At 33.2% G+C, this 144,179-nt stretch overlaps 1 long non-coding RNA gene across 1 annotated transcript; it reads left to right on the top strand.

Annotated features, from left to right (window-relative positions):
• The first annotated feature begins 66,738 nt into the window (after nt 1–66,738).
• Nucleotides 66,739–136,272, top strand: LOC138338294 (uncharacterized). The gene is made up of 3 exons (XR_011211731.1): nt 66,739–66,831; nt 66,931–67,140; nt 136,095–136,272. It is a non-coding gene; the product is annotated as an uncharacterized lncRNA (long non-coding RNA).
• Nucleotides 136,273–144,179: the final 7,907 nt, after the last annotated feature.

The following is a 144,179-nucleotide window of genomic DNA, read 5'->3' as shown; positions in this document are numbered from 1 at the left end:
TCTCAACATAATGTGATTGGACAAGGAAAATCCCTCTCACATGTTCTTGTTATTTTTATTCCAAGAATAAAATTTGCATCACCAAGATCTTTCATAACAAAATGACTTCTAAGAACATTTTTAGCTCAATCAATAACATTCTTGTTAGAGCCAACAAATCATCAACATATAGGAAAACAATCACATGAAAATTATTCCAAGACTTATGATAAATGCACTTATCACACTAATTTGTTTTAAAACCATTTTCAATCATGCCAGAAGCAAACTTTTACATACCATTGCTTTGGTGCCTGTTTCAAGCCATATAGGGATTTAGTAATTTTATATACTTTGCTTTCTTGTCCTGCTTCAACAAAACACTCGGGTTGGTCCATATAAATTTCTTCATTTAGGTCTCCATTTAGAAAAGCAGTTTTTACATCCATTTGATGAATTTGCAAATCAAAAATTGTAGCTATAGCAAATAAAGTCTAATGGATGTAATTCTTGTTACCGGATAAAAAGTATCAAAAAGTTCTAGGCCTTCTAGTTGTTTAAAGTCTTTTGCAACTAGCCTAGCCTTGTATTTATCAATAGAACCATCCAGTTTCAACTTTTTCCTTAAGACCCATTTGCAACCAATTGTTATACAACCCGGTGGTAAATCAACTAACTTCCAAGTTCTATTAGAAATTAGAGATTCCATTTCATCATTTACAGCCTCTTTCCAAAATGTAGAATCATATGAAGATAATGCTTCTTTCAAAGTTAGAGGGTCATTTTCTATATTAAACACATAAAAATCAGGACCAAAATCATTTTCTACTCTTGCTCTTTTACTTCTTCTTAACTCAAAATCAACAACTTCTTTATCTTTCAATGTTGAAGTAGACGAACTAGGTAGTGAGAAAATATTTTGTTCAATCCTTTGACCCCTGCTATTTTTAAAATAAAAAGGAAATTTATTTTCATGAAAAATAGCATCACCAGATTCTATTACAATGTTATCTTCAAGATTAAAAAATCTATAGGCTGTACTATTTGGAGCATAACAAAGAAAAGCACAAGTAGTAACTTTCTTACCCAACTTTGTAATCTTAGGATCCATTAGCCTCACAAAGGCTAGCCAACCCCAAACTCTTAGATATCCCAAACATGGTTTGTAACCTTCCACTATTCAAAAGGTGTCAATTTAGACTTTCTATGAGGCACACGATTCAACACATAACAAGCAATTAAGATAGCTTCACCCCAAAAATTTAAAGGTGCATTTGACTCAATAAGCATGACATTTGTCAATTCAACCAAAGTTCTATTTTTCCTTTCTGCTACTCCATTAGACGAAGGAGAGTAACAAAGAGTAGTTTCATGAATTATTCCCAATGATCTAACAAAAGAATTCAACTCATTTGATTCATATTCACGGCCTCTATAACTTCTAATTCTTTTTATTTTTCTTCCAAACTGATTTTCAACCTCATTGAGATAAGTTTTAAAATTTTCAAAAGCATTACTTTTATTTTTCATCAAGTAAGCTTAAAAAAACCATCAATGAAAGTGATAAAATATCTATTACCACCATGAGCTAGAATTCCACCAAGTTCACAAATATCAGCATGATTTAATTCTAACAAATTGATTTTTCTTTCAACTTGAAAATGAGGCCTTTTAGTGATCTTGGCTTTACCACAAGCCTCACACTTTTCAAAATTCTTTTTAACCATTGGGATTAATCCTACACTACTGATGATTCCAACATAACGATCATTAATAAGACACAAACGAGCATGCAAAAAATTAGTAGAAGAAAGCATATAAATAGAAGTAGAAATATTATTCATTTCAACATTTAACTTAAACATCCCATCACATGCATACCCCTTCCCCACAAAAATATCTTTCTTCACTATTACATATTGATCAGATTCAATAATCTTTTTAAAGCCTGCTTTATTAAGAAGAAAACTAGACATCAATTTTTTTCTCATAGAAGGAGTATAAAGTACATCTTTCAATGTTAATATCCTTCCAGAAGTAAAACACAATTCAACATCTCCGTTTCCAAGCACTTGAGTAGTGTGAGCATCACCAAGCATGATGTTTTTGGGCTCCTCAAAATTAGTGTATTTTTTAATCCAGTCTTTGTCATAACAGACATGACGATTTGCACCAGAATAAGCCTACCATCCATCAACATTCTCAACCGTGTTTATTTCGGTAATCACCACCACAAAAGGTTATTCGGTAATGTTTGTGTGACGGTTAAGACCACGTTTCCGGAATCTGCAAAATCGAGCAATATGCACACTCTTGTCACAAAAAAAAGCATGGTCCCTTTTCTTGAACATGTTGATTTTGTGCTTGGTGATTTTCACCATTATTTTTCTTGGGAGGTCTACCATTATTTTTATTGAATTTTTTCTTCTTAGGCTTTAAAGAAGTATTTTTGTGAGTTTCAGGAGTAGCATTATTCGAAGTGATTAAATTTGCCTTCGATGTGATGTTGTTCTCTTCTGTTTGTAAATGTACATCTTTGCCCCTTGCTTCTTTTTCCATGCGGATTTTCATTATCAAAGTTTCAAGAGAGGTTTCCTTTTGTTTGTGGCGCATAGTTTTTTGAAATTCCTTCCAAGAAGGTGGAATTTTATCCACTATGCCACAAACAATAAGGTTATCTCCAATTTTAAACTCTTCGGTCCTAAGCTCTCCAAAAATCATGATGAAGTCTTAAGCTTGATATACCACTAATTTGTTGTCCACCATTTGGAGACGAAAAAATCTACTAGCTGCATATTTTATCGCTCCAGCCTTTTCGGTATCATACTTACTCTGCAATGCCTTCCAAATTTTCTTTGCACTAGAGTAAGTTCTATCATAATAATCATAAAAATTATCAGATAGACAATGAAGAAGATAATACCTACAGTTATAGGAATCACCATCGTACTTTTCAACTTTCTCTAGATGAGAAATAGTTTCATCATCATTCATAGTGGTGATGTCTTATTTATTTGGATTCTTCTCAGTTAATACATAAGAAATTAAATAGAAAAGTACTTTACCCTTCCAACTTTTTAAATGCTTACCATTGAACCGCAATGGCTTGTTAAGATCTCCCAACTTGACATCCGCAGTTTTTTCAATTGTAGCCATCTTGAATCTCCTTAAAATTGTTAGAGAAAAAACATACAAGATAATAAAATTGCAAGATCACAATTGAAAATAAAATGAAGAAAGTAATCTCTTCAGGCTGAGGCGCGGATATCTCGCTCTCTTTAAGGAGATTCAAGCCCACTGCAGCAAATGTTTTCACCGGTCCAGCAGTAGTCCTCTTTGACTTGTCCCCTCCAGGATACAACATCCTTCACAAAGTATAACTCAACAACTCTGTACAAGATTTGAATCCAAAGCTCTACAAAAAAGAACACCACCCTTCAACTAATAAGAACTCTCTTTTAGACTAACTCTTTCACTCTTTGTTTTCTCTTATGAATTGTGTGTCTCTAAAATCAAATGAAGACTACCACTATTTATACTACAAGAAGTCTTCCTAGAAATGTATAGGAAGATAATGGGGGTAGTAAATAGTGAAGATAATGGCCTTAGGAGTTTCATAGGTTACAATAGGAGTTACATAGGTTACATAGGTTACAATGGGAGTTACATAGGTTACATACGTTACAATGGGAGTTACATAGGTTACATAGGTTACAAAGAGTAATGGGAGAATTAAGAATGAAATACATTGATGGAGAACCAAAGCTAATGGATGATGTAGAAGTCATCCATTCCAATGTTCATTCTTATAACTCCAAAATAAAGCAATTTAATATGTTAAATATTAATATTAAAATGCTATTAACCTAACAGTTACCAAGGGTTACTTTAATTGTCAATGGAGGTAATGCAACAAAAGTTTCCGTTTTGCCCTTAGGTATCATCATAAGTCTTGATGGCCGTCTCTCCTCGGAACAAATGGGGGTAGTGGCTTCTGTTCGTTACCTTTTGAGCAACATAATTTTTAAAATCAAAGAAACATTGGGTTGCTCTGATATTTTATTGTTTAATGTCATGTTGTTTGTTTTGAAGATCTTTAAACTTAGACAATTGATGGTTTCAAAAGATGATGCATTCCCTTCTTTGTGACTTGTGAATATCTCAAGATTGTGATATATGGGTTGTTGACCATTATCCCATTAGTGGTATTATGGGTAATTAACCACATTCCCATTAGTTGGATAATGGGTAGTTTACTACCTTTTCATTAATGGGATAATGGGTAGTTAACCACCTTCCCATTAGTGGGATAATGGGTCCATAAAGTGGGATAATGGACCTATGTAATACGGAGCATATCAACATCTACAAAAATGTCAAAATTCTCCCACTTGGTCCATATATTCTAATCCCTTTAATGAAATATAATACACAAATCATGGACATAATTTTTCTTGCAGAGAGTCGTATCTTCCATGTATCACAACGCACTATATCTCTAAAATGTAACCCATTAAATCAATGAATAAACTCAATATTTATTCAAGGTCCATACTTTAGTGATATTTCTGAAGATAAAAACAGAATGTGCACACAGTTAACGATAAATATCATATAAATAGTGTTTCGTAAACATTCATTGTTAGAACGAAATTTTACATAGTGGGACTAAGTCCCATAGTGACTGCATGGTCCTTAAATGTTTGTGGGGGAATGCCTTTAGTTAAAGATTAGCTAAAATTACTTCAGTGTTAACATGTTCAATGACCACTTTCTTGTCTTTAACAAGTTCTCTTATGGATAGAGATTTGATATCGATATGCTTTATTCGACTACCACTTTTATTATTCTTAGACGTAAAGACAACAACTGAATTTTAACAATACAACCTTAATGTCTTAGATATAGAGTCGACGATTCTAAGCCCAGAAATAAAACTCTTTAACTATACACCATGTGAGGTAGCCTCGAAACAAGAAACGAACTCAGCCTTCATAGTAGAAGTAGTAACTAGAGTCTGTTTTGAACTTCTCAAAGATAGAGCTCTACCAGGTAACATAAATATGTATCCTGAAGTTGATTTCCATGAATCAACATAGACAACAATGTCTAAATCAGAGTAGTCAATGACTTCCAAGTCATCTGATCATTTGTGCATAAGCATGTAGTCTTTTGTTCCTTGAAGATATCATAAGACTTTCTTTGCAGTCCTCTTTTGGTCAAGACCTGGATTACTCTTATATCTTCCTAACATTCCAACAAAAAATGATATGTCATGTCTTGTACAAAACAGAGAATACATAAAGCTTCCAACAGCAGAAGCGTAAGGAATATCCTTCATTTTTCCCTCTCAAGATTGTTCTTCAGGCACTGATTCAAGTTGAACTTGTCACCTCTCACGATAAGAGCTACACTTGGTGAACAATTTTTCATTCAAAACCTCTTTAAAATTTTATTGGTATAGGATTATTGAGATAAATCTACGGTACATTGATGTCTATCTCGATGAATTTTGATACCAATAACATAACATGCATCCCTATGCCTTTCATATCAAAACTTTTAGAGATAAATTGTTTCACTTAATGTATCATTCCATTATCATTTAATGCAAGTAATATATTATCCACATATAGAACTAAGAAACATATTTTTCTCACACTAATCTTATGGCATATACATTGATCTATAATGTTCTCAACAAAGTCGAATGAAGAGATTGCATTATGAAATTTCAAATACCATTGATGGGAAGCTTGTTTTAGTCCATATATTGATTTCTTTAACTTGCATACGATGTGTTCACCATTACTAGAGGAGAATCCTTCAACTTGTTTCATATAAACCTCTTCCTCTAGATCACCATTGAGAAATGCAGTTTTCACATCCATCTATTGCAATTATAAGTCAAAGTGTGCTACTAATGCAGATATTATGCACAAGGAATCCCTTTTTAGACTTAAGAGAACATGTCTCTAAAGTGTATCTATGTAATCAATTCATTTCTTTTGAGTGAATCCTTTAGCAACTAGTCTTGCTTTATATCTTTCTGTATTGCCTGATGAGTCCTTTTTAATCTTAAAAACCCATTTACATCCAATGGGTTAAATACCACTAGGCAAATCGATAAGAACCCAGACCTTGTGACTTTACATAGAATTCATCTTTTTTTTCATTGCATTGTACCACAATTCAGACACTTTAGAATTCATGGCTTGTAAAGTAGAATCAGGATCATTTTCAACTCCATAGTCAGATTCTTGCAAATATACAACAAAGTCACTAGGAATTGTTGATTTTCATTTTCTAGTAGATCATCGCAATGTTGCACAAACATTTTTGTGTGGATTATGTTGTTCAACTGGTTGTTCAATAATTTCAGGAATTACTTGAACAACTTGATATATATGCATGTTTTCAACAACTTGTGGAATCTCATTGATTGGTTTCTCAACACCCAATTGAACTTGAGGGGTATTATGTACAAAAATCAATTTTTGACTTGAAACGGAAGGTTGATATCTTATAGAAGTTGTATTCTAAAGTTGATCACTCTCACTAATTAAGTTATTTTCAAGATATTTTGGATGTCTTGATTTCACAATTCTTATACTGCTAGATGGACAGTAGAATCTGTATCCTTAGACCTTTTGTCATATACAATGAAAAATCCACCAATGGGCCCTAGGATCCAGCTTGTTTTCTTAGGAGTGGTAAATTCTAACTTCAGACAGCATCCCCATACAGGTAAATGTGTCAAACTAGATTTCAAACGTTTGAATAACAGAAAAGACGTCTTTGGAACTACATTGGTTGGAACTCGGTCTAATATATACCCTGTTGGCTTAAGAGATTCAACCCACAAGGACTTAGGTAGCTTAGATCTACATAACATACTATGAACCATGTGATAATGTTCGATTTCTTCTTTCTGCTACACCGTTATGAACAGGAGAACCATGCATACTATATATTGGGCAACAATCCCATTTTGTTGAAGAACTTCGCAAACGGACCTTGTGCTTGTCCATCTTTTGTATATCTACCAAAATACTCACCACATATTTTTGACATTGTTTCTCTACTTCAACCTTGAAAACTTTAAAGGATGCGATTGCTTCTATTTTATTATGAAGCATGTAGTGAACATATATCGTGAGTAAAAATCTATAAAAATGATAAAGTATTTTTTACCATATGTGTCCATGTCTGGACAAAATATATCTGAATGTATGATTTTTTATATGGTTGAACTCCTTTTGGCACCTTTATTTGACTTGTTGTTCTATTTGCCTTTATGCATTCCATACAAGTATCAAAATCAGTGAAATTTAAAGTACTAAGTACTCCATAATTACACATATCTTAATCTTATTGATGGAGTTATGTCCAATCTCCGATGTCATGAGATAGAGCAATCTTCATTTATAACACATCTTTTAGAGCCAGTTCATATGTGCATAAAAGTTTAAGTGGAATCATTTTGTAAATTAAGAGAGAAAAGACCATTATATAATGTTCCATGTCCAATAAGTTTATATTTATAAAATAGTTTGGAATTACCTTCTAGAAAGAAGGAATATACCAAAGGTACAAGTGTAGATACTGAAATTAAATTCGTAGAAAACATAGAAATACAAAAAGTCTTTTCCAATTCTAAAATAAAACCAGTACTAAGAACTAAATTTCATGTCCCAATATCTTCAACATGCGAATGCATCTTGTTTGAAGAATAGATGATTCGCTCAGCTCCTACTGGCTTTTGCTGGTTTCTCAAATCCTAGAAGGAATTTGTAATATGGATTGTAGAAGAAGAATCAATCCACCACGTGTCACGATTAAAACCAATCATATTGGCTTTATAAGAAATAAGACAGGTAGAAGTACCTTTCTTAACAAGTCATTGTTGAAACATGACACAATCCTGCCTTGCGTGCCCCTTCTTTCTACAGAAGCGACACTTGGCTTCCTTTTTTATGTTAGTTTCAGGTGGTTCCTTTCCTTTAGACCTATTGTTGGTTTGATTGGTCTTCTTTCCTTGAGTAGTTATGAATGCACTTTCTCCTGTTTCCATCCGCAGTCTACCTTCCTCTTGAACACACATGACCATGAGTTAATTAGTAGACCATTTATCTTTATGTCTGTTATAAGAGATCATAAAGGACCATAATGTGCAGGTAGAGTATTCAGGATATAGTGCAGAAGAAAAGTTTCAGACATTTCAACTTCAAGACTCTTTATTTGAGCTGCTCAGTCTTGCATTTTAATAATGTGCTTACGCACATTTCTCACATAAGTGAGCCTCATTGATGAGAGTTTCATAATTAAGGTGCTTACAAGTGCCTTATCTGAAGTCTCAAAATTTTCATTTAATAGCCTTCAATAATGCCTTGACATTGTTATGTTGTTCGATAGAACGACGAATACCAGCAGAGATTTTGGTCATAATGAACATAACACTCAACCGGTTAGAGCGTTCCCATTGTTCATGAACAAAAAACTCATCTTGATTGTGGATTTCCTTAATAGGTGGATCGTCTTTCCTGATAGCATAATCAATATCCATGCACCTTAAGTGGCGGAGGGTTCTCTCCTTTCAAATCTTATAGTTCTCACCATTTAGTTTGGGAATATCACAAATATCAAAGAAAGTTACATTTTGAAAAACTACAACAAATATACATACATACTTCACATAAATTTGAGGCAAGTAATACAAAGTTGAATCTACTGACATAAAAATTATCTGTAAGCTAAATTTTAAATTCAATTAAATTTATATTTATGATAAAATTATCAATTTAATAGCATGTTATTCTATCTTTATGACAAAACTATTAAGCTCTCATTCATATTTCATGTGGATAATTATGAAAAGTATTTAATATTTCATCTTAATTAATTATGCAACTTAATAATAAAGAAATTAAGTTATCATATCATGCATCGTTAATTACAATTCTAATTTCTAAAACCTTCTTTATGTGATCCTTAACTTTTGAAATTTTATTCAATTAAAGATGTTGTGGCTAAACTTCAACCAAATAAATTATAGATCACTTAGACATTTATTTTGTTAAATGATCCAAAATAATATATATAATATCATTTCATTAAGATTGCTGTGGCTAAATCTCAATCAATTAAAATTATATGAATCACTAAATATTAATCAAAAATCATATACAAGAATTATTGTTGAACATTATGCAACAAAACAACAATCGCTTTGCTTTTTATTATTACAAAATGTTTTCAAAAGATTCAAAAAAAGTTCTGAATTTTAAAGAACCATTTGAGGGATTTTTGAATTTTTAAAATTAACAAAGAATAGGAAATTCAACGGCTCTGATACCAAATGTAAGATATTGTTGAATTATGATGAATCGGAAATAAAAACTAATCGACATACCTCCATCCATTGCTAGTGATATTGTAAGATTTTATAATTCTTCTTTTCTTCAAATATCTTGTAACCACTCAAAACCACACTCTTTGATGGTATGGAATTTTTTGAAGTAATGTGCTTAGGAACATTCGAACCAAATGACATATTTATAACTGTAGTTTCATCACGAACAGAGGTTATGGGAAGTTACCAACTGCTAGAGTAGTAGGATAATGGATCCATGTAGTGGGATAATGTGTAGTTAACCATTATCCCATTAGTGGATAATGAATAGTTAACTACCTTTCCATTAATGGGATAATGGTTAGTCAACTACCTTCCAATTAGTTGGATAATGGGTCCATGAAGTGGGATAATGGGCCCATATAATACATACCATATCATCATTAACAAAAATACTAACATGTCATACTCTTAGAAAAAGGTCGAACAACTATGAACAAGAGTGTACCTGTACCTGAAACCAAGACAGGTGAATAGGTAGAAAATACCTAAGGGCGCGAGACAACTCTTTATGAGGAACTCAACAATGTAGCCCAGTAACTTTGAAAAAAGGGGTGCTTCCTTAGAAAGGGGAATCAATTACTAGGCCCGAATGACAGTTTAGGCTTATTCTATGTTATAATAAGAATTGAATTGGTTGTGAAACTTTAGCACATAATTCCTTCAAGTTACTTCTTAAGTTCAAGCAGGGAAATTGAGTTTTAACGATCAACAGTGTCATCTGTTAGCATATATGGGACAGTTTTGGCCCCTTATTCTGTGTCTTAAAAGAGATGAAATTATGGCTTAGACGACCACTCGCACTACAACAAAAGAGGCATGTAGTGTCAATAGATTTTTCATACTTTTTTTGCTAGAACTCAAATGGTCACCTCTATTGATAGGTTGATTAATGGTAGGACTAGCAGAGGATATGTACTATTATACTCTAGCATGTTCCTCCAACTACTTAATTCTTGAACTAGCCCTTCTAGAATGTTTCCACATTTTTTTCTAAGGAACAATCCTCCTAAATATATCATTTCATTTCTTTACGTTTTTTTCAAACTCTGCCTGCACTAGCTTCATTAAGCGATATTGCTACTACTTCATTGAACTAAAATAGAGAAACCATGGTTAAATCACCTTGCCTTGTTCCACCAAAATTATTTCCATCTCTTATAGATCTAAACCTTCCTACTATATATGCTCATTTTGTAATGGGCCAGACTGAATGGACTATTCTAACTCATTTTGATCAATATACTTCAGCCCATCTAAAAGCTTTGGACTATGATACACTGTGGTTTCATGATATTTTTAATTCTTTTCCCTTAAGTTTAATGTATGTCCATAAACCTTTTTGTATTGATTTTTATGTATGTTTCTCTTAATTTGTAAGTAATCTGTCTAAAGATGAATGTGGAAATTTTTGAGTAAGAAATGCAGAAAAGTTACCACCTATGGATCTTATGACGATCTGTCGAGCTTGTGACGGTCCGTGAGCGGCATCGTAGTGAAGCTGCTAAAGGAAGATGGGGAAGTCTGACCTAAGTGTGGGATTATGGAAGTTCATGACGTACCGTCATCGCCATAACGGGCCCTCGACAGACCGTCGTGTTTTAAATGGTCCGTCATACCTGTTAGTTGAGGTTAATGAAGAAATCAGCAAAAGAATTTGTAAAGTATAGGATGACGGAGGCCATGACGGTCCATCGTGACTACGATGGCCCGTCAGGAGGTCCGTCGACTCGGACGCGTTTTGATAGATTTTCAGCAATTAGAGTACTTCTTTTATTAGGTTTTTGTTTTTTTATACATAGTTTGAAAAAACCTTTTTTTGAGGCTAGACTCTTTGTTTGTAGACTCTTTGTTAATAGACTTTTTGATTGTTAAACTTTTCGAGAATCTTTAGTCATCGATTAATTTCACTATTTGAGACACTTTTTCCGGAATTGATTGTTGGTGCGTTTGTTGATTAATCAAGTGAAAATCTTGATTTTATTCTTTCTCATTGTAGTAAGTGCATGAATTCTTATATTACATATATGAATATTGTGATTATGACTATGGGTAACTAAACTGCATAACTAGGGTTGTGGGAACCATGGGTGAATAATGAGGTAAAATCTAACTAAAATAACAATTTTATAATAGTGTCTTGCATGTATTGATAATTCTTTCGCTTAGACATCTTTTTAACAGATGGCCAATGTTAGAACTCGCCTTTTTGATACTTGTCGGACCAAGGAGGTAGATAATAGGAAAAGAATTATCAACATAGATCTAGTTTATACTATCTAATAGGCTAGTGTTGATTGATACGAGGAAATAACTTAGTCAAATATCGAATACAGTGCTTAATATGAGGTAAAGGTAAGGGTTAGTAAAGCAACACACGTAGCCGGATAAAGGTGCGGAGTGAAATTTTCTAGATGTCGGACCAAGGATTTAGAAATACATAACTTATCACTTTGCATGCAAGATACTAGGAAAGAATTGTTATAGTTAGAATTATCAAGTTAGGAACCTGTGGGGAACACTTAAACCCTACTTACTTTTATTAATTGATTTAACTCCAAGATTTGAATCTGTTAGTTGCTTACATTAATTTAGGTAGTTATTAAAATTAATTTAGAAATAAAAACTCCCCTTTTATTGTTTTTTGTTTTTTAAGGAAATAATTGACTAAATAATAATAATAATAGATTAAAGTTAAGTGTGAACTGTTTTCCTCGTGGGAACTATCCCAACCTCATTAGTTGGGTTCTTTACTTAATACGATCGCTTTACTTCTTATTTGAGAAGTATGTTTGAACGTATTAGACTACCTATTGACAATTGTTAGCCCATTTTGACTCAATTCGTTTCAGCCCAATAAGTATCATTTCAGTGGATTAAGAATCAACTACCTTTTTTAATTAAACACGTTTTATTTCCCCCCCCCCCCCCAACCAATTTCGATTCTATACACTTATTTGACACCCATGCCCTATTTATCGTAAATGAAATTTAATCCATATTTATTTAAGGAGAAAAAAGTCGTTGGATATTTATATGTAACTTGAAAGCTGTTATGAGGTTATCTATTCCTAACAATAGAGATATTTCTCTGTTACAGATCAGGCCAATAAAGTAGTGGATGTGCTTCAAAGAAGAAAACAAAATTAACATACCCTGGCTTTATCTCCATTAGTTAGAATCTCTATCAACTATAGCTTTGATAAATTGAAGCTTCCAAATCGAAGGATCAGATACGATAAGACTTGTATACAAGCTACAGAATATTTGATGGTAACTCTATTTTTTTCTACATGTTATCAATTTTTGAAAAAATTTTCTTTTAAAAATCCAAAGCATGTTATTATGAAAGTTATTAATGAAAGTATGAAAGTTGGATTCATACTTTTGAAGAAAGAAAACAAATTCTTTGAATCCACCTCCATGGTGTGTGCGTGTGTGCGCGCGGGTGGACTTTAGCGTTACTACTGAAATTGTTTCCATTTTGTAAGAAGGTCATGCGTTCATGTCGTGGAAATAACCTCTTGCACAAATACAAGGTAAGGCTGCGAACAATCTCGAAAAGATTCATCAGTCCATGGGATTTCTCAAAAATTTCTGTGAAATAATATTAACTAATTGTAAAATGCTTAAGAGGTTTCCATCTCTGTGCATCAGTTCCCTTAAATATGTTATTCTACATGCGTACGCTAGTTTAGAACTTTTTTCTGAAATACTCGGAAGCATGGAATTAGACAAAGATCCACAGGAGATTCACATGCTAGAGTGATGATGAGGGATCTAAATTCAATGCATTTTTCATGTCCATGTTTGTTGTGTCAGAATGTCTTGTCAATGTAGCATGACATCTCTGGTTTAGGTTCCCTGTCACTACGAGCGCTTACCATTAACCATGGTGGGAATGGATTAAAGTGTATCATTGAATTTGCCTTGAAATTAGTATACCCCTGATAGCTTCTTAGGATTCGTAGTATGTTGCTCTGGCAGGTTAATCTGTCATATGATAAATTTTGTAAAACAGTTTGTTAGTGAAATGTAATGATCAAGCTCATTAAATTTAGCGATACAATTGCAAGGGGTCATTTTTGTATTTTTACCTCGTTAAACGTGGAGGTTCACTTTAGGATAGCAGAATAGATCTTCCAGTAAAACAACCCTTTCGAATTTTCCTACCAGATAGATATCATGTTCAAGTTGGTTATGATAGATTGAGAAAGACTAATACTGCTAGAACTTAGTGCCAGAACCATTAAGTGGTGTAGTTTAATTATGTCTTATAGTAGTTACCAAACGTGTTTTTCCTTCAGGAGGTAAAATTTTTGTATATTTTTCAAGCCTGTGCATATGGTGAGGAATTATGTGGCAGTTGCTAACGAAACTTTAATATCACATAATTTACTATACTAATATCCATCTTATCTAGAAGAATCTAATCTCGTATACTTTGAGCAAAAATTAGCAAGGCAGTCAGCTGTACAATTAGTTTCTCTATAAGAATGCCTAATTTGGAAACACTGACCTTAGCATTGTACAGTATCACGTTTTTTATTATCAAGAGGTTTATTTCTAAAATATTATTGATGTGAAAATAAGAGAGGAAGATCACATTCATATTACCATCATGGTATGTGAAAATTCCACCAAAAGCTACCATATCAGGCATAGAGGCGCTGAAATAACCCATACCATATTCTCAAAAAAAGCTCAAACGACTTTGAGCAAGAGGGTACCTGTACTACTGACATAGGTGAGTAGGTATATAACACCTATGGGAACCAGACAATTCTCTATAAGAAACTGAGCAATATTGCCGGGTAACTTTGAGAGAAGGAATGGTTCCTCACAAAGGGGGTCACGAAGAATTGAATTGGATCTGCAACTTTAGCACTTGACACCTTCCAATTGTTATACAATTGACCTCTTTTCATGCTTACTATTTTTAGTGTTTTTACTTATTTCGTTTTAATGCTTCATATTTTCTAGCTAGACTTAGTCAACTTTAGTTGCTCAACTTTCTAAAGTTATTGTCCCCTTTAATTGCTGTTAGTGGCCCCTTTTATGGTTGTTACTTGTTAGTAGTACATATTCTAATTTATTTTTAGCATTCACTTTCTATGTGGCTACTAGATAGTTAATGCTTATGGTTTTCCTTGTATAAAAAAGTTTCAGATCTTCTACAAATTAATATGTAGCTGGAATTTCTTAAGTTCACTTTATTTTTATTCGTCAAATCAATTTCTTGAGTATTTTTGTTCTAATAGTGGTATCAGAACTTCTAGTTGATCTTACGGGATGAAAATGTTCTAACCTACAATACAAATCTCACCAACAACCAAACTTTAAATCCACCATTCAATTTTACCGGTGAAATTATCAAATCTAGTTTGTGAAGTTGCAAGCTTTTCTATTAGCCTATGAACTTTGAAAAATTATGATGGAAGATAAACCACTTGCTATTCTACCAGCAAATCCTACCTTGGTTCAAATCAAATCCAACAACGAAGAGAAGACAAAGAAATCTAAAGCCAAGTCTCTTATGCATAATGTTGTGGAAGATTTTGTGTTATACTGAATCATGCCTTGTAAAATAATAAAAAAGGCTTGGATAGGTTTGATATCAAGGAAGAATAACAAGGCAGCAATAGAACAAGTCAAATGCAAGTGTTGAACCTGAAAAGAGAATTTGAGTGCTTGAATATGCAGGTGGAGGAAACAATTAGTAAATTGAATCTCCTTAATTGTTAACAAATTAGACTTCCCCGTAAAGAATTTATAGACAAATTAATTGTGGATAAAGTTCTTGTGATACTTCCTGAGAGCTTTGGATCTAAGATTTCCTCTCTTGAAGAATCCAAATAACTGGGAAAACTTTCATTAAGTGAACTAATGGGTTCTGTTCAAGCACAAGAGTAAAGGATGACTGAGATCGGACAAGTTCACTGAAGGAGTTTTCTCTTTGCAAAAACAAATAATTGGTAAAGGAAAGCAACAGGTCAACAAAAATAATAACGACAAGTATGATGGAGGAAACAATAGTGGAGATGTGAAGCAGGAGTTTCCTCCATCCAAACATTGTAAAAGAGCTACACATATGGAGATGTATTGATGGTGGAGAGTCAATGCTATATGCGAAAATTGTAAACAAACGCGGCACATATCCAAGAACTGCAACTCAAGAGCAAAGGCCTCTGGTGCAAGCACAAGTAGCAGAAGTTGTAAATGCACATGAGGAGCAACTCTTTGCAGTTTCATACTTTTCAATCAATGTATCCTCTGAATCATGGCTTCTTGATAGTGGTTGTTGTGCAATGATGCTGAAATGTTCAAATTCCTCGATGATACTTACAAATCTAAAATATCAGTGGAAACGTGAGGCAATAGAAGTCAAAGGCAGAGGTACAATTTCTATCTCAACAATATAAATTATCAAAACTATTCCGGATATATTGTACACACATGGTATGAGTCAAAATTTATTGAGTGAATGACAAATGCTTCACAATAATTATTCTTTGTACTTTAAGAATCGTGAATGTGTTGTGTTTTAGCCTTCGGGAGTAGAATTCTTTTATGTAACGATGAGCAACAAAATGTTTTAGTTAATTGGATGAAAATAAATGAGCATGCTTACACTATTAATTCACAAACATGTACAAGCCTATGACACAAAAGGGTTGGTCACTTCAATTTGAGAAGCACCGCAAAGATGAAAAAGAATGAGCTAGAGGAAAATATGCCTGAATATCATTATAATGCTCAAGTTCCTGAAAGTTGCCAATAGGGAAAGCAAACAAAATTGTCAATTCAAGCAAATCAAGTATGCAGAGCTTACCAGAAACTTTATCTCATTAATGGGGATATTTGCGGCCTAATGAAAATAGATTCATTGAGTGGTAACAAACACTTGTTCCTCTTTATTGATGACTACACCCGAATGTGTATATTTTATTTCATAACATTGAAGAGTGAAGCCTTTGATGTTTTTAACAATTTAAAGCTTTAGTAGAAAATTAATGTAATCTTAGTATAAAGGCCATAAAGTAATACAATGAAAGAGAATATACTTTTTCTTTGTTTGTGGAGTTTTGTAATAGTACAGATATTGAACGCCAATTGAGATTACCATACTCTCCAAAACAAAATGGCATGTTTGAAAGGAAGAACAAGACAATAATAGAGATGGTGAAATGTTTTTTCCTCGAAAGAAAGATCCTAAATCAATTTTGAGTAGAGGTAGTCAGTACCTCTGTACATTTGTTGAACATATTACCTACCAAGGTCTTGCTGGACAAGACTCCATATAAAGCTTGGTTTGGGAATTAACCATCAGTACATCATCTCAGAATTTTTGGGTGTATTTGTTATTAACGAGTTCTAGAAATAAAGAGGAATAAGTTAGACTAAAAGGCTTATAAAAGGCATATTTATGGGCTATAGTTCATCCAAATGTTATAGGGTTTTCTGTTTGAAATCATAAAAATAACAACCGAGAAATGAAGTTTGATGAAGAAAATGGTTGGTATAGGAAAATCTGAGTACCTCTTACTTTGATTTATTTTGAAAGAGCAACCTCAACTTTCAGAAGATGGACTAGTGGATGATGTATTCATAAGGGAAAATTGATCCTTATAAGATGTCTATCATCACTATAACTTGGTTACTCTGAACCAACTATCTATGCTGAAGAACAAGACTCTCATGCATGGAGGAGATCTATACAAGATTAACTAGGCATAATCGAGAAGAATGAAACCTCGCAACTTGTTGATGGACATAGAAATGGCAAGGTGATTGGTGTAAATTAGATTTCAAAACAAAACTCAATAATAATGGATCGTTTTGCAATCATAAGACAAGATTGGTATGATGAAGCGATACACAAAACAAAATGGTGTTGATTATAGGAAACATTTGCTCCAGTAGAAAGGTATGACATAATCAAGCTTATTCTTGCATTTGCATCTCATAGTTCCTGGAAGATTCATTTACTTGATGTCAAATAGGATTTTTTGAATGGTTTGCTCTCTTAAGAGATCTGTATAGAGCAACTTGATGGTTTCTCGATTCATGGAAAAGAGGATAAAGTTTATAGCTTAACAAAGGCATTGTATATACTAAAACAAAACTCCAAGGGCGTGGTATGAGAAGATTGACAATCATATCATCTAAATTGGATTTAGTAGAAGTCAAAGTGAAGCTACTTTGTAAGTGAAATTCAGTGCATGTGAGTCTTTAATTTTCTAAATTTATGTGGATAACATGAGTGTGACTAATCTTGAAGTCATGAAGTACTTTCTTGGCACGGAAGTGTTGCAGTACAATGATGTAATTTCATATGTCAGCATAAATACATTTCAGATATTCTAAACAGGTTGGGGATGCAGGACAGCAAGCATGTGAGTACTCTAATCTCTACTGGTGCGAAAATTTGCAAGGATAGGGTGGATGATTTTATGTATAAAAGCTTAATTGGAAGTCTTCTATATCTAACCAGAAGCAGACCTGGCATTCTATTTGTTGTAAGTTTTCTCTCTAGGTTTTCGCATTCGCCTAAAGACACACACTAAGTTTGGAAATTTTTTCCCAAAACCTGCCAAAGTAACTATGAACCTGATCAAGTATTCTAATAGTGATTGGGGTAGTAAAGTCGATGATGCAGAAGCACCTTTAGATATCTTTATTATTTAGGCAAGTTGTTTTAGTTGGAGCTCTAGGAAATAAGAAACTACAGCTCAATCAACAGCAGTAGCTGAGTACATAGTTGTTGCATCTGTTGTGAATCAAGCTATGTGGCTAAGAAAGATGTTGAAGGACTTGGAACATGAACAAAGAGAAGCTATCAAGGTCATGTGACAACAGTTCTGCAGTTTCAATCTAAAAAAATCTTGTGTTTCATAGTCGAACTAAGCATATAAATATCAAGTTTTATTTTAATAAAGAATTCCAACAATCCAATGAAGTTGCGCTTATTCATTGTTCATGTGAGAACCAACTAACTAACACTTTCACTAAGTTATTGTCATAGGAAGGTTTGAAGATCTGAGGCAAATAAGTGGTGTTTGCCACCAAAATGTCAAGGAGGAGTGTAGACAATTGACATTTTTTCCAGCTTATTATTTTTATTGTTTTTACTTATTTAAGTTTACTGTTTCCTATTTTCTAGCTAGACTTAGTCAATTTTCTTTTCCCAACTTTCTAAAGTTAGTGTCCCCTTTAATGGTTTTTAGTGACCCCTTTTATGGTTGTTTGTGGCACGTGCTCTTATTTAGTTTTAACATCTACTTTATGAAAACCAGATTGGAAATGGTTAGGTTTCGTTGTATAAATTTTATTTAGATCATCTGCAAATTAATATATAGCTAAAATTTCTATGTCAGATTTTATTTATTTTAAAGGGATTTAGCCTCTCATTAGAACCAAGTCATATGAATAATAAGAAGACAAACACCATTTTGATTCTTAATTTTGTCTTTTGTTTAAATTGATCCTTCAAGAAGGAGGTTTAGATCACTAGATGAACTTGTCATCAAGTAACTTTTTCCTTACATTATTAGTGTATATAAATTACTCTTATTTATTTCATATATTCATGCATTTTTTTATATTACTTACCATTTTTAGAGAATTCAAAAGACGGGTGGCACTTATCAAGTATGTTTCTTTTTTTATATTCGGTCCTTGTCCCGCTCATAACTAATAATAACATCCATCAATACTGCATCAAAAAGTTATTTTTATGTATATATTATTAAATATAGTAAAAAAATTTACAATCACAGAACACGTATTTTTTATGGATGGCTAAAGTATTTCTATGTCAAATTTTATTTATTTTACATTCTTCATGAATTTTTCTTATGTTGCTTACTATTTATTTTTAAAGATTTAAAAAAAATAGAAAAGAAGGCATGTATGCTTCGACATTCATTACTCTGCATGAGATACACAATGTTGATTGAAAAGAGGAGTATATCTACTTGTTTAACTTTTAAATAAGAAAAACTATTGAAAGAGGTTGACCAACAGGTTGAAGAGGTTAGTTTTTATCTCATCATACATATGTTAAAGTTAACATTGTGTATAACGTACGTCTTTTATACATACATACATATATATATGTATGTATATGTATATGTATATTAAATGATATAAATGCTATCGAGTGTACAAAAATAATGTTTGAGGGAGAGTAAAGTTCTTCTAGAAGATTTCAATGAGATTCCAATGTTTCATCTTAGTGTTAAATTAAAAGAAAATAGTTTTAGCCTCTTACTCTCTTTTGAAGGAGTAACTTTCCTTATGCCTATAATTATATATCTTAATATTGTAGTGCTATTTCATAACACTTTGTCACGATCCAAAATGAGCCGCAAGTGGCACCCACACTTATCCTATTATGTGAGCGAACCAACAAATCTAAACCCCAATATTTACCAACATTTCAACCATAACGAACAAAATATAATGCGGAAGACTCAATATCTTATTAATATAACCAATAAATAAGCTTCTAAAGTTTATCAACTATCATCCCCACAATCTGGAAGTCATCACACCAAGAACATCTATCCTCAAATTTCTAATTCTAAGAGTATTTAAGAAGCTAAAATAAGTAAAAGATATGGTCCGTGTCCGAACTTCAAGACATTAAGACATGAAGGAGAGAATCCAATCCGAGCTAGGAACAGTAGCTCACCCTGAAATCTGATATGTTGAAGACAGGCTAGAGTTGCGGACGAGTCGAAGTCGATGGCACTTTTGCTGCACTCTACAAATAAAATAGAGAAAAATACAAGTAGGGGTCAGTACAAGGAACACGTATTGAGTAGGTATCATCGGCCAACTCAAAATATAAAGCAATATATATCGAATAATAATATAAAATCAACTACCATACTTAACTGGTGGCAACAACAAGTACAAGAACCATTGGCAACAACACCAAGCACACCTATGAGGACCCAAGCCTCCACTCCATACTCATTTGGGAAATAGGTTCTTCGAATTTGAGTATATTAACATAATTCAAGATTCATTCTCGTTATTATTATCGTGTCGGAATGTGACACTCCGATCCACTAATACTACGTGTCGGAACGTGACACTCTGATTCCCCTAATACTACGTGTCGAAACGTGACACCCGATCCCCTAATACTACGTGTCGGAACATGACACTCAATCCCCTAATACTACGTGTCGGAACGTGATACCCGATCCCTTAATACTATGTGTCAGAACATGACACCCAATCCCCTAATACTACGTGTCGGAACGTGACACCCGATCCCCTAATACTACGTGTCGGAATGTGACACCCGATCCCTTTATCTCATTATTTTAGTTCATCAAACCTTCTTTATGTCAAGGCTTCATCTTAATAGAGAGGATTCAAGATTCAACAGTCTCATCATTCTAATCCACTACAATTACACAATTACAACATACAAACACACAATCAAGCATATAGAAGACTTTACAATACAACCCAATACATATCAATCGCTATTAAGAGTTTACTATGAAATAACATAAACCATAACCTACCTCCACCGAAGAATCGCAATCAAGCAAGTTACTTCTCAACGCCTTTGCTTTCCTCTTCGCTTCTCCCTTTTCTCTCTTGTTCTCCCTCTCTCAGTTCTTTTTATTTTTCCTTCTCCAGATTCTTTTTCTTTTACCCTAATTATCATATAATTCATTATGACAAAAGTAACCCATTATTTATTTCAATTTTATCTCCTTTAAACCCCAAGTAAAAAAATTACTAAACATACCCCACTAATTTCATAAAGTTTGTCATGAATGGTCCAAAACACCCCTTTAAAACTTTTAGCAGAAATCCGACCCAGTCGGGGTTACGCAACTTGTGACAGCCCGTCGTACCTGCAACGGTCCGTCCTGCAGGTCCGTCAGAAAGTTCAGAGAGTCAAATTCAGTAAAAAGGTTTGTGACGGCCCATCGTATCTACGACGGTCCGTGCTGCAGTTCCATCGTGAAGTTCAGAGAGTTGATCCCAGTACCCAAATTTCAAAGTTGAAGTGTTTTGGAACGGAGGCCCTCGACGGACCGTTCTGCTTATGACGGTTCGTCCTAGCTGTCGTCGAGGGAAATGAAGGGAGCCACAGGAGGAATTTCACAAGTATGGGACGACGGAGTCCATGACGGTCCGTCACGACCATGACGGTCCGTCACGACCATGACGGTCCATCGCGTGATCCGCCGACCCAATCAGTTTTTATCAAAAATAATTCTACTACTCGAAACGACTAAACAGGTCGTTACATGCTTATTATCAATTTTAATTATTATCATGTAAATCCTATAATTATTTTTTTGGTTGGATCTACTATTATATTTCATGAGAAATTAAATAAACCAACATAAGTAAAGATATGCTTACTATTTTTACCAAAACACAAATGGATTGCGATTTTAAAATTGTCATCAATTATCACATTATATTTAATGGTATAAACTTTTTTTCATTTTTGTTTCCATGTACCTTGCAAAATTCAGTAAAATATTAGTTGCGCAATAGCACAAAACTCAACATCTTTTATTAGGAGTATAAATTTGTATGTAAGAAATGACAGAAGTTTCAACAAAAATTAAATTTCAACTCAGAATCTTAAAAGTATGATGAATTCAATGCTAAAAATATTAAAGATTTATCAAACTTATCAAATTAAAATCATAAACCCGTCACTAATTGGTTTTCTTATTTATTTCAAACCCTCATTTTAGTGACTCCAAACCATATGGGAGAACAAAACTGAAATGAACGATGATAATATTTATTAATTCTCTAAGTAGACGGGTGTTGATTTTAATTTTATCGGCATATGAATAATTTGAAAAAAAAATAAAAAAAGTCGCATAAACTATTATTTTGATGAATAAAATTATTTTTGAAAAACACAATTGTAAGTTATCATTATGCTCCATTAAATAAATTAACATTTTGCTGGATAAATAATAATAATTAATTCTTTCAGATCATTTACATGAAGGTCAAATTTAAATTATTTTAAATTTATATTCTAAGGGAAAGTCAAGTTTATGTTTAATGTTGAATTGACAATTTTTCTTGTCTGATGTGTTTCCATTAAGATTTATAGTTATTCTTAATCTATAGGCTTTTTAATAATCTTCTGTATATTACAAATGTTGTATTCTTTATTACGACAGAATTATATGGTGACTAATATTTTAATTTTTCTTGGATATGTAAACGGTGGCACTTTAACTTGTTCGATTTGATAAGAATAGAAACAATAAATAATTCTAGGTCCATATGTTGATTACTATTTTTGTAAGATAATTAATGGAAATAGAAAAAAAGGCAATTATGCTTCAAATTTCACTACTCTGCATGAAATACACAATGTTGATTGAAAGGAGGAGCATATCCACTTGCTTAACTTTGTATGAAGAAAAACTATCAAGGAGGTTGACCAACAAGTCGAAGAGGTTAGTTTTCACATCATTATATCTATTAAGCTAGTTATGAAAATAAATAAATTACAAGGGAATTCATATTTCTGGTGGTGCCACATAGGCGGGTCTAAGGTTCTCTTTTATCTATGTATATAATTTAACATTGTCTATAACGAATATCTTATATATATAAATACATTTTCTTTGTCTTCTTTTTCTTTGCTGAACGAAGAGTTACTAAATGCTATCGAGTATACAAAAATAATGATTGATGAAAAGTAAAGTTGCCTTGGAAGCTCTCAAGGAGATTCCAATTTTATTACCTTAGTTTTAAATTAAAAAATAGTTACAATCTCTTACTCTCTTTTGACGGATTAATTTTTCTTATGAATTGCCTGAAATTATATAGCTTTATTTTATAGTGCTATTTTATTAATACTTATTTCCAAATTTAATTGCTATCATGTTTATTCTATTTATTTATTTATTTTTCAATTTACTATAATATTTTATTATAAATTCAAATAAACCAACATATGCTAACTATTTTTACCACTAAACCAAAGGGGATTACAAATTAAAATTTTACCATCAACTATCACATTATATTTAATGGTATAAACTTCATTCCATTTTTAGCTTTATGCACCTTGCGAAATAGAGTAAAACTCAAAATTTTTATTTGGAGTATAAATTTGTATGTAAGAAATGATAAAAGTTTCAAGAACAATTAAATTTAACTCGGAATCTTAAAAGTGTGATGAGTTCGTTGCTAAAAATAGTAAAGATTGATCGAACTTATCAAATTAAAATCATAAATTTGTCAGTAATTGTTTTTCTTTTTTTATTTAAAACCCTCTTTTTTGTAACTCCAAACCATAATGACATGAGCACCGAAAATATTTATTAATTCTCTTACCACAAGGGTTTCTATTTTCATTATATCCGTATGTAAATAATTTAAAATAAAATTTAAAAAAATTCACATAAAATATTCTTTTGATATTTAAAATTAATTTTTTTAAAAAACAATTAAAACTTAACATTATGATTGATAAATAATAATAAATTAATTCTTTCAGATCACTTACATTAAGGTCAAAATTTTAAATTATTTTAAATTGTCATTCTTACGGAAAGTCTAATTTACGTTTAATTTTTAATTACCTATTTTTCTTCTCTGATGTGGTTCCATTATTATATATAGTTATTCTTAATTTATCGTCTTTTAATAGTCCTCCGCATATTACAAATATAATATTCTTTATTCAATGAGAGTTGTATGTTTAACTCATATTTTAATTTTTCTTGGGTGTGTATAAGGTGGCACTCCAATAGTACAATTTGATAATAATAGACACAATAAATATTTCTAGTCTCATATGTTTTTTCTTTTACCTAATATCATCTTTGTATGTTTAAACTACAATTTTTTGCTTATAAATATACGATTATTATTCCTCAAGCTATATCATAGAGTGCATTGTTGATACAGTGAATAATTAATTCACCCACAAAGCTTAAATTTTCAATTAAAAAAATATCAAGTGCACGTATGACTAGAATTCATTGATTGGATTTATTTAGCGATGGAGAGCTCTCTCTAAATAATAAAAATTTAAAGCTAACTTATTTAATAGTTGCGTGTGCAAATTAATTACTCTCCTTAATTTATATAATATATCTAGTATTAAATTTATGGAATATGACAAGACTTTTCAATGTTTCAAAACCATCCTTAAAAAAAGTATAATTTACATAAATATCATAGTGCTAAGAGTAAGTAAATCATTTTCCTACTCTTTATAAAATTATAAAAATTCTTAAATTTATGAATTTTGGATACATAAGAAGACATTAATATACATAAAGGAGGAATGTATCCGACATGGGATGAATACGTCAAGTGGATACGTATTTATTCGAGAGGGAATAGGACACTTGAATACATAAGGATGGATATATTTGAGAGAGATCGGAGAGGGATGTATTAGCGAAGGGATACGACATCTAATTACATAAGGGTGGATGTATGAGAAGGAAGGGATATAATGAGAGGGTATAGGAATATATAAGCGAGAGGGTGCGTATGTGTTCGAGAGGGGATTTTTTAAAAGAAATGAAATGGTAGATAAATTTAACAATAATACTTAAAATAAGATGTGTATTTAAGTAATTTTTTCTTGGAATAAATAACTTTAAAATAGAAGCGGACACATTTTTACAATATTCATAAATGTGTAGTTTATATATATATATATATATATATATATATATATATATATATATATATATATATATATATATATATATATATATATATATATATATATATATATAAATATAAAGGTTATATTTAATTAATCAAATAATGTCATTTGGAATACAAAATTATTTATTTTAAAATATTCATGAGATATGCAAAAAAAATTCATATTGATTAATTTCATTGTGACTATTTTATCTATATTATTAATTTATTAATTTCATAGTTGAATGATTTCTTGTCATTTTCTTCTTGAATTTTGATTATTAAGAAACAAAACCTTTTTTTAAACCATATTCCTGAGATATGCAAGAAATTAAAACTAAAATTGGCTAGTTTCATAGTTGATTGATATCTTATCATTTTCTAGAACTTTGCCCATTAGTTTTTGTACATCATGAAATTAATCTATTTAAATTGTTTTTCCTCTTATGAGAACCAAGTCATATGAAAAATATGAACAATAAATAACACCATTTTAATTCTTAATTTTCTCTTTTGTTTCAATGGCTTTCTCAAGAAGGAGTTTTAGTTGACAACAAAAACTTGTTGTCAAGTTAAATTTTATATATATTATTAGTGTACATAAGTTAAAATCTTATTTATTTTATATATTCATGAAATGTTTTAAATGTTGCTTACCGTTTGTAGAGAATTTGAGAGATATGAGGCACTTATCAAGTGAGTATTTTTTTTAAATTTTCTCTCCTCATCCTACTCTTAACTTAATAACATCCATCAAATTTGCATCATATGTTATTACGGAAACGGACCTAAAATACCCTCAAATTATTGAAAATGGTTCATAATTACCCTCATCCACCTATTGGCTCTAAAATACACCCCTCATCCACCAGTTGCCTCATAAATACCCTCCCCATCCACCTTTGAATCCAATTTTAGTCATCTCATTAATGGAGTAATATTTAAAATAAATAAAATAATTTTTCTAATTACGTAGTGATCAACCATTGGTTGCAATTTAATTATTCAATATAATTTTAAACCCACCCATTTTAAATAAACCCGTCCGAATACATATTAAAACCGTCCACCCTAATTCAAAAAGAAGCCAATTTGTCTCAACAAGTATTTGGCGAGACTATCAATTTCCAGCTTTATGAGCACTTTTGGCTTTTCAACTCTCTCCTGGTCGCACTCCCAACCCTACCTATTTTAGGGGGTTGATCTTTTTGGCAGAGGTAAGGATGCAATTTCTTGAGGTGATTGTACAAATTTTCTTAGAAAAAGCTAGAAATCTTCTATGCCATACCGGGCATGGCTGAAACAAGTCCTTATGACAATAGCAAGTAAAAACTGTGCACATGAAATTATTCAATTAAGTAAGCTACTATGGGCCTGACCCGATACAAAACGAATTCAACTTTGTATTGGGACAGGCGAGTTTAATATGTATTTGGGAGGGTTTAATTAAAAATGAGTGGGTTTAAAATTATATTAAATAATGAAATTGCAACCAATGGTTGAGCACCAAGTAATTAAAAGGTTTATTTAATTTTTTTAAATGGTGTTTCATTAATGAAGTGGCTAAAATTGGACCCAAAGGTGGATGGAGAGGGTATTTGTGATTCAAAAGGTGGGTAAGGAGGGTATTTTTGAGCCAATTGATGGATGAGGGGAAATTGTATACCATTTGAAATACTTCGAAGGTATTTTAGGCCCTTCTCAAAAGTTATTTTTATGTGTATATTATAATATAAGTTATCTTATATATGGTTACACTATTTTTATGCCAAATTTTATTTATTTTAAATTCTTCATGAATTTTTCTTATGATGCTTACTATTTTTTTTAAGATTATTGAAGGAAATAGAAAATGAGGCACATATGCTTCAACATTCATTGCTCTGCAATAAATTCACATTGTTGATTGAAAGGAAGAGTATCTACTTTCTTAAATTTTGATGGAGACAAGCTATCGAAGGAGGTTGACGAACAAATTCAAGAGGTTTGTTTTCATCTCATCATAAATATTAAACTTAACAATGTGTATAACATATATCTTATATATGATACGTTTTATTGGTCTTTTTCTTTTTGCAGAACGAAAAAAATTGTTAAATGTTATCGAATATGAAAAATAATGATTGATTAAAATTAAAATTGTCCTAGATGCTTTTAATGAGATTACAATTTTATCATCTTAGTGTTAAATTAAGGGATAATGCACAAGTCCCCCCTCAACCTATGCCCGAAATATCAGAGACACACTTATACTATACTAAGGTCCTATTATCCCCCTGAACTTATTTTATTAATAATTTTCTACCCCTTCTCGGCCTATGTGGCACTATCTTGTGGGCGCAACGCTGGTTGACTTTTTTTTTCAAGCTAGTGTCACTTAGGCCGAAAAGAGGTAGAAAATTACTTATAAAATAAGTTTAGGGGGGTAATAGCACCTTAGCGTAGTATAAGTGTGTTTATGGGATTTCGAACATAGATTGAAGGGATACTTGTGTATTTTCCCATAAATTAAAAATTAAATTGTTATAGTCTCTGACTCTCTTTTGAAGGAGCAACTTTACCTATGAATTGCCTAAAATTATCTTGATATTCTAGTGTTGTTTCAGTACTTATCTTCAAATTTAATTGTTATTATGTTTTTAAAGATATTATAACTAATTTTACCACTACATGCACCAAATGGATTCAGAATTTAAAGGTATCATCAAGTACATCACATTTAATGGTATAAAGTTTTTTACAATTTTTGGTTCTACGGACCTTGCGAAAATAAATAAAACACAAGTACTTGCGCCAAATCACAAAACTCAATATTTTTTATTTGGAGTATAATTTTTTTTATAAGAAATGGCAAAATTTTCAACAATAACAAAATTTTTATTCATAACCTTATAAATCAAATTAGTTTAGTACTAAGAACATTAAAGATTAATCGAACTCATTAAATTAAAATCTTAAATTCATTGATAACTAGTTATACTATTTAAGAACTTTAAATATTTAAATTCGACTTAAATAAGCCTTTTTAATCTCTCTCTCAAATTTAACAAACTATACTCTTGATCAATAAGTTCTTTTTGTTAGGTTCTATTAATCTAATGTCTTTAAGCAACAATTATTATTTTTTACTATATGGACTATGATACTACATAGGTAAAAACATTATGAAAGCAATTTATATAAAGGATTTTCTTCAGTGGTTATAAGAGCCAGGTCATATAATAAATCACACAAACAGATATATAATAGTTGTTGTATTCCTAGTTCTCTCCAATTGCAATGGCCTCTTAAAAAAAGTTTATATTTCACATTATAAAAAAAAATTGGGGTGGAGGGGGTATTAGAGGGGGGGGGGGGTTAGATTACAGTTTTGGGAATTGAATCCTCACGGAGTTCAGTTGGCCTACCGACTAAGCAATTAAAATTCCCCTTCTATTTCACATGAAAACTTGGTGAACTAGAATCGGAGAAATTCTAATAGATAGATAGTATGGTAGAAGGATTCATCTAATGTGAGTTTTTTTAATTACCATGATAAAATATTATTGGTAACAGCAAAACAATTCAGTTCTTATATACAACTAAAAAAATCAGCATTTAGCGACAGACGAAATCGTTGCTAATCTATGATATTCCGTTGCTAAATATGATTAGCGACGGACTAGCACGTATTATTATCTGTTTCTATATCGCCCCGTAGTAATCACTTAGTGACGAAAAAATATGTTTTGTCACAAAATTAGAGATGTCTTAGAAACGAAAAATATTTGTTGCCACTTGTTAGCGACAGACTATTCCGTTATTTTATTTTTATTTTTTGTAGCTAATTTCGTAATTCATTTCGTCATTTTTGATAAATACTTGAAAGATTTTTTTCGCTTATCCGTCGCCATAATTTTTTTTATGTAAAAACGACCAAATAGTCTCGATATTTGTTGCTAAAAATTTTCTTGTAAATTTTATTTATATGTAACTTAAATTAAATTGCTCTATACCCCAAAAATAATCAACATATATAATAATATCATACATGATTCAAAATATATAGAATATCGAAATTGCGTTTTTTCGATTAAACAAATCCATAATAATATATCAATTTTACTTAAAAGAACCTACATTCATAAAATATTATTACCAAAAAAAGAGATACAGTTGTCACGTGACACTAAGGAACAACATCGTCCTCATAAGTAATAGTTGAAAGAGCAACCTCGTCCTCATAAGTAGCTGAAGGAGGCACTAAGGGTGTACTAATGATGAGGCAAAAAACTTCTACCGTATTAAATTTTTGCTTCAAAACAAAAACCATATAGTTTTCTCTTCTTTTCTCCGCCACAAGTTTATAGTATGCTTCACATTAATCAATATCAATTTGAGACACTATTTTTTTCCGTGATATTTCTTCATATTTCTGTAATACGTAGAGGAAAAATGAAAGCATTACACATTGGATAGAAAATATATTTTGAATGCCAATACAAAACATGCATAACCTTTTAAGCATTGGAATTAATGTACATATTGTGACTTCAAATTTCAAGCCTTAACAATTCATAACTACATAAGAAGTTTCTAGACTATAATAATATGTGAAGTTGATCAATAATATGTAAGGAAATATCCCCAACATAGAATATGCAGGGAAGAAAGGAAACAAAGAGAGAGTCGAAAAAAACTCATCAAAACAAGGAAATGTATGCATCACCATTCAACCCATCGCAAGTACTTGACTCTTTGAAAAAGAAGCTAAGTTGATAAGTGATTATGCATAATGCATAAAACAAAGAAAATTATTTACTCTTTCATAGTTATACTTAAGCTTAACTACCGAAAGGAATAAACAATTAATCAAGGCCAGTGTAAGCTTTATATCAGAAATGTAAACAAGAAAACTTCAAATCATTATACTGAATTGTTCAAGTATTCAACAAGGTCAAAAAGTAATGGTTTATTCACAAATTAACATGGAAAAGGAACTTTCATACACATAAAATTGGGCACACTATTCATGCGTATAATAAAAAAATATTATTTTCTACCATTAATGGAGTCAAGCCTCTCAAGTCTTAACCATCAAACTAACATTTAACACCCATATCTAAGTTGAACTTGTAAGCCAAGTTTGAGATACACAATAAATTATAATGCCTTTGACAAATTTAAAATGTACGGTACTTACTCAAATTCAGTTATTACCAAATACATCAAAATGGACTTTAGTTTAACACACACATGTATCCAAAAGTAATGGATGATTATGTGATAGCCTTCTCAATTTTATGCACATAGAAGGTCTTTGCAGGATCATTTTAGTTTAAAAATACTGAATATACTTCTTAGAATATAATACATCATAATCATAAAAGATTTTTAGTAACTTAGTAAAGAAACATGTAAAACAAAGTGATAAACTTCATAATAACCGGGACTTAAAGTTCTTTTAAGATTTTTTTTTTGCTATGTACACACTTGAAGATTATGGGAGATTATAAGCTTAGAGAAATTCATAATTTCACATAGTATTATTTGTGTGTTCTAACATTGTTCTCACTTCTTTAATAACTTCTTATCTCCATTTAGCAAAGGATTAAATTTGAATATTTTGTGCTAGTCCATACAATATGCATCATACTTGTTGTTACTCTCACTGGAGTTCAAAATTCCAATTTTTAAACACTACAAAGACAATAAGAAGGAAATAGGAGAGATCAAACCTAGGACTCTCAGATTACAACTGCTGTTGCAGAACAAAGTTCATACCTTTGTTAGCCGCCATGGGTGAGAGAGTAAAGTTAGAAGAATCCATGAGCAGGGAAGGTATGGTTAGTCTTTGTTGGTGAAAAGACATAGATCTGAGATGTTCTTGTCGATGTTCAATCATTTCAAACTATCATAGTGATCCAACTTCACCCTCTCAAGGCCCACCACCATGAAGGAACCTACAACTACTTCCATTCTTACAATAACCTATAGAAAATTAGAGACAAGGTTTACAACCAAGTCCCACACTTGGGATATCAGCCCCAAAAATATATATGACTAATAGAACATATATTAGGAAAATATTCAAAAGTATACTGTAAAAAATGAATGATAACCATAATTAAACATAAAAGTAAATAAGCTTTAACAGAAAAGTATATGAACAAGTAAGCTTTAACAAAATGACATTAAGGAATCTACTTGGCTGCTGTCGGTGCTCATTATCACTGCTCACTGCGTAGAGCTGATGTTGTTGTAATTTTACCCAGAGAGCAAGACAACTGGTGGCACCATCTCCTTGATGTTGTTAGTGAGGAAGAAGACTGCCTGGTTGCTCGCCGAATAAAGTTGCTGCCATCAATGGAGGTTCGATGGTGGTCTTTGTGTGCTTTTCGGAGCTCTCCATTGTTGTCCAATTGCTTGTTTCTTGGCTGTTGCTGGATGGAATTGTTCTCTGATCTGTTGGAATCAAGGACGGAGAGGAGGGAAAATGGATATGGGTGGTGGATTTGGAGAGGAGAGGAGGCGAATGAAGAAAAAAATTAGGGTTTTGGGCTCTTCTGTATAAAATAGGAAAGCAAGGATCTTAAATCAAGACCATTGATAAAATTTGTATGAGCGGCTGCGATTTATTCTTGGATTTTAACGAACCATGATCGACGGATATTAAATGAGAGTATTGAAATCTTAAATTGGAGTTTGTAAAGGAATTAGTGACGGATTCTAGAATCCGTCGCTTTCAAATAAATGTAAATATAATTTAGGAAATTATATTGACGGATATTTTTGTCACTAGATAATATAATAAATATAAAATATATTTAATAGTTTAGTAACCTTTTTTTCCGTCACTAATTCCGTCACCCGATATTAATTCAATTTATGAGAAGTACATTGTAGTTGAATCCGTACAAAAAGTTAGGCGCCAAATTTTCGCGCTTATATTTAGCAACGAATTAAATATTCCTTTCGGTTGATATATTATAAATTAAAAAATCATTTCTTAATTCTGCAAAAAAAAAGTTATTCCGTCGCAAGTCCATCGTCATATAGTGACGGAATATTGTTCATCCCTAGTATCCGTCGCTAAACATTGTTTTTAGTAGTGATAATTCATACGATAACTAATTCAAGCCACTTTTGGTGATATTCAAAATCATATAAAATAATTTTTGAACAGGTAATAAGCTATTACTGGAAGCCTGAATGTCACGAACCCACCGGGTCGTGCGGGCACCCACTCTAACACCTAAATAGGAGAAATCTCATATTCCAAAGGTTTATTCATGAGGACAATTAGCAGGGTATATAATGTAAGTTAAAAATCTTTATTACAACCTCTTATTCATGCACTAGTCAAACATTTAAAATAACTTGACAACCCAAGGATCTAGTCTAACAGGTACAAGATCTACTAAGAATTACAATAACAATTTAATAAAACGACAAAGGTCCCACTGTGTGAAAGGAAGAGTCGAAGTTGTTGGAAGATTTCCTCATCTTCATGTAATGAAACATCATCAATCCTTCATCTAGACTATGTCAAAAAGACATAGCAAGACCAAACATATTGGTAGGTATCATCGGTCAAGCCAACGCCCACCTTACAACATATAAATAGAAAAATAAAATACCATGTCCGGATCCCTCGCTTACTCACCCTTAGCCTTTACTTAGAACACCTTCCAAATTACGACCTATCTCTTTTCCACGAGGTTACAACCTAATTACGCTAACCACCTTGTATACCACAAGTAACACTACCACAATTAAGATTTAAATAGATCATAGCATAATACACTAACCACATTGTATATTACAAGTAACACTCCAGTACTTAAGGTTCCAAGTAGATCATAGCTTAAATATACTAAACACATTATATACTACAAGTAACATTACCACACTTAAGGTTCCAAATAGATCATAACTTCAATACACTAACCACAATGTATACTACAAGTTACATTACCACACTTATGGTTCCAAATATATCATAACTTAAATAAACTAACAACATTTATACTATATATACACACCTCACGAAATTGAGCGTAACACATTTCACCATGCACATTTTATCACAAGTAGTTGGCTCTCTCATCGGACCCAAAGTCAAACTGTTAGCATGCTGGAACGTGGCAATCTGATCCAATTTGTAAGACGGAACATGGAAACCTATCCTAGTTAGAGTGTCGGAATATGGCAGCAGATCCTAGTTAATATGCTGGAATGTGACAATCCAATCAATGTTAGAGTGCTGGAACGTGGCCACTGATCCAAATCACACATCACAATAACACATCATGATCACACATTTAAGTCATGATTTTATCATATTGACATCCACATATCTCTTTTGAACATCAAAGACCATTGTTGCAATATGCATACAGATACAAGTATCACAAAAAGTAAGACATTTGTATATCACACCATCACAGAATCATAGACATCATAAGTCAGATACTTAATTACAAATATATGGGTTCTCTCGATTTCTCTTTACAAATTACACAAGTCATAATGCTAATTATTCATCACATAGTTCCATTACTAGTTTTCTTAACCATGACAACAATTTTTTATCACAATTATACCATAGCCAAGAACACAAATAAGAACCTCGACCAATTACTATATCAACACAACACTAACCCCATAAGCATTGAAATTTAGTAACTTTCCACATAAATTACTCGGTGAACGAAGGTCTAAATATACTTTATACTGTTAAATTAATATATTACATGGTAAGCATGGATTTTAACTACTCAACAAAAAAACCTAACCTACCTGGGCGCCAAGCAATTTGTAAGGAGTTTTGATTTTGTTTCCATCTTTTCTGGATTCGCTACGCTGAATTTGGCCAAGATTTTGCAAGCTTCCGTCATCCCCATGCTTGAAAGATCCCTCTCCTTCTTTTCCCAACTTCAAATAATTTATAGGGGTTTCTACAATAATTTACGACTTATTAGGGTATTTTAGAATGATGGAAAAATACAAATTTTATCGTAAACTCAGATTTTGCTTCGCCAATCCCGCTGCAGCAACGCCACACTAACAGCACATGTGCCGCTGTAGGGGGAAAGTGACCATATTTTTTGCAAATTTTTCTCTTCTCGAATAACGATGGTTTGGGTCGTTACAATGAATTAGTTTTTTATGGACTTTAAAAAAAATATTTTGCATTTTTTTTATTGAAATCTATGGCCAAAATCTAACTAAATCTGTTATGTTTATTTTTGTATTAAAATGCTGCTCCATAAAAATAAAATAAAAAATTATTTAATGTAATATAGAGTCTTAATTATTATTTTGGTGTGATTTTTTTCGTTAAATATTCACATAAGTATTTGTAAATCTTAAAGTTCATAAAAAAGTTTCCAATTTCATAAGAGCGTATTCCACCCACGAAAATTACACGGTTACCTCATTTTTAGAAATATTTATTTTTTCCTATTAATATGTGCACATATTGTTAATAAAGAGTAATATATGGTAATTTGGACTCTAAGTTAATTATACAATTTTGTTTAGGATTCTTACATGGTTAACCAAAAATAAAAAGGATTCTTTCACGCTATCTTCTAATTATTTTCACACTCCTTCTCTCTCCCACAGCTCAGGCCACTCTCATACACCATAAGGCAATTTGAGACGATCAATGAAAACTTATTAGAAATGCTTATTTCTCCTCTATTAATTGAACTAGTATAGTTTCACATTTAATTATTAATGATTTTCATCTTTTTTAAAAACACATTTTACAGATCATTTAACCACATACTCTATCAGTGATTCTCTTTATGCATTTTACTGTATATTTACAAGTTAGGATATATAGTCTTTCAAATTTACTCTACTTTCCAAATCATGAAAGTACTTGGAGGTAAGAAGTTAGAGTTTAAGTCTTCATGCCTCGTGTGGATTCGGGAATATATAATCGATTCTAGCATGACATTAACATTTCTCCTTGAGGAAATTTACAACAAACTGGAATTGAATCCGTTGGAAACGATTAAAGGTAAAACTAATTTTTTAAAATAATTTTAAGTATACGCTTTTAGTTATCTAATTATTATATTGTGTCGTGATTGGAAACAGAAAAAAAGATCCATCGAATGACTTTTCCATATGTTACGGGACTAAAAGTATTGTCAATTTTCCTAACATTGTATTTCATTTCATGGATGTTGATATCGAATTGTTATATATGAATATATTTTCAAAAGTGGGTAAAGATATGACTTGTTTGCCAATTGATTGGAGGAGTGGGGGTTTATATTGTGTTTATAGAAACTTTGCATGGAAGAATTTCCTTATTGGAAATGATATTTTGAATCAAAAAACATGGCACGGATAAATTTTCATATTTGATATGATATTGGGAATCAGGAACTTTGTTTCTTGCCTACTAATTGTGCCAAACACTAATTAAACTTGATTATAATTTAATATTTTAAATTAATTAAGCACACCTATTTAATGAAATTTGGATTTTAATTTTATTGTATTCAAAATAATTTATTTTTATAAAATTCACAATGTTTTAAAGTTAATTAAATTATTATTGTCACTTTTTATTATTTTTAAATAATGTGTGTGCTTTTATACAATTAGTACATTTTATTAATATTGAAAATTTGTCCTCAAAAATATTTTGTTTCCTTCATACATTTTGTTAAATTAGTATTAGTTAATTAGTAGATTATATTTTTGAATTAATTAATTTTTTTATTTAATGTGTATAAACGAGAAAATTATTTTATTTTGTTAAGATTAAAAAGCTTATTGATTAATCTTCTTTAAATCTTAGCCAAAATAAATAAACTAATGCGATTTGGATACATTCTTTATTACAATTGGCCATAATTGAAACTCATTTGGTCATGTGATTATTTCTAATCTAAACCATTTACTGTAAATCTAACTATTTTGCTACCTCGCTTGAAACTCAACCTTCAGACCAAATTTGGGCAAACCCAGCCGACCAAATTCATTTTCAACAGCCCAACGCAACCCATCAATATTTGAACGGCTAAGGCGTCTTCAACATTCAAACATACCATGCGTTAAACAATGATATGATACGATACACAACGAACAACCAAAGCCTAGTACCATACCTTCGTCATCTTCTTCCCGACGACCTTTATAGTACAAGCTCCAGAAGTGTGTCCTCTCCTCACCCTTATTCATTTGTAAAACAAACTAGGTGGAGTCCAAGATCAAATGACTATGTTCATTAATCAATTCCAATTTATTGATAATCTCTGTATATTCTTTGTCCTTCATAAAAAATTAAAATTTTGACATTGGGAATTCGCCCTAGCATTTTCCGATGATTTCCCCTGGATTCGTTCTATATAAACCCCTTTTCATTCCCTTCATTGAGAAACGTTTGAGAGACTGGTTGTATTAGAAAAAAACACAGTAGTTTTTCTAGTTTTTTTAATCATTTGTTTCCTTTGTCATATTTTATAGTTCTCATATTCATTATTGCATATGTTTACTAGTTGCTTGCTCATTTTTACCGATGGTTTTACTCCTTCAGTTTTTCTAGCTTTCATTATTGCTTTAATAATATAGTTGATTGTTCACTCTATGTTCTTTTTAGTATTGCCTTTTAGTTTATTATTCGATTTTTCAGTTTTCTTGATCAATTGCTAAGTCGATTTTTGTTTGAAATTTGCCTGATTTTCTTACCATAATTAAAGTTTGTTTTTTTAAAAGAAAAGGCAATGTATTAACATAAATGTTTTAACTTTTCCTGAAAATAAAATATAATTGTCTTTCATATTTGATTTATTATTTTTTTAGAGGAAAACTTATGAAATATATAGATTGAGGAACTTATTCTCATAGAAAAATACAATAGCGTCCACAATGTAGACATTTAAAAGTTTTGTTTATGGGGAGATTTATTGTCTTAACAATTTTAGTATTTTTCTTTTGTATTAGTTTTCATATAATATAACACAACAAACCTTTGATCTTACTTACTTACGCATCACAACAAATAAAACTCATGTAATAACTTATAAAATAATATCTTAACACAAATGGCAACTCAAGTCTTAAACTTATACAACTGAAATGAATAATACTAAAGAACTATAACTATGTATCTATGAAGACTATAAAATAAAGAGAGATGCCGGGACAAGACTCTCCATCATCCTAACAACTGAAATACTAGAAAACAATGAAAACGGAACCCTCTAGAAAAAAAGGATGATCACCAACTGACTCCAAATTCAAAACTGGATCAACGAGGTGATGGATGTTGATCTTGAATACATGTATCTGTATAATAACACGATGTAGTATACCAGACATCAGTACATTAAATGTACGATGGATTTAATTGTTTAAATTGAAGACTCTTAAGTGTGTGCTGGTTTGGATTATAATTTTGTAACTTTAGTATAGCTAATGGCTAAATTCTGTAAAATATCAAAAAGTTGACTAGATTGTAAGTAATGATACCTATCTAGCAATTCAACTATTACTAATCATGGTTTTTTTTCAAATCTATCACGCAATGCACTAAAATCAATTTAATACTTTAGCTCAACAAAATTATTTCAAACTTGAATTGTTAATTGAACTATATCCCGCCATTATCACTAATGATATGTGTTATATATATATATATATATATATATATATATATATATATATATATATATATATAACATATATATAAATGATAAATTTATAATTGGTTTCTGTTTAATTTCATTAAAATGTTAAAATGATATGGGTTCAACTCTATATATAGATTGCAACCTTACACAACCATAATAATAGAGACATTAGCTATTAATAATGAAGGTAACAGAAATATACAAAAATTATCATTCATTGTAGGTACTTGATTCAAAATTATAATATTTCAATCCCAAAGACCTTCAATCTGAAGAAGTTTCTATACAACCTTCAAGTACAAGCTTAATCCTCAATAGTCAGGATTTTGGAGAGAGTACTAGAAAATTCAAAATGAAAAAGTGTTTTCCTCTCACTTCAAAAAATTATTTATACGTTTACAAATTTCGCCAAAATTTCTCTCTGTGTCTGTCATGACCTAGACCATCGTGAGCGACACAAACTATATCACCTCGTGAGAGTGTTATTTGCTCTATTCAAATTAGCAAAGTGGAAAATACAAAAGATAAAAAAAAATACACAAAGAACTATCCAAGGCCACAAAACCCACTTTGTGTCCTTAAGAAATTTAATTCCCTCAAGTATCCGAGATTACAGACTTATTATTCTCAAGATAAATGGATTAACCATTAGAGAAGTAGTCGTACCTCAAACTTTTATGGTTTCATTGAACTCAATATGACAAAAATGAATCTCACACAAAGACACGGTCGATCGATTTTATTTTGTAAGAAATGTATGCAAAGGAAGGGAAGATTCCCATGCCGAAAACTGAGAGAAAATCTCGTTTTATAGCAAACAAAGGATAACGGTTGCAACTCTTCGGAAATAAGACAACCTTTCAGAAAGGTCACAACCCTTTGGAAAAAGCACAACCTTTCAAAAGGTAACAACCCTTTAGAAAAGAAAAATTTTCATAAAGGTCAGGGTCATTCGGCAAAGTCACAATCCTTCACGAGAGTCGCAACCTTTCATTTCTTGTTCGCACCTTTAGTACCCAATAGGTAGAACCAATTACTAACACACAATTAAACCAATATGTAATTTCTAAAACCAAGAAATGAAATAAATATTAAGAAAATGGTTTTAAAAGCAACTAAGGATATGAATAACCTCAATCAATAGTCAAAACGATCATGCCGAACAAAGTATTAAGAAATTATAATGGTAGTATTAAAACTCTAATATAATCCATAATTTTGATGCAACCCTAAAAACATAGAAAACATAATTTGATAGTCCAATGTAAGATTAAACATAAATAACAGAAGAATTTGAGAGAACATGAAAGAGTACTTCACCCTTGGATTTAAAGTAAAATATCTCTTAATAAAGGTCTCATTTCAACTAGAAGATGTCTTGTACATAAGAAGAAAAGAACATGAACAATATTAGCACACAAATTACTAGTAGAGTTATATGGCCAGTCCAAGATATGAGAGCAAACAATTTACTACATTATAGTAAGACAAGTCAATACATAAAACTACAATCACTTTTGAATCCCTATGGATTCATTATTGTCTTGGCTACAAGAAACCTTTCACCAAGCGCAGGCATTTAATCACGCTCATTATCAGATGGTACTAGACTGCACCTCGTCCTAACTCCATTCAAGGTTGACCTAGCCTAAAAATTTTGAGTCACTATCCAAAAAGCTTTCAACCCAAATTCTTTCACCATTGACATATTCATTATATATTGTACCTCTTTGTACAACAAAATATTCAAATATTAAGTATTGTACGTATAGTATCTCTCATGTATTATTAGAACTTTGTTCAAGATAATGAATCAATATCATTTTAAACAACACGAACAAAGAATGTATTTTCACTTTTATAACCTCAACAAGACTTTATTTTATTCTTCCTAACTCTAACATTGCATTCAATCACATCATAATTGATTACCCCAAATAAATATATATAACATTTAAAAACATGGACCATGTTTTTCTTTACATTTCCCTTTAGGATCATGTAGCGCAACAATTGCAACATACCCCTAAAATATTCAAATATATCATAATAGTAAATAAGATTTTCATAAAGTTTTCACACAGACTGTAACGACCTGTTTAGTCGTTTTGAGCAACAGATGTTATTTCTAGAAAACTGGCTGAGACGACGGATCCCACGACGGACCGTCATGGGCACGATGGACCATCAAGGGGGTCTCGTTTCAAAACACTTAGAAATTCTGAAAAATGGGTACTGAAATCGACTCTCTGAACTTCGTAACGGAATGGCAGGACGGACCGTCACAGACTCTTCACAGAATTGAGTCTCTGAACTCTGTGACGGAGCAGCAGGACGGACCGTCGCAGGCGCGACGGCCCGTCACAAGCTGCGTAATCCCAGGCTGAGTCGGATTTCTTTAATGTTTTAAGGGACGTTTTTGACTATTCCTGCTTTAATTATAAAGTTAGTGGGTTAATAATAATAAGTCTAACTACTTGGGGGTTAAAAGAGGTAACCTTGATTAAATTAGTGGGTTATTATTGCCATATTTTATTCTTAATTATATTCTAATTAGGGTAAAAGAAAGAGGGTTTGAATAAAGAAAAATAAAAAGAACAAAGAGAGAGAGAGAGGATCGAACGAGAAGAGGAAAACACAAAGCTTTGGGGAATTTGCTTGCATGATCACTAATCTTCGGTGAAGGTAGGTTATGGTTTTTATACTATTCGTAGTAAACTCTTCATAGCGAATGATATGTATAGGTAGTATTGTAAACCCTTCTATATGCTTAATTGTATGCTTGCATGAATGTGATTATGTAATTGTGATAAAATAAGCATGATGAGGCTATTGAATCCTAAATCTTGAGAAACGCTAACCTACTTTGTTACTGATGATGCCTTAGTGTAAAAGAAGGTTGGATGAACGAAAGTAGTGATATTAGGGAATCGGGTACCACGTTCCGGTACCAGGATAGTATATGAGGATCGGAGTGTCACGTTCCGACACCAGGATAGTATATGGATCGGGTGCCACGTTCCGGTACTAGGATAGTATATGAGGATCGGAGTGTCACGTTCTGACACCAGGATAGTATATGGATCGGGTGCCACATTTCGGTACCAGGATAGAATATGGATCGGGTGTCACGTTCCGACACCAGGATAGAATGAGGATCGGAGTGTCCCGTTCCGACACAAGGATAGTATATGAGAAGCGGAGTGTCACGTACCGACATGAAAGAAATAAAGATAATGAATCTTGAAAGATGTTTATATACTCAATCTAATGAACCTAATTCCCAAATGAGTATGATGAGGAGGCGTGAGTCCTCATCGATGTGCTTGGTGTTGTAACCAAGGGTTATGGTAATTATAAATGCTGCATGCTAAGGATATTAGTTGATTTTATGATGTTACCTAATATATACTGTTTTCTATTTTGAGTTGGCCGATGATACCTACTCAGTACTTGTGTTTGTACTGACCCCTACTTGTATTTGTTTTCTTTGTAAATTGTGGAGTGCAGCAAACGTACCGTCGTCTTAAACTCAACCGCAACTCTAGCCAGTCTTCATTACTCCTGATATCAGGGTGAGCTAATGTTTCTAGCTTGGATTGGATCCTTCTCTTCATGTCTTGATGCCTTGAAGTTCCGGCATGGACTAGCTGTTTATGTATTTTAGCTTCTTAGATACTCTTAGATTTAGTAATTTGAAGTAGATGTTCTTGTGATGATGACTTCCAGATTTTGGGGATAATATTAGTTGTTAAGTTTTTAGATGTTGTTGAATTGGTTTTTATCAATGAGTTTAAGTCTTCCGCATTACTTTCTGTTGATATTATATTGAAATGTTAAGGTTTAGATTGGTTGGTTCGCTCACATAGGAGGGTAAGTGTGGGTGCCAGTCGTGACCCGATTTGGGTCGTGACAAATTTGGTATCAGAGCATTAGGTTCGTTGGTCTCATCACACAAGAACGACTCTAGTAGAGTCTTAAGGAACGGTAGGGGGACGCCTTTACTTTTCTTTGAGAGGCTATAGGACTTTAGGAAAATTCCATTCTTTCCTTCTTTCTTACGTGCTATTACTTGGATCCAATTGGTATCTAGGTGATACAAATTGGTATCTGACCATCTTCACTCTATTTCGCAGATGGTTAGAACTAGAGCAACGACCGCTCCAACATCAACATCAGCAAGACAAGATGCATCTGAGCCAGCCACTGAGACTATAGCTCGAAGAGGAGCAGTGGAAAGAGGTCGCGCAAGAGGTCGTGGGAGGACGTCCTCTAGGAGAAGAGGACGAGCACCTAGCCCATCTGGTACTAGGGCGGTGACTCCTCCACCAATTGAGGAAGTTGTAAGAGAGGGTGAGGAAAGGGAAAATAAGCAAGTACAGAATGAGGAATTGCCACCCCAACCTACCCCAGAGATGATCAATCAGGTTCTTGCTTATCTTAGCGGGCTATCTGATCAAGGCCAGACACCTCCAGTGTTTTCTGCACCAGCACCTCAGGCTCCGGAGGTACAACATGCGGCTACTGTGGCTCCCTGCATGGATGCCTCATTGGAAATAGGCACATTTCCTCGTCTGACTACAGGGCCTATAATGACAAATGATCAGCATGAACTTTTCAGTAAGTTCTTGAAATTGAAATCTCCAGTCTTTAAAGGTTCTCAATCTGAGGATGCATACGATTTTCTGGTTGACTATCATGAGCTACTACACAAGATGGGTATAGTAGAACGGTTTGGTGTTGAGTTTGTGACTTATCAGTTTCAAGGGAACGCCAAAATGTGGTGGCGGTCGCATGTTGAGTGTCAACCAACGGAGGCACCACCTATGACTTGGGCATCATTCTCTAGCTTGTTTATGGAGAAGTATATCCCCCGGACTTTGAGGGGTAGGAAAAGAGATGAATTTTTGAGCCTAGAGCAATGTAGGATGTTGGTTATTGCATATGAGGCTAGGTTTCGTGCACTTTCCAGATATGCCACTCAGCTTTGTTTCAGTCCACAAGAGCGGATTTGCCGTTTTGTGAACGGGTTGAGATCAGAGTTGTGAATTTCAGCCTTACAGATAGCGGCTACAGCGAAATCCTTTCAAGAAGTGGTGGACTTCGTGATAGAGGTGGAAGGAGTGAAGCCAGATGACTTCACCATGTCATCGACATCAAAAAGGTTTTGAAAGGGAGGTGAGTTTAATGGTTCTTACTCTAGAGGACAAGGTTCAGGAGGTTACTCAGTCCGACCAATTCAGTCTTCACTACAGACTGTAGTTGGGGGTCTACCTCAAACCGGTCAACATTTCTTTGAGGTTGGAGATTATTCCCAGACTTCGTCATTCTCACAAAGACCAATGCTTGAATCCAGAGAATGTTATGGATGTGGGGAGACTTGACACCTCAAGAGGTATTGTCCAAAACAGAATTACAGACTTCCCATAATCCGAGGTAGAGGTGGTCATGGAAGAGGTCGTCATTCTGGAGAACGTGGTGGTCGAGGTAATAGTGGTCACCAAAACGGCCGGGGTGATGGGCAAACTGTAGCCACTACAGCACAACATGGTAGGGGCAACGGACAAACAGGTGACAGGGCCCATTGTTACGCCTTCCCTGGGCGGTCTGAAGCGGAGACATCGGATGCTGTTATCACAGGTAATCTTTTTGTTTGTGATTGTATGGCTTCTGTATTATTTGAACCTGGCTCTACCTTTTCATATGTATCTTCCACATTTGCTAATGGTCTTAAATTACATTGTAAATTGCTTGACATGCCTATTTGTGTGTCTACTTCAGTGGGTGAGTCTGTAATAGTTGAAAGGATATATAAGTCTTGTTTGGTGAATTTTGTGGGGAACAATACTTATGTACACTTGGTTATCTTAGACATGGTTGATTTTGACGTAATTCTGGGTATGACTTGGCTTTCTCTTAATTTTGCGATCTTGGATTGTAATGCTAAAACAGTGACGTTAGCCAAGCCTGGGACAGATCCGTTAGTGTGGGAGGGTGACTACACTTCCGATCCGGTTCATATCGTCTCCTTTCTTCGTGCTAAGAAAATGGTTAGTAAGGTTTGTCTAGCTTTCTTGGCACATCTCAGGGATGAAACTACTCAAGTACCTTCAATTGAGTCGGTTTCGATAGTCCGTGAATTTTTAGATGTGTTTCCTGCAGACCTTTCATGGTATGCCACCGGATAGAGATATTGATTTCTGCATTGATCTTGAACCGGGTACTCGCCCCATTTCTATACCCCCTTATAGAATGGCTCCCCTGGAGTTAAGAGAGTTAAAGGCACAACTTCAAGAGTTGCTAAGCAAAGGCTTTATTAGACTAAATGCATCTCCTTGGGGTGCTCCGGTATTATTTGTGAAGAAAAAGGATGGGAGTTTTAGGATGTGCATAGACTACAGACAGTTGAACAAGGTAACTATTAAGAACAAGTATCCCATTCCTCGCAATAATGACTTGTTCGATCAGTTACAAGGTGCTTGTGTCTTCTCTAAGATTGACTTGAGATCCGGTTATCATCAATTGAAAATACGAGCAACGGATGTGCCAAAGACTGCTTTTCGGACTAGGTATGACATTACGAATTTGTAGTGATGTCTTTTGGTCTTACGAATGCCCCTGCTGCTTTCATGAGCTTGATGAATGGGATTTTTAAGCCATATCTGGATCTCTTTGTGATCGTATTTATTGATGATATATTGGTATACTCAAAGAGCAAGAAGGAACATGAGGAGCACTTGAGAATGGTATTGGAAATGTTGAGGGAGAAAAAGCTTTATGCCAAATTCTCCAAGTGTGAGTTTTTGGTAGATGCAGTGTCCTTCTTGGGGCATGTGGTTTCTAAGGATGGGGCGATGGTGGATCCTTCTAAGATTGAGATAGTGAAGAATTAGGTAAGACCTACTAATGTGTAAGAAATAAGGAGCTTTGTTGGTTTAGCTACCTATTACCGTCGATTTGTCAAGGGATTCTCTTCCATTGCTTCCCAATTGACGAACTTGACTAAGCAGAATGTTCCATTTGTATGGTAGGACGAATGTGACGAAAGCTTTCAGAAACTCAAGACTTTGTTGACTACTACGCCCATTCTCACCTTGCCCGTGGAAGTAAGAATTTCATTGTCTATTGTGATGCATCCTTTTCGGGTTTGGGTGCAGTGCTAATGCAAGAGAAGAATGTAATTGCTTACGCTTCGAGGCAATTAAAGGTGCATGAACGTAACTATCCGACCCATGATTGGGAGTTGGTTGCGGTAGTGTTTGCATTAAAGCAATGGAGACATTATTTATATGGGGTTAAGTGTGAAGTCTACACGGATCATCGTAGCCTACAGTACGTCTTTACTAGGAAAGATTTGAACTTGAGACAGAGGAGATGGATGTAACTACTGAAGGACTACGACATCACTATCTTGTATCATCCGGGAAAGGCTAATGTTGTGGCAGACGCCTTAAGTAGAAAGGCAGGGAGCATGGGAAGTCTAGCTCACTTGCAAGTTTCTAGACGTCCATTGGCTAGAGAGGTTCAGACTCTGTCTAACAACTTGATGAGGTTAGAAGTAAATGAGAAGGGAGGATTGTTGGCTTGTGTGGAGGCAAGATCTTCTTTTCTTGACAAGATTATGGGAAAACAGTTTGAGGATGAGAAACTAAGCAGAAACTAAGATAAAGTATTTCGAGGAGAGGCTATGGAAGCACAAATCGATGAGGAAGGTGTTTTGAGAATCAAGGGAAGGGTATGTGTACTCCGCGTCGATGATTTGATCAACACTATTCTGACAGAGCCTCATAGTTCAAGGTATTATATACATCCTGGTGCAACCAAGATGTATCATGACCTAAAGCAACACTTTTGGTGGAGAAGAATGAAGCGTGATATTGTTGATTTTATTGCCAAATGTTTAAACTGCCAGCAAGTAAAGTATGAACACCAGAGGCCCAAATGAACACTTCAGAGAATGCCCATTCCTGAATGGAAGTGGGAAAGGAATGCAATGGATTTCGTGGTTGGTCTTCCAAAGACAATGGGTAAGTATTACTCTATTTGGGTGATTGTTGATAGGTTAACTAAGTCTTCTCATTTCATTCCTGTCAAGGTGACTTACAATGCAGAGAAGTTAGCCAAAATCTATATCTCAGAAATTATTCGGTTGCATGGGGTTCCACTCTCCATCATATCAGATAGAGGTACAGTTTACTTCTAAGTTTTGGAAAACATTGCATGCGGAATTGGGTACTAGGTTGGACCTTAGTACTGTGTTCCATCCTCAGACCGATGGTCAGTCTGAGTGAACGATTCAAGTGTTGGAGGATATGCTTCGTGCATGTGTAAAAGAATTTGGTGGTCATTGGGATAGCTTCTTACCCTTAGCAGAGTTCTCCTACAACAATAGCTATCACTCAAGCATTGATATGGCCCCATTTGAGGCACTATATGGGAGAAGATGTAGGTCTCCCATTGGGTTGTTTGATGCATTTGAGGTTAGTCCTTGGGGTACTGACCTTCTGAGAGAATCGTTAGATAAAGTGAAATCTATTCAAGAAAAGTTGTTAGCGGCGCAAAGTAGGCAAAAGGAATATGCAGATCAAAAGGTTAGAGACTTGGAGTTCATGGAGGGTGAACAAGTCTTGCTGAAGGTTTCACGCATGAAAGGGGTGATGCGTTTTGGTTAAAGGGGTAAATCAAGCCCAAGGTATATTGGACCATTTGAAGTACTTAAGAGAGTAGGGGAGGTGGCTTATGAATTAGCCTTGCTTCCAGGGCTGTCCGGAGTGCATCCGGTATTTCATGTGTCTATGTTGAAAAGATACCATGGGGATGGAAACTACACCATTCGTTGGGATTCAGTTCTGCTTGATGAAAATTTGTCTTATGAGGAGGAACCTGTTGCTATTCTAGATAGAGAAGTTCGCAAGTTGAGGTCAAGGGAGATTGCATCCATGAAAGTTCAATGGAAGAATCGACCCATTGAAGAAGCCACTTGGGAGAAAGAGGCTGACATGCAAGAAAGATACCCACACCTTTTTACAGATTCAAGTACTTCTTTTCTCCCTTGTTTTCATTCTTATGATCGTTTGAAGACAAACGATGGGTAAATTGGTATCTATTGTAACGACCTGTTTAGTCGTTTTGAGAAACAGATGTTATTTCAGGAAAACTTGCTGAGACGACGGATCCCACGACGGACCGTCATGGGCACAACGGACCGTCTAGGGGGTCTCGTTTCAAAACACTTAGAAATTCTGAAAAATGGGTACTGAAATCGACTCTCTAAACTTCTTAACGGAATGGCAGGACGGACCGTCACAAGCGTAACGGACCGTCACAGACTCTTCAGAGAATTGAGTCTCTGAACTCTGTGACGGAGCAGCAGGACGGACCGTCGCAGGCGCGACGGCCCGTCACAGGCTGCGTAATCCCAGGCTGAGTCGGATTTCTTTAATGTTTTAAGGGACGTTTTTGACTATTCCTGCTTTAATTATAAAGTTAGTGGGTTAATGTTAATAAGTCTAATTACTTGGGGGTTAAAAGAGGTAACCTTGAGTAAACTAGTGGGTTATTATTGCCATCTTTTATTGTTAATTATATGCTAATTAGGGTAAAAGAAAGAGGGTTTGAATAAAGAAAAATAGAAAGAACAAATAGAGAGAGAGGATCGAACGAGAAGAGGAAAACACAAAGCTTTGGGAAATTTTCTTGCTTGATCACTAATCTTCGGTGAAGGTAGGTTATGGTTTTTATACTATTCGTAGTAAACTCTTCACAGCGAATGATATGTATGGGTAGTATTGTAAACCCTTCTATATGCTTAATTGTATGCTTGCATGAATGTGATTATGTAATTGTGATAAAATAAGCATGATGAGGCTATTGAATCCTAAATCTTGAGAAACCCTAACCTACTTTGTTAATGATGATGCCTTAGTGTAAAAGAAGGTTGGATGAACGAAAGTAGCGAGATTAGGGAATCGGGTACCACGTTCCGGTACCAGGATAGTATATGAGGATCGGAGTGTCACATTCTGACACCAGGATAGTATATGGATCGGGTGCCACGTTCCGGTACCAGGATAGTATATGAGGATCAGAGTGTCACGTTCTGACACCAGGATAGTATACGGATCGGGTGCCACGTTCTGGTACAAGGATAGAATATGGATCGGGTGTCACGTTCAGACACCAGGATAGAATGAGGATCGGAGTGTCACGTTCCGACACCAGGATAGTATATGAGGAGCGGAGTGTCACGTACCGACTCGAGAGGAATAAAGATAATGAATTTTGAGAGATGGTAATATACTCAATCTAATAAACCTAATTGCCAAATGAATATGATGAGGAGGCGTGAGTCCTCATTGATGTGCTTGGTGTTGTAACCAAGGGTTATGGTAATTATAAATGCTGCATGCTAAGGATATTAGTTGATTTTATGATGTTACCTAATATATACCATTTTCTATTTTGAGTTGGCCGATTATACCTACTCAGTACTTGTGTTTGTACTGACCCCTACTTGTATGTGTTTTCTTTGTAAATTGTGGAGTGCAGCAAACGTACCGTCATCTTCAACTCAACCGCAACTCTTGCCAGTCTTCATTACTCTGGATATCAGGGTGAGCTAATGCTTCTAGCGTGGACTGGATCCTCCTCTTCATGTCTTGATGCCTTAATGTTCCGGCATGGACTAGCTGTTTATGTATTTTAGCTTCTTAGATACTCTTAGATTTAGTAATTTGAAGTAGATGTTCTTGTGATGATGACTTCCTGATTTTGGAAATAATAATAGTTGTTGAGTTTTTAGAAGTTATTGAATTGGTTTTTATTAATGAGTTTATGTCTTCTGCATTACTTTCTGTTGATATTATATTGAAATGTTAAGGCTTAGATTGGTTGGTTCGCTCACATAGGAGGGTAAGTGTGGGTGCCAATCGCGACCCGATTTGGGTCGTGACACAGACATATAAATTAAAACATCAACAACATCATCACTTTATTTCTCAACAACCACTTTTTTATATGTAGAGAAAATATTCACAAATGATAGTTTAATGTCCTTGAAGCATTCTAAAAGTAATAAGTATAAATAAACTAACATACCATTCCAAAGCATAAAACTCGCTAGAAAGGTAGTTCACTAACATTAATCAATGTATCAGCCGCAAACATAAAACAAAATGCAATTATGAAAAAAAAATTCTTTCTTTTTACCATTTATTATTATCAAATTGAATATAGTAGCAAAATTGTAACGACCTATTTAGTCGTTTTGAGCAGTACAGTTTATTTCTAGTAATAACTGTCTGAGTCAACGGATCCCACGATGGACCATCGAGGTGTCTCGTTCCAAATCACATAGACTTTGGAAAAATTGAGTACTGAGAACAACTCTCTGAACTTCGCGACGGAAGAGCAGGATGGACCGTCGTAGGCACGACGGACCGTCACAGACTCTTTGATGAATTGAGTCACTGAACTTTGTGACGGAAGAAGCAGGACGGACCGTCGCAGGCACGACGGGCCGTCAAAGGCTGCGTAACCCTAACTGGGTCGGATTTCTGTTAAATGTTTTAAGGGACGTTTTGGACTATTCCTGCTTATAATTATAAAGTTAGTGGTTTAATGTTAATAATTCAATTACTTGGGGGTTAAAGAAGACAACCTTGGAATAAATAGTGGGTTACTTTTACCATCTTTTATACTTAATTATATAATAATTAGGGTAAAAGAAAAAGAGTTTGAATAAGGAAAAATAGAAAGAATAGAGAAAAGAGGGGAGTACAAACGAGAGAGGGAGAAACGAAGAGGAAAAGCAAAGCATTGGAGAAGTAGATTTCTTGATCACGATTCTTCGATGAAGTAGGTTATGGTTTATGCTATTTCATAGTAAACTCTTAATAGCGAATGATATGTATTGGTAGTATTGTAAGCTCTTCTATATTCTTAATTATATGCTTGCATGATGTGATTATGTAATTGTAATGGTTTGGAAAGATGATGTTGTGAAGCTTAAACCTAAAACCCTCTCTGTTAATGATGATGCCTTGGTATAAAAGAAGGCTTGATGAACTAAAAGAATGAGGTTAATGAATTGAGTGTCACGTCCCGACACTAGGATAGTATTAGTGGATTGTAGTGTCACGTTCCGACACCAGGATAGTAGTAGTGGATCGGGTGTCACGTTCTGACACCAGGATAGTAGAGGATTGGAGTGTCACGTTCCGACACCAGGATAGTAGTAGTGGATCGGGTGTCACGTTCCGACACCAGGATAGTATGAGGAGGATCGGAGTGTCACGTTCCGACACCAGGATAGTATAAGGAGGATCAGAGTGTCACGTTCCGACACAAGGATAGTAAAAAGAATGAATCTTGAATTATGTTAATATACTCAATTTAAAGAACCTATTTCCCAAACGAGTATAGTGTCGAGGCGTGAGTCCTCATCGATGTTCTTGAGTTGTGGCCAATGGTTATGGTACTTGTTGTTGTTATCTGTTGAGTATGGTAGTCGATTTTATGTTATTATCTGATATATATTGCTTTCTATTTTGAGTTAGCCGATGATATCTACTCAGTACTTGTGCCATTTACTGACCCCTACTTGTATGTTTTCTCTTTGTTATTTGTGGAGTACAGCAAACGTACCATCGACTTCAACTCAACCGCAACTCTAGCCACACTTCAGCATAATAAGATTTCAGGGTGAGCTATTGTTCCTAGCTCGGACTGGATTCTCTCTCATTCATGTATTGATGTCCTTGAAGATCGGACATGGACGATCTCTTTTATTTGTTTTAGCTTCCTAGATACTCTTAGGTTTAGTAATTTGAGGATAGGTGTTCTTTTGGTGATGACTTTCAGATTTTGGGGATAGTAATTAATAAATTTTAGAAGTTATTTATTGGTTATATTATTGAGTTTTAAGTCTTCCGCATTATATTCTGTTTATTATGGTTGAAATGTTGGGGTTTAGATTGGTTGGTTCGCTCACATTAGAGGATAAGTGTGGGTGCCACTCGCGGCCGTTTTGGGTCGTGACAAACTTGGTATCAGAGCAGTAGGTTCGTTGGTCTCATCACACAAGAACGAGTCTAGTAGAGTCTTGAGGAACGGTAGGGGGACGCCTTTACTTTTCATTGAGGGGCTATAGGACTTTAGGAAAATTCCATTCTTTCTTTCTTTCGTGCTATTACTTGGATCCAATTGGTATCTAGGTGATACAAATTGGTATCTGACCATCTTCACTCTATTTCGCTGATGGTTAGAACTAGAGCAACAACAACGCCAACACCAACACCGGAAGACAAGATGCTCCTGAGCCAGCCACTGGGCTTTAGCTCGAAGAGGAGCAGTGGCAAGAGGCCGTGTTAGAGGTCGCGGGAGGACGTCCTCTGGAGGAAGAGGACAAGCACCGGGCCCAGCTAGTACTAGAGCGGTGACTCCTCCACCGACTGAGGAAGTATTAAGAGAGGGTGAGGAAGGGGAGAATGAACAAGTGCAGAGTGAGGAATTACCACCCCAACCTACCCCAGAGATGATTAATCAGGTTCTTGCTTATCTTAGCGGGTTATCTGATCAAGGCCAGACACCTCCATTGTTTTCCGCACCAGCACCTCAGGTTCTGGGAGTACAGCATACAGCTGCTATGGCTCCCCGCATGGATGCCTTATTGGAAATAGGCACATTTCCTTGGTTGACTACAGGGCCTATAATGACAAGTGATTAGCATGAACTTATCAGTAAGTTCTTGAAATTAAAACCTCCAGTCTTCAAGGGTGCTGAATCTGAGGATGCCTATGATTTTCTGGTTGATTGTCATGAGCTACTACACAAGATGGGTATAGTAGAACGATTTGGCGTCGAGTTTGTGACCTATCAATTTCAAGGGAACGCCAAAATGTGGTGGCGATCATATGTTGAGTGTCAACCAGCACAAGCACCACCTATGACTTCGGCAGCATTCTCTAGCTTGTTTATGGAGAAGTATATACCCCGGACTCTGAGGGATAGGAGGAGAGATGAGTTCCTGAGCCTAGAGCAAGGCAGGATGTCAGTGACTGCATATGAGGCTATGTTTCGTGCATTATCTAGGTATGCCACCCAGCTTTGCTTCTATCCACAAGAGCGGATTCGCCGTTTTGTGAAGGGATTGAGGTCAGATTTGCAGATTTCAGCCTTACCGGTATCTAATGCAGCAAAATCCTTTCAGGAAGTGGTAAACTTTGTGATAGAGGTGGAGGGAGTGAAGCCAGATGACTTCACCATGGCATCAGCAACTAAGAAGTTTCGTAAGAGAGGTGAGTTTAATGGTTCTTACTCCAGAGGACTGGGTGCAGGAGGTTACCCAGCCTGACCTATTTAGTCTTCACTGCAGGCTGTAGCTGGGGATCTACCGCAGACAGGTCAACATTTCTCTGAGTTTGGAGGTTATCCCCAGACTCCGTCGTTCTCACAAAGACCTTTGCTTGAACCCAGAGAGTGTTATGGATGTGGGGAAATTGGACATATTAAGAGATATTGTCCAAAACAGAGTTACATGCCCCCAATAGTCAGAGGTAGAGGTGGTCAAGGAAGAGGCCGCTATTCTGGAGAACGTGGTCGCCGAGGTAATGGTGGTCACCAAATCAATCGGGGTGGCGGGCAAACTTGAACTTCTGCAGCACAACATGTTAGGGGCAACGGACAGACAGGTGATAGGGCCCATTGTTATGCTTTCCCTGGGAGATCTGAAGCGGAGACATCTGATGCTTTCATCATAGGTAATCTTTTGGTTTGTGATTGCATGGATTCTGCATTGTTTGATCCTGAATCCACATTTTCTTATGTATCTTCCTCATTTTCTATTGGTTTTGATTTACATTGTGATTTGCTTGACATGCCTATTCGTGTTTCTACTCCGGTGGGTGAGTCTGTGATAGTTTAAAAGGTGTATAGGTCTTGTCTTGTGACTTTTGTGGGGAGCAATACTCATGTAGACTTGGTTATCCTAGAAATGGTTGACATCGATGTAATTCTGGGTATTACTTGGCTTTCTCCAAATTTTGCAATCTTAGATTGTAATGCAAAAACTGTAACGTTGGCCAAGCTTGGGACAGATCCGTTAGTGTGGGAGTGTGACTACACTTCCACTCCAGTTCATATTATTTCCTTTCTTTGTGCTAAGAGAATGGTTAGTAAGGGTTGTTTAGCTTTCTTGGCACACCTCAGGGATGATACTACTCAAGTACTTTCAATTGAGTCGGTTTCGATAGTCGGTGAGTTTCTGGATGATTTTCTTGCAGATCTTCCTGGTATGCCACCGGATAGAGATATTGACTTATGTATTAATCTGGAGTCGGGTACTCGCCCCATTTCCATACCCCCTTATAAAATGGCTCCCACCGAGTTAAGAGAGTTAAAGGCCCAACTTCAAGAGTTGTTAAGCAAAGGCTTCATTAGACCAAGTGCATTCCCTTGGGGTGCTCCTGTTTTGTTTGTAAAGAATAAGGATGGAAGTTTTCGGATGTGTATAGACTACAGACAACTGAATAAGGTAACGATTAAGAACAAGTATCCTCTTCGTCCCATTGATGATTTGTTTGATCAGTTACAAGGTGCTTGTACCTTCTCAAAAATTGATTTCAGATCTGGTTATCATCAATTGAAAATACGGGCAACAGATGTGCCCAAGACTGCCTTTCGGACCAGGTATGGGCATTATGAGTTCTTAGTAATGTCTTTTGGGCTTACGAATGCCCCTGCTGCGATCATGAGCTTGATGAACGGGATTTTTAAGCCCTATCAAGATCTCTTTGTCATTGTCTCCATCGATGATATACTGGTATACTCAAAGAGCAGGAAAGAACATGAGGAGCACTTGAGAATTGTATTGGAAATATTGAGGGAGAAAAAGTTTTATGCCAAATTCTCCAAGTGTGAGTTTTGGATAGATTCAGTGTCCTTTTTGGTGCATGTGGTTTCTAAGGATGGAGTGGTGGTGGATCCTTCTAAGATCGAAGCAGTGAAGAGTTGGGTAAGACCTACTAATGTTACAGAGGTGAGGAGCTTTGTTGGTTTAGCTAGCTACTACCGTCGATTTGTCAAGGGATTTTCCTCTGTTGCTTCTCAATTGACAAACTTGACTAAGCAGAGTGTTCCATTTGTGTGGTCGGACGAGTGTGAAGAAAGCATTCAGAAGCTCAAGACTTTGTTGACTACTGCACCAATTCTCGCCTTGCCAGTGGAAGGAAAGAACTTCATTGTTTATTGTGATGCATCCTATTCTGGGTTGGGTGCAGTGCTAATGCAATAGAAGAATGTCATTGCTTATGCTTTGAGGCAATTAAAGGTGCATGAACGTAATTATCCGACCCACGATTTGGAGTTGGTTGCGGTAGTGTTTGCATTAAAGCAATGGAGGCATTCTCTATATGGGGTTAAGTGTGAAGTCTATACGGATCATCGTAGCCTACAGTATGTCTTTACTTAGAAAGATTTGAATTTAAGACAGAGGAGGTGGAGGGAACTACTGAAGGACTATGATATCACTATCTTGCATCATCCGGGAAAAGCTAATGTTGTGGCAGATGCTTTAAGTAGAAAGGCAGGGAGCATGGGAAGTCTAGCTCACTTGCAGGTTTCCAGACACCCATTGGCTAGAGAGGTTCAGACTCTGGGTAATGACCTTATGAGGCTAGAAGTAAATGAGAAGGGAGGATTTTTGGCCTGTGTGGAGGCAAGATCTTCCTTTCTTGACAAGATTAAAGTAAAGCTGTTTACTGATGAGAAACTAATCCGGATTCAAGCTAAGGTGTTGCGAGGAAAGGCTAAAGAAGCAAAAATCGATGAGGAAGGTGTTTTGAGAATTAAGGGAAGAGTATGTGTGCCCCGCGTAGATTATTTGATTCACACTATTCTTACAGAGGCTCATAGCTCAAGGTATTCTATACATCCTGGTGCAACCAAGATGTATGTTGACCTAAAGACCCATTTTTGGTGGATTAAGATGAAGCGTTATATTGTTGACTTTGTTGCTCAATGCTCGAATTGTCAGCAGGTAAAGTATGAACATAAGAGACCCGGAGGAATCCTTCAGAGAATGCCCATTTTTGAATGGAAGTGGGAGAGAGTTGCAATGGACTTCGTTATTGGTCTTCCAAAGACATTGGGTAAGTTTGATTCTGTTTGGGTAATTGTGGACAGGTTAACTAAGTCTGCTCACTTCATTCCTGTTAAGGTCACTTAGAATGCAGAGAAGTTAGCCAGGCTCTATATCTCAGGAGTCGTTTGGTTGCATGGAGTTCCACTTTCCATCATATCAGATAGAGGTACGCAGTTTACTTCTATGTTTTGGAGAACATTGCATGCCGAGTTAGGAACTAGGTTTGATCTTAGTACTGCATTTCACCCTCACACTGATGGTCAGTCTGAGCAAACGATTCATGTTTTGGAGGATATATGCTTCGTGCATCTGTGATAGAGTTTGGTGGTCATTGGGATAACTTATTACCCTTAGCAGAGTTCTCATGCAAGAATAGCTATCACTCAAGTATTGAAATGGCCCCATTTGAGGCACTGTATGGGAGAAGATGTAGGTCACCCATTGGGTGGTTTGATGCATTTGAGGTTAGACCTTGGGGTGCTGACCTTCTGAGGGAATCGTTAGATAAAGTGAAATGCATCAAAGAAAAGCTTTTAGCGGCTCAGAGTAGACAGAAGGAATATGCAGATCGAAAGGTTAGAGACTTGGAGTTTATGGAGGGAAAACAAGTTTTGCTGAAGGTTTCACCCATGAAAGGGGTGATGCGGTTTAGCAAGCGAGGTAAGCTTAGTCCGAGGTACATTGGTCCATTTGAAGTTCTGAAGCACGTGGGGGAGGTAGCTTATGAATTTGCCTTACCCCCAGGACTTTCAGGATTGCACCCGGTATTTCATGTGTCTATGTTGAAAAGATACCATGGGGATAGAAACTACATCATTCGTTGGGATTCAGTTCTTCTTGATGAGAATTTATCTTATGAGGAGGAGCCTGTTGCCATTTTAGATAGAGAAGTCTGCAAGTTGAGATCAAGGGAGATTGCATCCATCAAAGTTCAATAGAAAAATCGACCAGTTGAAGAGTCCACTTGAGAGAAGGAGGCCGATATGCAAGAAAGATACTCACACCTGTTTACAAATTCAGGTACTCCTTTTCGTCCTTGTTTTTCTTCTTGTGATCGTTCGGGGACGAACGATGTGTAAATTTGTATCTATTGTAACGACCTGTTTTGTTGTTTTGAGCAGTAAAGTTTATTTCTGGTAATAACTGTCTGAGTCGATGGATCCCACAACAGACCACCATGGGCACGACGGACCGTCGAGGGTGTCTCGTTCAAAAACACTTAGACTCTGGAAAAATTGAGTACTGAGAAAAACTCTTTGAACTTTGTGACGGAAGAGCAGGATAGACCGTCGTAGGCACGACGGACCGTCACAGACTCTTTAATGAATTGAGACTGTGAACTTTGTGACGGAAGAAGCAGGACGGACCGTCGCAGGCACGACGGGCCATCACAGGCTGCGTAACCCTGACTGGGTCGGATTTCTGTTAAATGTATTAAGGGGCGTTTTGGACTATTCCTGCTTATAATTATAAAGTTAGTGGTTTAATGTTAATAATTCAATTACTTGGGGGTTAAAGGAGACAACGTTGGAATAAATAGTGGGTTATTTTTACCATCTTTTATTCTTAATTATATGGTAATTAGGGTAAACGAAAAAGAGTTTGAATAAGGAAAAATAGAAAGAACAGAGAAAAGAGGGGAGAACGAATGAGAGAGGGAGAAACAAAGAGGAAAAGCAAAGCATTGAAGAAGTAGATTTCTTGATCACGATTCTTCGGTGGAAGTAGTTATGGTTTATGCTATTGACTCTTAATAGCGAATGATATGTATTGGTAGTATTGTAAGGTCTTCTATATGCTTAATTGTATGCTTGCATGATGTGATATGTAATTGTAATGGGTTGGAAAGATGAGATTGTGAAGCTTAAACCTAAAACCCTCTCTGTTAATGATGATGCCTTGGTATAAAAGAAGGCTTGATGAACTAAAAGAATGAGGTTAATGGATCGGGTGTCATGTCCCGACACCAGGATAGTATTTGTGGATCGGAGTGTCACGTTCCGACACCAGGATAGTAGTAGTGGATCGGATGTCACGTTCTGACACCAGGATAGTAGAGGATCGGGTGTCACGTTCCGACACCAGGATAGTAGAGGATCGGAGTGTCACGTTCCGACACTAGGATAGTAGTAGTGGATCGGGTGTCACGTTCTGACTCCGGGATAGTAGAGGATCGGAGTGTCACGTTCCGACACCAACATAGTATGAGGAGGATCAGAGTGTCAAGTTCCGACACCAGGATATTAAAAAGAATGAATCTTGAATTATGCTAATATACTCAATTTAAAGAACCTATTTCTCAAACGAGTATAGTGTGGAGGCGTGAGTCCTCATAGATGTGCTTGCGTTGTGGCCAATGGGTATGGTACTTGTTGTTGTTATCTGTTGAGTATAATAGTCGATTTTATGTTATTATCTGATATATATTGCTTTCTATTTTGAGTTGGCCGATGATATCTACTTAGTACTTGTGCCTTGTACTGATCCCTACTTGTATGTTTTTTCTTTGTTATTTGTGGAGTACAGCAAACGTACCGTTGACTTCAACTCAACCGCAACTCTAGCCAGACTTCAGCATAATCAGATTTCAGGGTGAGCTATTGTTCCTAGCTCGGACTGGATTCTCTCTCATTCATGTCTTGATGTCCTTGAAGTTCGGACATGGACTATCTCTTTATTTGTTTTAGCTTCCTAGATACTCTTAGATTTAGTAATTTGAGGATAGATAATCTTGTGGTGATGACTTCCAGATTTTGGGGATAGTAATTCATAAATTTTAGAAGTTATTTATTGGTTATATTATTGAGTTTTAAGTCTTCCGCATTACATTCTGTTTATTATGGTTGAAATTTTGGGGTTTAGATTGGTTGGTTCGCTCACATTAGAGGATAAGTGTGGGTGTCACTCGCGACCCGTTTTGGGTCGTGACAAAAATAAACATTGAAAATAGATACCATCGACTTTGAAATCTTATCCAATTAAATAAATGTTCATTCATTTTTTTCTCCCAATTCCACGTGAATCAATTTGCACTGATATAAATATCATGTACCACCTCAGATAATGCAAATAAATGTGAATTTTATGGAGATATTTTTATTCTAATAACTTAAGTAGTTCAAGAATAATCAATATTATATATAAAATTTTCCTCTTCTCCAATTTGGTACAAACTTAATTTTTCAAGCACAAAAATTCAAAATTCACAATAAGCCACAAGATTCACTTGAGAAATGACCACATTAATTTCTATCATTCGCTTAATTACATATAATTTTACTTAGCGGGATAATCATTTCTCCGAATCTTTTTCTATATTGAGGGATATGATTACTTAATTTATCACAAACAATCAAAATATGAACATATAATATATCACATGTATTAATAGATTGAACTCTCTTCCATACACATCCAAATCCAACTTGTTGCATCTCGTTTCAATTTTTATTTGTATTTTATTTTGCCCAAATTTTCAAGTAGTATTTTTTGTAAAATTAAAGTATAAAATATCCTTAAGATTATTGTAAATTCTTTCGAAAAATACCTTCATCACTAACACATACCGGATTCACCAAAGCTTGTACTTCACCACGAACTCTTGTAGGAAATTCTCATAGCTTGAGACGTGTCGAAAGACACTGTCCTTAAGGATATTTCACCATTTATTGGTCTATATCCAATGATTCAACAGGCTCTTCTAGTATAAAACTAGGAGCCAAAACTAACAAAGATTCTTTAAACAAAACCCAGCACAATAGAATATGAAAACACAAAGGAAGAAGAAATTTCTCTTACTATAATAGGATATAAAATGATTCTTTTTGAGATACATAAAATAATATTTTTCCAAAACAAACAATTAGTAGATTATACAGTCAGTCCAAGATATGAGTGTAACCAATTTACTACATTAGAGTAACACAAATCAATACATAGAACTACAATCACTTTTGAAGGCCTACGGGTTCCCTATTGTCTTGGCTACAAGACACCTTTCACCAATGCCATGTACTTAACCCCACTCATTATCAGATGGTCCTAGAGTGCACCTAGTCCATACATTTCTTCCGAGGTTGACCTAGCCTAAAATTCTTGAGACACCATCCGTAAACTTTCTACCCAAATTCTTTAACAATTAACCTAATCATAATGATCGAGATGGATCATTTCAGTGTTATTTAACTTAACTAATTCGGGGCAGCCAAGTAGGTTAGGTTATACGCTAAATGGTAGAGTTCATCGCCACTCAGACTTTCCAACTTTAATCTTTCTTTCTTTTCCTTTTACATTTTACGACACCAATGAGAATCGCCGAATCACATTGACGATACGCCGACTACTCTTTGATATTTCCAAACTAAGATGAACTTGAGGGTTAAGAACTGTAATATTCCGCGATGTACCGAGTCAACTTAGGTGACACTCACTGTCGATTTTGCATATTTCCTTATGTTTTTTGGCTGCTTTTGATCTGTTTTTTATCCACGTTTACGGTCTCATAATTGAAATACGAATATATTTGATCCGAATAAGTTGTAAATAGACATTGAGAACATTACTTTTGGTATACTAAAAAACTAAATTGAGCCCAAAATTCTCTACTCTTCAGATATCTTCCATATATTTTTAAATACTTTTCATTTTTGACGAACTTAATTTTTCGCTATACGTTTTACTTATCACTCCATTCAAATGTATCCCTTAAATTCACAGAAATTTCATGTCTGAGTCATTTGTGTATTGCTAAGAGTATACATGAGAGACTTTTGAAACAAGGTATATCTTAGCTATGAATCGTAAACTTGAGGGTTATATACGATCCTTTTCCCTTTAATTTTTAGTGTGAAAATATGAGAAATAAAAATGAAGAAATGTGAATGGAAAAAGAACAAAATAATTCAAGATTTTGCTTTTGAGGCTACATTGTAAGTTATTTTGTTTGGAGAAAAAAGGGGTGGGGGAGGGGGATGGGGTCTATGATAAATTTTATAAGAAAATGAGTGTAGTAATAAATTTGATCATCATCATATCATATATTTCTATAAAAGAGAACCCTAGGCCCGCCACCAAAACCAATAATTTCCTTTATATAAAAGAGAACCCTAGGTTTGTTTACGTGGCGCCACTACAAGCAATTATTTCTTTCAAATTTATTTATATTCAAAACTAGACTTCATCTTTCATGAAAAGACGTCCAATTTATGGAAAGTTACAACTTTAATAAAGAGCTGCGACTTGTATCAAAAGTTGTGACTTTTATGAAACGGTGTAACTTTAATGAAAATTTTTGACTTTATGAAAAGTTTGTGACTTTTATTAAAGGTTGTTAACTTTTCGAGGGATTGAAACTTTTTCAAATAATTGTAACCTTTCTGATAAGGCAGAATAAACATTTGTTCACACTATACTTTGTTGTCAATAAATAGAAAAATTTCCTCCCATTTTAAAACAACAAAATTTATGATCTTTTTCTTCTACTTCCGCGAAAATAATTTTGTACTTTGCTACATTTGAATGACTTACTAACACCACTAGTTGGTGAATAAAATTATTTCATCCTGAGAGGATATAATTCTTTAAACTCTTGTATTGGAATTAACTTGCAATTTAAATATAAAATTTATAAATTACTTACCATATCTACTTATATCAAACCAAATCTTTTAAGAGAGAAAACCAAAACACATTCAAATTCCTATCTTATCTTCACTCTTCACGCTTTTGATCTGTTTGAAAGAATTGATGTAATTATAAGGATAGTAAATATAAACATAATTATTATACAATCTTGTAATGACATTGACTTTCTTATTTGCCACAGTGGAATTAAACTATAATTACACATGTGTTGTTTGGATGTACAAATGCAACCATAAAGTTATATTAAATTTGAAAATAAAAAATGAATTATTTAAAATTTAGATTAGAAAAATAAGAAACTTAATAAATGATACACACACACACACACACACATACACACACACACACGCACACGCACACGCACACGCACACGCACACGCACACGCACACGCACACGCACACGCACACGCACACGCACACGCACACACGCACACACACAAATGCATGTTAGACAAAAAGATTAATACTATGTCATACAATGTGATGAAAAGATAATATATCAAGTCTATTAAAAAAATAACTGCAATGTGACGTTTCAAATCTATACTACTAAAACAAATGAAACTAAAAATATAACATATGTTCTAGACTCAAAAAAGATATATAATATATATTTCTATGTTAAATTTCAAAATGACATTCATGCATATGATTAAAAAGAATAGGGAAACTTAAGTCTATAATCTTACTCTGAATTCTAATATAATTTTTAAAATACTAGCAAAATTATGTTGATGAAATAAATAAATATGCCTAAAAAATAGAGAATGCAAAATAATTGCATAGAATCTCATGAAGTAAAGGTTGAGAATGAGAAAGGAATAAAATATAAATAATATATAATAAAAAAGAAACTTTTAGAAAATTCTAGAATAATGAACAATAGAAAAAGAATATATAATAATAGACAATAAATTAAAATGGAAACATAAAAATAAAAAGAAGAATTAAAAAATAATTATATTATAATAAAACAATGTAATTATCAAAAATTCACATCTCCTTCCTAGGAATCGGAAAGTGAACTTACCTCCTGACCAAGTAATAGGTCAGATAATGTAATTACACCAAATTGAATTATCATGGTGTAATTCCAAACAAACCCTAAGTATTCTTTAGAGTCCCCCCCCCCTTTTTTTTTATATCAGATTCTATGTATCTTTCACATGTACAATTAATTACTATATAAATAAACCACTAATATTTGATTTTCTCTATCGCTACTCATCAATCAAAAGGTGTGTAAAAAAATTCTCTTTTATTTTCTTTATTTTTGTTCTATTTTAATTGTTTCTTATATAAATTAATTGTTTACATAATAAATCAAATAGATTAACACTTGGTTTTTGTGTTTCTTTTGTAATTTTGTTGTATCAAACAGAAAATTATCCAAAAATATGACAGATTCTGGGAAAATTCCCCACATGTCCACTATATTTAATAAAAGATTTGTACTATTGATTTCATATTTCGTGTTTTCTTTTGTTGAGTTGCTAAAATGGTTTTGATATAATTTATCATGTTGATTAATCTGCTATATATACATTATTATAAATAAACTTGTTTATTCTTTATGACTTTAGCATAAGAAGATGAGTTCGTTAAAGTTCAATGTCTTTCAAATTTTTAAACTAAAAACACAAACAATCTATTTCCCATTATGTTTGATACCCCTTTTGAGGTATGACTAATTTAACTTTGTGTCAAGAAATTTCATTTTAGGGCCAAACTAATCTTAGATCACATAGAAAATCTATCTTTTGGGACTTACTAATCTAGATTTGCTTAGAAAAATCACACTTTAGGATCTGCGTAGTTCAGATTTGCATCACAAATTCTCACTTTTGGGGGGGGGGGGGGCTAAACCCCTCCCAATCAATGGTGAAAACTCTTGTCTCATGACTCAACGCGAGGCTTCTAGTTAAGGATAAAAGAGTACCTACTACTTCTCAATCTTTAGTGAGTATCTGGTAGTTGATCTAGGTCCAACAAATTCAAATTCAAGTGAGGAATCAAGTCCCATTTTAGGGTTAAACTTTCCTTACCAAAGTTTTAGTTCCAACACTCGAACTTAAGACTTGATTAGTGATGGAGAAATACTTGTCAATCCACCATGTATTTATGACATTTTTTTGGTTATTTTATTTTTTTGGTTTTTTTTATAAAAAAAATTATCAATAATATTTTCTCTTCAAAATTTTTTGAATGAAGATTCTTCAAGAAATGCCCGCATCCAGATGAGTATCAACAAAAACAATTGTCTAGCGAAGCAGGGCTTGACCATAAGCAGGTCAAGTTTTTGTTCCAAAACAGAAGTAATTTTCATTATTTAATTCTTTTATATATTGTCAATTGTACTTAATTGATTGAATATTATTGTTTTTGTTGTTGTTGTTGTTTTTTATACACAACAACAAATTAATATATTTTTTTCATTAAAATTTTCAAAAATCTAGAAAAAGTAATGACAAAAGTTGAGTCAATTTAATGAAAGCAATGATCTATTGGTAAAAATTTTCTCTATATTTGGTTAAGTTGTTAGAATGTGTGAATACATAAGATAATTTAATCCTCTTTATAATAAAGTTATTTTCTTCCACTATCCCCAACCCCCCGGGCCACGTACAATAAATTCCATTCTTGATGATTTTACTTTTGAATTTCTATATAGTATTCCTAAATCACTAATTTGATTTTCCATGTTGAATTGATCAATAGATTTGAAAGTGTGTTCTCTCATTAATATATGAACTTTATTAAAAAAAATTCTTTTCATTTAAATTATTTTCATTACCTAACCTCTAAGTCACTTCAGTTGTTGGTTAATAAAATCAATAATACAATCATTTTAAATAATTCAAAGTGCATGAACTCCCTAGCAAGTTCAGTAAACTGCAAGGAATTACAAAATGGACAAAAAATTGAATCCCTTCTAGGTTTTGAAAATTTAAAGTCAAAAAAATTGGGTTTTGCCACTCAAAACTAACGATTTCCTTTCCAAGATTATTTGTTGAATGAAGGAAATCTTGAAATATTAAATGGACCAATTGAATGAAGTCCAGGCTATTCAAAATAATTTGTATAAATAAATGACCGATGAATAAATTATTTGGGTTGGGTTGGGCTTAAAATAGACCGCGGCCCAATTTTACAACTTCTATCAATAAATTATTTTTCTCGTTAATTGTTCAATTACCAAACAATGTTATTTCCTTAACATGACTATATTTATCACATCTAGAATAAGAGTATGGTCTTTGATAGGAAATTTCATAGAGCTAGTGAAGATTCTAAAAAAGAGAAGGATAACTTGTATCCAGGAAACCAAATGAGAAGAATAAAAGGCATGTGATATGGATAAGTATAAGTTGTGCTACTCGAAAGGTGTAACGATTAGGAATAAAGTAGGCATCTTAGCGGATTGTGAGCTTAGGGAGGAAGTGATTGAGGTAAGGAGAATCAATGATAGGATGATAATGATTAAGTTAGTAATTGGAGAGTCCAGTTTGAACATTATTGGTGCTTACGCTCTGCAAATTGTCTTGGACAAGGAGGACTAGAAGACTTTTCGGGAGGATTTGAACGAGGTGGGTGGAGGTGTTTCAAATACAAAGAAGTTATTCATAGAAGGAGATTTCAATGGTCACATCGAGTCTACTCCAATGGGGTGTAGTGATTAGTATGGAGGTTTCAGTTTCAGGGACAAGAATGCGGAGGAATCTCACTTATGGATTTTTCAATAGCTTTTGGGTTGGTGGTAGTCAGTTCAAGTTTCTTGAAGGAGGGGGATAACTTGGCCACCTTCCATAGCACGGTAGAGAAAACTCATATAGATTTTTTTTTCTTAGGAAGGAACATAAAGTTCTTCATAAAGACTGTTGGTAATCACGAGTGACAATTTAATGACCTTATACGAACTCCATCTTGTGGATTTCTGATTGTAAGGGAGAGGAAGAAGAGGATACTAGGTAACAAACTGAGGAGAAAATGGTGAAGTTTGAATATGATCAGTACTCTGGATATCACGTAGAAGTTTTTAGTTGTGGGAGCTATGGGTAGTAATAGTGATTCAGATAATATGTGGTTCATAACTTCTAGTTAAATTTAGGCAAGTTAAGTAAACTAAATTTTCTTGGATTAATTTTTTCACCTATGTAAAAATTCTTTAAAATATATTTCTTATACGAGGAAGAATGTGTATGTGGTTAAAATTAAAATGGAATTTTGAACTTTTAAGCAAAGATGAATGGAAAAAATATTTTTCAAGCATTATAAAAAGGCTAAGTAGCAATTTTTGTCCTTCAATTATTATAATATTCTAATTCTGATACAAGTAATATCTTGCTCAATCCATAAATCTTCAATTTATTGGAATGTGAACTATTGATCCTTTATTTGTGAAAAATAAAAATTTAACATAATAATTATTTGTACTATTATTTAGTTACCTTTATGTTATATTAAGTTTGTATTGTTATTCGATATGTGATTAATTTTTTTTTATATATATTTCATCAGACTAAAATTGAGACATCCATTAACAATGCTCTTCGAAAATTAAAAAAAGAAGTTCTTTGTGAATATAAGGCAATGAAGAATATTATGTGTCAAAAATGTGATGGACTTCATATTGGAAAAGAATAAAGAGAACGTAATTTAGAAAAAATGAAACAAAAAATAAATGATTGACAGAACAAGTAATTCAACCTTCTATTTATCCTATTTATTCTATTTTTTATGTTAATATTTCTATTTATCCTTAAAATAATTACTTATATATAACAAAGACGAGGCAAATTCATGGTTTGATCTTGATGGATAAATCCAGAATTTAAGGTATTAGAAAATAACATATAATAAAAAAATGAAGGAGTACGATCAAATAATATTATCTCTGGATCGACAATTTTATAAATACAACAATTAATCTTTGGAATCCTACTACAAAGGGTTGTGATAGTATAGATAAGATTCATCTATCCCTAATAAAGGGTCTTAGGGATAGATGAGCTCAAACTTTGTTAGGGTCGTGATAGTATGTTAAACAAAGTGATTCTCTTTTTAATGGGATTTACAATAGTGTTAAATGTGTTAAATTATATCTTAGATTTGTTTCCACCCCGTGCATATGAGTTGAACCCTCCCTTGACAAGAAAAATAATCTTGAACTCACAATCAATTAATTGATTGAAAGAATTTAAATTATATACACTAATAGCACAGTAGACACTTCTCAAATATATTTATTTAAATAAGTACCTATTATTTAAGTAAATTAACTTAAAAGTTTATATTTTCAGGATGAAAAAGTATCAAATCTCATCTCACATGTTTTTGGAAGACCTTTTGTGATGGATTCAATTTTGTCACAACAAATATCGACTCTTGGATCATCTTCAAATTCGTCTGATGGAAGTTTGTTGAACCAAGATATATGTGGCTCTCCCATTAGAAATCCTCCTCTTTGTCAAGAAATTAATCAAAATAGTAATAATGTTCATGCACATTCAATTATCTCTTCATCACCACAAAAACATGATGAATGTAATCATGATAGCATGCAGCAAACAATTATGTTTGAGACTATTGTTGCTTCTATGAATGAAATGGTTGAACTTTGGAAAATGAATGATCTATTTTGGGTAGATTCATCAAGTTATAGGAGGTGTTTTATTCATCGTGAGATTTCTGGAAGAAAATTTTAAAATCAAGTTCTACCTCCCCAAACATCAACGGGTCGAATTGAATCATCAAAGGATTGTGGAATTGTGTCAATGACTGCCGTTGAGTTGATCCATAGTTTTCTTGATCCGTCAAGTTTCATGAACACTTTCATGTTATATATATAAATATATGCTTTGTATATTAAAGACTGGGCGCGCTAGTTGTTTTTTGAAAAGTATCCATTTTGTGAGAATTCGTTTGAAACTTACCACTTCTCATGTGGAAACATACCATGCCAATATCATGGATTTCGAACTTGAGCAAGTGAGAGATCTTAGAAACTGTCATGATATTTTGAATTCTAACTCAATGTCATGTATTCCAAAAATTGTCTATTTCTCAATAGGTTAATACCATTTCACTTTTTAACTTTCACCCATACAATATTGATTAAGATGAGTTTATATGGAGTTATGGATATGGACAATCAGTACTTATTTTTAGAAATAGTTGTTATACTTATTTTTTAAGAATTAATCATATGCTTAAAAATAATTATTTTTTATATGTAGGTCAAATCGATGAACTTGTTTCCTACTATAGTCACAAAAGCTAAGACTATTGAAGTTCTTGATTCTGGTACTTGGGGAGGCTCTATGCAATTGGTAAAATATTAATCCATCTTTTAGTTTTTTCCCCTAGAAGTTAAATCAATATTGAAATTGACTCATAAAATGATCATTTTTTTTGTTTGTTGAATTCAGATGTATGAAAAGTTGCATATTTTATCTCCTCTAGTTGAAGCTAGAGAATTTTTCTTCATACGTGGTTGTAGACAACTTGATGCAACAACATGGATCATGGTGGATATTTCATATGATATATTCAACGACATTCACAGTGGTGTACCTTCTTATTCATGGAAGTTTCCATCTGGTTGTGCAATTCAAGATATGGGCAATGGCCAAAGTAAAGTAAAAATCATATCCTCTCTCTATATCAATATTTATATAATAGGAAAATTATGTGCATTAAGCTCCCTCTATACACGTGGTCCATGTTACTGGGTCAATTGTATGTAGTCTTATCATGCATTTGTTCTTAAAATATATAATAACTAACATACAAAAGTTATACAATTTTTACACACAGAGTAAGAGAACTAAAATTCTTATTTTAGGTTTAGACGTTTTATATAATGTGAAATTATGAACTCAAAGTCACTATGAAGTGTGAATGGAAGTCGAAAGGGAAAAAATAATAAGTAGTGTATTAGGATTAATATATAATATTTATGTATGGTAAAGTTGTAAATTACTATAGTCTTGATGAGTTAATAGTTTACCTAATAACCAATAGCACTTTTTCGATTCGATTTATCGGTCAATTTTATTTTTTCAAGCCCCTACATATTATATTATCTACATGTTTTGCTAGTCTTGGCATTGATTGTACATATATTGTTTTAAATACGTGATCTTAAATAATACTCATCCCACAAAATATTTTTTTGTTAATTATATTATAATATTGTTTATCATTTGATTTTCTTTAGTGGAATATTTTGACCGGTGGAAATAATGTGATTGAGTTAGATCGAGTACTAACACGAACTTTTCCGGGAAACAACATTACAATTATTTAGGTATTTGTCATATTTTTTTATTTATTATTATCTATTTGTGCCTAAATTATCATGTAATAATGACATTTTTCAAGAATCAAATAATATTACGTATGACTGGATTTATCTTTTTTCTCATGCAAAAATTCCAAAATTTTCAAACTTGTATCTTTTTTTTCCTTTTTACTTTTTGTTCTTTAATTATTGAATCAAAAGGAATTTTCTATGATCAAATTTTACTTTTGACTCGTAGTCAATTAACAATTACAACACACAGACAACAAAAATTATATTTTGCATGTTTAATTCATATACACTGATCATAGTTTAGCCACTTATAGCAAGTTGTTGTTTGTCTTATTTCTATATTTATAATTTCACTTGGCTTTTTGGGTGATCCAATAATTATCTTTAACTATCTTTTAGGTAAACTGATAATGCCAAATATATTTCACTATGAATAAGAACAAGACTTAGCTATGAAATTCCTCGTAAATCTGTTGTTAAATGACCTATATCCCTATAGCTAACAAGATTACTTATATTCCTTTTGTAATTCATTATTAAATAAGATTAGCTGTGAATTTTTTATTGTTTAGCAACATAACTTATCGTCACTTATTCTTTTATAGTATTTACCCTAATATTCCTAATTATTGTAATGCATAAACAACCTTATAATAAGCATAAGGAAATGTTAGTGCTTGAAGAGACGAGTATTAATGAAATGGGAGCATTTTTAGTCTATGCACCCATAGATTTACGAGTAATCAATTCAATTGTCAATGGAGGTGATGCAACGAAAGTTCCCATTTTGCCCTCTGGTATCATCATAAGTCCCGATGGTCGTCTCTCCTCGAATAGGGACAACACTGCAAATGCACAAAATGATTCAATTTTGATAGTGACATTTCAAATAATGATCTGTGGTAATAATAATCTAACCTCCAGGGAGCAAAAAATGAAGGTAGTAGGTTCTGTTCATGGTGTTTTGAGCGCCACAATTTTAAGAATCAAAGAAGCATTGGGTTGCTCTTATTTTTGATTGTCTAATTTCATTTTGTTTGTTTGTTTTGAAGATATCAAAACTAAGACAATTGATGGTTTTGAAGGATGATGTGTTCCTTTTTTGTGACTTCTAAAATCTCAAGAATGTGTAATATGTATTGCTGCAATCATATTTCATATTAATACACTTATTTGAGACTTTTTATTTGTTTGATTTTCTCTAATAATTTTTTTTGTTCTGTGTCATGTTACAATGTAATGCCTTCCTGATTATTAAAGTATGGGAGTAGTATATATATGTTAAATCCATATGTGGATGGAATTATATGTTGTGAACACAGATAGCCTAGATGCGAGCCAAGTTGTTAAGCTTAGGGCTAAACCACAAAAAGGCTCAAATATTAAACATCAAACAATATATTTACTTGAGATCTAGGTTGAGTTTTTGTCCTGATTACCAATGTGTACTTGTTTGCTTACTTTCCTTCTTGGCTACACCTCATATGACATCCTCTAGTTATAGGTGTTGATGGAAGGATCGGATCGGAAGGAACACACTTGTAGCCGCATTTACATACATCAGACAATCCTGTGTCTCCTCAATTTCTCTTATGTACCAACTCGTTTTGCCTCTATGATCTATAGAATGTTGTTCCTCTATGTTTGAGTATAGTAGGCACACTAGTATTAGTGTCTACCTGTGTCCTTAGAATGAAAAAGGCAACAAGAAAATCAACTACTTGGTTTCCTTCTGTGTAGCAGTGAGTGATTTGGATTCCAACCCTCTTCTATATGCTTCAAATTCAGGTAGAAAGTGTGTTCCTTTGTCACCATGTTTGTTGTGCATTGAGTCATGTCCTAAGTATGTCCATTGAAAAAACACTGTTTTACTCCAAACTAAGCTGCAATAGCTTCAACACCATTTTGGTTATGAATCAAGTCCAGCCTAATATAGATACTAATGCCATGTAAGTTGTTATTAATCTGACAAGAGTTATTGGGCTGAGAACGAGCAATAGGATCAGGTTAATTTGGAATCTGAGCTAAGTAGTAGTAAAGAAACGGTTCCATCAAAAAGGATAGTGATATGTGATTTTGAGATTATGCAAATTTTTGAGAAACATGTTCAGTCCTCTCATCCCCTTTCTATGAGTTCTAATTCTCATCGTTTTCTTCTACTTGTGTTCTACAATTTCCATTTTTGTTCTTAAATTTCTTTGTAATTCCAATTATGAGTTAGTGAAATAAATTTGTTGGTTGTATCAAAACAAAACACAATTAAAGTTCAAACAACCTACAATGAAGCGTCAAAAGTGGGATATTATCATATATATCTAGTCCACTCAAAAAATAAAGGCTTGTTGTTCGATACAATAACAACGATGAGTCCATAATGGGATAAAACTTTAAAGTCACAAACAAACCAGAGAACAATTCCTAAGAACTTATAATTCTGTTACATGGGCATAGTGATGTAATTTCATTGCTTTAGAGATGTATTCGTAACCCCTGCTTCATTAGACAAAGACATAATTAGTGTCACACTCCGAGTCTACACCTTGGGTGGGACTAGCACTCGAGAACCATTGTTGGCCCCAAGCAAACCCTTCGTCTGAATTACTTACTCAGCTGAAGACTTAAACTCAACAAAGATAAGTTCATGTAATAAATTAAATAAATAATATCTTAGCTAAAATGGTAACTCAAGTCTTACACTATACATCTGAAATTAATAAGACTAAACAACTAATATTATCTTTCTATGAAGTCTCTAAAAACTGAGATGGATGTTGGGACAAGCCCCACAACATCCTAATGAAAGTAAAACTAATACTGAAAGCAATGAAATGGATCCTCCGTAATACAAGGAGGCTCACCAACTAACTCTGAACAACTCATTCGATGTCAATCCTAGCTACCTGTATCTGCATCATAATACGATGCATTTAAACTGAAATCAGTACATTGAATGTACGAGTATGTGAGTTTGAATGCTAACATACAAACATAGGCTTGAAGGGAAATTTGAAAAACTTACTTGGGTCTAATCAACTCTACAAGACTGAACTCATTATAGAGGAATTTAAAACAAGTGCAATATCAAGAAAAGTTAGTTAAAACATGATATTGACTCTGTATGTATGCAAAGATACAATATAACTCTGAGATGTATGTGTGTATATAAAATACAATTAAATTATGTAGCAGTTTCTCTAATCGAGAACCCTCACATAAGAGCTTTTGTGATGATGCGTCATTTTGCCTTATGCTTCCAGGGACTTTTTATATCTTTCCATTAGAATAGAACATAAACTACTAAGTAGATCCACTCGTGTATGCTATAAAGCACTAAAGGAATCATCTTAAAAGTATTGACCCTTTTCTATCCAGTGTGGCTAGATGGTTTATGGGGGCTGTGAGTTGTCTGAACTCTTCGTCATATGGGTGTTCAATACTACTCTAAAAAAAATATAATATTAGCTCTTATGTTTAGAAACATACTTCCTTCTACAATTTGAGATTATTTCTCAAAAAATTAGCTCAAAGCCTACGTTGGAAATCAATGTTTCCTCTCTTTCTTCATTAGAAAGAAATTACTCTTCTCTGAAAACTAGCCCAAAGGCTCTTTGGAAATCTCAGTTTCTATTCTTATTTAAAGGTGAAAATATTTAATCCTTCGGAATATTAAGTCCCCGTATACTTTTGAAGAAATGAACTTCAAATCTGAACACTTTGCTTAACTCATCGTGAACTTTCAATGTTAAAACAAAGTTAGAACATTTGTAAAAGAACTTTGAAATCTTGGATAATCTTTTCTTGACTTGACTCTTGACTTTACTTTAAATTGACCCTTCGTTATGCTTGATTTGAATTATGAATTCAAGGATTATGATTTGTGATAGGAAATGCCTCATGATTTTAGGAAAAGATCAACCTACCCTTCTTAAATCAAGATTGGCCAATTTTTTAACCGAACAGAACAACTTACAAAGGGTATAACTTACTCATACGAACCATATCTTGAATTACACCTAACTCATCCTGAGATAGGAGTTATGACCGGTTAAAGTTGACCAAAAACTCATTTTTTCTAACTCAAGTAAATATCCATTTAATTTCCAAAAATGCCTATTTCCAGTTCTAAGCTTCTTCCTATTGATTTCTAAAATTGTGATATGTTACAACAAGATAATTAATAATGTGATACGAGATAGAGAGAGAGGACTAACCTCATACTCATATATTTCCTAGATGGAATCGATAGAGCAGGGGCACTAAAGAAGCCTTCGTCAAATGGAATCTGCAGAGAAGTACAATTAATCATGTCGATCTTCTAAATTGAAGGAAGGTTGTCAACATTGTAATAACCAATTTTTGGCAGTTTCTAAGTTCAAGAATTTCAAGGTACTCTAAATTCAATATTGACGACAGTGTTTGAAGATTCTTAAAATCATTCAAAAACAAGGAAATCAACAATGGTAACTTCAAAAAACCAAATGGTAGATAGAGAAAATTGTTGCCGCTCAAATCTAGAGAAATTAAGTTATATAAACTCCCAGTATCTCTATATATATAATCTTGTGGAACGTTTATCGAAAGGATTCTAAATTTGGTTTTCTTGACATTTCAACAGACAATTGTTTTATACTGGTATCACACGCAAGAAGATGCCTTAGACTCTGCATATCTCCAATGTCAGCTAGCAGTGTTTACAAAGATGAATAATAACTAATGTCCAAGTATTCAAGGGATTTTATCTGGCATGTGCTGCTCAGAAGACCATTAATCTTTTTGCAACAATACAAAGAGAGACCATTAAGGGTGTGTTTGGTATGGAGGAAAATGTTTTCCATGGAAAACGTTTTCCTTGTAAATGTTTTCCTCGAAAACAAGTTGATTTTGGACTTATTTTCTCATGTTTTATTGGTGAGAAGAAATTATTTTCCGGAAATGATTTTTAGTATTTGATTTATGAATGAAAAATGTTTTTGAGAGACATCTTTTATTTTTACTAAAGTAAAAAATAATTCTTGACATTAAATATCTTTTTAAAATTAAATTTGTTTTTTGGGGGTGGTGGTGGGGGTGGGGGCGGGGGGAGGGGGAGGGAAGAGGGGGAGGGGAGAGGGTAGGAGTGAAAAAATAAAAATTTAATGTTGATGATATTTTTAAAAAATAAAATTATTTTTTGGGGGGTTGAGGTGGGTGGGGGATGATAGGGCGGCTGGCCGGGGGGTGGGGGGAGAGGAGAGAGGTAGAAGTTTAAAAATAAAAATTTGAAGTGGAAAATATTTTTAAAAGCAAAATTAATTTTTTGGGAAGGGAATGGGGTTTGGGGGGGGGCTGGCCGGTGGGGGGGAGGGTCAAATATCATGTGAAAAAATAAAAATCTTGAAATTGAAAATATTTTTTTTAAATTGATGTTTTTCCCCCAAAAAAATGTAATTTGAAATTGGGGGAGAACTATGGAAAATGTTTTCCTTAATTTTTGAAGGGAATTCATTTTCCTTAATTTTGAGGAAAATGAGTTGATTTGGAAAATATTTTCCAAAACTTTTTTCTCAACCAATCATGGGAAAATTGAAAACAATTTCTGGAAAATGTTTTCCTTCATACCAAACATACTCTTAGTCTATCCAATTTTCTTGTTGATGGATAGATCTTCTTCTAACTTGAGCAATTTTGAAGCACCAAAGTCTCGAGATTTTGTGAACCGTTGAAGTTTAGAATACGTTTGAAGCATTTGCAATCCAACGTCTTGACACTTCTACAATACTAGAAGTAAACAAAATAACTTCTTGTAAGATTTTCTTTCACTTAGTTGCAATAAAGCAAAACACGTGAAATTGCATAATCGTGTAATGAACCTACAAATTCAAACCAAATGCTTTGATATTACTCCCATTTATATTCAGAAAAAAATACAAGTTTCTCAGCTGAAAATTTTGATAGTATAAATTTAACGGATGTTGCTTCCAAGAGAATCATCTAAGCTCCTTGGACAATAGCTAAAAATCTCCACTCAGATGAAACTTGCCGCCTATTGCAACTACCCTGAAATTTATTAGTGCTCAAGTTCACACCCTTTATTGCTTTCCTTCTACCACCACTACTTTCACATTTTTGGAACCCTGAATTTTAGTACAACGAAAAAATACCATAAGACCATGTTAACTAAAAGAACTAAGAGAGCAAAATTTGTTACACAAATTGAAGGACAATGAGTACGTTACCTGCTTTGAACATAATATGAATTATGTATCATCAAACACGATTTAGATAATTGTTAAATGACAGACTATATGTTTTTGCTAATTTTGCATTTGAGAGTTTTTAGACTTAAGTAAATGCTCATTTCAAGTTCACAATGGCTGGCAAAAAACAATAGATAATTTACTAACCAAAATAAAGATAAAGATAAAGAATGAATTCTTGTGACGAGAATAGAAATCATTAAAAAATGTTTATCATTTTAAATTTAAAAAAGTATAACCAAGATAAAGATAAGAGAGTTTGACTTTATTTCTGTTACAATCAGCCTCATGAGTTGTTAATTGATGTTGAGTTGACATGATGACATGGTTGCTGCTGTATTTTTTTGTTTTAGACGATATACATTTCTGTTTTAGTTTTTCATCTTTGAGTTTCCTAGTCTTTAAGCATGTAGAGTTGTTGGTAGACTTAGTGCCTACTTATTAGGAAGATTCTGTTTTTGTAGTTGCTACATTATTTACTACATATTGTTAGGAGTTCCTTCTATTTAAACATTTCTTCTTTCAACTTATTGTAATATCTCTCTTTTTCTTCTTCTGTCGTATGTTTATTCTTTAGCTGTTAACACCAAAAAATTGATATCAGAGCCCTCTTATTAAGGGACTTGTGAATGTAGTATGAGGGGACCATCAATAAAGTCCCTACCTGTTTCCTTGAAAAGACATCAGAATCATGAATTCAAAAAACTCTTCAGGTTCTTCTGCTATTTCTCCACATATGTTTTATGTAGAGAACTAATCTCTGGAACTAGTAGAGGAGGATTACATAATATCTGTTTTACCAAGCAATCCAATAATGACTCAGGTCAAGCTTAAACAAGTAAAGGAAGACAATAAAATCCAATGCGAAATCTTGCTTATATGCTGCACTTTCACCTACCACTTTTCCTGGAATCATGCCGTTGGAATTAGCAAAAGCAATCTGGGATATTTTAAAAGAAGAATACCAAAGAGATGAGCGAATCAAAAGTATGAAAGCTATGAATATCATTAGAGAATTTACGATATAGAGAAAGAAAGATTATGAAAATGTCAAAGAATACTTAGACAGGCTTCTTAGCATTGTGATAAAGGTAAGAATGTTGGAAAATGAGCTTCCTGATAGCAGAGTTATTGACACGCTTCTTGTTACATTACCTGAGATGTTTTAACCAACCATTGCTTCTATAGAAAATACCAAGGATCTGTCAAGGATAACTTTGGCAGGATTACCAAATGTATTGCAGGTACACGAGCAAAGAAGGTTAATAAGACAGGAAGGATCGGTAGAAGGTGCACTTCAGGACCATCGGCAAAACTATCCTTAAAAAAAAACAAGAAAATGAAAGGGAAGAAGAATTATGCAGAAAATAGTCTGGTTTTCATTTGTAATGGAAGCAGCTACAATTCAGGCAGCAACAGAGAGGAAAAATTCCCCCATGTCAATATTGTGAAAGGAAGAATCATCCTCTCTTCAAATGCTTGAGAAAGTCGTACATGAGATGCCAAAATATCAAAAACTTGGGCATGATGAGATCATCTACAACGAGAAAGGATGACAACAACAAGAACAAAGAGAAGCTTAAGTTGCAAATCAACATGAGAAAGAACACTTATTTGTTGCATCAAGTTTTGCATCTAGTATTTCAAGTGACAGTTGTCTTATTGATAGTGGTTGTACAAACCACATGACTAGTGATGAAAACTTTTGAAAAGGCTTGATAAAACAACAACATCAAGAGTCAGGATTGGAAATAGAGAATACCTCCCTACAAAAGGAAAGTGGACTGTAGCTATTGAGATTATATAGACACAAAATTTGTTTATGAAGTTCTATTTAATTCTGAACTTGATAAAAATTTATTAAATGTTGGATGGTTACTTCAAAATGGGTTCAAATTACTTTTTGAAGATAAGGTGTGTCTGATAATTTATCCAAGTGGTGAGGAACCATTTAGATTAAAATGCAGGGAAAAAGTTTTTCTTTAAATCTAATGGATGAAGAACAAATGGAATCCAACTAAGTCCGGTGTTGGAGAAACATGGCACAAACGGTTGGGTAACTTTCACCACAGGGCGCTTTTGTATATGCAAAAAAGTGTTAGTAAAAGGTTTACCTTTAGTTGAAAAAAAACTCCCAAGTTGCGAGGCATGTCAACATGGTAAGCAAACGAGATCGTCATTCCCAAAATTAACTTGGAGAGCGACTGAAAATTTTAGCTGATTCATATAGATCTTGAAGGTCCCCAAAAAACTCTACCATTGAAAGGAAACAGGTACTAGATGATTTCTATTGATGATATAACAAGGATGTTAAATATACTTCCTAAGATTATAATCGGAGGCTGCTGATTTTTTTTTTTGGAAATGAAAAGCCTTGGAAAGAATCAAAGCGGCTGTAAACTACAAGTGCTCAGATCAGATAATGGGACTTAGTCCACTTCAGATCAGTTCAAAAACTTTTGTAAAGTTGCTGGAATAGAGCATCAACTCACTACTCCATATACTCCTCAGCAAAATGGAGTAAGCGTAAGGAAGATTACGACCGTCAAGGAGATATAAAGCTGTATGTTGCATGAGAAAGAGCCTCCCAAGGAGTTATGGAAAGAGGCAGCTAATACTGCTGTATTTTTGTTGAATTAGCTGCCTGCAAAGGCATTGACTGGTCAAACACCTTTTGAAGCATGGAATGCTTACAAACCTTTACAAAAAAAATCTCAATATTTTTGGTAGCTTATGCTTTTCTCACATACCTTAGATGAAAACGGATAAACTTGACAAGAAGGTAGAACCTAGAATTTTATTGGCTATAGCTTTGCAGTCAAAATCTTATAGAATTTTCCGATCTGAAAATCGAAACTTTTTGGTATACAGATATGTGGAATTTTTATAACAGAAGCAACCGGATTAGGATGGACAAAAACAAGAAAGAAAAGCTAATGAATTGCAAAATTTTAAGGAACGAGTTGATCATCCTCTTCGAGGAACAAGATAACTTTCAAGTATCTATCAAAGATGAAATGTAGTAGTAGTTGAACCTGGTGGATATGCAGAAGCTTATAGGACGTTTGATGTATCTTACAGTAACAAGACCACATATATTGTATGATCTAAGTGTTCTATCCTGATTCTTGAATTCTCAATGTCAATTGCATATACAAGCTTAAAAAAGAGTACTCAGATATATTGCAGGCACAATGGACTATGATATGAAAAGTACTTCAGGGTACGGTTTAATTTTTTGTGCTTGATACCTTTCTTGTTGTTCCAAAAAAAAAAGAGATTGTTGCTCAATCAATTGCAGCAGCAGAATTTATTGCTGCTACAGCACCAGGCAATCAAGCTTTATGGATAAAGAAAATTTTATGCGATCTTGGGTTGGAAATGATGGAAAGCACTAACATATGTGTGGGCAACAAAGCTGCAACTGCTATTTCTCACAATCCAATTTTTCATTGAAATACCATGCATTTCAATGTGACGCTATACTTTCTAAGAGAAAAGCAAGGGATGGTTTAGCGAATCTGGTATATTGCAGAACGAAAGAGCAGCTGACTGATATTTTTACAAAAACTCTTACGGCAAGCAAATTTGAGTTCTTCGGAAAGGGACATGGAATTTGCGGCTCTTGATGCAAGGAGAAGTGTTGAAATCTACCTCTTGAGGTATTAATGGATGTTGAGTTGGCATGATGACATGGCTGCTGATCTGTTTTGTATTTTCTAAATATAAATATTTCATTTTTAGTTTTTTAGTTTTGAGTTTCCTAGTCTTTAGGCATGTTGAGTTGTTGGTAGACTTAGTGCCTAGTTCTTTTTTTCCAGTTACGGAATTATGTACTACAAAATGTTAGGAGTTCCTTCTATTTAAAATTTTTTCTTTCAACTTAATATTATGTCTCTCTTTTCATCTTTTATTTTATGTTTTTTCTTTAGCTGGTAACACTAACTATTTGCTTGTACAACAACACGGATATCTTAAGGTCTGATTTGTCTACTCTGTTTTACAAAGTTATGAGTTGAATCCATGTGAATTATTTCTCTTCCCATATCTCGCACCCAGGGGCGGATACATGTGCAATCTAGGGGGTTCACTCGAACTCCCTACGTCGAAAAATTAAACTGTATATGTAAGGTTAATTACTGGTTTTATGAGTATATTAATCAAAATGAACCCCTAAATATTAAAGAGAAGGATCGCGTAATGAATAAGGGGTTCAAGTTCCGCCAGGAATGGCCGAGTTTGATTCTCGCTCTGTGCATATTTTTTTTAACTTTTGTTTTACATTAAAAAGGGTTAGAAGTTTTGGGCACAGATTCCAAAACAAATGAAAAGGCTTCATTGGTACAATGTGAAGCTTTATCCGTTTTATTTTGTACTATTCTCTTTTCTCAATTTGTGTTTGTTTAAATTTATTAGTCACATTCTTTGTAATTTGTTCCTTTATTCTTCAACTAGGTAGTCTACCTGCGGACATAAGAAATCATTCTAACCTTCTGAACAACTTTACCAATGATAGACTATTATAAGAAAAAAAGTATTTTTTTGTAGGGTTTTAGAAAATTTATAGGCAAATTACATGATTTGACGTTACCTCGTTTCTCAAAAATTATTAATATACAATTAATGATTAAAAATATCTTGATATTTAATTATTTTTATCTTTTACATGATTTATCATATTATATGTTTGATGATATAATTTTCTTGTTAAAATTGAGTCATGTTTTTATGTAGCCATTAATTTTTTTTAGACATGAAATATAGAATTTAATAGTTTTATGGTTATCATAAATCCACGTGTAAAAAAACTTTTGTGAAAGTTTTTGATAATCAATATAGTTATAAATAAGTTTTGTCCGTTAAAAAGTATACACTGCATCAACAGAAAAAATATTTTTAGAGACAATCTACTTGTTTGAGGTCAAATGTTTCTCACTTTTCGTTATTATTACTTTGTTATTTTAACAAAATTATAGAAGGAGAAAAATATATTTGAACCAACAACAAAAAAATATGGTTAACCCTTATAGAAATTCATTCTTCATTAAACTGTAGAAGACCATTCTGAATTCTTCATCAATGTAACTTTATGACTTTTTAGGAATATTTATGTATGATTGTTTCATTATGAAAGTATATAGAGATTAAAATGTTTTATTTTGTACTCATGTTAAAGAAACATTTTCAAATATTAAAAATTAAAAATGAGTCTAACTTAGATAATTTGAACACTTCACAATGACTTGAGGAATGAAGGACAACGAATCTATGTTAATACATTTATCTTCTTTAGCTTAAAATATTACTTTTATTTGTATGTTTTGTATCATATTTTTCAAATTATGATTGACTAAAATAGTCACATCTTATGTCCAAAATATTTAGAAGATTGAATGAGAAATGAAAATAAACATTAAAAGGACGGAGATCTTTGTCATAGTGGCATTTTATACATGTCAAACAAAAAATAATCAATTCAATTGTAAGGAGACAATAAAAGAGCGAGAAAAAACATACAATAAGGGAGTAAACTATGATATATCCAATGATGATAACAAATCATTCTAACAAAAAAATTTCCTACATTTTGAAATAAGATACCTCCAAACATTGACTAACACTTCAATAACCTTTCAATCATTAAAGTACTCATAATATCCACATAAAAACAAAAAAATATGCACAGGCATAGTTATTAACTCAGATGATTTTCTGAATAACACAAAATCACATCCTTGTTTGTGAAAGAATAACGTTGTTGATGAAGAATTTTGAGAATTGTAAGGGCCTTTTTAAGGTACCTTCAATAATTTCAGACGCAAAAACTTTCTTGAATATTCTATTAACATTTTTTTATTTAATCTGACTAACAAATACTTGTAACAATAACTTTACATAAATATAAACATCAAAGTTTAAAGCATATATTCAAAAAACAACAACTAATAATATAAGCATAAACTAATGATTGTAAAAAATATACTAGAATACACAACAATAGAATGAAACAGAATGAAAAAAGTAGAGCCTACGGAATGCAAAGTGTATTCCTTTATTTATAGACAACAAATAGTAGTGTAAAAATGTGGTTATTGTTTCTTATCGGAAAAGTCACAACCTTTTTGAAAGGTTACAAGCCTCCAAAAAGGTCACAACATTTCATAAAAGTTGCAACTCTTCATATAGTCACAACTTTTCATGGAAAAAACTTATAAATTTTCATAAAAGTCATAACTTTCATGAAAAGGAAGGCTAGTGTTGAAAATAAAATAAATTTACAGAGAATGTTGGTTTGTAGTGGCACCACGTAGGCGACATAGGGTTCTCTTAAATATATATAGTAGGTAAATTGCCCGCGCTGCGTGTGGTGGTTAAGTATAACAATAATATACCTTTGAACACGTAATAATATAAATGTTTTCGAGAAGGTAAAACCTACGATAATATTTAAGAATATTTTATCATAAAAATACTGAATTGTTTTTTGTAATCTTTAAAGGAAAAAAATTGATTCTAAGTTTTTATGAATTTTGTTATTAATTCTACATTTTAAATATAGTTGTTCATCACCAAAGTCTTTAAAAAAGACATGTAATTGCTTCATTGTCTATATATGTATATTTTAAAAAATTTGAAAAAAAATTTTATTCATCAATTGTGAGAATTTTTCACCTATTCAATGCCTCTACATGTAGAATTTAAATATTACGCATCTTATATAATTAGTTGTGTACTTAATAAGTTAATTAAAATAGAAAAATGCATCCCTTGAAGTTCAATTAAATAACGTATGTTGCTCAAATAATTTATATTAAATGATGTCTTTTCATGCCCCTTATTCAAAATTATATGCACTCGATGACTCTACTTTGATAGCCAAAAGGAATATTTTGTTGTTTATGTTTCGATCAATATAGTTAAAACTTAATTATGTGGAGGAATTTCAATCTACAATATATAAGAAAATAATTGTTTCTTTAACATTAGATTAATATAGATTTGTTCTACTTTGAGGGGTAATTCATTGACTCCAACCCAACATTTAAACCCCAAACATTTGATTAAGGTGAAGTACAATACTTACCATCCCACTACATTTTTTTTTTTCGGATCTTAGGGATCGCTTAAATGACTCGATAAGATAAAAAATTGAATAAATAAAACACCAAGGTAGTGTGGAACCACCATATCTTTTGAACACTCAAAGTCCCTTCTTATACATCCAATGCATCTTTTATCCCCTAAAACTCTATAATAATCAAAATCCTTTATTTTTTAACTTTAAGATTTTGATATAAATGACACGAATAGTCTAATAATTACGTCAAAGTTTTTATTAAAATATTTTTACTTCAAAACAATGATCAAAAGAATAAACATAAGCAAAAATATTTAAAACATGTACTCAAAAACAAAAACTAATAATTTAAGCATAAATTTATTATTGTAAAAAGCATAACAGGATCTGTAATAATAAATGAAACATAAAGGAAAAAATCGAGCCCACATATTGGACATTGTCCCCTTAAGGAAATTTTTTCATTCTAGTACCCGAAGTTTAAAGGAATATATCTTCTCAGGACAGGACGATTCTATTCACCAGTGTGTTTATAGAAAAACAATGGTGTCAGTGAGCCACTCAACAAGAGAAAAGGACATGTATTTTTGTTTTTATAAAATTAAAGGAAATCCCTCTATTTAAAGACTACAAAGGGTAGCTTAAATGAATGTTTATTGTGTCTTATCGGAAAGGTCACAACTCTTTGGACAAGTCACAATCTTTCATAAAAGTAATAATTTTTCGGAAAAATGCACAAGTACCCCCTCAACCTATGCCCGAAATCTCATACATACACTTATACTATACTAAGGTCCTATTACCCCCCCTGAACTTATTTTATAAGTTATTTTCTACCCCTTTTCGGCCTACGTGGCACTAATTTTAAAAAGAAAAGTCAACCAGCGTTGGGCCCACAAGATAGTGCCACGTAGGCCAAAAAGAGGTAGAAAATTATTAATAAAATAAGTTAAGGGAGGTAATAGGACCTTGGTATAAGTTAAGGGAGGTAATAAAACTCACAACTTTTCATTAAAGTGAAAACTTTTCATGAAAGGAAAGACTAATTTTGAAAATAATTAAGTGAAAAGTGAATCCTGGTTTGTAGTGGCGCCAAATAAGCGGGCCTAAGTTTCTCTTATATAAATATATGATATGATGATGGTACATATACATACATACATAGTAACATACACACACACACACAAAAAAAAACACACACACACACACGCGCACATATATATATATATATATATATATATATATATATATAATATGACTTTATAGTTTTTCACATAGTGCTCTTTCTATGTACAAAGTTGAAGAGATGATGAATTTTACTTAAACTTTAAATTTAGTTTAAAAAATATTCATATAAAATACATTAAATTAAATTTAACTGAACGAAGAAATAAGAAATTTTTGTTATTTTTTTAACAAAATCTATTTAATTAAAATACTCTTGGGATTCCTTTTCCCAAGAGGTCCATTCTAAGATAATTTTCAAGATCTTCAAATACTAGGGTTTTTACTCTACGAAAAATATTTTCTTCCTTACCCTAGATTTATGAATTTCAATTAAAAGTATGTGTTTTCGATTTTCTATTCCATGCGATGATGAGTATGTTGTTGTTTATGTTTGAATTTCGTGTGAAGCACGTTCTTATCTACATAATGGTTTCGTATTATTGTTTCTACTATTTGACAATATGAAACCATAGGGATTGGAACTAAGACTAGAATGAACTCTTAAATGACCTTTATCCTTTATCCTACATTATGCATGGATATTTTTACATGATTTGAAGAGTTGTTATTGATTATGATATTGAGTATTTTACTATGTAATGGTTATGAATGTTGTAAGTTGAACGTAATTTCTTGAATAAGGTTCTCGGAAGCAAGCGGTAAGTCTTCTAAAGTTGTAATTGCTCCACCACGTTTATGTTAGCCAATAAATCATGATTATATGTTGTGAAAGTATTTATGATGGTTCTATGTGGATATGCTAGGATATGAACATGTTATTTGTGAGATCATGAAAAGCACACAATAATGCAAATTATGATATTCTTTTATACGCTTTACACAAGATGACTATGCTATGTTGATCTCACATACGAAAGGTTGCGATGAAAGGAAATTCTCATATAATCCTAATCATAGAAATATCATAAAATGTTTTATTAAGGTTATAAGGTCCAAAAATGAATAATAATATGATTAGGGGCAGTGTGTAATGTTTGAGGTGATTTGGAAGTCGAACGTCAAGGAACGACCAAAACGTTCGATGACTAGTCACCTATGTGCATCATGTGTCTATACGTGCTTATATATTGGATGTAATGAGAATAAGAAGTTTTAAAATGATTTATAATAATTTTTAATAGTAGTATATGGAGTTTCGAGAAGTTTGGAGGTCAAACGACCAAGAACGTCCAAGGCGTTTGAAAAATATCCCCTAAGAGACTAAATGTGTGTCTTGATGAGGTCTAGCCTGTTTGGACGAGTTGCAGGTGCTTTTTTTGAGTGACAATTATGTGGAAGGTCTAAAACTTTTTGAGTTTCGTATTTATGTTGGAAACTATGACTTCTAAAGGGCCACGCAAAAGTCCCAAAAAGAAGGACCCAAGGCTGGTGGAGACATTGCCATGAAAGTGTCAATCGACGGAGCAAACGATGGCCTGTTGTTTGGTCAACAGCCTTTTGGTGAGGTATCATCGATGGAAACTTATCCTGGAAAAATTTCAACCAAAGATAAGTCCAAGGACCAATCGACGGAAGCCATAGACGACCCGCTGATTGATCTACCATCCGTCGATGGTGCCCTGCAAATGGTACCTTGTGCACTATTTTATTTAGTGGGTGAATGGGAAATTAACCACATGTCCTAACCTTATTAGATTAGGTTTATTTAGCTACTTTTGGGTGTACATAAGGAATTAAAAACGTGAAGAACCCATTCCAAATCCTATATCACGAAATTGAACCTTTTCCATCAAAAATATTCTCCCTAGAAACCACCATTGTTGGTTAAGATCAAGAAAAGCTTGGATCTTGGATTCCCATAGATAAATCATAAAGTTTTGGAGGTTTTCCACTATACAAAGGTATTGGTTATCCTTCATCTCTAAGTAACATTTCACTTGGAGAGTTAATCTCAATGTTTTAAAAAGAGATTTCATGATCAAAGTTCTCCTTCTTCAATCTAGCCATGGGTTCTTTCTTAAATTGATTTCAGAAGCATCATATGAATATATTGATTATTTTCTACTTATTTGGACTTTATTTTTTAATCCTATTACATGATGAACTCATTCTCTTTCACAAACTCAATCATAGCCTATGTATGACTTTATGATCTTGATCTTATGCATATCGATTTGTGATTCGATTATGATAATATGCTTATGTCTACTGTATTGGATGTATATTTATGGTGAATAGATGATGAATTATCAATGTGAATCAATGTATAAAGAATTGAACATGACTAGCCTATGCATCCATATGATAACTATAACATTAATCTTTAAATGTATAAAAGTGGAATTTGATTATGCTAAGATTCTTGTAGATACTGCCTTAGGTTAATACCATGGTGAATTGTGGATATAAACCTTGTATGATTAAACTAACTATGGCTTTGTTCGAATTGATCTGGGTTCTTCTAGTCTATCAAGTAGTAACTTGTGATCTTGATGTTAGGTTAGTTTTTATATGAATTGATCATGGTTAATTGTCTATAATTGCTTCCTATAGCGTAACGAGAGTATGAATTATATGTAATGGATTTAATGTAGATCAACTCATGATCCTTTGAATAGGATTAACCTATGTAAACATATCTTCCATGAATTCCTAAAATTAAGCATGCTTATAGTGAATTAAACCTTGTTGGCAATTTTAGTAGTGTCTCATCTAGACTATGATTTCATTAGCTAATGCCTACAATTTACTTTATTGGTAAAATATGATTGATGATTAATACTTTGGGAAAATTAATAAGATGACCTATTCTCTCTACTCTACATTGAATTGATAGTTTAATGACTACGATAGTAGCTTGATCTTGAAGAGCTTTAAGCATGATTTCGATATGATTAAGTATATGATTAGCTACTGCCTTGTATCGATATTATTTATGAAATATGATCTATAATCCATGCAAATGAAGTTGGATGATTGTCTATGTCCTTCAATATTATAGCATGTTAATGATATGTTGTACTAGTTTGTAGTATGGCCTTGTAGTAGCTTATGCTTAAATTCATGTATGATTATGGTACCTTAAGCTACTGCCCTATACTTTATTTATTGATAAAAGAGTAGTAATGGTCTATGATGACCAAAGGCTAAAGGATTGACAAGAATTCCTGTACTCTTCTACTTCTCTATTTCTTTATAGGAATATTGATGAAGCGTTATATGGAATTGTGTTGTATAGTCCACTTATGGTGGTGGTTTTTTATTTATTGTAAATCTATTTATGTTTTGACCATGTCGATAAAGCAAATTGATGAATGTATGAACATGTGCTTATGATGATACAATGTGAAGCTTATGCCTACTTTCCTATTCTAGTTGTAATTTAGGTTGTAAGGCTATTGTATAATTATGTGTATATCCATGTTAGGGTAAATTATAGCTTATTTCACTTATGATTTAATATGGTTAATAATCCCTCACCTATGTACCCCTTGTGAATTCATGAATATCAAAAGTTAGGAGTCTTAACTGCAATATGAAGTTAGCTTGTCTCCTATGCTATTGTGTGTTGTGTGGTTTATGCTTGAAATATTATTATGGTATAAGAGGGTGGATTCCATTATGTGTTGTTTATAGACATTAGGTGATCATGTTGACAAATGTACACACACTCACTTTACATGCATGTTACAAGTAGTATAGGTCATAGTGTCTAAATGAAAGGTAGTTCTCATATTCACTAGTGTCTACTACTATGCATTTAAAGTATATGTATGTTAAGTATGCTATGTATTCCTTAACTAGGATGACTTTATAGGTGTACTTTCATGAAAAGGGTATGAGACTTTGACTATGCATTGCACATATGTTCCTTGATGAGATAGTTCCTAGGTTTGGTTTCTATGTACATGAAAATGAATGAATGGGCATGTCATGAATATATCTACTATGATATGATGAAGTATGAATGTCCATAGTGTCTTAATGTTTTAATATGAAAGGATTGCTCATATGGTCACACCTATAGACTTATGTACTGATATATGAACATATATTATTTAAGGTGTTATGTGAAAGTTTTGCTCACATATATGTATGCACACACACATGAATGAAGATCTAGTCAATAGACGATCCTTGAAAGGTGTGCTCAATTGTATCCTAAACTATATAGTGCTTATACATATGTTATGTCTATGTGAAAGGATTTTTTCACATGATATAGGTTGATGAAAGGACTTCTCATCTATAGCCTATGAGCTAAGCATAAGGAGAGTGAATCTCCTAAGCCTAAATTTTATAAAGTAATGTCAATGAAGGTTTTCAATAAAGGGAACTTATCTTATCACCAAGTGAAATTGAATATGAGTGTGTCCCTTTTTCAATATTGAAAGGTAGGTCACATAAAACTCATGAGGTTGATAACCACAATGTCTCAATGGGCATAAATAGGGTATTCATAAGCGAATAACTAAAATGCCTAATCTTGGCATAAAGAGGGTTTTCACATGTACCTCCAAATACCTTAACTATGCTTGCCACATAGTATCTAGCACTGTGATGTCACTTAGTATGCTAGCATGTGTTAATGTTCTATCCTTGGCTAGGTAGAACACATTCCATTTGTGTAAGGCTCTACAACACCAAATTCCATGTTTAGCACCCATGGTCTTAGTGTAAGTTAAGGCTATAGTTTCCCTAAAGTAAAATGGAAGATGGAAGTAAATGAATGGGATCCTAACTAGGAGGACTTGAGGGAGGTTACTTAGGATAGGTGGAAGTATTGAAACCATCTAGACATTTCACAAGTAGCTCGTTAGGAAGGTGACCTAATACATATGATTATGTTTATGTCCATATGCATGACTTTGTAGTATTGGTCTACTTATTATGAAGGTGTTCATGGTTTGAATCTATGAGATGTGATCTTATCCTTATATGCACTATATTGGTCGAAATGACTATCTGATGAAGGTATTTTATTGACATGAATGAAGTTGCCTTCACTTACTTGTTGATATATGCATTGAATGCTAAGGTTTGTGGTCTCATGAAGGGTCCACTAATTATGTGTGGGGTTATGGGGCTTCACATTAGTGTTGCACTAGTAGACTAAAAATGGGGTCATGAACAAGGTCTAATGTATATGCAACGAAGCATATATATGTGTGACTTGATGTAGCTCACGATAATGTTCCTTAAAAGTGTAATCAATTATATGTATGATTTTATGCGATTTTCATCTTTTGAATATGTTTAAATGAACTATATGAATGATGTAAATGTTATTGAGTAAGGGTTTTATGAAGATTTACTCAAAAAGGCATGAAGTATGGTTTCAAGAAAATGTCCCTTTTACATGCGTGTTTTTGCATAATTACCATACTTAGTGCATTCTTGAACAGATATCATTATTCTCTACTCAAAGGGGTCTTTACGTTCCAAGGATTCCCTACTCATGTCTTAATGTATAATTTATTAAAAGTTATATAGTTAGGTCTTATGTTTTAAGGCCCGTGTACCCAATATATTATAAGGTTGTTGAGTCTAAGATGTCAAAGACACTTAGGGTCTAAATATGTATTATGATTTATATTTTATATAAATACAAAGTGATGTTTCTAGCATATAATGTGCTATGAAAACATTTAAATTTTAGGCTAAATTTACTATGTTGATGTGGTGAATGATAACTATGGGCTTGTATGAGACCTCCAAGAGGTCAAGTATGCCATGTTACTTCTAGGGGGTGCTCCCTAGTTGTGACAGCTAAGCACCGATGAACTATATATGAGAGGTGTTCCTTCCTTAGTTGGAGGTAGGTTCACAATGACTCTCATGAGATTGAGGATGCCATATAATGTGGAACTATGAGTCTCTAATACATCTTCTAGTTCTTGAACTATGTTTCCACCATAGGATACAAGCTAGGGGATCAACCTAGAAAGCTATGTCATGTTAGGTTCTACTTTGGCCGGTAGACCACCTTTTTTTGATATGGGGTTTTATGACACCGCATTCATGTTTAGCTCACATGGTCTATGTCGGTTAAGGCGTATATTCTATCATGTGAAATGAAATATAAGTAAATTAACTTTGATAAGGGTGACTTCAGGAGTCTACTTAGTCGAGGTAGGGCTATGGGACTCTACCTAGATGTTGCACAAGTTGACTCTAATGGAAGTCCTAGGAGATTGTTCTTATGTAATATGATAACATGAAAGGTATATGTAAACGATACATGATGTTACACTTACATGATGTTGGTCATTATGATGAATATGTTATTGGGTTTTATTGCTATATGAAGTGATAGCTAATGATGTTACAAGTTATATGATGCAAAGCTTTACTTATGGTCTCCTATCTTATCTACTTGATTGTGTGGGGTTATGGGGCTTCACATGACCATTGCACTTGTAGGTTTGGGATGGGATCATTGGTAAGTGTTTTGTATGTTATGTTATATGATCTATTGAATAGGAAAAGTTAATATGACTATGATAATGTGTCTTTAATTATGATCATGCTTCATTTTGATCGAATCCTTGACTTGTATATATACTATGGTATGTGCATTAAAGGCGTTCACATGATTTTGCACGTTTTCTAAAGATATGATAAATGATCCTTTTTCATGCATGACCTTAAGTGCTATACACATATACTCATACTTAGTACATGTGGTGTAAAACCCCGTAGCCAAAACAAACCAAAAATTAGTTTTTTAGAAAAATCTACAAGTGCTACCAACGATGGCATCGACGGTACGTAGCCTGAACCACGGTCTGTCCTGCACAACCGTGGGATAATAAACTACCAAAAATTTCAGCCTAGAAAAATTGGCTAAGTCTTGGACGATAGATGGACTTATGGTCCGTAGGTCAAACGACGGTCCGTAGTCTGTGACTATCGATCAAGACTCCCTCAACCACTCTCTGACAAGATCTATGGATGACCAACATGGTTCGTAAGTGGACTTACGGTACATAGGTTTGACTGTAGTTTTAAAATTTACAGCCAGTTAAGGGTAAATGCAGTTGAGTAAACTTACAATGATAATAAATCCTAGCACAAAATGAAATAGGTCTCCATAACCAACACACAGATAGATAATTGAATTATCTTTCCATATCCACCAACCTTGCTAAAATCAGACGTCTGAGTATAAAGTTATGCCCATTTTTGTAAAGTCCTCTCGAACAAACTCTCACGATGGACTGAATGACGAGGCATCGGGCGCACGACGGACCATCAGTCTTGGCCGTCGTGAGGCCCTACAGCATCCTGTCCAGGGGTCTTTTGACCTTTTCCACTCAATTTAAACCCTAAGTTACGTCGTTTTGACCATAAATCATCAGATTTTAGTTAGTTTAAGCCTATGAGCTAAGCATAAGGAGAGTGAATCTCCTAAGCCTAAATTTTATAAAGTAATGTCAATGAAGGTTTTCAATAAAGGGAACTTATCTTATCACCAAGTGAAATTGAATATGAGTGTGTCCCTTTTTCAATATTGAAAGGTAGGTCACATAAAACTCATGAGGTTGATAACCACAATGTCTCAATGGGCATAAATAGGGTATTCATAAGCGAATAACTAAAATGCCTAATCTTGGCATAAAGAGGGTTTTCACATGTACCTCCAAATACCTTAACTATGCTTGCCACATAGTATCTAGCACTGTGATGTCACTTAGTATGCTAGCATGTGTTAATGTTCTATCCTTGGCTAGGTAGAACACATTCCATTTGTGTAAGGCTCTACAACACCAAATTCCATGTTTAGCACCCATGGTCTTAGTGTAAGTTAAGGCTATAGTTTCCCTAAAGTAAAATGGAAGATGGAAGTAAATGAATGGGATCCTAACTAGGAGGACTTGAGGGAGGTTACTTAGGATAGGTGGAAGTATTGAAACCATCTAGACATTTCACAAGTAGCTCGTTAGGAAGGTGACCTAATACATATGATTATGTTTATGTCCATATGCATGACTTTGTAGTATTGGTCTACTTATTATGAAGGTGTTCATGGTTTGAATCTATGAGATGTGATCTTATCCTTATATGCACTATATTGGTCGAAATGACTATCTGATGAAGGTATTTTATTGACATGAATGAAGTTGCCTTCACTTACTTGTTGATATATGCATTGAATGCTAAGGTTTGTGGTCTCATGAAGGGTCCACTAATTATGTGTGGGGTTATGGGGCTTCACATTAGTGTTGCACTAGTAGACTAAAAATGGGGTCATGAACAAGGTCTAATGTATATGCAACGAAGTATATATATGTGTGACTTGATGTAGCTCACGATAATGTTCCTTAAAAGTGTAATCAATTATATGTATGATTTTATGCGATTTTCATCTTTTGAATATGTTTAAATGAACTATATGAATGATGTAAATGTTATTGAGTAAGGGTTTTATGAAGATTTACTCAAAAAGGCATGAAGTATGGTTTCAAGAAAATGTCCCTTTTACATGCGTGTTTTTGAATAATTACCATACTTAGTGCATTCTTGAACAGATATCATTATTCTCTACTCAAAGGGGTCTTTACGTTCCAAGGATTCCCTACTCATGTCTTAATGTATAATTTATTAAAAGTTATATAGTTAGGTCTTATGTTTTAAGGCCCGTGTACCCAATATATTATAAGGTTGTTGAGTCTAAGATGTCAAAGACACTTAGGGTCTAAATATGTATTATGATTTATATTTTATATAAATACAAAGTGATGTTTCTAGCATATAATGTGCTATGAAAACATTTAAATTTTAGGCTAAATTTACTATGTTGATGTGGTGAATGATAACTATGGGCTTGTATGAGACCTCCAAGAGGTCAAGTATGCCATGTTACTTCTAGGGGGTGCTCCCTAGTTGTGACAGCTAAGCACCGATGAACTAGATATGAGAGGTGTTCCTTCCTTAGTTGGAGGTAGGTTCACAATGACTCTCATGAGATTGAGGATGCCATATAATGTGGAACTATGAGTCTCTAATACATCTTCTAGTTCTTGAACTATGTTTCCACCATAGGATACAAGCTAGGGGATCAACCTAGAAAGCTATGTCATGTTAGGTTCTACTTTGGCCGGTAGACCACCTTTTTTTGATATGGGGTTTTATGACACCGCATTCATGTTTAGCTCACATGGTCTATGTCGGTTAAGGCGTATATTCTATCATGTGAAATGAAATATAAGTAAATTAACTTTGATAAGGGTGACTTCAGGAGTCTACTTAGTCGAGGTAGGGCTATGGGACTCTACCTAGATGTTGCACAAGTTGACTCTAATGGAAGTCCTAGGAGATTGTTCTTATGTAATATGATAACATGAAAGGTATATGTAAACGATACATGATGTTACACTTACATGATGTTGGTCATTATGATGAATATGTTATTGGGTTTTATTGCTATATGAAGTGATAGCTAATGATGTTACAAGTTATATGATGCAAAGCTTTACTTATGGTCTCCTATCTTATCTACTTGATTGTGTGGGGTTATGGGGCTTCACATGACCATTGCACTTGTAGGTTTGGGATGGGATCATTGGTAAGTGTTTTGTATGTTATGTTATATGATCTATTGAATAGGAAAAGTTAATATGACTATGATAATGTGTCTTTAATTATGATCATGCTTCATTTTGATCGAATCCTTGACTTGTATATGTACTATGGTATGTGCATTAAAGGCGTTCACATGATTTTGCACGTTTTCTAAAGATATGATAAATGATCCTTTTTCATGCATGACCTTAAGTGCTATACACATATACTCATACTTAGTACATGTGGTGTAAAACCCCGTAGCCAAAACAAACCAAAAATTAGTTTTTTAGAAAAATCTACAAGTGCTACCAACGATGGCATCGACGGTACGTAGCCTGAACCACGGTCTGTCCTGCACAACCGTGGGATAATAAACTACCAAAAATTTCAGCCTAGAAAAATTGGCTAAGTCTTGGACGATAGATGGACTTATGGTCCGTAGGTCAAACGACGGTCCGTAGTCTGTGACTATCGATCAAGACTCCCTCAACCACTCTCTGACAAGATCTATGGATGACCAACATGGTTCGTAAGTGGACTTACGGTACATAGGTTTGACTGTAGTTTTAAAATTTACAGCCAGTTAAGGGTAAATGCAGTTGAGTAAACTTACAATGATAATAAATCCTAGCACAAAATGAAATAGGTCTCCATAACCAACACACAGATAGATAATTGAATTATCTTTCCATATCCACCAACCTTGCTAAAATCAGACGTCTGAGTATAAAGTTATGCCCATTTTTGTAAAGTCCTCTCGAACAAACTCTCACGATGGACTGAATGACGAGGCATCGGGCGCACGACGGACCATCAGTCTTGGCCGTCGTGAGGCCCTACAGCATCCTGTCCAGGGGTCTTTTGACCTTTTCCACTCAATTTAAACCCTAAGTTACGTCGTTTTGACCATAAATCATCAGATTTTAGTTAGTTTAAGCCTAGAAACATAATTAAAATATATCCAAGTCAAATCATTAAATCAAAACATAGAAAATTAGAAGCAAGAGAGGAGAAAAAATCTCAAGAACCGTAGTTCAAGAACACCACAAGCTCAATCAGTTCATGCCCCAAAACTTAAGTATTTTAAGTATGATTTATCTTCTGCAACAATTTATTATATTTAGTATGATCATTATCATGGATGCATGGTTAGCATGGATCACTTGTGGTCTTAGGTTCCTTTTCCGCGTCTTGGGGCTAGCTTGGGGCGTGACAAAACATGGTATCAGAGCACTTGGTTCAAGAGTCCTAAGATGTCTGAAAAATCCGCACTAAGTAGAGTCGTTTTCATTGGTGTGAAGTGCACCACATCTAATGAGAGGGAGGCTATGAAGTGTTTTAGGGCAAAATTCACCTTCTTGTTACTCTTATCGTACGTAAGGAATGATCTAATTCCATTCTAACTCGACGTTGAGCGCTGAAGTTCATGCCTTCTCGTAGATCTTAGGCATGGAATGCTAATGCACGTAATGCTAACACGGTTCCTCTGGTACCAGATAGGGATGTTAAAATGCAGAATTTAAGAAAGCCAATTCAGCTTTTGGTCAAGAGTATGATCAACCAGAAAAATCAGAAGGTTTGAGTTCCTACTAATAGAAATGATCGATTAGTGGCAGCCAGAGTTTGTGATTCTGTTAGGATGAATCTACCTAAGTTTTCAGGGTCAAAAGTTGGTAAGCACCCATAGAATTTCATTGACGAGGTAAAGAAAATATTTGATGTGATGTCAATAACTATTAGTTATATGTGAGATTGGCATCCTACAATTCAAGGATGTGAATCATATATGGTTCACTCATACAACAGACATGACTTTGTGTTTTGTAACTCAGTGTAGCAGTCCGATTAAGTGTTAGTCCAGAAACTCTCTCAGAATCATTCTCAGTCTCTACTCAGTCGGTAACCCAGTTATAGCTAGACAGGTATACAGAAATTGCCTTGTCACAGCCTCTCAGAACGTCACCTCAGCAGATCTTGTAGAGTTGGAAATGGTAGACTTCGATGTTATTCTTGGCATAGATTGCTGACACTCATGTTATTGCTCAGTCGATTGCAGATTTAGGATTGTTCGTTTTCAGTTTCAAGACGAACCAATCTTAGAAAGGAAAGGTAGTAGCTTAGCACCTATGAGTTGATTTATTACCTACCTTAAGGCTGGAAAGATGACATCTAACGGTTATCTCAATCATCTAGTTTGGTTTAAGGTTTTATAGCCTTAAAACCCCAACTCTTGAGTAAGTTCCAGTATTTTGTGAATTTCAAAGAGTATTTCAAAAAGATCTTCCTGGGTTTTTCTCGAAAGAGAAATTGACTTTGGAATTGATCTCCTTCAAGATACCAAACCTATTTCTATTCATCCTTACAAAGTGGCTCCAGCAGAGCTTAAGGAATTGAAAGAGCAGTTGAAAGACATTATAGATAAGGGTTTCATCAAACCTAGTATTTCACCTTGGGGTGGACCAGTATTGTTCATAAAGAAGAAAGATGGTTCTCTCAGAATGTGAATTGACTATTGAAAGTTGAACAAGGTCACAATCAAGAATAAGTATCCCATCCCCAGGATGGATGACTTGTTTGACCAACTTTAGGGTGCTAGTCATTTATAAAAGATAGTCCTCAGATCGGGTTATCATCAGCTCAGAGTCAGAGATAGTGACATTTCGAAAACAGCCTTTAGAAGATGCAAATGGATATTTGTAAAAAGCTCAGTAAGGTCTATTGATATCTCGTTTGGACTAATCAATGCTCATGCAGCTTTCATGGATTTGATGAACAAAGTGTTCAAGCAGTACTTAGACTCTTTCGTTATCGTCTTCATTGATGATATCCTCATTTACTCTAGGAGTGAGGAAGAACATGCAAGTCATTTGAGAGTTGTTCTGCACACTCTCAATGATTGCTAGTTACTCTCTAAGTTTAGTAAATATGAGTTTTGGTTGCAATCCGTTGCTTTCCTTGGTCATATTGTATCTAGCAAAGGGATCCGCGTAGATTCAGAAAAGATAAACGCAGTGAAGCAATGGCCCAGACCTACCTCTGCTACTGATATCAAAAGTTTCTTATGTCTAGAAGGTTATGACAGAAGGTTCGCGAAAGGATTTTCATCCATAGTCTCACCATTGACTATGTTGACTCAGAAGATGGTCAAGTTCCAATTGTCATATTATTGTGAGAAAATCTTCAAAGAATTGAAAACTAGATTGACTACTACTCTTGTCTTGACTCTACAAGAGGGTTTAAATGGTTATGTGATCTATTACGATGCATCCAGAGTTGTTTTTGGTTGTGTGTTGATGCAAACAGATAAGGTTATATCATATGCCTCTAGAAAGTTTAAGGTGCATGAGAGGAACTATCAAACTCATGACCTCGAGCTTGCAGCAGTGGTGTTTGCACTCCAGATATGGAGATACTACTTGTATGCTGTTCATGTAGATGTGTTCACCGATCATAACAGCCTTCAGTATGTGTTCACCAAGAAAGATTTAAATCTTCGCCAGAGGAGATGGCTTGAGTTCCATAAAGATTATGATGTGAGTGTACATTATCATCCTGGAAAGGCGAATGTAGTGGACGATGCTCTTAGTAGATTATCCATGGGTAGTGTATCCCATGTTAATGAATAAAGAAAGAAGCTAGTGAAGGATGTTCACGGGCTTGCTCGCTTGGGAGTTCGCCTTATGAGCATATCAGACAACAGTGTAACAGTTCAGAATGGGGTAGAATCATCTTTGGTAGTGGAGGATAAGGAAAATCAAGAGATTGATCCAATCTTGCTTGAACTAAAGGGTGCCGTCAACAATCAGAGAGTGGAGGTTTTGTCCCAAGGGGGAGATGGTGTACTTCACTACCAAGGTAGATTGTGTGTTCCTGATGCGGGAGAGTTAAGGCAGCACATTCTTGCAGAAGCTCAATACTCTAGGTATTCTATTTATCCACGTGCCAGTAAGATGTACCGTGAACTGTGGGAAGTCAATTGGTGGAATGTCATGAATAGGGATATAGCAAACTTTGTGAGTAAGTACCCCGATTCCCAGCAAGTCTATGTAGAACATCAAAAACCAGGAGGTATGACTCAAGAGATCGATATTCCTACTTGGAAGTGGGATGTGATCAATATGGATTTCATCAAAGGGTTACCTCGTACTCGCAGACATCATGACTCAATTTGGGTGATAGTTGATAGGATGACTAAGTCTTCTCGCTTTTTGGCGTTAAAGACTACATATTTGGCAGAGGACTATGCCAAGCTTTACCTTACTAAAATTGTTAGGCTGCAAGGGATTCCTTTGTCTATCATCTCAGATAGAGGTCCTCAGTTTACCTCTCGTTTCTGGAAGTCATTTAAAAAAGGTCTTGGTACTCAAGTTAACCTGAGTACAACATTTCATCCACATACAAATGGGCAGGCAGAGCGTACCATTTAGACCTTAGAGGATATGTTGAGATCTTGTGTGATTGATTTCAATCACCTTCCTCTTTTTGAGTTTGCCTACAATAACAGCTACCATTCAAGCATTCAGATGGCCCCTTATGAGTTAGAGTTGCAAGCAATATTAACAGCATTGCATCCGTTCATCCACATCTCACTCTTAAAAAGTGAGTGAGTGACCCACCCTCTATAGTTCCATTAGAGAGTGTGGTGGTGAAAGATAGTTTTTCTTATGCTGATGTACAAGTTAGGATTCTTGACCGTCAGGTTAGAAGGTTGAGAAACAAAGAAGTCGCTTCAGTCAAGGTTTTGTGGAGGAGTCAGTTCGTAGAAGGAGCTACTTGGGAAGAAGAAGCAGCCATTAAAGCCAAGTATCCTTACTTTTTTCCTTCCGATTCCACTCCAGCTTTAGGTAATAGTTCTTCTTCAGCTTTACAGTCATTCATGCGTAAATTAAGTTTTAGAATCATGTTCCGTCAGTTTGTACTTTCATTCTTAGTGTAATTGCATGTACTCAGAACTCTATTCAGTCAGAGCTCAGTTCTCAGTGTTTAGTAGTGGGGTTTGCATCTCTCTCTCCCTATTTCAGCTAGTTTAGTCTTCATTCGAGGACAAATGTTCCCAAGGGGGAGATAATGTAACACCATGTAACGAAAACAGATCAAAAATTAGTTTTCCAGAAAAATCTGCAGGTGATACCAACGGTGGCATCGACAGATTGTATTGTGATCCACGATCAGTCCTACACAACCATCGATGGAATCATACACTCCCAAAAAATTTCAGCCTAGGAAAGTTGGTTAAGTCTTGGATTATGGATGGACTTATAGTTCGTAGGTCAAATGACGGTCCATAGTACCTGAACGTTGATCAAGACTCCCTTCAACCACTCTATGACAAGAGCTATGGATGACCAGCATGGTTCGTCAATAGACCTACGATCTATAGGTTTCAAATTTGCAGCCAGTTAAGGGGAAATTCAGTTGGGTAAACTTAAAATGATTTTAACTCTTAGCACAACCTTTCTAAAATCAGACCTCTGAGAAAAAAGTTATGCCAATTTTAGTAAAGGACTGTCGAAGAAGCCTTCACGACGGACCAAACGACGGGGCGTCAATCGCACAACGGACCGTCAATCCAGGCCGTCGTGAGGCCCAAGAGTAAACTTCCCAGGGGTCTTCTTGAACTTTCCCACTCCGTTTAAACCCTAAGTTATGTCATTTTGACCCTAAATCATCAGATTTTAGTCAGTTTAAGCCTAGAAACATAATTAAAACATATTCATGTCAAATCATTAAATCAAAACTTAGAAAATTAGAAGCAAGAGAGTAGAAAAAACTTAAGAAACCTAGTTCAAGAACGCCACATGCTCCAGCAGTTCCAGCCCCAAAACTTAAGTATTTTTCCGTGGATATCATCATCAAGTATGTAGGATTTCACTAGTTGGTTCCTTTCACCCATTGGGTCCCTAGTTTTCTGTTAGATTCTTGATTCTGTTATCATGATTAAACCTACGGTTTCTAGAAAATTGTTAGGACTTCATGAATTTAATGAATATGTGTTCCAAATCATATTATAATTTTATTACTCAAATTATCACATGAATTTCTTAACCCTAGCTTTGTATATCTTTTGTTCTTGAATTACACATGTAAGGTCATATATTTTAGACACTTCAGACATGCATGCCTCAGTTATAATTGCATAGTTACCAGATTAATTGTTGAATTCTAAGTTTGCATGTTCAGTTTCGAGTTATCCAGTATTCACAAAAATTCAGATATAGTTAATTAATTTACAGAATTCATTGGGAGTACCATAATACCGAATAGTCAGTTAATATACCCAATAGTCCTAGAACTACTAGCCATGTAAATTTTAAGTCCCCTCTGTGGGCAATCCATTTAGTGATCACGCCATCATATCTTTATACCTTTGGCAGGGTATATTGGGTCCTCTCGATGGGGCGTATACATATGACTCCACATTTAACTCATGTGGTTTTGTTTTTGGTTATTAGTAGCTCCCACAATTAAGTCAGACTCTCTACATTGACCATTTATCAGTATATTCGGTATTCAGTTTCAGCATGTTATAAATTAGTCATTACATCCAGTTAGCTCATAAATCAGCACATCACGTTCACAATATTATACTTGTTTTTGTGCTTGTTCAGTTATGTTTTATTTCCGCTTTACTCTATCCTACATGCTCAGTACATTTCAAGTAGTGACGCATACGTGAGCTTCATCTTCACATGATGTAGGTTCAGGTTCTCAGCATCCAGATCATGCATCGATCGATTTCTCGATCTCCAGTCCAGCAGATTTAGTGGTGAGTCCTCATTCTCCGAGGACAACAGTCATGAGTTTCATTTCAGTCTTTAGTCATTTAATTTAAATTTTTGCTAGATTTAGTTTGGGCTTGTCCCTGTATTTCCAGTCCAGTTTAGAGGAAATTTTCAGACATAATTAGATTCAGCTTAGTATTGAGTTAATATTTCTTTTGTATTAAACTCATTGTTTTCAAAAATCTCTGATATAGAATATGGGTATTCCACATCTTTTTATTTTATGTATGATGTAGCTTCTGCAACAGTTTATTATCTTTAGTATGCTTATTACCATGCCAGCGGGGTTAGCTTGGGATCACTTGTGGTCCAAGGTTCTGTGTTCGCATTCCACGGGTTGCTCGAGGCGTCACATGTGGCGTACTAACCCCATTACTTTATATTACTACAACTGTAGGTTTCGGCCATTGAAGTTTCAGGAGGTTGATTTGAAGAAGCTTGGAACATTTTCTCCATGTACTAGTAGGTCCTCATGTCCGGGACGCTACCATATACTCTTTCCAGCTTATAAAGACTTTAGTAGATATTAGGAATATCCTCTTTCAATCATGTTTCATGAGATAGTTTTTTATTAAGGCCTATATTGCATATTGACTATGTATATCCTAAGTCCAGATTTGTACGCTTTAGACGGTTTTATATATATGAGACAATTTCTTTGAATATCATGTGGTTTATATATAAGTATGCAGTCTAAGTATACTTCAAGTATAATGTAGAAGTTTTAATTTTTCCACAATTTTTATTGATCACATGTTATGACGAATGTTAAGGGCTTGTCTGAGTCCTTTCAGAGGAAGAAAATGCTGGTCTCATCTGGGGTATGCGCTCTGGGTGTGACACTACCCTCTCTCTAGACCACAGATTCTACGATTACACATGATATGTTATTGTTATAGTATATTTTAGGTGAAATATTGTTATAAGAAATGATTGTTATAATAATAATGATAATAATAATAAATAGGTATGATTGTACATATCTTTCCATTGGATATTCAATTTTTAGTGAAATTAGCCAATCATCTGGAAAAATAAAATAAAATTACAGTTTTAATCCCTATATAATTGTTAAACAAAGGAACCCTAAAAGTACTCAAAATTTGACTTTTTCAATCCTTGAATACGTTTTTATGTGAAAAATCTCAAATATTTCAATAAAAATCATAACTTTTAAATAAGATATAGAATGAATTTAACGTTAAGAATTTTTTAAAACAGTATGTTGAAGTCTTGAATTTGATTGATTTGCAAATATTGTGTTTCCATTTTATATTATCTACATGTTTGCTAGCCTTGGCATTAACTTTACATATTATTATAAACAATTCTCATCTCACGAACTAAGTTTTAACAATTATTTTATGATATTATTTATCGTTAGATTTTTTATAAGTAGCATATTTTGACTGGTGGGAATAATGTGATTGAGTTAGCTCGAGTACTAGTAGGAACTCTTCCAGAAAATAGTCTTACAATCGTTCAGGTATTTTTCAAATTTATTATTTTATAGTTTTCTATTTTATGCTTAAATTATTCGGTAATAATGACATTTTTCAAGAATCAAATAATATTATTTATGATTGGATTCTTCTTCTTTTTTCATCTGTAGAAAAACCATTGTTTCTAACTTGTATCTTTTCATCCTTAATCTCTGATTATTGAATAAAAAGACATTTTCTATTGTCCAGTTTCACTTTTGAAATTGAGTCAATAACGATAAAAACACACAGAAAAACAAAGATTATTTTTTGTTAAATTTAATTTATAAACACTGATAATTTGAAAATCTTCTTCACATTATCTCTTTTTGTATTTCCACTAGCATTTTTTAAATTGTTGCAATGTATATGCGGCCTTGAATGTAAAAGGAAATGCTAGTGCTCCAAGATACAAGCATTGATAGTATGGGAGCATTTTTAGTCTATGCACCCATAGAGCTACCAAGGGTTACTTCAATTGTCAATGGAGGTGATGCAACAAAAGTTTCTGTTTTGCCCTTAGAGATCATCATAAGTCTTGATGGCCGCCTCTCCTCGGAACAAATGGAGGTAGTGGCTTCTGTTCATTACCTTTTGAGCAACATAATTTTTAAAATCAAAGCAACATTGGGTTGCTCCGATTTTTTATTGTTAAATGTCATGTTGTTTGTTTTGAAGATCTTGAAACTTAGACAATTAATGGTTTCGAAAGATGATGCATTCCCTTCTTTGTGACTTGTGAAAATCTCAAGATTGTGATATATGTGTTGTAGACCATTATCCCTTTAGTGGTATTATGGGTAATTAACCACTTTCCCATTAGTTGGATAATAAGTAGTTTACTACCTTTCAATTAATGGGATAATGGGTAGTTAACTACCTTCCAATTAGTGGGATAATGGACCCATGTAATATGGACCATATCAACATCAACAAAACTGTAAAAATTTTCCCACTTGGTTTATATATTCTAATCCCATTAATGAAATATAATACACGAATCATGGACATAATTTTTCTTGCAGAGAGTCGTATCTTCCATATATCACAATGCACTATATCTCTAAATGTAACCCATTAAATTAATGAATAAACTCAATATTTATTCGAGGTCCATACTTTAGTGAAATAATTGAAGATAAAAACTGAATGTGCACATAGTTAACGAGAAATATCATATAAATAGAGTTTCATAAACATTCATCGTTACAACGAAATTTTACATAGTGGGACTAAGTCCCATTGTGACTACATGATCCTTAAATGTTTGTGGGGGAATGCCTTTAGTTAAAGATCAGCTAACATTACTTCAGGGTTAACATGTTCAATGACCACTTTCTTGTCTTTAACAAGTTCTCGTATGGCTAGTTATTTGATATCGATATGCTTTCTTCGACTACGACTTTTATTATTCTTAGCCATAAAGACAACAACTGAATTTTAACAATATAACCTTAATGGCTTAGATATAGATTCGACGATTCTAAGCCCAGAAATAAAACTCTTTAACCATACACCATGTGAGGTAGCCTCAAAACAAGAAACGAAGTCAACCTTCATAGTAGAAGTAGTAACTAGAGTCTGTTTTGAACTTCTCCAAGATGAAGCTCTACCGGGTAACATAAATCTGTATCCTGAAGTTGATTTCCATGAATCAACATAGACAACAATGTCTGAATCAGATTAGACAATGACTTCAAGGTCATCTGGATTTTTGTACATAAGCATGTAGTTCCTTGAAAATATCATAAGACTTTCTATGCAGCCCTCCAATGGTCAAGACCTCGATTACTCTGATATCTTCCTAACATTCCAACAACAAATGATATGTCATGTCTTGTACAAACCAGAGAATACATAAAGCTTCCAACAGCAGAAGCGTACGGAATGTCCTTCATTTTTTCCTCTCAAGATCATTCTTCGAGCACTGATTCAAGTTTAACTTGTCACCTCTCACGGTAGGTGCTACACTTGGTGAACAATATTTCATTCGAAACCTCTCTAAAATTTTATTGATATAGGATTATTGAGATAAACCTACGGTAGATTAATGTCTATCTCGATGAATTTTCATACCAATAACATAAGATGCATCACCCATGCCTTTCATATCAAAACTTTTAGAGATAAATTGTTTCACTTAATGTATCATTCCATTATAATTTAATGCAAGTAATATATCATCCACATATAGAACTAAGAATAATATTTTACTCACACTGATCTTATCGTATATACATTGATCTATAATGCTCTCAACAATGTCGAATGAAGAGATAACATTATGAAATTTCAAATACCATTGACGGGAAGCTTGTTTTAGTCCATATATTGATTTCTTTAACTTGCATACGAAGTGTTCACCATTACTAGGGGAGAATCCTTCAGCTTGTTTCATATAAACCTCTTTCCCTAGATCACCATTGAGAAATGCAGTTTTCACATCCATCTATTGCAATTATAAGTTAAAGTGTGCTACTAATGCCAATATTATGCACAAGGAATACTTTTTTCGACTTAGGAGAAAATGTCTCTAAAGTGTCTCTATGTAATCAATTCGTTTCTATTGAGTGAATCGTTTAGCAATTAGTCTTGCTTTATATCATTCTATGTTGCCATATGAGTCCTTTTTAATCTTAAAAATCCATTTACATCCAATGGGTTTAACACCACTAGGCAAATCGATAAGAACCCAGACCTTGTGACTTTACACCGAATTCATCTTTTCTTTCATTGCATTGTACCACAATTCAGACTCTTTAGAATTCATGGCTTGTAAAGTAGAATCAGGATCATTTTCAACTCCATAGTCAAATTCTTGCAAATATACAACAAAGTCACTAGGAATTGCTGGTTTTCTTTTTCTAGTAGATCTTTTGAATGTTGCACCAACATTTTCCTGTGGATTATGTTGTTCAATTGGTTGTTCAATAATTTCAGGAATTACTTGAAAAACTTGATCTATATGCGTGTTTTCAACAGCTTGTGGAATCTCATTGATTGGTTTCTCAACACCAAATTGAACTTGACGGGTATTATGTAAAAAAATCAATTTTTGACTTGAAATGGAAAGTTGATCTCTTATAGAAGTTGTATTCTAAAATTGATCACTCTAACTAATTAAGTTATTTTCAAGAAATTTTGTTTGTCTTGATTCCACAATCCTTATACTTCTAGATGGACAGTAGAATCTGTATCCTTTAGACCTTTTGTCATATCCAATGAAAAATCCACCAATTGTCCTAGGATCTAACTTCTTTTCTTATGAGTTGTAAATTCTAACTACAGATGGCATCCCCATACAGCTAAATGTGTCAAACTAGATTTCCAACCTTTGAATAACTGAAAAGGCGTCTTTGGAACTGCCTTGGTTGGAACTCGGTTTACTATATACGCTGCTGGCTTAAGAGATTCAACCCACAAGGACGTAGGTAGCTTAGAGCTACATAACATACTATGAACCATGTGATAATGTTCGATTTCTTCTTTCTGCTACACCGTTATGAACAGGAGAACCATGCATAATATATTGGGCAACAATCCCATTTTGTTGAAGAACTTCGCAAACGGACCTTGTGCTTGTCCATCTTTTTTATATCTACCAAAATACTCACCACTTATTTTTGACATTGTTTCTCTACTTCAACATTGAAAACATTAAAGGATGATATTGCTTCAATTTTATTATGAAGCATGTAGTGAACATATATCGTGAGTAATAATCTATAAAAATCATAGAGTATTTTGGACCATATGTGTCCATGTCTGGACAAAGTATATCTGAATGTATGATTTCTTATATGGTTGAACTCCTTTTGGAACCTTTATTTGACTTGTTGTTCTGTTTGCCTTTATGCAGTCCATACAAGTATAAAAATTAGTAAAATTTAAAGTACTAAGTACTCCATAATTACAAATCTCTTTATCTTATTGATGGAGTTATGTCCAATCTCTGATGTCATGACATAGAGCAATCTTCATTTATAACACATTTTTTAGTGCCAGTTCATATGTGCATAAAAGTTTAAGTGGAATCATTTTGTAAATTAAGAGAGAAAAGACCATTATATAATGTTCCATATCCAATAAGTTTAGATTTATAAAATAGTTTGGAGTCACCTTCTAGAAAGAAGGAATATCCCAAAGGTACAAGTGTAGATACTGAAATTAAATTCGTAGAAAACATAGAAATACAAAAAGTCTTTTTCAACTCTAAAATAAAACCACTACTAAGAACAAAATTGCATGTCATAATAGCTTCCACATGCGAATGCATCTTGTTTCAAGAATAGATGATTCGCTCAGCTCCTAGTGGCTTCTGCAGGTTTCTCAAAACCTACAAGGAATTTGTAATATGGATTGTGGAAGCAGAATCAATCCACCACGTGTCACGATTAACGCAAATCATATTATATTTATAAGAAATAAGACAGGTAGAAGTACCTTTCTTAAAAAAACTTGACACAATACTGCCTTATGTGCCCCTTCTTTCTACAGAAGCGACACTTGGCTTCCTTTTTTATGTTAGTTTCAAGTGGTTCCTTTCCTTTAGACCTATTGTTTGTTTGATTGGTGTTTTTCCTTGAGTAGTTATGAATGCACTTTCTCATGTTTCCATCAGCAGTCTACCTTCCTCTTGAACACACATGACCATGAGTTCATTAATAGATCATTTATCTTTATGTTTGTTATAAGAGATCATAAAGGGACCATACTGTGCAGGTAGAGTATTTAGGATATAGTGCAAAAGAAAAGTTTCAGACATTTCAACTTCAAGAATCTTTATTTGAGCTGCTCAGTCTCGCATTCTCATAATGTGCTTACGCACATTTTTCACACAAGTGAGCCAAATTGATGAGAATTTCATATTTAAGGTGCCGACAAGTGCCTTATCTGAAGTCTCAAAATGTTCATTTAATATCCTTCAATAATGCCTTGACAATGTTATGTTGTTCGATAGAACGACGAATACCAGCAGAGATTTTAGTCTTAATGAACATAACACTCAACCGGTTAGAGCGTTCCCATTGTTCATGAACAAAAATATCATCTTGAGTGTTTATTTCCTTAATAGGTGGCTCGTCTTTCCTGATAGCATAATCAATATCCGTGCACCTTAAGTGGCAGAGGGTTCTCTCCTTTCAAATCTTATTGTTCTCACCATTTAGTTTGGGAATATCACAAATAGAAAGAAAATTACATTTTGCATAACTACAAAATATACATGCATACTTCACATAAATTTGAGGCAAGTAATACAAAGTTGAATCTACTGACAAAAAAATTGTTTGTGAGCTAAAGTTTAAATTCAATTAAATTCATATTTATGATAAAATTATCAATTTAATAGTATGATATTCTATCTTTATGACAAAACTATTAAGCTCTCATTCATAATTCATGTGGATAATTATGAAAAGTATTTAATATTTCATCTTAATTAATTGTGCAACTTAATAATAAAGAAATTAAGTTATCATATCATGCATAGTTAATTACAATTCTAATTTCTAAAACCTTCTTTATGTGATCCTTAACATTTGAAATTTTATTCAATTAAAGATGTTGTGGCTAAACTTTAACCAAATAAATTCTAGATCACTTAGACATTTATTTCGTTATATGATCCAAAATATTATATATAATATCATTTCATTAAGATTGTTGTGTCTAAATCTCAATCAATTAAAATTATATGAATCACTAAATATTAATTAAAAATCGTATACAAGAATTATTGTTGAACATTATGCAACAAAACAACAATCTATTTGCTTTTTATTATTAGAATTTTTTTTCAAAAGTTTCAAAACAAGTTCTGAATTTTAAAGAACCATCTTGAGGGATTTTTGAATTTTGAAAATTAACAAAGAATAGGAAATTCAACGTCTCTGATACCAAATGTAAGATATTGTTGAACTATGATGTAGCGGAAATAAAAACTCATCGACATACCTCGATCATTGCTAGTGATATTGTAAGAGTTTATAGTTCTTCTTTTCTTTAAATGTCTTCTAACCACTCAGAACCACACTCTTTGATGGTATGGAGTTTTTTGAAGTAATGTGCTTAGGAACTTTTGAACCAAATGGCATATTTATAACTGTAGTTTCATCAAGAACAGAGGTTATGGGAAGTTACCAACTGCTAGAGTAGTAGGATAATGGATCCATTTAGAGGGATAATGAGTAGTTAACCATTATCCCATTAGTGGATAATGAATAGTTAACTATCTTTCAATTATTGGGATAATGGTTAGTTAACTACCTTCCCATTAGTTGGATAATGGGTCCATGAAGTGGGATAATGGGCCCATATAATACAGACCATATCATCAATAACAAAAATACTAACATGTTATACTTTTAGAAAAAGGTCGAACAACTATGACAAAGAGGGTACCTGTACTTGAAACCAACACAGGTGAATATGTAGAGAATACCTAAGGGAGCGAGACAACTCTCTCTAAGGAACTCAACAATGTAGCACAATAACTTTTAAAAAAAGGATGCTTCCTCATAATGGGGTCTCAATGACCTGGCCCGAATAACTGTTTAGGTTTATTCTATCTTATAATAAGAATTGAATTGGTTGTACAACTTTAGCACATAATTCCTTCCAGTTACTTCTTAAGTTCAAGCAAGGAAATTGAGTTTTAAGGATCAACAGTGTCATCTGTGTAAAATATATGAGACATGTTTGGTCCCTTCTTTTGTGTCTTAAAACAGATGAAATTATGGCTTAGACGACCACTCGCACTACAACAAAAGAGGCATGTAGTGGGAATAGATTTTTAATACTTTCTTTGCCAGACGTTAAATGGTCACCTCTATTGATAGGTTGATTGATGGTAGGACTAGTGGAGGATATGTACTATTATACTCTAGCATGTTCCTCCAACTACTTAATTCTAGAACTATCCCTTCTAGAATGTTTCCACATTTTTTTCTAAGGAACAATCATTCTAGATATATCATTTCATTTCTTTACATTTTTTTTCAAACTCTGCCAGCACTAGCTTCATTAAGCGATATTTCTACTGCTACATTGAACTGAAATAGAGAAACCATGGTTAAATCACCTTGCCTTGTTCCACCAAAATTAATTCCATCTCTTATAGATCTAAACCTTTCTACTATATATGCTCATTTTTTAATGGGCCAGACTGATTGGACTATTCTAACTACTTTTGATCAATATACTTCAGCCCATCTAAAAGCTTGGCTTCAGAAACATAAGTAAGTGTTGAGCGGGTTGGACTATGATACATTGTGGTTTCACGGTATTTTTAATTCTTTTTTCTTAAGTTTAATGTATGCCAAAAAAACTTTTTGTATTGATTTTTATGTATGTTTCTCTTAATTTGCAAGAAATCTGTCTAAAGATGAATGCTGAAATTTTTGAGTAAGAAATGCAGAAAAGTTACCACCTATGGATCTTATGACGGTCCATCGAGCCTGTGACGGTCCGTAGGTGGCATCGTAGTGAAGCTGCTGAAGGAAGATTGGGAAGTCTGACCTAAGTGTGGGATTATGGAAGTTCATGACGTACCGTCATAGCCACGACGGTCCGTCCTGATGGTTGGTCATGATGATCAAAGAGTAGTTCCAGTACCCAAATTTCAAGAAGTTTAAGTGTTATGGAACGGTGACCCTCGACAGACCGTCATGTTCTGAACGGTCCATCATACCTGTTAGTTGAGGGTAATGAAGAAATCAGCAGAAGAATTTGTAAAGTATAGGATGACGGAGTCCATGACGGTCCATCGTGACCACGACGGGCCGTCACGAGGTCCGTCGACTCGGACGCATTTTGACTGATTTTCAGCAATTAGAGTACTTCTTTTATTAGGTTTTTGTTTTTTTATAAATAGTTGAAAAACCTCGTTTTTGAGGTTAGACTCTTTGTTAGTAGACTCTTTGTTATTAGACTTTTTGATTGTTAATCTTTTGGAGAATCTTTAGTCATCGATTAATTTCAGTAATTGAGAAACTTTTTTCTGGAATTGATTGTTGGTGAGTTTGTTGATTAATCAAGGGAAATTATGGATTTTATTCTTTCTCATTGTAGTAAGTGCATGAATTCTTATATTATATGTATGAATATTTTGATTATGACTATGGGTAACTAAACTCCATAACTAGGGTCGTGGGAACCATGGGCAAATAATGAGGTAAAATCAAATTAAAATAAAAATTCTAGAATAGTGTCTTGCATGTATTGATAATTCTTTCGCTTAGACGTCTTTTTAACGGATGGCCAATGTTAGAACTCGCCTTAATGATACATGCCGGACCAAGGAGGTAGATAATAGGAAAAGAATTATCAACATAGATTTAGTATATACTATCTAATAGGCTAGTGTTGATTGATACGAGCTAATAACTTAGTGAAATATCGAATACAATGCTTTATATGAGGTAAAGGTACGGGTTAGTAAAGCAACATACGTAGCCGGATAAAGGTGCGGAGTGAAATTTTCTAGATGCCGAACCAAGGATTTAGAAATACATAACTTCTCACTTTCCATGCAAGATACTAGGAAAGAATTGTTATAGTTAGAATTATCAAGTTAGGAACCTACGGGGAAAACATAAACCCTACTTACTTTTATTAATTGATTAAACTCCAAGATTTGAATCTTTTAGTTGTTTACTTTAATTTAGGTAGTTATTTTCATTAATTTAGAAATAAAAACTCCCCTTTTATTGTCTTTTTTTCTAAGGAAATAATTGACTAAATAATAGTAATAATAGATAAAGTTAAGTCTGAACTATATACCTCGTGGGAACGATCCCAACCTCAATAGTTGGGTTCTTTACTTGATACAATCGTTTTACTTCTTATTTGAGAAGTAAGTTTAAGCGTATCAGACTACCTATTGACAATTTTTTAGCCCATTTTGACTCAATTCGTTTCAGCCCAATTAGTAACATTTGAGTGGATTAATAATCAACTACTTTTTTTAATTCAACACGTTTTATTCCCCCCCCCCCCCCCACCAAATTCGATTCTATACACTCATTTCACACCCATGCCCTATTTATCATAGATGAAATTTAATCCATCTTTATTTAAGGAGAAAAAAGTCTTGGATATTTATATGTAACTTGAAAGATGTTATGAGGTTATCTATTCCTAACAATAGAGATATTTCTATGTTACAGATCAGGCCAATCAAGTAGTGGATGTTCTTCAAAGAAGGAAACAAAATTAACATACCCTGGCTGTATCTCCATTAATTAGAATCTCCAGCAACTATAATTTGGATAAGTGGAAGCTTCCAAATCGAAGGATCAGATACGATAAGACTTGTATACAAGCTACAGAGTATTTGATGGTAACTCTATTTTTTTCTACATGTTATCAATTTTTGAAAAAAATTTCTTTTAAACATCCAAAGCATGTTATTATGAAAGTTATTAATGAAAGTATGAAAGTTGGATTCATACTTTTGAAGTAAAGAAAACTAATTCTTTTAATCCACCTCCATGGTGTGAGCGTGTGTGCACGCGGGTGGACATTAGCGTTACTACTGAAGTTGTTTCCATTTGGTAAGGAGGTCATGTGTTCATGTCGTGGAAACAACCTTTTGCACAAATACAAGGTAAGGCTGCGAACAATCTTGAAGAGATTCATCAGTCCATGGGATTTCTCAAAAATCTCTGTGAAATAATATTAACTAATTGTAAAATGCTTAAGAGGTTTCCATATCTGTGCATCAGTTCCCTTTAATATGTTACTCTACATGTATACTCTAGTTTAGAACTTTTTCCTGAAGTACTCGGAAGCATGGAACTACACACAAAGATTCACAGGAGATTCATATGCTAGTGTGATGATGATGGATCTAAATTTAATGCATTTTTCATTTCCATGTTTGTTGTGTCAGAATGTCTTGTTAATGTAGCATGACATCTCTAGTTTAGGTTCCCTGTCACTACGAGCGCTTACCATTAACCATGGTGGGAATGGATTAAAGTGTATCATTGAATTTGCCTTGAAATTGGTATATACCTGATAGCTTCTTAGGATTCGTAGTGTGTTGCTCTGGCAAGTTAATCTGACATATGATAAACTTTGTAACGCAGTTTGTTAGTGAAATGTAATGATCAAGCTCTTTAAATTTAGCGATACAATTTCAAGGGGTCATTTTAATATTTTTACCTGGTTAAACGTGGAGGTTTACTTTAGGATAGCAAAATAGATTTTCCAGTAAAACAACCCTTTCAAATTTTCCTACCTTATAGATATCATGTTCAAGGTGGTTATGATAGATTGAGAAAGACTAATACTGCTAGAACTTAGTGCCAGAAGCATTAAGTGGTGTAGTTTAATTGTGTCTTACAGTAGTTACCAAACTTTTTTTTTTCTTAATGAGGTTAAATTTTTGTATGTTTTTCAAGCCTGCGCATATGGTAAGGAATTATGCGGCATTTGCTAAAGAAACTTTAATATCACAGAACTTACTATACTAATATCTGTCTTATCTAGAAGAAGCTAATCTCGTATACATTAAACAAAAATTAGCAAGGCAGTAAGTTGTACAATTAGTTTCTCTATAACAATTCCTGATTTGGAAACACCAACCTTAGCATTGTCAGTTATCACGTTTGTGATAACCAAGAGGTTTATTTCTACAATATTGTTGATGCGAAAACAAGAGAGGAAGATCAGATTCATATTACCATCATGGTATGTGAAAATTCCACCAAAATCTACTATATCAGGCATAGAGGCATCGAAATAACCCATACCATATTCTCAAAAAAAGATCGAATGACTTTGAGAAAGAGGGTACCTGTACCACAGACATAGGTGAGTAGGTATATTATACCTAGGGGCACGAGACAATTCTCTCTAAGGAACTCACCAATATAGCCGGGTAACTTTGAGAGAAGGGTTGGTTCCTCACAAAGGGGTTCACAGTGAATTGAATTGGATCTACAACTTTAGCAGTTGACACCTTCCAATTGTTATACAATTGACCTTTTTTCATGCTTACTATTTTTATTGTTTTTACTTATTTCAGTTTAATGCTTCCTATTTTCTAGCTAGACTTAGTCAACTTTAGTTGCTCAACTTTCTAAAGTTAGTGTCCCTTTTAATTGTTGTTAGTGGCCCCTTTTATGGCTGTTAGTTGTAAATATTCTTATTTATTTTTAGCATTCACTTTCTATGGGGCTACTAGATAGTTAATGCTTAAGGTTTTCCTTGTATAAAAAACTTTCAGATCTTCTGCAAATTAATATGTAGCTGGAATTTTTTAAGTTCACTCTATTTTTATTCGTCATATCAATTTCTCGAGTATTTTTGTTCTAATAGTGGTATCAGAACTTCTAGTTGATCTTACAGGATGAAAAAGTTCTAACATACAATACAAATCTCACCAACAACCAAACTTTAAATCCACCATTCACTTTCACCGGTGAAATTATCAAATCTAGTTTGTGAAGTTGCAAGCTCTTCTGTAGGCCTATGAACTTTGGAAAACTTTGATGGAAGATAAACCACTTGCTATTCTACCAACAAATCCTACCCTGGTTCAAATGAAATCCAACAACGAAGAGAAGATAAAGAAATCTAAAGCCAAGTCTCTTATGCATAATGTTGTGGAAGATTTTGTGTTATACTGAATCATGCCTTGCAAAACAATAAAAAAGGCTTGGATAGGTTGAAATCAAGGAAGAATATTAAGGCAGCAATAGAAGAAGTCAAATGCAAGTGTTGAACCTGAAAAGAGAATTCGAGTGCTTGAATATGCAGAGGAGGAAACAATTAGTAAATTGAATCTCCTTAATTGTTAACAAATTAGACTTCTCCGTAAAGAATTTATAGACAAATGAATTGTGGATAAAGTTCTTGTGATACTTCCTGAGAGCTTTGGATCTAAGATTTCCTCTCTTGAAGAATCCAAATACCTGGGAAAACATTCATTAGGTGAACAAATGGGTTCTTTTCAAGCACAAGAGTAAAGGATGACTGAGATCGGACAAGTTCACTGAAGGAGTTTTCTCTTTGCAAAAACAAATATTTGGTAAAGGGAAGCAACAGGTCAGCAAAAATAATAAGGACAAGTAAGATGGAGGAAAATATAGTGGAGATGTGAAGCAGAAGTTTCTTCAGTGCAAATATTGTAAAAGAACTACACATATGGAGATATGTGATGGTGGAGAGTCCATGCTATATGCGAAAATTGTAAACAAACGCGGCACATATCCAAGGTCTGCAAATCAAGGGCAAAGGCCTCTGGTGCAAGCACAAGTAGCAGAAGTTGTAGATCCACATGAGGAGCAACTCTTTGCAGTTTCATACTTTTCAATCAATGTATCCTCTTATTCATGGCTTCTTGATAGTGGTTGTTGTGCAATGATGATGAAATGTTCAAATTCCTCGATGATACTTACAAATCTAAAATATCTGTGGAAACGCCAGGCAATAGAAGTCAAAGGCAGAGGTAAAATTTCTATCTCAACAATATCAGGTATCAAAACTATTCCAGTTATTTTGTACACACATGGTATGAGTCAAAATTTGTTATGTGATGGCCAAATGCTTGAAAATAATTATTCTTTGTACTTTAAGAATGGTGAATGTGTTGTGTTTTACCCTTCTGGAGTAGAATTCTTTTATGTCAAGATGAGCAACAAAATGTTTTTAGTTAATTGGAAGAAAATAAATGAGCATGCATACACTATTAATTCACAAACATGTACAAGCCTATGACACAAAAGGTTTGGTCACTTCAATTTGAGAAGTATCGAACAGATGAAAAAGAATGAGCTAGAGGAAAATATGCCTTAATTTCATTCTAATGCTCAAGTTCGTGAAAGTTGCCAACAGGGAAAGCAAAACAAATTGTCAATTCAAACAAATCAAGTATACAGAGCTAACCAGAAACTTCAGCTTATTAATGGGGATATTTGCAGCCTAATGTAAATAGATTAATTGAGTGGTAACAAATACTTTTTCCTCTTTATTGATGACTACACCCGAATGTGTTTAATTTATTTCATAACATTGAAGAGTGAAGCCTTTGATTTTTTTAACAATTTGAAGCTTTAGTGGAAAATCAATGTAGACTTAGTATTAAGGCCTTATAGTCAGACAATGAAAGAGAATATACTTTTTCTTAGTTTGTGGAGTTTTGTAATAGTACAGGTATTGAACGCCAATTGAGATTACCATACTCTCCAAAACAAAATGGCATGTCTGAAAGGAAGAACAAGACAATAATGGAGATGGACAGATGTTTTTTCCTCGAAAGAAAGATCCTAAATCAATTTTGAGCAGAGGGAATCAGTACCTCTGTATATTTGCTGAACAGATTACCTACCAAGGTCTTGCAGGACATGACTCCATATAATGCTTGGTTTGGGAATTAACCATCAGTACACCATCTCGGAGTTTTTGGGTGTATTTGTTATTATAGAGTTCTAGAAATAAATAGGAATAAGGTAGACTAAAAGTCTTATAAAAGGCATATTTATGGTCTATAGTTCATCCAAAGGTTATAGGGTTTCTTGTTTGAAATCATAAAAATAATTCTCAACCAAGAACTGAAGTTTGATAAAGAAAATTGTTGGTATTGGAAAATCTGAGTACCTCTTATTTTGATTTATTTTGAAAGAGAAACCTCAACTTTCAGAAGATGGACTAGTGGACGATGTATTAATTATGGAAAATTGATCCTTATAAGATCTCTATCAGCACTATAACTTGGTTACTCTGAACCAACGATCTATGCTAAAGAACAAGACTCTTATGCATGGAGGAGATCTATACAAGATGAACTAGGCATGATCGAGAAGCACGAAACCTCGCAACTTGTTAACAGACATAGAAATGGCAAGGTGATTGGTGTAAATTAGATTTCAAGACAAAACTCAATAATGATGGATCGATTTGCAATCATAAGACAAGATTGGTGGTGAAGGGATACACAAAACAAAATGGTGTTGATTATAGGAAAAATTTGCTCCAGTAGCAACGTATGACACAATCAAGCTTATTCTTGCATTTTCATCTTATATTTCCTGGAAGATTCATTTACTTGATGTCAAAAAGGATTTTTTGAATGGTTTGCTTGCTAAAGTGATCTATGTAGAAGGGTGTGGTATGAGAAGATTGACAATCATCTCATCTAACTTGGATTTAGTAGAAGTCAAAGTGAAGCTATTTTGTATGTGAAATTCACTGCATGTGAGTCTTTAATTTTCTAAATTTATGTGGATAACATGCGTGTGACAGTATTAAAATTGAAATAATCTAAAGGTTCAAGGCCGAAATGGAGAAAATATTTGAAATGACTAATCTTGGAGTCATGAAGTACTTTTTTGGCATGGAAGTGTTGCAGTACAATGATGTAATTTTCATATGTCAGCAGAAATACATTTAAGATATTCTAAACAGGTTGGAATGCACGACGGCAAACATGTGAGTACACTAATCTCTACTGGTGCGAAAATTGGCAAGGATGAGGATTCGAAAAGAGGGGATGATAGTATGTATAAAAGCTTATTTGGAAGTCTTCTATATCTAACCACAAGCAGACTTGGCATTCTATTTGTTGTAAGTTTTCTCTCTAGGTTTTCGCAAACGCCTAAAGACACACACTAAGTTTGGAACTTTTTTCCCAACACCTGCCAAAGTAACAATGGACCAGATCGAGTATTATAATAGTGATTGGGGTAGTGAAATAGATGATGCAGAAGCACCTCTAGATATCTTTATTATTTAGGCAAGTTGTTTTAGTTGAAGCTCTAGGAAATAAGAAACTACAGCTCAATCAACAGCAGAAGCTGAGTACATAGTTGTTGCATCTGTTGTTAATCAAGCTATCTGGCTAAGAAAGATGTTGAAGGACTTGGAACATGAACAAAGAGAAGCTACCAAGGTCATGTGACAACAATTCTGCAGTTTCAATCTAAAAAAATGTTGTGTAAGTCGAACTAAGCATATCAAGATCAAGTTTCATTTTAATAGAGAATTCCAACAATCCAATGAAGTTTCGCTTATTCATTGTTCATCTGAGAACAAACTAACTAACACTTTCACTAAGTTATTGTCATTGGAAGGTTTGAAGATCTGAGCCAAATAAGTGGTGTTTGCCACCAAAATGTTAAGGAGGAGTGTAGACAATTGACATTTTTTCCAGCTTTTTATTTTTACTGTTTTTACTTATTTCAGTATAGTGTTTCATATTTTCTAGCTAGACTTAGTCAATTTTCTTTTCTAAACTTTCTGAAGTTAGTGTCCCCTTTAATGGTTTTTAGTGACCCCTATTATGGTTGTTAGTGGCACATGTTCTTATTTAGTTTTAACATCTACTTTATGGATACCAGATAGGAAATGGTTAGGTTTCCTTGTATAAGTTTAATTTAGATTTTCTGCAAATTAATAGATAGCTAAAACTTCTATGTCAGTTTTTATTTATTTTAAAGGGATTTATCCACCCATTAGAACCAAGTCATATGAATAATTAGAATACAAACACCACTTTGATTCTTAATTTTCTCTTTTGTTTCAATGTTCCTTCAAGAAGGAGGTTTAGATCACTACATGAACTTGTCATCAAGTGAATTTTTCCTTACATTATTGGTTTGCATAAGTTACTCTTATTTATTTCATATGTTCATGGATTTTTTTATATTACTTACCATTTTAAGAGAATTCAAAAGACGGGTGGCACTTATCAAGTAATTTTCTTTTTTTATATTCGGTCCTCGTCTTGTTCATAACTAATAGTAACATCCATCAATACTTCATCAAAAAGTTATTTTTATGTATAAAATATTAAATATAGTAAATTTTTTTGATCACAGAACACATATTTTTTATGGATGGCTAATGTATTTCTATGTCAAATTTTATTTATTTTACATTCTTCATGAATTTTTCTTTTGTTGCTTACTATTTATTTTTAGAGAGTTAAAAAAATAATAATAAGGCATGTATGCTTAAACATTCATTACTCTGCATGACATACACAATGTTGATTGAAAAGAGGAGTATATCTATTTGTTTAACTTTTAAATAAGAAAAACTACCGAAGGAGATTGACTAACAGGTTGAAGAGGTTAGTTTTTATCTCATTATATATATATTAAATTTAACATTGTGTATAACGTACATCTTAAATATATATATATATATATATATATATATATATATATATATATAGATATTTATATGTACATATATATATATGTACATATATATATATATATACACATACATATATATATATATATGTACATATATATATATATATGTATGTATATATATATATATATATATGTACATATATATATATATATACATATAAATATATATATATGTGTGTGTGTGTGTGTGTGTATATATACATATATGTGTGTGTGTATGCTATCGGGTGTACAAAAATAATGATTGAGGAAGAGTAAAGTTCTTCTAGAAGCTTTCAATGAGATTCCAATGTTTCATTGTAGTGTTAAATTAAAAGAAAATAGTTTTAGCCTCTTACTCTCTTTTGAAGGAGTAACATTACTTATGGCTATAATTATATATCTTAATATTGTAGTGCTATTTCATTAATACTTATTTTTAAATTTAATTCTTATCATGTAAATCCTATAATTATTTTTTTTTGGTTGGATCTACTATATTTCATGAGAAATTAAATAAACCAACATAAGTAAAGATATGCTAACTATCTTTACCAAAAAACAAATGGATTGCGATTTTAAAATTGTCATCAATTATCACATTATATTTAATGACATAAACTTTTTCCCATTTTTGTTTCCATGTACCATGCAAAATTCAGTAAAATATTAGTTGCGCAAATAGCACAAAACTCAACATCTTTTATTTTGAGTATAAATTTGTATGTAAGAAATGACAGAAGTTTCAACAACAATCAAATTTCAACTCAGAATCTTAAAAGTATGATGAATTCAATGCTAAAAATATTAAAAATTTATCAAACTTATCAAAATTAAAATCATAAATCCGTCACTAATTGGTTTTCTTATTTATTTGAAACCCTCATATTAGTGACTCCAAACCATATGGGAGAACAATACTGACATGAACGATGACAATATTTATTAATTCATCTAAGTAGACGGGTGTTGATTTTAATTTTATCGGCATATGAATAATTTTTTAAAAAAAATAAAAAAATGTCGCATAAACTATTATTTTGATGATTAAAATTATTTTTGAAAATCACAATTGAAAGTTAACATGATGCTCCATAAAATAAATTAACACTTTGCTGGATAAATAATAATAATTAATTCTTTCAGATCATTTACATGAAGTTCAAATTTAAATTATTTTAAATTTTTATTCTTATGGAAAGTCAAGTTTATGATTAATGTTGAATTAACATTTTTTCTTCTCTGATGTGTTTCCATTTAGATTTATAGTTATTCTTAATTTATAGGCTTTTAAATAATCTTCTGTATATTACAAATGTAATATTCTTTATTACGACAGAATTCTATGGTGACTCATATTTTAATTTTTCTTGGGTATGTAAAGGGTGGCACTTCAACTTGTTCGATTTGATAAGAATAGACACAATAAATAATTCTAGTCCCATATGTTGCTTACTATTTTTGTAAGATAATTAATGGAAAAAGAAAAAAAGGCAATTATGATTCAAAATTCACAACTCTGCATGAAATATACAATGTTGATTGAAAGGAGGAGCATATCTACTTGCTTAACTTTGTATGAAGAAAAACTATCAAGGAGGCTGTCCAAGAGGTCGAAGACGTTAGTTTTCATATCATCATATCTATTAAACTAGTTATGAAAATAAATAAATTAAAAGGGAATTCTTATTTCTGGTGGCGCCACATAGGCGGGTCTAAGGTTCTATTTTATTTATGTATATGATTTAACATTGTCTATAACGAATATCTTATACATATAAATATATTGTCTTTGTCTTCTTTTTCTTTGCTGAACGAAGAGTTACTAAATGCTATCGAGTATACAAAAATAATGATTAATGAAGAGTAAAGTTTCCTTGGAAGCTTTCAAGGAGATTCCAATGTTATTACCTTAGTATTAAATGAAAAAAATAGTTACAGTCTCTTACTCTCTTTTGACGGATTAATTTTTCTTATGAATTGCCAAAAATTGTATAGCTTTATTTTCTAGTGTTATTTAATTAATACTTATTTCCAAATTTAATTGCTATCATGTTTATTCTATTTATTTATTTATTGTTCAATCTACTATAATATTTTATAATAAAATCAAATAAACCAACATATGCTAACTATTTTTACCACTAAACCAAATGGATTACGAATTAAAATTTTACCATCAACTATCACATTATATTTAATGGTATAAACTTCTTTCCATTTTTGGCTTTATGCACCTTGCGAAATAGAGTAAAACTGAATATTTTTTATTTGGTGTATATAAGAAATGATAAAATTTTCAAGAACAATTAAATTTTAACTCGGAATCTTAAAAGTGTGATGAGTTCATTGCTAAAATTAGTAAAGATAAATCGAACCTATCAAATTAAAATAATAAATTTGTCAGTAATTGTTTTTCTTTTTTATTTCAAACCCTCTTTTTAGTACCTCCAAACCATAATGACATGAGCACCGACAATATTTATTAATTCTGTTAGCACAAGGATGTTTATTTTCATTATATCCGTATGTAAATAATTTAAAATAAAATTTAAAAAATCACATAAAATATTCTTTTGATAATTAAAATTAATTTTTTAAAAAACAATTATAACTTAACATTATGCTTGATAAAGAATATTAATTATTTCTTTCAGATCATTTACATTAAGGTCAAATTTTAAATTATTTTAAATTGTCATTCTTACGGAAAGTCTGTAACAACCTGTTTAGTCGGTTCGAGCATTAGAATTATTTTTGATAAAAGCTGACTGGATCGACGGATCACGCGACGGACCTTCATGGTCACGACGGACCGTGATGGACTCCGTCGTCCCATACTTGTGTAATTTCTTCTGCTGCTCTCCTCATTACCCTCGACGACAGTTAGGACGAACCGCCATAGGAACAACAGTCTGTCGAGCGTCTTCGTTCCAAAACACTTCAACTCTGAAATCTGGGTACTGAGATCGACTCTCTGAACTTCACGACGAAACTGCAGCACAGACCGTTGTAGATACGACAGGCCGTCACAAGCTGCATAACCCCGACTTGGTTAGACTTCTGCTAAAAGTTTTAAAGGGGTGTTTTGGACTATTCATGACAAACCTTATGAAATTAGTGGGGTAAGTATAATAATTTATTTACTTGGGGGTTAGAGAAGATGATAGGGAATAAATAGTGGGTTACTTTATCATAATTGCTTATATGATAATTAGGGTAAAAGAAAAAGAATCTGGCAAAGAAAAATAAAAAGAACAGAAAGGGGGGAACGAGTGAGAGAGAGAGAACGAAGAGGACAACAAAGGCTTTGGGAAGGTAGCTTGCTTGATCACGATTCTTCGGTGGAGGTAGGTTATGGTTTATTTCTATGTGATAGATAAACTCTAAAGAGCGATCGATATGTATTGGGTGGTATTGTAATCTATGTGCTTGATTGTGTGTTTGTATGTTTTGATTGTGTAATTGTGGTGGGTTAGAACGATGAGACTGTGGAATCTTCAATCTTAAATCCTCTCTATTAAGATGACGCCTTGACATAAAGAAGGCTTAACGAAATAAAAATAATGAGATAAATGGATCATAGTGTCATGTTTCGACACGGTAATATTGGATCGAAGTGTCACTTTCCGACACGGTAGTATTAGGGGATCGGAGTGTCACGTTCAGACACGGTGTATGGGATCGCAGTGTCACGTTCCGACACGATAATAATAAAGAAAAGTGATCTTGAATTATGTTAATATACTCCAATTTCGAAGAACCTATTTCCCAAATGAGTATGGTGTGGAGGCTTGAGTCCTCATAGGTGTGCTTGGTGTTGTTGCCAATGGTTCTTGTATTTGTTGTTGTCACCTGTAAAGTATTGTGGTTGATTTAATATTATTATTCAGTATATATTGCTTTCTATTTTAAGTTGGCCGATGATACCTACTCAGTACGTGTTCCTTGTACTGACCCCTACTTGTAATTTTCTTCGTGTGATTTGTGGAGTGCAGCAAGCGTGCCATCAACTTTGACTCGTCCTCAGCTCTAGCCAGTCTTCAGTACATCAGAGTTCAGGGTGAGCTATTATTCCTAGCTTGTGCTGGATTCTCTCCTTCGCGTCTTGATGTCTTGAAGTTCGGACATGGACTATCTTTTTACTTATTTTAGCTGCTTAAATACTCTTAGATTTAGAAATTTGAGGATAGATGTTCTTGGTGTGATGACTTCAAGATTTTGGGAATAATAAGTATTAAACTTTAGAAGTTTATTTAATTGATTACGTTAATAAGTTTTGGATCTTCCACATTTTTTTTACTATTCAAAATTGATATACTGGTAAATGTTTGGGTTTAAATTTGTTGGTTCGCTCACCTAGGAGGATAAGTGTTGGTGCCACTCGCGGCTCGTTTTGGGTCGTGACAAAGTCTAATTTATGTTTAACATTTAATGACCTGTTTTTCTCCTCTGATGTGGTTCCATTCAGATATATAGTTATTCTTAATTTATTGTCTTTTAATAGTCCTTTTCATATTACAAATATAATATTTTTTATTCAGCGAGAGTTGTATGTTTAACTCATATTTCTATTTTTCTTGGGTGTGTATAAGGTGGCACTCCAATAGTACAATTTGATAATAATAGTCACAATAAATATTTCTAGTCTCATATGTTTTTTTTTTAACTAATATCATCTATGTATGTTTAAACTACAATTTTTTGCTTAAAAATATATGATTATTATTCCTCAAGCTATATCATAGAGTGCATTGTTGATACAGGGAAGAATTAATTCACCCACAAAGCTTAAATTTTCAATTAAAAATATATCAAGTACCCATTTTATTCAAATTACCGTGCAAAGAAGTGGTATGACTAGAATTTATTGATTGGATTTATTTAGTGATGGAGAGCTCTCTCTAAATAATAAAAATTTTAAGCTAACTTATTTAACAGTTGCGTGTGCAAATTAATTATTCTGACTTAATTTATATGATATATTTAGTATTAAATTCATGGAATATGACAAGACTTTTCAATGTTTCAAAACCATCCTTAAAATAAGTATAATTTACATAAATATCACAGTGCTAAGAGTATAATTTAAGTATGGATATATTTGAGAGAGATCGGAGAGGGATGTATTAGCGAAGGGATTCGACATCTAATTACATAAGGGTGGATGTATGAGAGGGAAGGTATATAATGAGAGGGTTTAGGAATATATAAGCGAGAGGGTGCGTATAGGTTCGAGAGGGGATTTTTTTTAAAAGAAATGAAATGGTAGATAAATTTAACGATAAATATAATATAAGATGTATATTTAAGTAATTTTTCCTTGGAATAAATCACTTTTAAATAGAAGCGGACACATTTTGACAATATTATCTATATTATAAATCTATTAATTTCATAGTTGAATGATTTCTTGTCATTTTCTTCTTGAATTTTGATTATTAAGAAACAAAATCTTTTTTTCAAACCGTATTCCTGAGATATGCAAGAAATTAAAACTAAAATTGGCTAGTTTCATAGTTGATTGATATCTTATCATTTTCTAGAACTTTGCCCATTAGTTTATATACATCATGAAATTCATCTATTAAAAGAGTTTTTCCTCTTATGAGAACCAAGTCATATGAAAAATATGAAAAATAAATAACACCATTTTAATTCTTAATTTTCTCTTTTGTTTCAATGGCTTTCTCAAGGAGTTTTAGTTCACAACAAAAACTTGTTGTCAAGTTAACTTTTCTCTACATTATTAGTGTACATAAGTTAAAATCTTATTTATTTTATATATTCATGAAATTTTGTAAATGGTGCTTACCATTTATAGAGAATTTGAGAGATATGAGGAACTTATCAAGTGAGTCTTTTTTTATTTTCTCTCCTCATCCTGCTTTTAACTAATAACATCCATCAAATCTGCATCATATGTTATTACGGAAAAAGACCTAAAATATCATCAAATTATTGAAAATGGTTCCCAATTACCCTCATCCACCTATTGGCCCTAAAATACACCCCTTATCCACCTATTGGCTCTAAAATACATCCCTCATCCACCTATTGGCTCACAAATACCCTCCCCATCCACCTTTGGGTCCATTTTTAGTCATTTCATTAATGGAGCAACATTTAAGATAATTAAAATAATTCTTCTAATTACGTTGTGATCAACCATTGGTTGCAATTTAATTATTCAATATAATTTTAAACCCGCCCATTTTAACTAAACCCGTCCGAATACTTATTAAAACCGTCCACCCCAATACAAAAAGAAGCCAATTTTTCTCAACAAGTATTTGGCGAGTATATCAAATTCTAGCTTTATGAGCACTTTTGCTTTAAAATTATATTAAATAATGAAATTGCAACCAATGGTTGAGTACCAAGTAAAATTAAGGTTTATTTAATTTTTTAAAATGGTGTTCCATTAATGAAGTGGCTAAAATTGGACCCAAAGGTGGATGGAGAGGGTATTTGTTATCCAATATGTGGGTAAGGAGGGTATTTTTTTAGCCCATTGATTGATGAGGGGCAATTGTATACCATTTGAAATACTTCGAAGGTATTTTAGGCCCTTTTCCAAAGTTATTTTTATGTGTATATTATAATATAGGTTATCTTATATATGGCTAAACTATTTTTATGCCAAATTTTATTTTTTTTAAATTATTCATGAATTTTACTTATGTTGCTTATTTTTTTGTAGGAGTATTGAAGGAAATAGAAAATGAGGCACATATGCTTCAACATTCATTGCTCTGCAAGAAATACACATTGTTGATTGAAATGAAGAGTATCTACTTTCTTAACTTTTGATGGAGACAAGCTATCGAAGGAGGTTGACGAACAAATTGAAGAGGTTTATTTTCATCTCATCATATATATTAATATTAACAATGTGCATAACATATATCTTATATATGATATGTTTTCTTTGTCTTTTTCTTTTTTTGCAGAACAAAAAAAATTGTTAAATGTTATCGAATATGACAAAATAATGATTGATGAAGAGTAAACTTGTCCTAGAAGCTTTTAATGAGATTGCAATTTTATCATCTTAGTGTTAAAATAAGGGATAATGCACAAGTCCCCCCTCAACCTATGCCGAAATCTAAGAGACACACTTATACTAAGCTAAGGTCCTATTATCCCCCTGAACTTATTTTATTAATAATTTTCTACCCCTTCTCGGCCTATGTGGCACTCCCTTGTAGGCGCAACGCTGGTTGACTTTTTTTTTCAAGCTAGTCCCACATAGGCCGAAAAGAAGTAGAGAATTAGTTATAAAATAAGTTCAGGGGGGTAACAGGACCTTAGTGTAGTATAAGTGTGTCTATGAGATTTCGAACATAAAATGAAGGGATACTTGTGTATTTTCCCTTAAATTAAAAATTAAATAGTTATAGCCTCTTACTCTCTTTTGGAGGAGCAACTTTACCTATGAATTGCCTAAAATTATCTTGATATTCTAGTGTAGTTTCATTACTTATCTTCAAATTTAATTGTTATTATTTTTGTAAAGATATACTAACTAATTTAACCACTACATGCACCAAATGGACTAAGAATTTAACAGGTATCATCAAGTAGATCAAATTTAATGGTATAAAGTTTTTTCTAATTTTTGGTTCTACACACCTTGCGAAACTCAATAAAACACAAGTACTTGCGCCAAATCACAAAACTCAATATTTTTTATTTGGAGTATAATTTTTTTATAAGAAATGGCAAAATTTTCAACAATAACAAAAATTTTTATAAATCAAATTAGTTTAGTGCTAAGAACATTAAAGATTAATCGAACTCATCAAATTAAAATCTTAAATTCATTGATCACTAGTTATACTATTGAACAACTTTAATAATTTATGTTCGACTTAAATAATCCTATTTAATTTCCCTCATAAATTTAACAAACTATACTCTTTATCAATAAATTCTTTTTGTTAGGTTCTATTAATCTAATGTCTTTAAGCAACAATTATTATTTTTTACTATATGGACTGTGATACTACATAGGTAAAACCATTATGAAAGCAATCTATCTAAAGGATTTTCTTCAATGGTTATAAGAACCAGGTCATATAATAAATCACACAAACAGATATATAATAGTTTTTCTATTCTTAGTTCTCTCCAATTGCAATGGTCTCTTCAAAAAAGTTTATATTTCACATTATAAAAAAAAATTGGGGTGGAGGGGGAATTGGAGGGGGGGGGGGAGGTTAGATAACAGTTTTGAGAATTGAATCCTCACCAACAAGGTGGCAGTTCAGTTGGCCTACCGACTAAGCAATTAAAATTCCCCTTTATTTCACACGAAAACTTTGTGAACTAGAATCGGCGAAATTTTAATAGATAGATAGTATGGTAAAAAAATTCATCTCATGTAAGTTTTTTTAATGACCATGTAAAAAAATTGTTGGTAACAGCATTAACAATTCAGTTCTTATACACTATTAAAAAATCGGCATTTAGCGACAGACGAAATCATTGCTAATCTATAATATTCCGTGGCTAAACATGATTAGCGACAGATTAGCATGTATTATTAACTGTTGCTATATCGCATAGTAGTAATCATTTAGTTACGAAAAATATGTTTTGTCACAAAATTAGTGATGTCTTAGAAACGAAAAATATTTGTTGCCACTTGTTAGCGACGGACTATTCCATTATTTTATTTCTATTGTTTGTAGATTCATTTCATCATTTTTGATAAATATTTGACAGATTTTTTTCGCTTATCCATCGCCATAATTTTTTTTATGTAAAAACGACCAAATAGTCTCTATATTTGTTGCTAAAATTTTTCTTGTAAATTTGATTTATATGTAACTTAAATTAAATTGCTCTATACCCCAAAAATAATCAACAAATAAAATAATATCACACATGATTGAAAATGTATAGAATATCGAAATTGCATTTTTTCGATTAAAAAAATCCATAATAATATATCAATTATACTTAAAAGAACCTACATTCATAAAATATTATTACAAAAAAAAAGGGATACAGTTGTCATGTGAAACTAAGGACCAACATCGTCCTCATAAGTAATAGTTGAAAGAGCAACCTCGTCCTCATAAGTAGCTGAAGGAGGCACTAAGGGTGTACTAATGATGAGGCAAAAAACTTCTACCGTATTAAATTTTTTTGCTTCAAAACAAAAACCTTATAGTTTTCTCTTCTTTTCTCCGCCACAACTTTATAGTATGCTTTACATTAATCAATATCAATTTGAGACACTATTTTTTTCCGTGATATTTCTTCATATTTTTGTAATACGTTGAGGAAAAATGAAAGCATTACACATTGGGTACAAAATATATTTTGAACGTCAATACAAAACATGCATAACCTTTAAAGCATTGGAATTAATGTACATATTGTGCCTTCAAATTTCAAGCCTTAACAATTCATAACTACATAAGAAGTTTCTAGATTATAATAATATGTGAAGTTGATCAATAATATGTGAGGAAATATCCCCAACATAGAATATGCAGGGAAGAAAGGAAACAAAGAGAGAGTCGAAACAAAAATCATCAAAACAAGGAAATGAATGTACCACCAATCAACCCATCGCAAGTACTTGAATCTTTGAAACAGAAGTTAAGTGAATAAGTGATTATGCATAATGCTTAAAACAAAGAAAATTATTTACTCTATCACACTTATACTTAAGCTTAACTACCGAAAGGAATAAACAATTAATCAAGGCCAGTGTAAGCTTTATATCAGAAATGTAAACAAGAAAAATCCAAATCATTATACTTAATTGTTCAAGTATTCAACAAGGTCCAAAAGTAAAGGTTTATTCACAAATTGACATGAAAAAGGAACTTTCATACACATAAAAATTGGGCACTCTATTCATGCTTATAATAAAAAAAAAATCTACTATTAATGGAGTCAAGCCTCTCAAGTGTTAACCATCAAACCAACATTTAACACCCATATCTAAGTTGAACTTGTAAACCAAGTTTGAGATACACAATAAATTATAATGTCTTTGACAAATTTAAAATATACAATAGTTACTCAAATTGAGTTATTACCAAATACATCAAAATTGACTTTAGTTTAACACACACATGTATCCAAAAGTAATGGATGATTATGTGATAGCCTTCTCAATTTTATGCACATAAAAGGTCTTTGCAGGATCATTTTTAGTTTAGAAATACTCAATATACTTCTTAGAATAGAATACACCATAATCATAAAAGATTTTTAGTAACTTAGTAATGAAACATGTAAAACAAAGTGATAACCTTCATAATAACCGGAACTTAAAGTTCTTTTAAGAATTTTTTTTGCTATGTACACACTTGAAAATTATGGGAGATTATAAGCTTAGAGAAATTCTTAATTTCACATAGTATTATTGGTGTGTTCTAACATTGTTCTCACTTCTTCAATTACTTCTTATCTCCATTTCGCAAAGGATTAAATTTGAATATTTTGTGCTTGTCCATAAAATATGCATCATACTTGTTGTCACTCTCACTAGAGTTCAAAATTCTAATTTTTAAACACTACAAAGACAATAAGAAGGAAATAGGTGAGTTCAAACCTGGGACTCTCAGATTACAACTGTTGTTCTGGAACAAAGTTCATATCTTTTTTAGACGACATGGGTGAGAGAGTAAAGTTAGAAGAAGCCATGAGCAGGGAAGCTATGGTTAGTCTTTGTTGGTGAGCAGACATAGATCAGAGATGTTCTTGGCGATGTTCAATCATTTCAAACTCTCATGGTGATCCAACTTCACCCTCACAAGGCCCACCACCATGAAGGAACCTAAAACTACTTCCATTCTTACAATAACCTATAGAAAAATAGAGACAAGGTTTACAGCAAAGTCCCACACTTGGGATATCAGCCCCAAAAATATATATGACTGATAGAACATATATTAGGAAAATATTCAAAAGTATACTATAAAAAATGAATGGTAACCATAATTAAAAATAAAAGTAAATAAACTTTAACAGAAAAGTATATGAACAAGTAAGCGTTAAAAAAATGACATTAAGGGATCTACCTGGCTGCTGTCGGTGCTCACTATCACTACTCACTGCGTAGAGCTAATGTTGTTGTAATTTTACCCAGAGAGTGAGACAACTGGTGGCGACATCTCCTTGATGTTATTGGTGCGGAAGAAGACTGCCTTGTTGCTCGCCAACTAAAGCTGCTTCCATCAATGGAGGTTCGATGGTGGTCTTCATGTGCTTTTCGGAGCTCTCCATTGTTGTCCAATTGCTGGATTCTTGGCTGCTGCTGGATGGAATTGTTCTTTGTTTTGTTGGAAAGAAGGACGGAGAGGAGGGAGAATGGATCTGGGCGGTGGATTTGGAGAGGAGAGGAGGCGAATGAAGAAAAAATTAGGGGTTTGGGCTCTTTTGTATAAAATAGGAAAGCAAGGATCTTAAATCAGGACCATTCATCAAATTCATATGAGCGGCTGTGATTTATTAACTTTCCACAAAATTTACTCGGTGCACGAAGGTCTAAATATACTTTATACTGTTAAATTAATATATTACATGGTAAGCATGGATTTTAACTACTCAACATAAAAACCTAACCTACCAGGGCGCCAAGCAATTTGTATGGAATTTTGATTTCGTTTCCATCTTTTCTTGATTCGCTACGGTGAATTTGGCTTGCGAGCTTCCGTCATCCCCATTTTTGAAAGATCCCTCTCCTTCTTTTCCAAACTTCAAATAATTTTATAGGGGTTTCTACCATAATTTATGACTTATAAGGGTATTTTAGAAAGATGGAAAAATACAAATTTTACCGTAAACTCAGATTCTGCCTCGCCAATCCCGCTGTAGCAACGCCACACTAACGGCACATGTCCCGCTATAGGGGGAAAGAGACCAGATTTTTTCCAAATTTTTCTCTTATCGAATAACGATGCTTTGGGTCGTTTCAATGAATTAGTTTTTTCTTTTTGGATTTTTAAAAAAATATTTTGCATTTTTTAAATTAAAATCTTTGGCCAAAATCTAACTAAATGTGTTATGTTTATTTTTGTAATAAAATTATGCTCCATAAAAATAAAATAAAAAATTATTTAATGTAATATAGAGTCTTAATTATTATTTTGGTGTGATTTTTTTCGTTAAATATTCACATAAGTATTTTTGGATCTTAAATATCATAAAATAGTTCTCAATTTCATAAGAGCTTAATTACTATCCACCCACGAAAATTACACGGTCATCTCATTTTTAGAAATATTTATTTTTTCCTATTAATATGTGCACATATTGTTAAAAAAGAGTAATATATGGTAACTTGGACTCTAAATTAATTATACAATTTTGTTTAGGATTCTTACTAGGTTAACCAAAAATAAAAAGGATTCTTTCACGCTATCTTCTAATTATTTTCACCCTCCTCTCTCCCACCACTCAGGCCACTCACATACACCATAAGCAATTTGAGACAATCAAAGGAAACTTATTCGAAATGCTTATTTCTCTTCTATTAATTCAACTAGTATATTTTCACATTTAATGATTAATGATTTTTCATCTTTTTTATAAACACATTTTACAGATCATTTAACGACATACTCTATCAGTGATTCTCTTTACGCATTTTACTGTATATTTACAAGTTAGGATGTTTAGTCTTTCAAACTTACTCTACCTTCCAAATCATGAAAGTACTCGGAGGTAAGAAGTTAGAGTTCAAGTCCTCACGCCTCATGTGGATTCGGGAATATTATAATCGATTCTAGCAAGACATTAACATTCTCCTTGAGGAAATTTACATCAAACTGGAATCGACTCCGTTGGAAACGATTAAAGGTAAAACTAATTTTTTAAAATAATTTTAAGTATATGCTTCTAGTTATCTAATTATTGTATTGTGTCACGATCGGAAACAGAAAAAAAGATCCATCGAATGACTTTTCCATATGTTACGGGACTAAAAGTATTGTCAATTTTCCTAACATTGTATTTCATTTCATAGATGTTGATATCGAATTGTTATATATGAATACATTTTCAAAAGTGGATAAAGATATGACTTGTTTGACCATTGATTGGGGGAGTGGGGGTTTATATGGTGTTTATAGAAACTTTGCATGGAAGAATTTCCTTATTGGAAATGATATTGTGAATCAAAAACTTTGCACGGATGAATTTTCATATTGGATATGATATTGGGAATCAGGAACTTTGTTTCTTGCCTACTTATTGTGCCAAACACTGATTAAACTTGATTCTAATTTCATATTTTCAATTAATTAAGAACACCTATTTAATGAAATTTGGATTTTAATTTTATTGTATTGGAAATAATTTATTTATATAAAATTCACAATGTTTTAAAGTTAATTAAAATATTATTGTCACTTTTTATTATTTTTGAATAATGTGTGTGCTTTTATATAATTAGTACATTTTATGAATATTGAAAATTTGTCTCCAAAAAGATTTTGTTTCCTTCATACATTTTGTTAAATTAGTATTAGTTAGTTAGTAGATTTTATTTTTGAATTAATTAATTTTTTTATTTAATGTTTATAAATGAGCAAATTATTTTATTTTGTTAAGATTAAGAAGCTTATTGATTAATCTTCTTTAAATCTTAGCCAAAGTTAATAAACTAATTCGATTTGGATACATTCTTTATTCCAATTGGCCATAATTGAAACTCATTTGGTCATGTCATAATTTCTAATCTAAACCATTTACTGTAAATCTAACTATTTTGCTACCTTGCTTGAAACTCAACATTCAGACCAAATTTGGGCAAACCCACCCGACCAAATTCATTTTCACCAGCCCAACGCAACCCACCAATATTTGAACAGCTAAGGCGTCTACAACATTCAAACATACCATGCGTTCAACAATGATATGATAAGATACACCACGAACAACCAAAGCCCAGTACCATACCTTCGTCATCTTCTTCCCAACGACCTCGATAGTACAAGCTCCAGAAGTGTGTCCTCTCCTCACCCTTATTCATTTGTAAAAACAAACTAGGTGGAGGCCAAGATCAAATTACTATGTTCATTAATCCATTCCAATTTGTTGATAGTCTCGGTATATTCTTTTTCCTTCATAAATAATTCAAATTTTGACATTGGGAATTCTCCCTAGCATTTTCCGATGATTTCCCCTGGATTCGTTCTATATACACCCCTTTTCATTCCCTTCACTGAGAAAGGTTGGAGAGACTGGTTGTATTAGAAAAAACACAGTAGTTTTTCTAGTTTTTTTAATTATTTGTTTCCTTTATCATATTTTCTAGTTCTCATATTCATTATTGCATATTTTTACTAGTTACTTGCTCATTTTAACCGATGGTTTTACTCCTTCAGTTTTTCTAGCTTTTATTACTGCTTTAATAATATAGTTGATTGTTCACTTTATATTCTTGTTAGTATTGCCTTTTAGTTTATTATTCGATTTTTCAGTTTTCTTGATCAATTGCTAAGTCTATTTTTGATGGAAATTTGCCTGATTTTCTTACCATAATTAAAGTTTATTTTTTTTAAAAGAAAAGGCAATGTATTACCATAAATGTTTTAACTTTTCGTGAAAATAAAATATATTTTTCTTTCATATTTGATTTATTATTTCTTTAGAGGAAAACTTACGAAATATATAAATTGAAGATCTTATTCTAATAGAAAAATACAATAGCGTCCACAATGTAGCCATTTAAAAGTTTTGTTAAAGGGGAGATTTATTGTCTTAACAATTTTAGTATTTTTCTTTTGTATTAGTTTTCATATAATATAAACACAACAAACTTTTAATCTGACTTACTTACGCAGCGGAAGACTTAAACACAAGAAATAAAACTCATGTAATAACTTATTAAATAATATCTTAACACAAAAGGCAACTCGAGTCTTAAACTTATACAACTGAAATGAATAATACTAAAGAACTATAACTATGTATCTATGAAGCCTCTAAAATAAAGAGAGACGCCGGGACAAAACTCCCGATCATCCTAACAACTGAAATACTAGAAATCAATGAAAATGGAACCCTCTAGGATGATTACCAACTGACTCCAAATTATCAACTGGATCAACGAGGTGATGGATGTTGATCTTTAATACATGTATCTGTATAATAAGACGATGTAGTCTACCTGACATCAGTACATTAAATGTACGGATTTGATTGTTAAAATAGAAGAATCTTAAGTGCGTGCGTGCGTGCGTGCGTGTGTGTGTGTCATTAATTTAGAATTGGTTTCTGTTTAATTTCTTTAAAATGTTTAATGATATGGGTTCAACTATATATATAGATTGAAACCTTACACAACCATAATAATAGAGAGATTAGCTATTAATAACGAAGGTAAAAGAAATATACAAAAATTATCAATCATTGTAGGTACTTTATTCGAAATTCTAATATTTCAATCCCAAAGACCTTCAATGTGAAGAAGGTTTTATACAACCTTCAAGTACAAGCTTAATCCTCAATAGTCAGGTTTTTGGAGAGAGTACTAGAAAATTCAAAATGAAAAAGTGTTTTCCTCTCACTTCAAAAAATTATTTATACGTTTACAAATTTCGCCACAGTTTCTCTCTGTGTCTGTCATGACCTAGACCATCGTGAGCGACACAAACTATATCACCTTCGTGAGAGTGTTATTTGCTCTATTCAAATTAGAAAACTTGAAAATACAAAAGATAAAAAAATACACAAAGAACTATCCGAGTCCACAAAACCCACTTTGTGTCCTTAAGAAATTTAATTCCCTCAAGTATCCGAGATTACAGACTTATTATTCTCAATATAAACGGATTAATCATTAAAGAAGTAGTGGTACCTCAAACTTTGATGGTTTCATTGAACTCAAAAAGACAAATATGAATCTCACACACAGACACGGTCGATCGATTTTATTTTGTAAGAAATGTATGCAAAGGAAGGGAAGATTCCCATGCCGAAAACTGAGAGAAAACCTCTATTTATAGCAAACAAAGGATAATGGTCGCAACTCTTCGGAAATAAGACAACCTTTCAGAAAGGTCACAACCCTTTGGGAAAGGCACAACCTTTCAAAAGGTAACAACCCTTTAGAAAAGACAATATTTAATAAAGGTCAGGGTCTTTCCGCAAAGTCACAACCCTTTACGAGAGTCGCAACCCTTCATTTCTTGTTCGCACCTTTAGTACCCAATAGGTAGAACCAATTACTACCACACAATTCAACCAATATGTAATTTCTAAAACCAAGAAATCAAATAAATATTAACAAAATAGTTTTAAAAGCAACTAAGGATATGAATAACCTCAATCAATAGTCAAAACGTTCATGCAGAACAAAGTCTTAAGAAATTATAATGGTAGTATTAAAACTCTAATATAATCAATAATGGGGATGCAACCCTAAAAACATAGAAAACATAATCTACTAGTCCAATGTAAGAACAAACATAAATAACAGAAGAATTTGAGACAACATGAAAGAGTACTTCACCCTTCGATTTAAAGTCAAATGTCTTTTAATAAAGGTCTCATTTCAGCTAGAAGATGTCTTGTACATAACAAGAAAAGAACATGAACAATATTAGTACACAAATCACTAGTAGGATTATATGGCCAGTCCAATATATGAGTGCAAACAATTTACTACATTATAGTAAGACAAGTCAATACATACAACTACAATAACTTTTGAATCCCCGTGGATTCCTTATTGTCTTGGCTATAAGAAACCTTTAACCAAGCGCAGGCATTTAATCCCGCTCATTATCAGATGGTACTAGACTGCACCTCGTCCTAACTCCATCTGAAGTTGACCTAGCCTAAAAATTTTGAGTCAATATCCAAAAAGCTTTCAACCCAAATTCTTTCACGATTGACCTATTCATTATATATTGTACCCCTTTGTACATCAAAGTATTCAAATATTCAGTATTGTACTTATAGTACCTCTCATGTATTATCAGAACTCTTTTCATGATAATGAATCAATATCATTTTAAACAACATGAACAATGAATGTATTTTCACTTTTATAACCTCAAAAATACTTTATTTTATTCTTCCTAACTCTAACGTTGCATTCAATCATATCATAATTGATTACCACAAATATATATATGCAACATTTACAAACTTCGACGATGTTTTTCTTTACATTTCCCTTTAGGATCATGTAGCGCAACAATAGCAACATACCCCTAAAATATTCAAATATATCATAATAGTGGAATAAGATTTTCATAAAGCTTTCACACAGATTTATAAATTAAAACATCAACAACATCATCACTTTATTTCTCAACAACCACTTTTTTATATGTAGAGAAAATATTCACAAATGATAGTTTAATGGCCTTGAAGCATTCTCAAAGCAATAAGTATAAATAAACTAGTATACCATTCCAAAGCATAAAACTCACTAGAAAGGTAGTTCACTAACATTAATCAATGTGTAAGCAGCAAACATAAAACAAAATGCAATTATGAAAAAAAAAATTATTTCTTTTTACCATTTACTATTATCAAATAGAATATAGTAGCAAAATAAACATTGAAAATAGATACCATCGAATTTGAAATCTTATCCAATTAAAATAAATGTTCATTTATTTTTTTCTCCCAATTCCACGTTAATCAATTTGAACTGATATAAATGTAATGTACCACCTCAAATAATGTTAATAAATGTGAATTTTATGGAGAATTTTTCATTCTAAGAACTTAAGAAGTTCAAGAATAATCAATATTATATATAAAATTTTCCTCTTCTCTGATTTTACAAACTTAATTTTTCAGGCACAAAAACACAAATTCACAATAAGTCACAAGATTCACTTGAGAAATGACTACAATAATTTCTATCATTCGCTTAATTAAATATAATTTTACTTAGCGGGATAATTATTTCTGCGAATCTTTTTCTATATTGAGGGATATGATTACTTAATTTATCACACACAATTAAAATATGAACATATAATATATCACATGTATTATTAGATTGAACTCTCCACCATACACATCCAAATTTAACTTGTTGCATCTCGTTTCAATTTTTATTTATATTTTATTTTCCCCAAATTTTCAAGTAGTATTTTTCGTAAAATTAAAGTATAAAATATCCTTAAGAATATTATAAATTCTTAGAAAAATACCTTCATCACTAACACTTACCGAAATCATCAAAGCTTGTACTTCACCACGAACTCTTGTAGGAAATTCTCATAGCTTGAGACGTGTCGAAAGACACTGTCCTTAAGGATATTTCACCATTTATTGGTCTATATCTTGTGATTCAACAAGCTCTTCTAGTATAAAATTAGGATCCAAAACTAACAAAGATTCTTTAAACAAAACCCAGCACAATAGAATATGAAAACAGAAAGGAAGAAGAAATTTCTCTTACTATAATATGATATAAAATGATTCTTTTTGAGATATATAAAATAATATTTTTCCAATACAAATCATTAGTAGGATTATACGGTCAGTCCAAGATATGAGTGTAACCAATTTACTACATTAGAGTAACACAAATCAATACATAGAACTACAATCACTTTTGAAGCCCTACGGGTTCCTTGTTGTCTTGACTAAAAGGCACCTTTCACCAATCCCATGCACTTAACCCCACTCATTATCAGATGGTCCTAGAGTGCACCTAGTCCATATATTTCTTCCGAGGTTGACCTAGCCTAAAATTCTTGAGACACTATCCGTAAACTTTCAACCCAAATTCTTTAACAATTAACCTATTCATAATGATCGAGATGGATCATGTCAGTATTATTTCACTTAACTAATTCGAGACAGCCAAGTAGGTCGGGTTATACGCTTAATGGTAGAGTTCATCACCACTAAGACTTTCCAACTTTAATTTTTATTTCTTTTCCTTTTACATATTACAACACCAATGATCATCGTCGTATCACATTGACGATATGCCGACTACTCCCTGATATTTCCAAACTAAGATGAACTTGAGGGTTAAGAACTGTAATCTTCCGCGATGTACCGAGTCAACTTAGGTGACACTCACTGTCGACTTTGCATATTTCCTTATGTTTTTTGGCTGCTTTTGATCTCTTTTGTATCCAGGTTTACGGTCTCATAATTGAAGTACAAATACATTTGATAAGAATAAGTTGTAAATAGACATTGAGAACATTACATTTGGTATACTAAAAAACTAAAATGAGCCCAAAATTCTCTACTCTTCACATATCTTCCATATATTTTTAAATACTTTTCATTTTTGACGACACTTAATTTTTTGCTAGACATTTACTCGTACTTATGCCTATTTCATGATGTCTATTGTTTCTAATATTATATAAGAGTCAAACTATCTTTATTCTCGATTTACCTAATTTTGGGTCGTCATGTTATGTTGTTAATTTATTCTCCAAATGATCAGCTTTCGGACTTGCATGGGGGGCTATTTAAATGTCCCCATATTGTTTTAGAAAATAATCTTTCCGTTGTGTATAACCTTGGAAAATCCCCCACAACCTGATAAGTTTTATTTTAGGATTGAGTTAGATTCAATAACTATCCTTTTAACATGCTATTAGACTTGTTAGTCTTTATTTTTATGTTGAACTCCGACCTATACACTGTTGTTCATGTCGCATATGTTTGAATCAAAAGAGCGAGGATTATTCTTTCTCCTCATATGGTCCTTTTCAATTTTCGCCTTATGACATCCATTGCTAAAAAACACAAATTTCAAACACGCTTTCCTTATTATTTCCAACTAAGTTAATTATTTTAATTCTTGTTACTTGATTATTTTTGCTCTTGCAGGTTACTTGGGTGGAACATGTTCAAGTATATGAAAAATATCAGGTTAATCATGTCTTTAGAGATTTGTTGTGTGATCGTGAAGCATACGGAGCTAAAAGATGGACTGTTACACTTCAAAGGATGTGTGAGAGATTTAATTTTCAAATGGGTTCAACATACCCTAACAGGCATGACTCCAAAGGAGGTTTGATTTTATATTCCCTTTATTTATTGACTACTTTTTTGAATTTTAATTTATAAGGTGAGAAAAGAATCAATTGTAATTTTTTCACAATTAAAGGCAGCTTTACTTGAAAACTTAAAAATATTTTAGGGATTCCAGATCCATCTCTTTTCTTTGTTTATATGTTTGAAATATGACCTTTTAATTTTTTTTAATCTTTGAGGTATATATATAATACGTATTTTAACCACGTTCGACTAGTGAATTTTTTTTGTTTTAGTGGGCTCGGAAAATGATCACTCTTTTAATTTCGAAAGTCATTTTATTGAAAATTTTCTCAATTTTTAATTTGAAAAATCTCCTTTTCAAACTTTTGGTATTTCCTTAAAGGGTGTGTTTGGTGTGATTTAAACCATTAAAAAATTGTTTATTTTGTTGATGTTTATTGATTGGCCAAGAAATAATTTATAGACAAAATAAATTCCAAACAAAGTAGCAGGAAAAATGACCATTTCTCTCATTTTCCGTGTAAAGTCATTTTTCGTTACAATCATCTCAACTTTTAGTATTATATCAATGCTTTAACGACACTCAAATATTATTATTGTCTTTAACATGTAGAAATATTATCATAATACTTTCCAATATGTTAATATTTTTTTATCAATCTTCAATTGAAGTTTTTTTTTTAGAAAATATATTTAGTAATTTTAAAACAAAATATGAAAATAAAAATAGATTTCCTAAAAAAATATTTTCCAAAAAACAAAAAAGGACACACTTATCTTGTTTCTTTATTAATATTGTCATAATTACTTTCCTAATATTTTATTTCTACTTTAGTATTACATGTTGTCTCCTTTATATCCTTATGTATTTGCTTTTTATAACTGAACTTTGATATACTTTACTTGAATTAGGATCTATCAAAAACAATTCATCTACCTTCTCAAGATATGACCACCCTTTGCAGACGTCACTTGTGGAATTATACTAGATATATGTGTTATTGTAATATTTAAATTTCATTTTACTTTCAGTGTTTCATGACCCAGAAGGGCTAAAAAATACGATACAAGTTTCTCAAAGGATGATTAAGAGTTTTTTTGAAATTCTAAGCATGACAGACAACCATGGAGATTTTTCCATCTCACCACAGTTAAACCGTGGAGATAGGATTTCAATAAGAAAAAATGAAGAAACTATCCAACCAAAAGGCTTTATTTCCATTGCAACTACTTCTCTATGGCTTCCTCTTTCATTCGAAGATGTCTTCAGTTTCTTCAATGATGACAAGACAAGAAATCAGGTATGTGTCGAACCTCTTTATAATAATGGAAATTGCTTTGAATTTTTTTTGTTTTTATGGGGAAATGTTGTTATAGAGAACATAATAATATAACATAAAATTTATGTTGTTTCCGAATAAAACTTTGATTCTACATAGAATTGGCCGAGGGTATTTCTAAAATAGTCTCTCTCGTTCACACACACACACACACACACACACACACACACACACACACACACACACACACACACACACACACACACACACACACACACACACACACACACACACACACACACACACACACACACACACACACACACACACACACACACACACACACACACACACACACACACACACACACACACACACACACACACACACACACACACACACACACACACACACACACACACACACACACACACACACACACACACACACACACACACACACACACACACACACACACACACACACACACACACACACACACACACACACACACACACACACACACACACACACACACACACACACACACACACACACACACACACACACACACACACACACACACACACACACACACACACACACACACACACACACACACACACACACACACACACACACACACACACACACACACACACACACACACACACACACACACACACACACACACACACACACACACACACACACACACACACACACACACACACACACACACACACACACACACACACACACACACACACACACACACACACACACACACACACACACACACACACACACACACACACACACACACACACACACACACACACACACACACACACACACACACACACACACACACACACACACACACACACACACACACACACACACACACACACACACACACACACACACACACACACACACACACACACACACACACACACACACACACACACACACACACACACACACACACACACACACACACACACACACACACACACACACACACACACACACACACACACACACACACACACACACACACACACACACACACACACACACACACACACACACACACACACACACACACACACACACACACACACACACACACACACACACACACACACACACACACACACACACACACACACACACACACTTACTTTTGACTCGTAGTCAATTAACAATTACAATACACACACAACAAAAAATAATTTTCTGATGTTTAATTTATATACACTGATCATAGCTTAGCCATTTATAGCAAGTTGTTGTTTGTCTCATTTCTATATTTATAATTTCACTTGGCTTTTTGGGTGATCCAATAATTATCTTTAACTATCTTTTAGGTAAACTGATAATGCTAAATATATTTCAATATGAATAATAACAAGACTTAGCTTTGAAATTCCTTGTAAATCTGTTGTAAAATGAACTATAGCCCTATAGCTAACAAGATTACTTATAATCCTTTTATAATTCATTATTAAATAGGATTAGCTGTGAATTTTTTATTGTTTAGGAATATAGTATTACCCTAATATTTCTTAATTATTGTAATGAATAAACAGCCTTATAATATGCATAAGGAAATGTTAGTGCTTGAAGAGACGAGTACTGATGAAATGGGAGCATTTTTAGTCTATGCACCCATAGATTTACGAGCAATCAATTAAATTGTCAATGGAGGTGATGCAACAAAAGTTCCCATTTTGCCCTCTGGTATCATCAAAAGTCCCGATGGTCGTCTCTCCTCGAATAGGGACAACACTACAAATGCACAAAATGGTTCAATTTTGACAGTGACATTTCAAATAATGATTTGTGGTAATAATAATCCAACCTCCAGGCAGCAAAAAATGGAGGTAGTGGGTTCTATCATGGTGTTTTGAGCGCCACAATTTTAAGAATCAAAGAAGCATTGTGTTACTCTGATTTGTGATTGTTTAATTTCATTTTGTTTGTTTGTTTTGAAGATTTCAAAACTAAGACAATTGAAGGTTTTGAAGGATGATGTGTTCCCTTTTTTGTGACTTCTAAAATCTCAAGACTGTGTGATATGTGTTGCTGCAATCATATGTCATATTAATACACTTATTTGAGACTTTTTAGTTGTTTGATTTTCTCTAATAATTGTTTTTGGTTCTTTGACATGTTACAATGTCATGCCTTCCTGATTATTAAAGTGTGGGAGTAGTATATATATGTTGTATCAATCTGTGGATGGAATTATATGTTGTGAACACGGATAGCCTAGACGCGAGCCCAGTTGTTGGGCTTAGGGCTAAACCATGATAAGGCTAAAAAATTAAACATCAAACACTATATTTACTTGAGATCTAGGTTGATTTTTTGTCCTGAGTACCAATGTGTGCTTGTTTGCTTAATTTCTTTCTTGGCTTCACCTCAATTGACAACCTCTAGTTATAGGTGGTGATGAAAGGATCGGATCGGAAGGAACACACTTGTAGCCGCATTGACATACTTCAGACAATCCTGTGTCTCCTCAATTTCTCTTATGTACCAACTTGTTTTGCCTCTATGATCTATAGGTTGTTGTTCCTCTATGTTTGAGTATAGTAGGCACACTAGTATTCGTGTCTACCTGTGTCCTTAGAATGAAAACGACAACAACAAAATCAGCTACTTTGTTTCCTTCTCTGTAGCGGTGAGTGATTTGGATTCCAACCCTCTTCTTGTAGTTAATGATGTGTCAACAATGTGCTTCAGATTCAGGTAGAAAGTGTGTTCCTTTTTCACCATGTTGGTTTTGCATTGAGTCATATCCTAAGTATGTCCATTGAAAAAACACTATTTTACTCCAAACTAAGATGCAATAGCTTCAACACCGTTTTGGTTATGAATCAAGTCCAGCCCAATATAGATACTAATGCTATATAAGTCGTTATTGATCTGACAAGAGTTATTGGGCTGAGAACGAGCAATAGGAACAAGTTAATTTGGAATCTGGGCTAAGTAATAGTAAAGAAACGGTTCCATCAAAAAGGATAGTGATATGTGATTTTGAGATTATACAAATTTTTGAGAAACATGTTTAGTCCTCTCATCCCCTTTCTATGAGTTCTGCTTCTCATCGCTTTCTTCTACTTATGTTCTTCAATTTCCATTTTTGTTCTTAAATTTCTTTGTAATTCCAATTATGAGTTAGTGAAATAAATTTGTCAGTTGTTTCAAAACAAACACAATTCAAATTCAAACATCCTACAATTAAGCGTCTAAAGTGGTATATTATCATATATACCTAGTCCACTCAAAAAATAAAGGCTTGTTTTTTGATACAATAACAACGATGAGTCCATAATGGGATAAACTTTAAAGTCACAAACAAACTAGAGAACCATTCCTAAGAACTTATAATTCTGTTACATGGGCATAGTGATGTAATTTAATTGCTTTAGAGATGTATTCATAACCCCTGCTTCATTAGACAAAGACATAATTAGTGTCACACTCCGAGTCTACACCTTGGGCGAGAGTGGCACTCGAGAACCATTGTTGGCCCCAAGAAAACCCTTGGTCTGACTTACTTACTCAGCTTAAGTCTTAAACTCATCAAAGATAAGTTCATGTTATAACTTAAAAAAATAATATCTTAGCCAAAATGGTAACTCAAGTCTTAAACTATACAACTGAAATTAATAAGACTAAACAACTAATATTATCTTTCTATGAAGCCTCTAAAAATAACTGAGATGGATGTTGGGACAAGCCCCACAACATCCTAATGAAAGTAAAACTAATACTGAAAGCAATGAAATGGATCTTCCGGAATAGAAGGAGGCTCACCAACTAACTCTGAACAACTCATTGGATGTCAATCCTAGCTACCTGTATCTGCATCATAATACGATGCATTAAAACTGAAATCAGTACATTGAATGTACGAGTATGCGAGTTTGAATGCTAACATACAAACATAGGCTTGAATGGAAATTTGAACAACTTACTTGGGTCAAATAAACTGTACAAGACTGAACTCATTATAGAGGAATTTAAAACAAGTGCAATATCAAGAAAAGTTAGTTAAAACATGATATTGACTCTATATGTATGCAAAGATACAATATAACTCTGAGATGTATGTGTGTATATAAAACACAATTAAGTTATGTAGCAGTTTCTCTAATAGAGAACCATCACATAAGAGCTTTTGTGATGATACATTACTTTGCCTCATGCTTCCTGGGACTTTTTATACCTTTATAGGACCTAAACTACTAAGTAGAACCACTCGTGTATGCTATAAAAAACTAAAGGAATCATCTTAAAAGTATTGACCCTTTTCTATCCATAGTGGCTAGATGGTTTATGGGGGCTGTGAGTTTTCTGAACTCTTCCTCATATCGGTGTCCAATACTACAAAAAAAAACATAATATTAGCTCTTATGTTTAGAAACATACTTCCTTCTACAATTTGAGATTATTTCTCAAAAAATTAGCTCAAAGCCTACGTTGGAAATCAATGTTTCCTCTCTTTCTTCATTAGAAAGTGATTACTCTTCTCTGAAAATTAGACCAAAGGCTCTTTGGAAATCTCAGTTTCAATTCTTATTTAAACATGAACATTTTTAATCCTTCAGAATATTTAGTCCCTGTATACTTTTGAAGAAATGAACTTCAAATCTGAACTCTTTTCTTAAATCATCGTGAACTTTAAGTGTTTAAACAAAGTTAAAACATTTGTAAAAGATATTTGAAATCTTTGATAAACTTTTCTTGACTTGACTCTTGACTTTAGTTTAAATTGACCCTTCGTTATACTTGATTTGAATTATGAATAGAAGGATTATGATTTGTGATAGGAAATGCCTCATGATTTTAGGAAAAGATCAACCTACCCTTCTAAAATCTAGATTGGCCAATTCTTTAACCGAACAGACCAACTTAAAAAGGGTATAACTTACTCATACAAACCATATCTTGAAATAAACCTAAGTAATCCTGAGATAGGAGTTATGACCGGATGAAGTTTACCAAAAACTCATTTTTTCTAACTCAAGTAAATATCCAATTAATTTCCAAAAATGCCTATTTCCAGTCCTAAGCTTCTTCCTAACGATTTCTAAAATTGTGAGATGTTACAACTAGATAATTAATAATGTGATACAAGCGAGATAGAGAGAGAGGACTAACCTCATACTCATATATTTCCTAGATGGAATCGATAGAGCAGGGGCACTAAAGAAGCCTTCATCAAATGGAATCTGCAGAGAAGTACAAATAATCATGTCGATCTTCTAAATTGAAGGAAGGTTGTAAACATTATAATGACCAATTTTTGGCAGTTTCTAAGTTCAAGAATTTTCAAGATACTCTAAATTCAATATTAACGACAGTGTTTGCAGATTCTTAAAATCATTCAAACACAAGGAAATTAACAATGGTAACTTCAAAAAACCAAATGGTAGATAGAGAAAATTGTTGCCGCTCAAATATAGAGAAATTAAGTTATATAAACTCCCAATATCTCTATATATATAATCTTGTGGAACGTTCATCGAAAGGATTCTAAATTTGGTCTTATTGACATTTCAACAGATAATTATTTTATACTGGTATCACATGCAAGAAGATGCCTTAGACTCTGCATATCTCTAATGTCAGCTAGCAGTGTTTGTAAAGATGAATAATAACTAATGTCAAAGTATTCAAGGGATTTTATCTGGCATGTGCTACTAAGAAGACCCGTAATCTTTTTGCAACAATACAAAGACAGACCATTTAGTCTATTTAATTTTCTTGTTGATGGATAGATCTTCTTCAAACTTGAGCAATTTTGAAGCACCAAAGTCTCGAGATTTCGTGAACCGTTGAAGTTTAGCATACGTTTGAAGCGTTTGCAATCCATCTTCTTGACACTTCTACAATACTAGAAGTATACAAAATAACTTCTTGTAAGATTTTCTTTCACTTAGTTGCAATAAAGCAAAACACGTGAAATTGCATAATCGAGTATTGAACCTACAAATTCAAACTAAATTCTTTGATATTACTCCCATTTATATTCATAAAACAATACAAGTTTCTCTGCTGAAAATTTTGATAGTATAAATTTTAACGGATGTTGTTTCCAAGAGAATCATCTAAGCTCCCTAGACAATAGCTAAAAATCTCCACTCATATGAAACTTGCCGTCTATTGCAACCACCCTGAAATTTATTGGTGCTCAAGTTCACACCCTTTATTGCTTTCTTTCTACCACCACTACTTTCACATTTTTGGAACCTTGAATTTTAGTAAAACGAAAAACTACCATAAGACCATGTTAACTACAAAAATTAAGTGAGCAAAATTTGTTACAAAAATTTAAGGACAATGAGTACGTTACCTGCTTAGAACATAATATGAAATATGCATCATCAAACACGATTTAGATAATTGTTAAATGAGAGACTATTTGTTTTTGATAATTTTGCATTTGAGAGTTTTTAGACTTAAGTAAATGCTCATTTCAAGAACATATGGCTGGCAAAAAACAATAGATAATTTACTAACAAAATAAAGATAAAGATAAAGAATGAATTCTTGTGACGACAATAGATATCATTAAAAAATGTTTATCATATTAAATTTAAAAAAGTATAAC

The sequence above is a fragment of the Solanum lycopersicum genome, chromosome 9 (genome assembly GCF_036512215.1).
Source record: "Solanum lycopersicum chromosome 9, SLM_r2.1".
NCBI lineage: Eukaryota > Viridiplantae > Streptophyta > Magnoliopsida > Solanales > Solanaceae > Solanum > Solanum lycopersicum.
The sequence above is the reverse complement of the archived record's forward strand: the minus strand, read 5'-3'. Positions and strand labels throughout refer to the sequence as shown.